The sequence below is a fragment of the Dysidea avara genome, chromosome 5 (genome assembly GCF_963678975.1).
Source record: "Dysidea avara chromosome 5, odDysAvar1.4, whole genome shotgun sequence".
In the NCBI taxonomy this organism is placed as follows: domain Eukaryota; kingdom Metazoa; phylum Porifera; class Demospongiae; order Dictyoceratida; family Dysideidae; genus Dysidea; species Dysidea avara.
The window spans coordinates 12,258,244-12,372,563 of NC_089276.1; the positions used below are offsets into that span (position 1 = coordinate 12,258,244).

General features: G+C 37.3%; 6 protein-coding genes across 13 annotated transcripts; 5 read left to right on the forward strand and 1 right to left on the reverse strand.

Annotated features, from left to right (window-relative positions):
• Positions 1–2,477: 2,477 nt before the first annotated feature.
• On the forward strand, positions 2,478–9,041 carry LOC136257047 (broad substrate specificity ATP-binding cassette transporter ABCG2-like). Of its 2 annotated transcripts, none has more exons than XM_066050163.1 (17): positions 2,478–2,601; positions 4,479–4,673; positions 4,726–4,785; positions 5,307–5,421; positions 5,529–5,681; positions 5,731–5,888; positions 5,940–6,094; positions 6,144–6,224; positions 6,509–6,675; positions 6,731–6,796; positions 6,992–7,074; positions 7,389–7,478; positions 7,531–7,655; positions 7,718–7,872; positions 7,925–8,014; positions 8,080–8,162; positions 8,763–9,041. In XM_066050163.1, exons 2-17 carry the CDS (start codon positions 4,483–4,485, stop codon positions 8,893–8,895), a joined length of 1,905 nt encoding a protein of 634 aa, XP_065906235.1. In that variant the 5' UTR covers positions 2,478–2,601; positions 4,479–4,482; the 3' UTR covers positions 8,896–9,041. The 2 variants fall into 2 exon arrangements, with proteins under 2 accessions (XP_065906235.1, XP_065906236.1); XM_066050164.1 differs by having other exon boundaries at positions 2,482–2,563.
• Positions 9,042–10,977: 1,936 nt separating this feature from the next.
• LOC136257028 (broad substrate specificity ATP-binding cassette transporter ABCG2-like) lies at positions 10,978–27,176 on the reverse strand. Of its 4 annotated transcripts, none has more exons than XM_066050124.1 (19): positions 27,123–27,150; positions 21,928–22,619; positions 21,435–21,616; positions 19,701–19,962; positions 19,378–19,437; positions 19,046–19,160; positions 18,778–18,924; positions 18,293–18,450; positions 16,757–16,908; positions 16,512–16,592; positions 16,277–16,428; positions 16,055–16,120; positions 15,507–15,589; positions 15,252–15,341; positions 15,080–15,204; positions 14,827–14,981; positions 12,769–12,858; positions 12,063–12,151; positions 10,978–11,350 (listed from the first exon to the last, which is right to left on the reverse strand). In XM_066050124.1, exons 3-19 carry the CDS (start codon positions 21,604–21,606, stop codon positions 11,191–11,193), a joined length of 2,157 nt encoding a protein of 718 aa, XP_065906196.1. In that variant the 5' UTR covers positions 21,607–21,616; positions 21,928–22,619; positions 27,123–27,150; the 3' UTR covers positions 10,978–11,190. The 4 variants fall into 4 exon arrangements, with proteins under 4 accessions (XP_065906196.1, XP_065906197.1, XP_065906198.1 ...); XM_066050125.1 differs by having other exon boundaries at positions 21,670–22,619; XM_066050126.1 differs by lacking the exons at positions 21,435–21,616; positions 21,928–22,619 and having other exon boundaries at positions 10,981–11,350; positions 27,119–27,176.
• A 6,752-nt stretch (positions 27,177–33,928) lies between these two features.
• On the forward strand, positions 33,929–48,963 carry LOC136257035 (broad substrate specificity ATP-binding cassette transporter ABCG2-like). Of its 2 annotated transcripts, XM_066050139.1 has the most exons (17): positions 33,931–34,223; positions 35,488–35,670; positions 35,726–35,785; positions 37,482–37,596; positions 38,367–38,513; positions 38,566–38,729; positions 39,533–39,687; positions 39,803–39,913; positions 41,725–41,870; positions 42,579–42,644; positions 42,762–42,844; positions 42,898–42,987; positions 43,050–43,174; positions 43,558–43,712; positions 44,899–44,988; positions 45,263–45,333; positions 48,677–48,962. In XM_066050139.1, the coding sequence occupies exons 1-17, from the start codon at positions 34,180–34,182 to the stop codon at positions 48,834–48,836; spliced, it is 1,965 nt and encodes a 654-aa protein (XP_065906211.1). In that variant the 5' UTR covers positions 33,931–34,179; the 3' UTR covers positions 48,837–48,962. The 2 variants fall into 2 exon arrangements, with proteins under 2 accessions (XP_065906212.1, XP_065906211.1); XM_066050140.1 differs by lacking the exon at positions 38,367–38,513 and having other exon boundaries at positions 33,929–34,223; positions 48,677–48,963.
• Positions 48,964–52,564: 3,601 nt separating this feature from the next.
• LOC136257043 (broad substrate specificity ATP-binding cassette transporter ABCG2-like) lies at positions 52,565–63,005 on the forward strand. The gene is made up of 16 exons (XM_066050157.1): positions 52,565–53,024; positions 53,791–53,850; positions 54,347–54,461; positions 54,876–55,028; positions 55,099–55,256; positions 55,310–55,464; positions 55,511–55,591; positions 55,643–55,800; positions 55,863–55,928; positions 56,541–56,623; positions 56,672–56,761; positions 56,816–56,940; positions 60,410–60,564; positions 60,618–60,707; positions 60,791–60,867; positions 62,706–63,005. Exons 1-16 carry the CDS (start codon positions 52,810–52,812, stop codon positions 62,860–62,862), a joined length of 1,938 nt encoding a protein of 645 aa, XP_065906229.1. The 5' UTR covers positions 52,565–52,809; the 3' UTR covers positions 62,863–63,005.
• A 7,310-nt stretch (positions 63,006–70,315) lies between these two features.
• LOC136257040 (broad substrate specificity ATP-binding cassette transporter ABCG2-like) lies at positions 70,316–88,564 on the forward strand. The gene is made up of 16 exons (XM_066050154.1): positions 70,316–70,596; positions 71,152–71,211; positions 73,485–73,584; positions 73,664–73,816; positions 73,888–74,039; positions 74,108–74,262; positions 79,978–80,058; positions 82,879–83,039; positions 83,101–83,163; positions 84,023–84,105; positions 84,177–84,269; positions 84,324–84,445; positions 85,551–85,705; positions 86,969–87,058; positions 87,105–87,181; positions 88,358–88,564. The coding sequence occupies exons 1-16, from the start codon at positions 70,358–70,360 to the stop codon at positions 88,521–88,523; spliced, it is 1,950 nt and encodes a 649-aa protein (XP_065906226.1). The 5' UTR covers positions 70,316–70,357; the 3' UTR covers positions 88,524–88,564.
• Positions 88,565–91,663: 3,099 nt separating this feature from the next.
• Positions 91,664–108,322, forward strand: LOC136257038 (broad substrate specificity ATP-binding cassette transporter ABCG2-like). 3 transcript variants are annotated; one of them, XM_066050148.1, is made up of 16 exons: positions 91,664–91,909; positions 92,880–92,939; positions 99,081–99,180; positions 99,595–99,747; positions 99,820–99,971; positions 100,030–100,184; positions 101,087–101,167; positions 101,330–101,490; positions 101,546–101,608; positions 102,175–102,257; positions 102,324–102,416; positions 102,473–102,597; positions 104,267–104,421; positions 105,716–105,805; positions 105,854–105,930; positions 108,133–108,322. In XM_066050148.1, exons 1-16 carry the CDS (start codon positions 91,665–91,667, stop codon positions 108,296–108,298), a joined length of 1,959 nt encoding a protein of 652 aa, XP_065906220.1. In that variant the 5' UTR covers position 91,664; the 3' UTR covers positions 108,299–108,322. The 3 variants fall into 3 exon arrangements, with proteins under 3 accessions (XP_065906220.1, XP_065906221.1, XP_065906223.1); XM_066050149.1 differs by having other exon boundaries at positions 101,333–101,490; XM_066050151.1 differs by lacking the exon at positions 101,087–101,167 and having other exon boundaries at positions 101,333–101,490.
• The last annotated feature ends 5,998 nt before the right edge of the window (positions 108,323–114,320 follow it).

The window sequence follows — 114,320 nt, forward strand, 5'->3', positions numbered from 1 at the left end:
TGGGTATGGCAAATAGGGTAAAAATACTCTAATAGAACAGTTACTGAATAGTTTTAAAAAAACTACTAAACAAAAAAGGTTTACCAAAGCGCTTGAACCAGGAACCTCGAGCTCCATAATGAAAATACAAAACAAAATAAATCTATGCAAAAAAAGATAAGCTGTAAAAAAAGGTGTGGCTTTCAAAAAACTTGGATACATGCTTTATTAATCAGACCACATATCTGTAGCTATATATGGTATAATACTGCTTGTCAAGCATGGGGCTTGTTGTCATGATGGCTACATTGATTTTATTTCATGGTTTCTGATTCATCAATACACAGATTTCTATAGTGATTAATAATAAAAATTCTAAGCTGAAAATAATGTCTAGCAGCCACTTGCTGAATTAGTTATAATTTTCCTAACTTTTGGTCGTCAGCAGTTTTATTTGCTTGCCTCTTTAATTTTTATTCAATAAAAAACTTTAACAAATTTATTGATAAGCCAACCTATATAACCATACCCCACCCCAAAAATATTTATGGCACAGGACTACAGGGAGCACTAGTGGTTGTGTCCTACTTAGAAACTTATTGAATCTTATTAATTATAGCTATAACATTTTTTTTTGTGTATTTTTCACCCTTGCTGTGTCCACGCTGGGTTCATTTTTGTGGGTGCATGTTACTGGCACAATTTTTTGAGGTACTATCTAGAATTTATCTCACTGATGCCTCTGATATTGGTAAAATACAAATAAATTCCAAAAGCTAGTGACTAAGGAATGAAGTACCAAGTCATGTCAATAAGAATATCTTTTTGGTGAGATAATGCAGTTGAACATCAGCTATTTGTGCTTGGAGTCTGAAGAATCACATACGTAGAACACCTTTTTGCATTACACTGAATATTCAATTTTATTGTGGTTGGAAGCTGCCCGTAGAAGAAAGGACAATTGCATTTTTCAGGGCAAAACCATTTAGCATCCCAACACATTGAGACATTGGTTCATAATAAAAGATTCAATGATTTTTGCCCTAACTTAATCACAAAAGGGTGTAACTATTCAGTGGACTGGACTACTGGACTGACATATTTTTGGTTTTCGCACATTCTATGGTTGGATTTACAAAATCTTGCTAGTAAGCACCCTTAGGGTACCTGCAGCTTATTTCTAAATGCCAAAGACAAACAGTGGAATATGCAAAATCTATCTCTTAATAATTTCGCTACTGCCACTATACATCACTTATTCCTTATCCTGGTGTGTAGTAATGATGCAGGCAGTGCAGGGAATCAAATGTGACAACAAAAGTTAACCAGCGATCAATTTGCCAGTAGGCAATACCCTTTGAGATATCTTTAGAGCTAACTTGAGGAGCAAGCTGGTCTCACGTGGCCAGACCTCTAGTTCAGTGCAGGGACTTACCAAATTCAGATTTTTCAGTATGGACGCTTATAATCTTTAATTGAAAAGCCCCGGCCTGCACTGAAACAGAAGTCTGGCAGCAGGACAAGCTTGCTCTAAGGATATCTTGAAGGATATTGTATACTGGCGAGTTGATCGCTGGTTAACTACTACTGTCACATTCCCTGGACTGCCTGCACACCAGAGAAAGGAATAAGTGATGTATAGTGGCAAAATGAACAATTTGACAAGACTGCAACAGGTAGGAACTAGCTTGAGTAACATGAACAAAACTTACTATTTCAAGCAAAATATTAACACATTCACATGCAAAGAACAAGTTTTCATAGCATACATTCAGCAAGTTAAAACACTATTCAACCCATACACCTTCTCCGGCTCCAACTTGTAATGAGGCTCCAACTTGTAATGAGGCTCCAACTTGTAATGAGGCTCCATAGTGCAGTACTGATGACAATTTTTAAATAAGTGTGAATACATTAAGTGTGTAACTTTGGTAAGTGACCTCACTGACAGCACACGTGACAACATTAAATTTTGTTCTCCCACCAAACATCACTTTCTAGTATGCACTTAGTATCCAGACACCAGGGTATTATAAGGTGATTTAGGAGTGGGTCTTTAATTGCTCCAGCCACCGTCTACTACCACAGCGATGAGAGGAACTCCATTATCATCCGAGTAATCATCATTGTTGCTGTTGATGACAGAGCCTGAAATTATGGTCAGACATCTACCATTTTTGGCTAATGTCTGAACACTTTTAGAAAGTTTTTGTACAATACAATTGAGTTTGTCCGACCAAATAGCAGGATTTGTCAGATAATTTTCAGGTCCTGCGATGATTGTAGTGATTCCGAAACACACCTCAGTTATAATCATCAAACACATTCCCTAGCACAAGCTCTCTATGACGGTACCAGTATGCAATCAGAAAGCTCCTTTATTCACCTGTACAAATTCCCCAACATATTGTAAATAGTAGATTCTTTGTCCCTCGCTTTGTCTGCTTGCTCTGGTTTACAAGACGCATGCGCTAAGTAAAATATAATCACTCAAAGGCGTTTGTAAACTCTAATTGGTTAGCGCCCCGCAGTTGTAGTGTTTTCTCGTAGCTGTGTTCACGAGGATGGGAGTAATTTAGTGCAAGTTAGCATCAAATATAGTGTAATTGAAGGTGGATCATTGTAAGTGCATTGTAATGTCTCGTATAAAGTCTCGTATAAAGTAGACCATATCGTTTATAGCTATTGTGGGAAACTGACAGCCGGGACTATCGTACACATTGGCGTAAGGTCAACCGATCTAGTCCGATCAACGCAAGGTACAGTGGTACAGAATCCACTAGTATTTCAACTACGAGGCACTAATTCACTCAAGACTAAGCGAACATCTAAGTTAAAAGATGCACGGCACACCGGCTTTGGGAGACTGAATGAGACGGCTAACAATCCTGCATTTCCTTACACTGTGCTTTCTTTTTCAACTCAGAAACTAGGTATAGCTCTCGGTATAGCTAGCTACTGCACCTTCAGGTATTCACTCAGATCAAAGTAGATTTTAGTAGCTATTTGCCAGTGTGTATCTGCAGCCTCATCACTGCAGCTTAAAGCTTGCAAGTATGCTTACTGTTACAAAGACCAAAGTCAGGTATATATTATGAAAACATAAACAGTGCCTCCATGTTTTGGTTGGTGTTGATGTGATGTTGACTACGCAGTATATTGTTTATTAACTTGTTAACCACACTGCTGGCCAATTGCAATGGTAGGTGAGCTGGCTTATTGTCACTATCATTAATACCATGCAATCAGTAAACAAACATATTAATCAGTTTCGCTAGCTATATACAGTAAAAGTCATTGGTATGACAAATGGTCAGCATGCAGATGATATGAAGTGATTCTCTTAGATATATTATCTCACCGCAAATACAACATAAACGTTTTTCTTTCAGCAAGACCATTCATGATGTTTTAAGCAATACTTCAGGGAGATGAAAGCAAAAATGACAAACTCTCAATGCCAAAATGGCCATGCACCAAAGGTCAAATATGTGATGGCATCAGCTAGATGGCATTGGGTGGCCTGCAGTTCAAATCCTGGGGTTAAAGGGATTTTTCTTTCTGTCTTTGGCCCATTTTCTGTTTCACCTTAGCTAAGCGTAGTTTTCTATTAAAAAGTCTCCAGTTTTTGTTTATTAGGTAATCCAAAGGCTACAGCACAAGTTGTCAGATCTTCAGTGCTTTATTAAAAGCTTTAATAACAATAATAATAAATAAATTGCACTTTGTATGTGGAAAGTATCACAAAATCCTGATTTTTCAGTTGCTCAATAGGCACTTTCCTAGCTATAGCATTTTAGGGATCAAAATCACCATGGGGCTTTGAAGTGTGGAGGTTTAATTTTGATTCTCCCTGCATTTTACACGTTTTCCAGTCTTCTAGCAGATCCATAGTGGGATAGTAATAAAAATAGTAAATCAACTGAGAGGACTATGAACTACATCATGGCATGTAAGATTATGATTATGTAGTAGTTTCAAGGTATCTAGGTATAGGTAACAGTGGCATAGCTGGAATGGATAGATTTCAGTACAATACTAGTTCATTTATAGTAGATTTCACTGGGATGTATAATCATCACATGTAGCACATAGCCAATTGACATAAGTTAAGCATTTGTAACCAGGGGCGGATCCAGTGTATGGAAAAGGGTGGTCAAAATGAAGTGAGGCACTACGTTGTCTGGTTAGGTAAGGTGAGATCAAAAAAAACCTCACAGCTAGTGATAATAGCTACCCACCTCACCAACTGCGCATTTATCGCTGATGAAGCACATAAAAATCCTTACATAGCTCGCTACACTCTGTTCTAATACTGTGACTGCTTTATTAGAGTGACTGCTCTATTAGAGTATCTCGATCTTGGTATACTAAAAATATTTGGAAGGGGGTCAAGAGCCCTCCACCCTGTATCCACCCCTGCTTGTAACATTTAACCAGTTGAGATTTGCCACTGTAATAAGCATGTATGTTGGCTGTTTTAATAATCTTTGCTGCAGCACAATGGCTCATGAATCAACATCATTACTGGTTAACAAAAGTTCCACTGCCCTACAATATGGCCTGTTGGTGAAGGATCCACTTGGAGAAGGCCAGTCTAATAAGTGTGTATCATTTCACAACATCAGCTATGAGGTATCTCAACAGAGCTGTTTTAAGAAGCTACCACCAAAGACAATACTGGATAATATCAGGTATATACCCTTTGTGTGTAGAAATGTTTGATATCAAATATAATATTATTAGTGGTATTATGAAAACTGGTCTGAATGCAATAATGGGACCAACTGGTAGTGGAAAGACCACGTAAGTTATCAGTACCATGATTTGCTTTATTTTTGTGCAAAAAAAATTCATGATAAAAAATGTTTGTGTGAATATTTTCATATGATTTACAGTGAGCGAAATTTATTTTAAGAAAGTAATTTTCCCTGACACATCTAAACTATCCGTAGTCTCGCAGTTCCCAACCCCAAAAAGGGTTCATTCTCCAAAAATGGTACAAGGGTTCATATTCTTGGGATTGGGCGTGAGGAGACTAGATCTTTTGCAGTACTGGTAGCTACAGATTTAACCACATTCTTTCGTGTTTAATGTGTCTTAGTTGAAAACCAATAGCTACAGTAAAACAATTCAGACAGTCAATGCTTAGAAATTTGGCTAGTATCTCTAAGATATACAGTAGCTAGTATACAAAAAAGATTTTCTGTAAAATATTTCCACGTGAAAAAATCATTTTGCAATGAAATTAAGCAAATTATGGCATACAGTTAAAGTGTAATGCTTCCATCCACAACAAAATTATATTTTAATTTTATGTCTCATAGATTACTGGATATTCTTGCTGGTCACAAGGACAGGAAGGGATTGAGTGGAGTTGTATTAATCAATGGTGAAAACCAGCCGGTTAATTTCAAATGTAAATCAGCCTATGTTGTCCAGGTGAATGTTACAAAACAATACATGGTATCTAGCTATACATAATTCCCGATATATGACACTTCTATACTAAATATTTTCTCATGTCTTTCTGTTAACCATCCATATAGGATGACATTATAATGGGGACACTTTCTGTTAGAGAGAACATTGCCTTCTCTGCTGCTCTGAGGTTACCATCTGTGTACACAAGGACTGATAGAAAGGAAAGAGTGCGGCAAGTTATCGAAGAGCTTGGATTAACTGAAGTAGCTGATAGCAAAGTAATCATAACTGTTAATTTGTTTTCTTACTTCATAAATTATTTATTAGGTTGGAACAGAGTTTATCAGGGGTATTTCAGGAGGAGAAAAGAAACGTACTAGCATTGGAATGGAATTGATCATTGCTCCAGGGATTCTATTCCTAGATGAGCCAACTACTGGACTGGATGCCTCCACGGCCATATCAGTGATAAGATTATTGAAGGAGTAAGTGTTGACTTAAATTAATATACCCTTGCTGTTAGTTAAACTACTTAGTCTCAGTAAACAAGACCGAGTGATCATCATATCCATCCACCAGCCAAGATACTCCATTTATAAACTGTTTGACTCACTAACATTGTTGTCGAAAGGAAATATGGTGTACTATGGAATAGCTGGAGATCATGCTTTACAATACTTTAGTGATAATGGTATAGTTATGTTCTAGATTTATACTTTTACAACATTGATATGTTATAGGTTATGAATGTGAACAACACAACAATCCTGCTGACTTTTTTCTAGATGTTGTGATATCTTGTGAAGCGCAAGAAATGAAGAGTAAGGTTTAAGTAACAGTTTAATGCAGTACTGCCCACCTCTGTTATTACATTACGTTTTCTTTGAAGTTGAATAATTATATATATGCATGACTAATGCGAATTTAAGAACTCACAGAATTTGTGTATGAGAGTGCTTGATATACTGCATAGCTAAGCAATCCAACCTCATCAAATTAAGGTCAAAATTTTAATTCCATATTGATTTCCCTGTAACTCTCAACTCAAGTAGTTAATAGTTTGTACGCAATCGTGTGGATTAAGTACATATCACTTACACCACAGGTGTAATGTATTCACTCAGTGAAAGTGCTGGCCAGAACAAACTCTCTGTGGCCTATACACAAAGTTCACAGTGTCACAAAGTCACTAAAGAATTGGCTGCTATATTGGAGAAAGCACCAAGGGAGGCCAAGAAAGTTTCTCAGTTTGCTAGCAGTTTTCCATGGCAAGTATGTCAACAGAAGGACACCCAGTACATGTATGTTTAAAAAATTTTTTTTGTAGCTTGGAGTTCTTGCTGTGCGTGCTGTAAGAAACCTAGTGAGGAATCCTATTGTCTCCATAGTACAAGTATGTACAAAATTGTGTATAACACAAATCCTTGTTTGTGTACATGCAAACTAAGGCTCATTTTGTTGTGTAGACAATATTGTTGCAATGCAAGAACATCATTTTTTGTTAGGTTCTGAAACATTGCTAAAGTGTGTTTATAACAACACATAACCCCTGAATTACCAGTAGCTATTTTGACATTATGCCATTTAGATGTTAGTGATGCTGATATTATCCACCATTGTGGGCATCATATACTTCCAGCTAAAAGACAACTTTGCTGGATTCCAGAATAGGTCAAGGATGTGTAGTGAGTGTGTGGGTGTGTGTCTGTGTGTGTGTGTGTGTCTGTGTGTGTGTGTGTGTCTGTGTCTGTGTCTATGTGTGTGTCTGTATGTCTGTGTGTGTGTGTGTGTCTGTGTCTGTGTGTGTCTGTGTCTATGTGTGTGTGTGTGTGTGTCTGTGTGTGTGTGTGTCTGTGTGTGTGTGTGTGTGTGTGTGTGTGTGTGTGTGTGTGTGTGTGTGTGTGTGTGTGTGTGTGTGTGTATGTGTGTGTTATGTAGTGTAGTGTAGTGTAGCATGTGTACATGTTGGTATCCATCACATACAGGGTTGGAGCATTCTATTTTATCATCACAAACGTTGTGTTTGGAAGCTTCTCTGCTATCGAGTTGTTTATACGAGAGAGGCCACTATTCATGTATGTTCTAATAAAGTGTTAACGTTAGCTATATTATATTCCTTACATACAGCCACCAAAGTGCCAGAGGATATTACAGAGTGTCAGCATTCTTTTTTACTAAAGTATTTTGTGATCTGCTTCCCATGAGGATTGTACCAGTGATATTGTATTCTGCTATATCATACTGGATGTTGGGTGAGTGAAGATTTCAAGTGAGCAATGTCTACATGTTTGGTATTGTTCATCTCTCTACTAAGGCTTGAAGAAAGAGCTTCTTCATTTTGCCATTTACTCATTGACATTGCTGTTAGCATCTAGTGCTGCATCTGCAACAGCCTTTCTTGTCAGTGCTGGTGTTAGGGTGCTTGCATTGGCGACCATGCTAGTGGCTATGACCTTTATTTTTCAAATGGTATATGCATGCACTATATAGATGTGTGGTATACTTTATTTTATTTTTACAGATATTTGGTGGATTTTTAGTAAACCTGAATACTGTGGTTGTCTGGTTAAGCTGGATACAATACATCAGTATATTCCGTTTCTCTTTAAATGTAAGCTTGAGCCTAAACTTTTTTACAGGTAGCTGCTACATGTTTACTGATTGAATTTTTAACAGGCATTATTTGAGAATGAACTAAAGGGTTCTTACTACTGCAACAGAATCCCTTATGACTTTGCTAACAGAACTATTTATGAGTGGTAAGCTCAACTTGTGTTGTTTTCAATTTTATGCTGGAACCTGTCTATATGATGGTCACTTTATGGACCATAATTTCTTGGTCTTAATAAAAACATGTCCTAAGTCAAATGTGCTCAAACTTTTGCACAAAATGCATGTTTCAGGAACTAATTATCTTGTAACATTTTAATCAGTGACTGCTCTATTAGAGTATTTCACTACAAAGTGACTGTTCTATTAGAGAGTATCAATCTCCATACCTTGAAATATCCACCTAATATGCTAGCATTATGCTGGCATAGCACTTCAGTTTATTATAATGGCATATTTGATGCAGGCCTAATATACAGGGCCTTCCTTAAAGGATGCAACACTGTGTTATTTTATTCAATGGTGCACATAAAAGAATTATTAACAAAATGGCTGTAACGTACATAGGCATCAAACTGTTTTACCACTTTACTTTTGCTGCTGGAAGAACCACATGTATAGTTGTATTAACCAGTTTAATTAATAGATGTGGCCTTTCTATAGAGGTACCTACTAATATAGGTTCCACTGCAATGCTCTGCACAGTAAAGAATTACACACAACATATAATTGTCTTATATTTTTTTCAGTGATGTGAACCGAACTGTTATTGGAGATATCTACCTGACTCACTGGGGTACCTTCGTTACAATATTTGGTACAATGAGATGGGGTTGTTCCTGTATGTTACTATTGTACTCACACTTGCATACATCACCTTGAGGTGTGTGAAGAAAGAAAGATGAACGTAATTATATTATAATCACTGTTTCATTTATTATGAACATTTCACTTACTTTATGTAGTATATTTGTGGTCATGTATCAAGCTATGCATTTGAATGTGATTCTTCTTATGAATAAAGAATGTCCTGATTGTAGTGCTGAAAATGTATGTAGGTTAAGGGTGTAGAGACCATGGTCAAAAGCATCCTGATTCACGTTTCAGTCGCGCGATCCTTTTGAGAGGTTCCTACTTGATATATGTATGTAGTTGGCAACACATGACTGTTTGGTGCTGCTGGTGTAAATCCAGGTTATTTGGCTTCTCAAGATAATATAAGCTTTTGTACCGGATCAGAAGAAAAGCAAAATTAATACTTCAGCATGTGAAGAGTGAGTCCATGTCTTCAAGTGTTAGTATGATGTGCTGGAACTTACCCCACCCCACCTCCCCCACACACACAATACGTGTAGATTCAAAATTTAGAGTATGTAAAACTAGTTGTAGTACAATACTGTGGTCCCTCCATTATCCAAACTCACTGGGCCCTAGATGTATTTGGATACAGATAAACGAAGCCTAAGTGACATTTCATCAAGCCAGATTTCTGGATCAAGACAACCCAGTGAGTCTAGGAAATCACTTCCATGCATTGAACAATTAGCACACAAAAGGGCACAAAGACATATACATGGTTTATTGTAGGACTGGGAGATAATTTAGATAAAAAGATAATCTAGATACCTAAATCACCTATCGTAAAATAGATAATACGAGATAATAGTAAATCTCTGTAATCTAGTGTATATCAACCACAGTCAGATGAAAAACCTTTGGAAAGGTATCAAATTAAATGAGTAAAATTTCTGACTTGACATCAACAAATATGTAAAACTGTGCTTACAATATTACATTATTATCGAGATAATATCGATTATCGAGATAAAATGGTTGTCACTTATGGAGATATAGGTTTTACTATTATTGCATAGCCCTACTTTATAGGGAAAGAGATAGATGATACACGGACACAGACGCATACAGACACACTATATACCAATTTCTTTCCATTCAAACCATCAGAGAATGTTTCATTTGGAAAATAACAAACTATTATGTTTCTAACGGTTTATACTACCAGTATATATTTAAGAGATTGGTCATAATTTGGAACTGGTGGCCATACTAATAAATTCAAATACTCTGTTTGTAGAACACCCCATTAAATTTGCTTGCAGATCAGACTTGCAGTAGATTATAATCTGCCAAATACATTTCAACTGTTTACACATACACGATACTTGATATTAACACACTCGATATTTAAAACTCTAATCCCATACATAGAACATTGTGTTCAGCATAATAAGAGAACCAGTTTTGACCTTTTATCCTTTCACAAGCTTGTGGATCCATCCTATAACATCACCACAGCATTAGAGGAATTACTTACATGTACAGTGAACTTCATATAGATAGCCAGTCATGATGTCAACATCCATGTTTAGCAGAAATCCACATTGGTAAGCAAGCACAACATGTACACTGCACAGAATTGTGTGTAGTGCTGTATACTGTACAATAGTGATAATATGATTGTAGTACTGTATTTTTCTGTGTCACGATAAGTGTTTTAGAAACTGTTGCTACATTGTTAATTGCAAGTTTAACCCATGTTAAACATTGCACCTTCCAAATCCCACCCAATCATTTGACTGGGTGCTTTCTTCCTCCAGAATCTATACCCTGTGTTCAGGCATAGTGGTAGAGGAGAGAAAAAGCAAGGAGTAATATCAACAAGAGTGCTATATGAAATATTTGCAAGGTGGCCACATTGCTGTTATTACAACGATTATATAAATTTTGTAAGTACTGTTATAGCAAGAAATTTATAATTATAAATGTAACACTTTGTTTTAAAAGTTGGAGAGCGACATCAAAGTTTCACAATAAAAAAAATTGTGAGTTAATACAAAGTACCTTACAACACATTAATTTTGTAACAATGGTGTACAGGCTAATATGAAATGTAGTCACTCATACATCATAATAATGAATGAATGCAATAATGAACAGGAGGACAATTGTTGCAATTTTCCCCAGCACTATTATACTAAAGATGTGTACGCTGACAGAAGGTGTGTCAGTACAAACTGCATGTATCACAGCAGTTATTCTATATTTAGTCAACGTAAACTTTGTAAAAAAATTTACACACAGGCACACATCTTTGTAAAGGAAAGTGTAAAAATTATTTACAATACAAATATATAAATTTCTTAAAAAGTTCACTTTCTATCTCTTGAATTTCAAGCAGCACAGAAGAGTGATATAAATTATGACCAATGGAATTAGTATTGATAATGATAGTGACATCTCATCAAACCAGATATCTTTATCAAGATAACCCAGTGAGGCTAGGTAGTCACTTCCATGTACTGTCCGATTGGCATCACTATAAAAGAATAAAATAATGTATCAGTACACGAATATAGTATACATGAATAATACACAGGGGTATGAATAATACACAGGGGATAAGAAACAAACCAGGGACAAAAACCCTTACGACAGCACCTGTGTGCACATGTGTGCACACACACACACACATACAGTATACACTACATGCATGCATGCACACGCGCGCACGCACACACACACACACACACACACACACACACACACACACACACACACACACACACACACACACACACACACTGCACGCATGCACACATACACATGCACACTCACACACAAACACTATTAGAGCTGTGCACCTACAAAATTTTCATCATCAGTTTATTGGTGACGATAATTGGTTAATTGGTACAATTAAATTCCACTATTTAGGCATGGTTTTATAACAGTGAATATCTCTATATTGAGCACATGTGTTTGTGTAATTGACGTTAGCTTAGTATTGAGCTAAGTGAGTTACTAACAAATGCATTATACCAAGACACCAGTCACTGAATTACATTGATTGGAGTTGTTCAGTACTGTCATAGCACTCAAACATTAGTGTGTATTTGAGTGAAACATATGGGAGCCGATTATTGGCTTTTTATTTATCACTGGTTATTGGAGTTTTAGAAATATCCTATCAATTAATCGGTTATTCAGTGAAAGTGAACACACTATACACACACTATACACACACTTACCACCCAAATCCAATCGAGTAATCAGGCAATGTTGCATTTGGAATACGATCACAAAACACAGCATCTTTTAGTTCAGTTTTAAAACATGCCTACAACAATAAATAGGGCACATACAGTACATTAATATATGTACTAAACATGGACTAAGTATTCCATCTTTCCATGAACCATCACTGAATGGAACTGTTGCTATCAGAAATGGTTCATGTTAGAGAGTATCAAATATACACCATATAAATATTATAATATGTATTTGTGACTGTACTTTGTAAATGCTCCTTGGTGGGCTGAACTAATCAAATTATACAAAGGACTCTTTTATTCATAATTTATTTTCAATTGGCACGAAGAATATTACTTGAAGTAAAGCTTACCTGCCTATATTAAAGTTAATACAGGGAGTTTACACTGGCTGCTTATATCGTAAAGTTTACAAGTGTGGGTGCGGACAGACATACAGTAAGAACATACATAGAAATATACACACATATAAAAATGTCAGTAAACCAGCCATGTGCCTGGTTTGACAATTGTGGCAAGCTAATAGCGCAGTCAAATACAGTACTCTAACAGAACAGTTGTTGTGATTAATAGCTACAAGCAGAAGTAATGCACACACAGTGTACCAAACTTAGTAAGTGATCCCTTATCCCTTCACAAGCTTCCTTGCCACAGTGACATCACTACAGTATATAGAGAGTCTTACGTGTAAGGTGAACCTCAATGGATTGACATATTGTATCCACTTGAAATATATACCAATGTCATTCATGTTAAGAAGAAATCCACATGTCACCTATAAGTAAAGAGAACATTGTGAAAGTTGTAACAATAATACTGTAATATTCTATATACGTATGACGTAAGTAACAATTTATTACTTTGCAAAGACTGTTGCCACTTCATAACGGAAGTGAATAAGGTACCATGATAACTGAAGTATTCATTTTGCAAGAACACATCATTAATTATTATTACTATTATCACAAGAAAATTTACTACTACATAGGTAAGTGAAATAATGTGATTAAATACAAGGGGGGATTATGGACCTTCCCAAAATTACTAAGGGCTCTAACTCAAATGCTAGCCTTAAATCATGTCCTGCCATCTGATAACCACATTTGGTAATTGAGTCCTCATTTCACTTTTGGGTTGCACCAGAATTGACACAGTATTGAGCCGATACACACATCAATAAGAATAAGGCTTTGGACAGATTTATGGAACTGGATTTGTCAAAATTCAACTTTGACGCACAAAGCTTTGTGACGACTTTAAAACTTCCTAGTGTCTGTGTGTATAGGTTTCTGATGCTCAAAATATGTCCTGTTTTCGACAGCTTTTTGTGCAGAAGACTAATGTCGTAGTAATAAAAGGTGGAGCAATTTGGGTGCAAGGTGAGTCCATGATGGAGAGCCCAAATCAGATGTTTGGCTTTCACTTGTCTTCTTACTCTCCCAATCTCCCAAATGAGGACCGAGACTAGGCAGCACTTCATGGCTTCCCCTGCTTACTAAACATCACTCCAACAAAGCTATGGTCATTGAATGGCACATAACCTCCACTCGTGGCTTTCACAGGGTCTCAGAGAAGCTGCTGTAGAAACCAGACTTGAAGACAGATACAGTAGAATATGGTATTAGGCCGGCAATCCATATGTGGTAAACACGTGAGTGTGCGTGGATGTCAAGCTATCTCATATCTAGTCACATATATGCAACAACAGAAAATTATTTTGATCCAAGTAACTTTAAATATTTTCTGCTATAAAAATGCAATAATAACTTTGTCTTACTTACTAAATGTGCATGGATAAGAATTGTTTATGGTATTAAAAACTATAAAAATTTTCATTAATTAAGGGATCCTATAATCCAATATATGATCCAAAACATTTCAATGTCCAACACTAGGGGTAACTGGATCTGAGAAACCAGTTCATGACAGCAGAATTGATTTATCATCTTTCCATGAATACGCTATATGATAACATTGTTCCTCGGTTATCCGAGCACCTAGACCATCCAATAGCCAAACATATGATTGCTTTAATTAGAGTATTTCATTGCTAGTGTTACTGTGTGTTGCACTAGAGCTAATTGAATGGAGCTCCGTATTAAACACTATGATAATAGTAGGAATCCCTCCCCCCTCTCACAAATTTAGGATACCTGCCTAAACATTGCTGTTAAAAACCATCATAGAAAAGATAATTGATGTCAAATATTATACCGTATGGTAGTACTGTGTATTAGGATCATGGAGGTTTGGTTTTTTGGCATAATGCAACCATTCCCATTGATACATAGGCTGGAGGCTGACCCTAGATATACGAATCAGCTAGCAGTCTAAACTAACAAGTATTATTGCTTTAAATAAAATAGGGATCCAAGCAAGAAAAGGTAATCATGGTATTACAACATACGTAGCTCAGTGGGAAAATCCTTACTTTGGCATGGAACAAAATAATAATTCATCAATATAGGGATATTCCCACAACCTATGTTGTATCATCATTCATATCTCTTATTACACTATTTGTTATTACTTGGATCCCTAAAATTAAAATATGGGCTTTAACAAATTTACTCATCTGAGCACTGTAGTAACAAAAGTAGTCAGATAACTGAGGACCGATTGTATTATGCATACAAGATACCGTATAGAGAAATTTTTTTGTGAAATTAAAATTTTCGTGGATTGCTAACAAACTTTTGTGGTTGAGACATCGATTTCCATACAACTTGAGCTACACACTTACCATGTGGAAAGCAAATGTTCCAATGGTAAGCCCAGCAACAGCAGTGAAATTATCCTGGCTAGCAGCATTGCTCAACACTATGGTGGAACCAGCCAGGCAAGTCAATACCAGTGTAGTCACATAGATCATGAACTTGGAAAGTACATTCTTAAAACCTTTGAAAAACCAAGAAGGAAAGAGCTAAGACATATGTCGTATACTACATAAATGAAAATACATAAACTTTAGGTTGTAAGTACATACAATAGCATACCAATCATCCAATATGATATTATTGCAAATGCAATAGGAGCAACGATTCGTGGTGGGATTACATCCAAACAAAAATAACAGATAAGGTACAGGGAGGTCCTGTAGTATCCCCTAGCAACATGGTGTCTATAGAATGATGACATGATTATAAGCTTATATTTGTGAGTGCTTACATGAAAATGAGTTTGTCTCGTTTAACCCACAATGCTTGTGATAGACCACTGAATAGCATTATTAGGGCAATGTAGTAGAAGGCTCCGACTCTAGATGAAGAGAGAAAGTGGTGTGATTAAATAGGATGACACAACCACATGGTTATCACACATTCTACACACACACTTTACACACACGCACGCACGCACGCACGCACGCACGCACGCACGCACGCACGCACGCACGCACGCACGCACGCACACACACACACACACTTGTTCTGAAATCCAGTATAATCATCATCCACTTGATAATAAAATATTCCCATTGCAAGGGCAATAGCACTTAACACAATTGTCTATAACACAGCACAATAAGCATATCAAACAACAACGGCACATACAAACATATCATGTACCATCATGTCATATCACACTGTCCTATTATGTGGATAATGAGTTTAACTAAGGATACAGTTCATTTAAACAAAACTGTTCTTTAGAATAATTTCTCTGTAAAACGTGTGTGTGTGTTTTATTAGAATATATTTAGGAAGAAGCTAGTGTTGTTTTCAAACTACTATATATATATGATGGCGATTTTCTCAGTGATGATAAAAGGGGATAGCTAGTTTACAGATAAGCTATACTAATCTTTAGGATTTAAAATGAACATGTAATACATGTAGTTAATTCACTAGAGGTGCCAATATCTTATGGCATAACTATAAACACAAACATACTATACAGTAAACTATACAGTAAACTATACAGTAAACTATACAGTAAACTATACAGTAAACTATACAGTAAACTCAACTTACGTGCATTAAAGTCTTCACAGGGTTTCTATACAGCTTCTTGATGTAGTAGATTATCATAACATTAAGCTAAAGCAACGATAACCGCAAAACGTACAGCAACATGAAAACATATCTTTACTTAAAATGTATGTGTGTGTGTGTGTGTGTATGTGTATGCTGTGTAGGTAGGTGTGTTCATATAGTGTGGGTACAATACAATACGTTGTCAGATAACTTCCTTACCTGCCAAAATGGATTGGTAGCAAATTGTGGAATCTTCATCTGGTTGGTTCCAGCTTTACCTACCATTGTGGCAAGCTCTCTGTCAAGCTCCTGATGATGTGCAGAATTGTTATAGGCTGTGACAAGTGTACTGTCTTGTAGGGAAGAGGTAGCTACAAGGGTGAAGAAATTATTATTAAATTTATTCTAAAACAATACATTAGCTCATATCACCACACATACCCATACTGCTTACCACTGTCTCCTGGAGAATCAACTTGGTGTATCACATTAAGAAAGAAATCAGCTGGGTTGTCATATCTTTCACATTCATATCCTATGAACACACATAACTTTGTATTACACATGGTCACATCAGAGCATGTTGGAAATCATTCATCCCTTACCACACTGAATACACATGTTAAAGAACATTTTCCGCAGCCATTTTAATGAAACATTAAAACAAGAATATTATAGTTTTAAGACACAACTACCTACCTATGTCCCTGAAGTGACCTACAGCCATCTCTCCAGCTGGACCATGGTAGACTACCCGTCCCCTTGACAACAGTGTTAGTGTGTTGAACAAGTTGTACATGGAGTATTGAGCCCGACGTAGTGACGTGACCACAACACGATCTCTACTAACACTGGAACACAATATACATATGCAATATATATGTACAGTGTAAAATATTTTTATATGCATAAACCTGGGAAGCATTGTAATGTATGCAAGTAGTGTCTTGCATATTATAATGTATACACACTATAATCCAACAACTGAATGTGTTACTGTATAATACTCTCAATAGCAGTTTGATGTATTATATTGATATACGTCAAGCGATTAGCCAATAGAATTAGTATTACACTTGTTTGTCAAGGTCCCTTGACAAAAATCTATAATAGTAATTTGATTGGCTAGAATAGTGTGGTGTGTTTCTATTAGAAGTAAATGTCCGACTTGACAACTATTGTTACCATAGTGATAAATGCCCCAAGGTATAACACAATAAGGTTGCTTAGCAACGGTTGCTAGGTAACCGTTGCTAAGGCAAAACTCATTTTGAGACCATAGCAACGGTTGCCAGGCAACGGTTGCTAAGTGTGATCGGTCTTTTGCAGTGGTTATTTTTGAATTTCTTTTGCCTAGTAACAGTTGCTATGGTTGTCAGATTAATTTGCAATAGGACAGATGGCTGTGGTATTCGGGATTAATAGTTCTCACATTGTAAACAGGAAGGAAATAGTGCTCGGCTTCGCCTCGCACTATTTTACTCCTTCCTGTTTACAATGCTCGCACTATTAATGCCGAATACCACAGCCATCCGTCCTATTACATATACTAATCCAACAAGTGAATGTGTTACAGTATAATACTCTCAATAGCACCTTGACGTATTATTTTGAAATACATCAAGCGATTAGCCAATAGAATTAGTATTACACTTGTTTGTCAAGGTCCCATGACAAATACCTGTAATACTAATTTGATTGGCTAAAATAGTGTGGTGTGTTTCTATTAGAAGTAAATGTCCGACTTGACAACTAGTGTTACCAAACTAGTGTTACCATAGTGATAGATGCCCCACGGCATAGCAACAATGCGGTTGCTTAGCAACAGTTGGTAAGTAACCGTTGCTGAGGTAAATGTCACTTAGAGACCATAGCAACGGTTGCTAGGCAACGGTTTCTAAGTGTGATTGGTCTTTTGCAGTAGTTATTTTTGAATTTCCGTTGCCTAGTAACAGTTGCTATGGTTGTCGGATTAATTTGCAATAGGACAGATGGCTGTGGTATTCGGGATTAATAGTTCTCGCATTGTAAACAGGAAGGAAATAGTGCTTGGCTTCGCCTCACACTATTTTACTTCTACAATGCTCGCACTATTAATCCCGAATACCACAGCCATCCATCCTATTACATATACTAATATTAGTACTTAAGCAGTATTTATTGCTAAGTGGCTTGACTTGAATTGTACTGTACTTAACATCTTATCACAAATACAGAACCACAATCACAACTGACTTCTTTAGTGTTCTCACTATTGCTATAGAGCTGGGCTCGTCTAGCCCATCTGTGGGCTCATCCAGGAATAGAATTCCATCAGAAATGACCAACTCCATTCCAATGTTAGTTCGTTTCCTGTCCTCTGCAGAAACACCCTTGATAAATACTTCACCAACCTGTAAGTAAATGGAAAATGTGCTTGTACGCAACCAGTATGTGACCATGATGAGAAGGTCCCAAACATAGCTAAGGTGTACTTCATGGCTTCATTAATAAGACAACCTCAATACAGTGACCATGTCGAGTAGGTCCCAAACACAGCTATAGTGTTCATATTTCATGACTTCATTAAAGTTGGAAATAACATTATTGCAGCTACGCTTTGTTTGTTGGTCCCAAACAGGGCAGTACCATTAATGAAGAATATGAACTACACTCGGAACAAGATGTATCACAGGGGACCTCCTTAGCAGGATAGTGATTGACAAAAAGTGATGGCAAACCTTTCTGTCAGCCACATGAGTCAGTTCAAGCTCTTCAATCACATTATCCACCTTCTGGCTCCTCTCCTCCTCTTTACAAGACAACCTCAGAGCAGCAGAATATGATAAGTTCTCTCTAACTGTGAGTGAGCCTGTCAGTACATCCAACTACATGAAGTAAAATTACGGTGAGAAAACAAAGTATAAATGTAATATTAAATTGTAACTAAAGAATACATAAAACAGCTGAGAATACCATTTTCCTACAGTACTTGTGCAGAATACAAACCTGGACCACGTAGGTTGATGAGTAGGAATAGTCTTGAGGTTGGAGGAAGTCGTTGATCAGAATGTTTCCAGTCAGACCCTTCCTAACTCTGTGATCAGCAAGAATATCCAGTAACCTGTTGTAGTGTATCATTACGTATGTAAAGAGAGTGAAATGAGTATCTTATCAAGCTGATAACATGAACACCCAAAATTTTACGACTTGTTTAATCCAGACACTTAAACAAGGTTTCAATTTAAGTGTAAGTACACTTTCCAAGTGTCCAGGTTATGTATGCATTTATGTGTACTGTGTTTACTTATTGTACAGTGTACATATGATAACCGACTCACAATGTCTTTCCACTACCAGTTGGTCCCATGATGACATTCAGACCAGTCCTCATAATACCACTATACATACAAATATATAATCTTATGCACATATTAGCCACATTATATAGCAACCACATTGTATACATACGTACTTAGAAAGAGAGCTTATAAAAATAAATTTAAACATATACAATGAAGCCTGTCTAATGAGACTACCGTATAAGGCTACTAGCTCTCTAAAGTGACCACTGAAAAATCCTTTATTCACTTTGGTTCAAACATGACTGGATACTGAAACTATCCTAACTGACAACAGTATACCTATGTCATAATACACTTACCTAACGTTATACATTATTGTCCTTGGAGGTTGTTTCTTACATTTCTTCAATTCAACAACTTCATAGCTGACATTATGGAAGGCTACACTGCCAGTACCACCAGCCATCATGCTTTTGTTACTAACAGAGTCACTGGGTAACAGTGTTACATTAAAGAGACCACGCTGGGTTCTGTATTGCTGCAGTCTGCCATCATCCTTGTTTAACAGGGTGGCCCTTGAACCAGCCTCACAATTGTCATCATCCGCCATGTTGTTTGGTGCTGCAGAGGTATATAACAAAGTCAGCCACTCATGTTAACTGTTCACTAACAAGGAACCTCATCATCTACAGAGAAACTATACCAAAAGGACATCTTGAAATCAATGAACATTTTGATGGTCAGGACTGACACACTTGCCAATGGTCTTGGTACACATTTAGACCCCTGAAATCAGGATGGTTTCAACCAAGGTGTATAAAGCAGTGTTTCACATTCCACCAAATGCCTATAAGAGCATCCGTAGGACTAAGATGGTCTGATTTCAGAAGGAGGAGGGGTAATATACATATGAGGACTTTGGAGAGGTTTTCTGGTTATTTAGCCGTCAACATTTCAAATTGCTCTATTCTGTTTAAGTTTTGCTCTTCACGTGTGTGTGTGTGTGTGTGCGTACGTGCGCGTGTGTGCACACGTGCATGTGAGTATATGCATACATGCATGTGTGTGCACATGGGAAGCACACGCATATGGACATATGTGTGTATGTGCATCATGTGTGTACTGTATAGCGTACACACATTAAGTGTAGTGTGTTTACTATAAAGATGTTGCACCAAATGTAGTGCACAGATGGCAGAGTGTGTGTAAGTGGCTTTCCGCTTGTATTGTAACCCAAGAGAGTTATGAATCCTGTGCCAAAGCCTTTTCATACATATATGGTAACACTTGTTGCTGAACATACAAGAGAGAATGTGCACACAGTACACAAATAGCCTCTTGTAGCTGATGTAGTTACAGTCAGATCAATGTAACAAAACAACAGGTCACCTACAAAGTACTCAAGTCAGAACTAGTGCTCCACAGGAAGATGTACTATGTCTCATGGGTGAAGGTGTGGGCACCTGAAGTTACAGAAAATAAGTTTTTATGTTGTTTTGTAGTCTTACTGTAAATAAATCCTTGAAATACCAGATTCAATGCTTTGCACTTAAGTCTTTATGATTCTAGCCACAGTACACAACACAGAGTACAATTACAATGAACCCATTTAATATCCTCAGCCTCACATAAAGTTTGCTTATTAGGTAGTTAGTATCCAATAACAAACACAACAGGTAGTTAGTATCCAATAACAAACACAACAGGATGTGTATGGTCAGGGATTCAGGGACCATTGTAAATTATAATATGATCCAATTTCATTCTCAACATTTTTACAATAGGAAAAACAGAACTATAGGGAGTCTTCCCTCACAGCATTACTTGTTCTGATATGTAATTTGGCAAAATTTTATTCGAAACACATCTGCTACACCTAGCAGCACATGACCACACTACAAATAATGTAATCATGCGTGAATATGTGATACATTAGGAGTCCCATAAGCACAGTATATCGGGGTCCTAGCACTACCAGTAACAGAATTGCAGCATCTCAGTCAACTACATAGTAATTATTTCAGAGCCACATGCAGATAAAGGTTATCATCTTAACTGATGGTGTGATACCATTTCACCAGTAGCTTCATCACCTGGTCGATTGAATGATACAAAAAATGTGGAGTCACCAGAGTGTGCTCCATTGTCACCCTTGTTGTTGCTCTTAGTGTTGGCCGGTGACACTTTACGTGTGTCAGATCCATACTGGACACTGCCCCCACCATGGTCAAGTAGATGAAGCTTCTCCTCACGATCGTCTGTCATATTTTAAATGCTAAATAAGCAAGAAACACTCTCTTAAGTAAACATTCAATTCATTTCCCTTACTTCACGCTAGTTTTCAAATTTATAGCACTGCTAAGTGTGTTTCCAAACAGAAACAAAGGAGATGAAAGTTCCATCACTGGTTAAGAATTGCAATATTCTTTGGCCCTTTGGCACTTATTGTCATTAAATTAGCCATCACAAGAAGTTACTATATAAAATGGTTTCTAACAGGCTGCAATGCCAACCATAATTTCCTATCAGCCAATGATTTCCCCCAAAGTACACATTATGAATATAGCTTACTAAGATAAGACTCACATTGTATCAGACAACATAATTTGAAGAACCCTATGCTACTACTAAGCAAGTACACACACCACACTAACAATCTATTGAAATGAAGAAGAGGCTTATACGAGTATAAGCCTATATGTGATTGCTTCACAGGAACTTATCATCAGGCTTCAGGCATTCATCCTGTAGGAAGTGTACCATCAGTTATAATAGCAATGTAACATTATCAGTATAGTATTGAACCAGAATAGCTTTACAAGGTGGAGGCTGACTGTCAAACCATTAACCAGATTACCAGCAAGCAACACGTCTATAAACAGCTGACGTATGAAATGCATGTCCATCGTGGTATCTGCTGTACCAGTTAAGTTAACTGTTAGACCATGATTGTGGTTGAGAGGTCTCTTAAACTATCACACCTTCTTATGTCAATGGTAGTGTATTTCAATTTGCGAAATGCCAACTGTCATAACTGATGAAAAAGAGATCTAGCAGTACATGCCTCTGAAATATCCACAATTAAAGTATCAAACACTCATGAAATTGGTTATTACTACTTATCCTTCACTGCACCTAGGCAGTACTATTTTGGATACAACATCTAGCCCAAAACGCCTTCAATGTGATCCAGAACATTTCTACAATTCATTAATTAATGTGATGGGAACCGCATGGTGATGTCACTTTTAAAGAACATGAGGTTGCCTGCAAGCATCCTGAAATTATGTGAGCACACACGTAAGTTATACAGACAGAGCTGCATGTAGCTACGGTAAGACAACTACAGTATCATGTATACCTATACCTAATTAGCAATAGCATTAAGATAAGTAACAGATGTAGTAACCAACATTATACCACCCAGCATGTTTGAAATGGTTAAAGTACACAGCGAAGCTATCTCATACAGGTACAATCTATCTCTATGATGCCAGTAATATTTGTTATTACACAGTAGTACCTGCTCTATCATGCAGGTTGCAAATCTCTATTATTTGTTTCAGCAGTAGTGAGTCTATACAAAGTATCATGGATTGTACTCTGATGTATAGAGTTTTGTACGCCAGTGCACACCTATAATGCTAAAACATTAGTACAGGTGCAGATATATATTCTAAGTGTGTAGCAAAGAACTATAAACACAAAGTACACAACTTTGTGTAAAAAGTAACATATTCTAATACAAAACATGGAACAAACAAATGGATGAACATGTCTGAAATTTACCTGTCCTAGCAACTTCTACTCACAAATGTGTTCTATGAGTCTCTATAGGAATGTTGTAAGGCAGTCCTTGCCAGTACTGAAGAGCATAAAAGTTAGTCAATAAAAACTTGTGCATAAAATGGGTACATAGAAAACAACAAGTTTCAACCTTGGGTTGGTTAATGCACAAAACACTAAAGTTGTTTTCCTGTGGTTTTGACAAGGAGGTAGCTCCTTTGTAGAGAGTCTTCCCTATACCAATGCTTTCAACATGCTGTAAAGAATGAACAAAGCCTACATTGACTTGCAGCAACAATATTAATGTGAGCTGCCACATGATGCACGCATCATCTGCAGATAAGTGGTTTGGATGCCAAAAACTATGAGCTAAATGTTGAGCTTTAAAAACATGTGTATAAAAGGTATGGGTAAAAACAAAAAAAAGTGACACTAGCTGGATTCAATCCTCCCATGCAAAGCAAGCTCTCTACCACTTGAACAGGTTGGGCTGTGGTTTACAGTGGAATGTAGCTCAAGGTTTTCTCTACATCATTGCCTTCAACGTGATTAGTGTAATAATGGAAGAATGGAAGCATGTAGACGCTCGTGATAACATGTACAATAGTTGTATGATGACGCACTATTCCTAAGAGTGTACACATACACAGAGACTGGCAAGTAAGTAGTGTGATGGACAGACAGACAGTTTTCTGCTTTAATCTAGATAGATTGCCAAGCAATCAAGGTACACTTTGTAGATAAAATATCTTCATAACGGCCACAAATGATTTTATTAGGTTTATAGCAGTGGCTATATACCCTTTGTACTTGTTATAATGCAACTATTATTTGTAATCCCCAGTACAGGCTAAACAGGGGAAATAAGAGGAATTGATGGACAAATTTTCCCCTCTCCCTGGTGTTTTACTCCACATTTAAAAGGAATCATATTGGAAGATATAGAGCATTGTTATAATAAAGCTAATATCCAGTGTTGGGCAAGTTACTTTTTAAAAGTAACTAGTTACATATTACATATTACTTACAACTGAACTATTTAGTTACAGTTACATATTACCCATAAAATAAAGTAACTATAATAATATTACATATTATATTACTTTGTGTCCGCAGCCTTAAGCTGTCACGTGTGAAACTACCACCTTATCACGTGACATGATTGTGTTGTTGGACAATGTGCAAATCTTGGTTTTAAGTAAGAAGCTGGTGAATAAGCTTCATTCAGTAGGCTTCGTTACTTCGTTGTGGCTAGACGTTACTCAGAGGATAACTAACGAAATTAGTAACTTCGTTACTTGTAGTAATAATATTATGTAATATTAGACTCGTTACAGTAACTATATTACTTAGGTAACGCATTACATTTGTAAGTAAAGTAACTTGCGTTATATTACCTGTTTTTACAGCGTATTTCGTTATAATACTTAGGTACCACAAAAGTAATAATATTACGTAACGCGTTACTTATGTAACGCGTTACTCCCAACACTACTAATATCTATATAATGTAGGGAGATACACAACATACTTAGGTATAGGCATTCCAGTATCTGAGATTTTTTTAATAAAACAATTCTCCGTATATTCCCCAATAGAACCCAGCACAAAATAACAACGCATGTAACTTGGGATTGGTAAGCTCCAAAACTGCCATGGGATTTTCCCACACACTGATTATCACAGAAACCTTAGTTTTACCATGTGTGTTATGTTTTGTGTCATTTTGTAATCTTTTAAAGCCTTGTAATGTATGCAGAATACTTTGAAACTTTTAAGAACGTACTGTCGGGTGGAAAGTATTTACTGGTGCTTACTTTAAAGTGTGTAGTTACTTTGCTCGGGTTAGTGATTATCAGCTACACAGCAATTTCTGATGGTTGTGTATAAACCACTTCAAAGTTGGCATAACAATGCCATAATTGAAACCATAACTCCACCTTAGGGTATTGTTGTACCATTGTGACCAGTGTTGGGAGTAACGCGCTACTTATGTAACGCGTTACGTAATATTATTACTTTTGTGGTAAATAAGTAATACACGAAATACGCTATAAAAACAGGTAATATAACTCAAGTTACTTTACTCACAAACGTAATGCGTTACCTAAGTAATATAGTTACTGTAACGAATCTAATATTACGTAATATTATTACTACAAGTGCCGAAGTTACTAATCTCGTTAGTAATCCACTGAGTAACGCCTAGCCACAACAAAGTAATGAAGCCTACTGAATGAAGCTTATTCACCAACTTCTTACTTATAACCAAGATTTGTACATTGTCCAACAACGCAATCATGTCACGTGATAAGGTGGTAGTTTCACACGTGACAGCTTAAGGCTGTGGACACAAAGTAATATAATATGTAATATTATTATAGTTACTTTATTTTATGGGTAATATGTAACTAAATAGATCAGTTGCAAGTAATATGTAATTAATTACTTTTAAAAAGTAACTTGCCCAACACTGATTGTGACACCTTCAGCTTAGTTGTTTACCTTTATAAGTTGTTAACTTAATTGAGAATTGAGATAGCCATTTGCCTATGGGTATACACCATTGTTTACAATGTGAAACATATTTGCTCACCGCAGAGCATAGCTACAAAGATCACTGAGATCCAATAAACCCTGAAGTTACTCTCATTATATGTACAAACTTGCAGCTAGAAGCAACTGCAGTTTCAAGACAGTCCAGGTTGCTAGAAGGCTTCCTAATTCAATTGTGCCATTTTTACCTTTAAAATGTACCAGATAACATTTTCAGTTTAAAGCACTGTCCATGCCAAAGTAGCTAATTCCAACCCAACAAACTATGAGTTGGTAATCAACATTATCTATTGAGCATATAAAAAGTCTATATTAGATTCGACTGGAATGCCTAACTTAGGGATGGTTCCTGCAATAGAAAGCTCAATGCTTTTTCCCTCACGTTTCCCATAAAACATCGTGAAACCCAAAGCCGTAGCAATTTTTTCTACGAGACAAGGGGGTGGCACTCCAATATATCCTGTACTCCGACCTTCATCCTCGGTCAAAGTGGTCAAACTCGAAAAATAAGTCTTGACTTTTGCTTTTACTAAAATTTTCGCTTGACCAAAATTCTGTATAGACCTATTTTAGTAAAATTACGTTCACGTTGCTATTTTAAAAGTATCGATCGTGGTATACACTTTACAAATCGCACTTGTCCTTTGACTAGCTGCAAAATTCTAGCTTGACTTTCTGACTTTGACCGAGGACGAAGATCGGAGTACAGGATATATTGGAGTGCCACACCCTTGCAAGACCACACCCGAGATCACACAGCCCTCGCCTAGACAAATCTCCAGTAGTGTGAATTTTATTCTTGAAGTTGCTAATGCACCTATCAATGTTAAGCCCCACTACCCCCCTCCCGGGCTTACTAGGGGATTTTGACCTGAAACTCTGCCCCACTAGTGGGGCATTTGACCGCTCGAAATTTTAGGCGTTTGTTTTAACTTGCAAGCTAAAGGAATTGACCTGTTTCCTAAAGTACCTTACAGCCATACTACATGGAGATTTGACCACTAGTCGTTCCCCAATGGGTGGAGAATTTGATTTTTCAAAAAGTCAAATCCCCACCATTTCCCCCACTACGCCCGGGAGGGGGTAGGTGGGGGATAACATTGATAGGTGCATAAGCTTCACGTATAGTTTAGTCAACCCTGGGGGAGGGGACCAGTGAACGAATGCACATTCACCTGAGAGATCAGCTCGGCTCAGCTAGCTGCAACTGAATATCGTTTTCTTGGATGGTTTTCGGGGTCGGTATGGCTGCGCTTTTCGACACTCACTGCTAGATAATTTGTGCCACATCGTTCACAATTCGGTATGCATACTGAGACTACACAGTCATAGATCGTTTCAACGCTGCGCAAAACACTCTTGGTCAGTACCATGGAGTTTATACCTCCGGTTTCGTTCACCATACTACACGCAAGATCACATTTTATTCACTAACTTACAAAGGTCAGAGAGGTAGCGGAATGGTCCCTGAAGACTCAACTTATACAGCTTCGCGCGGGCGCTTATTGTATCACGTGATGGAAGGTCAATGAGCTTTTTTTTCCAGGGATAAATTTATTTATTTATTTATTTATTTTCCAAAAATGTGCAGCCTCAGTTTGAGGATTAACGCACATATAATGTTTTACAATATGATTGATTATGGGATTACTGATTGGTAGGGGAAAGTAATAATAATTTCAGTTGGTACTTAAAAATTTGTAATGATTGTTGTTGGATTAGGTCAGGTGGGAGTGAATTCCACAGTCTAATTGATCTAGGGAAGAATGAATTACTGTACTGATTGGTCCTTGCATAGATATGGTGAAATCTTTGATCATGTCCTCTGGTGTTAGAAGTGACAGGGATTAAATCAACTGGAGATGTATCAATCAGATTATGAACAATTTTGTAGAAGAGGGTGATACTAGATACTTGTCTGCGGTGTTCTAAGCTGGGAATGTTAAGGTCAATGAGCATGTTAGTTACGCTGCTGAAATGCGAGAAGTCAGCCATAATGAATCTGGCAGATTGCCTCTGTACTCGTTCAAGCTTATCAATGTCTCTTCTGATGTGAGGGGACCAGACAGGATTGGCATATTCTAAGGTTGGTCTTATCATGGCATTATAACATTTCAGTTTGATTTGAGTTGGGCAGGACTTTGCCTAACACACCCTGCACAAGTCAAGTGTGTGCTCAAAATTAATATTAGGGGACAAGTCACAACTAAAAGTCCGTAATTAAGACCATTTAGCTATAATTTAAGGCCTAATTCTGGAGAAGCATCACTGACTGATGTGATGGAACATTTACCCTGGATGCATTGTTGGTGATTGTAACAAAGAAAATGACAGTGTGCAGCAAAAAGTGCTGCTATAGATCATAGTGTTATGCCTGGAAGCGGGCAGTTCGGCCAACTTGAAGTGACAATAGAGAGTGAGTGCTTACGTTTCCTAGCTCCCCATGTCCTTGGTTGTTGAAAACACTAATGCCAACTCCACCTGATGGACATCAGTAGTACACTACAAAAATTCTTTCTCCGCCAGACCACCTACTGGCAGAACTTGTTTATTACCAGATGTAGTTCGTAAGGACCACTAGGAACATGAAACTTCGTTTAGCTACTGACAAGGAACTAGTTACTCCATGCTATGCATTGTATCAATGGTCCATTGTGTTTGTTTTTAGTATAAGCATTGTGCACCATTATGTTGCTGTTCAGGTTAGCAATAACAGCAATTTGCAATCAGTTTGTGCGTATATGGTATATAGTGGTGTGCATATAATAATAATAGTGATATTAGTATATATGTACAACAGTTATTTCAGGCTTGAAAGCAGGGGATGGGGTTCAGATGACTCACCCCTTATATTGTCCACAGGGTGGTTAATGTAATCTCATGCTACCCAATTAGTGCATATCAATATCAATATCCTCCAAGTGTTGGAATGGTCAAGTCATTCAGTAAGCTTTGAAGCAGTTTGTCCTTGCATGGTCATCCATATACTTGATACTGATTGCAAAGGCCACCTGACAACATTTCATTGATTCTAAACAAGGGAGGGGTTATATAATGCAGTTTGTTTACAAGAAATCGTGATCTCATGTCAAGTGGATAACTGTTGTATTGGTAGGGAGTGACCGGACGTAGAGAGATTTTGCATCTTTCACTTACTTGCTGTAGTTAGCTATGTTGATAACACAATTAAATTGGGCTTCATACCTATAATGAGTTTTTAGGGAGGAAATATTTCACGGATTGCCACCATCCAATATTTGAGGGGGGAAACTTTCACTTCTACACAGATTGCATTAATAGCCATTTTGACCAAGCCGTGAATTTTGAGACCAAATCCATGAAATTTGTGAAAATTTCCAAAATCAGTGAGTTTTCCTCCATGAAAAAACCCTACTATGCAGCCACAAGTCATGGGAAAACTTTACCTCGAAAAGGATAAAAATGAAAGCTACACACTCTCTATCACAATAATCCTGTAAGTCCATGCATAAAACGGTGCAGTTCATGCCGGCAAGAGTTTATAATATACACTCTTACTACTGTATATTGTGAACTCTTGATGCCGGCAATAACAATGCAAGTTGCAATTACGTAGTTGAGAATGACCCAGGTATCATATACTATCACTTTGTACTGTATCATGCACATCATACACAGTACTAGCTAAGTGGTGCACACAGGCATTATTCTAGGAGGGTTACACTGGTTTCTAAAATGTAAACTTTTTGCCATCAAAAAATCACCACGGGACAAGGGTACAGTGACTACAATCAGAGCAGTCATTGTGCTAAGTAATAACACAAGTGTCAAACAGAAGCTAACCACTGATGCGTGCTTGTATGGGTAAAAGAACTGAACCTGTATAGGGCTTGAAACCAGTAAACAAAATTTCTTAGAACTGACACTGGACACAAGCATATACACTGTAACACTTTATGTATAGCAGCTACCAACTTTTTGTTTGGCCACCCATATCAGTATCCTACACCTGATAAGGTACTCCAAAAGAAATAGCATCCCAATTAGACAAATCACCATGAACTCTTTGCTGTCACTCAGCTAAATACATGACAAGTCATATGACAATTCTGTTCGGTATCTGGGTGTTTTGATTGACCCTATGATTATTGTCTTGAAACTTATAGCATGGTCTCTAGAATCAAATCTAAACTTGCTGCAGTTGTTTGTTATGGGATATTGCCACCTTCGGTGCTGTGTGTACATGTATTATACTCTGCTTTTGTGATGTCATCTTTTACTCAAAAGTTAGCTTAGTGCACAAAATTAACAGTATCGAAAGCTTTAAGCCAAGTCCAAAAACACGGCACCAGTATATTTACCTTTATCAACAGATTTTTCATCCATTTGTCTGCTACATGAAGTAACATCCTGTATAGAATAGCCCACGTGAAATACATACGGATTGATGAGGACAGAGTAAATTATATTGATATCTATAAGGTGTGATTGAACTTGATTATGTGCACATGCTCCAAAACCCTGAACAAAACAAGTAGCTAGCACATGTACAGAGATTGGACAAAAATCAGATAAGCTTGTGCATTGCTTTTATTTAGGAACAGGTGTAATAATAGCTACTTCCAACTAATAGTATCAATTTTCATCCAACACACTTATGGATTTTCCAAGTTTTGTTCTTGCCAGAGGGGGGCACAGGTGATACCCCACCCTGCCCCCAAAAATACTAAAGATCAAGACACTCTAACAACCACCACATGTACATGTATCACTTAAGAGTCCTAAATTATGCATCTACAGCACCAACCATGGGCACACAGCCTGCTAGGAATTTGGCACTTGCAGTGGTTTGTAAAACTTACTGTAGACTCACAAGTGAAATCATGATTGTTCATGTTATTGATCCCAACAACCCTTGAACAATGTAGACTACTAAGAAAGCATGATCTCTTGCTAGAATTATGATTTAGATATTTGTGCTTTAAACTACTTAGTCTACATCAAAATTTCAGCCATTAAACATGATATAAACACCTTTAAGTTCTGGGGGTTGAGTCCCCCAGGCCCCCTGCTTTACGTAGCTATCTGGTCATTGTGCACCCTCCTTACCAAGCCCTGGATCTACCCTTGGGAATACATCTTTTAATGCAGACATGAGGCTGACCAACTTTGCTGAATGTTCTATTAGAGTAGTTCGGTGACCGCTCTACTAAAGAACCTTGATCTTGGGGCACTTCCACTACTGATTTAAGTTAATGAATAAAAGAGTTATTGTAGTTTAGGAAAAGTGAAGGGTATACCGCCCCTCTAGTGCTCTACTCCCCCTGCAGCTCTTATTTCTCTTCAGCAGCCCTATCTAGCCTTGTAACTTGTACAACATTATAATATCAATAAAAAATCACTCTAAAAATGCTGCAAAAACTACTATCATGCATGTCTTTTATTATTAATTTTGTAAAGGGTTATACTAAAAGTAGGTGACCATGCAAGAAAAAATTCTTAAAGAACTGTTAGTTATGAGGTTACACAGACCATATAGGCTTAGATTGAGAGACCATTATACCTACAGCAACATATATATAATCGTTGGTGTACAAATTTGAATGTATATACAAATTTGCATGTATATAATACCTTTGGATTCCAGTATATATATATGCAGTTTGCGTTGTCAAAATATACTTCAAACACAAAACTACTTACACTATATCTAGCCACTTGTACAACTAGGTCATAGTTCGAGTAATGCAAAATGGTGCCATTTCAGGCTCCCGTCCAAAAACCTGCACAAAATTATTTCCATCAGAAGTATATACATGGGCAATATATATGTCATTGTAAACTTTGATATCTTTGTGATGGTTGCATGGAATTTCACAGGGTATAAGGCTTAAAACTTTGTAAATGATTACAGATTTAGCAAACATGAAATGGGTACGGGTACAGATTTATTGACAGTGTAACAAATCACTATAGCTACTATAAACAAGAGTATAATATAATAGTCAATATTTTTGTGGGATTTGAACCCTTTACAAAGGGCCATCACTTTCACACTGACACACTTGGTATTAAGAATTTTGATTACTAAAATTTAACCTTGATTGCTTGATTCACATATAAAAGAACCTTGATATATCATGTCAACCACAAAAAAAAATCTCATTAGCTAGCCAGTAAATTCCATATGATCTAGCTTGTATAATAAATTGCTACTTTAAAGTTTGCTGTCAGTAAAGGTGCTTGATTCATCGTCACTTCTTTACTTCTGCACTCCTTGACCACTCAATTCATTGAAAAGGCCTCTTGATTGAATCTTGACCCTAGCAGACAGTCTAGAGTCCTCCTTGCTTCATGATGATGTGAGGGGGGGCTGACCAGAGTATAGAACCTCTGGAGCGGCAGAAGTTATAGCTATTTTGTAGCTTTCAAAGTTCACCACCAGAATTACTTTATAGATATACAATTTGAAGCATTCAACTAAAACACTAGTCAAAAGTATAAAAACAGGAAATTTTGACAATGTCATCTACAGGATTAGTGCCAGTCTGCGCTGGTCACTGTAAAGCTGTAATAATAACAATAGGCATATAAACAGTACAAAATAGCTATAGCTATAGCCCTTAGATGCCTAGAAACATTTGGTACAGCAGTAATACATCTCTCAAGTAAGAGGTCAGTGGTTCGATTCCTGCTGTAGGTAAGTTTTTGACTTTAGACTACTTTTAGGAACACGTTTTTATAAAGCATTTTAACTGCTGTATTTGAGCATTCCATCATACAGTACAGTATATTAGGGAACATAAGGTTTGGGCTTTTTTGGCCAAAAATATTACCCTAAAACCATATGTATATCTTCATGGCACCTTGGCAGTAATAACCAAGCCCAAAAGTTCCTTCAGTATGACCTGAAATGCTTCCAAAAAGTTGCTACAAAATTCAAAAAAAAAGTTTCATTTAGTGGAATTTTCTGCCAACTGACTGGCTGACTGACTGACTGACTGACTGACTGACTGACTGACTGACTGACAAATGCCTTCAGACAAGCGTAACTCAATAATGGCTAAGGGCTTGAATTTTTCACTGTTTGCCATTGCTTCCTCCCAACATGTCCCTTATACTGCAGTACATGCAATGCATGCATCATGGACTTTTGTCCTCCTTTGTTTTTCATTTCTTTTTGCTGACAGCTCAGCCAAGGTGTTGATTTGTGGTAATGCAATGGATTCCCTGTAACGTTTGTTTGTTGGTTTGTTTATTTATTTCATCCAAATTGAAAAGGTGGCACCAAAAGACTAGGAGGGTGTTTCCCCAAAATATTACACACATATACATATGTACATATAAGTTACTACAGCATACAAAATTACACAGAACATGTACAAAACAACACCCCCCCCCCCCCCCCCCCCCCCCCCACACACACACACACACACACACACACACACACAAGACAAAGTAACAGAAAGATTATACAGAACCAAAAAAGCAACATAAACAGGAATCATCCGTATTTTCCATTCTCCTACTGCTGTGAAATGGGCTGAGCATATAGCTAGCTGAAAGCAAAGCATAATAGCCACTTGCAAAACATCTAGCCATACATATATATTAATTTTTTGTAGTGACTGGTGAGGGGCTTCCCATGCTGTGTAATGGGCTGAAAGTGAAGCGTAATGGCCACTCAGTTCACTTTCGAGTAAGTAATTGATAGCTGGGGAGCGTGTTCAGATGAAAACATTATTAACTCAGGCACTCTCATTCTTTTGATGTGGCATATAATAATGTTATAAAAAAGTAAACAAAACAAATATGAACAGAGGAATTTTAAGTTTGATTGATTAGGGATCATAGAAAAAGTAAGGAAACAAGGGATGCGGTACACCTGCAGATATAGCTACTATAGTGGATGACTGAATCAGGGGATTAATGTTCATGATACAGGTGTAGGTGATCTCCTTTGTCGGTTTCCAGCTTAGATTTTTTTTCTATGATCCCTAATCGAATTCCAATTTTTTACTTGTTAAGCCATATTCGTGTAAATTTTCAGCCCCTTCGGCGAGATATCATTCCTAGGACTGTGAGGGCCGCTTCAAGGCGTGCTCAGTATTCATTTCAGTATTTATTGGACAACTACCCCGCTATGGACCTACAAGGAGGCTAACAGTAAGCCGGTGAAGCAGGGAGTTAGAAACCTCAGTGTAACTTATGCTGAACAGTCAGCCCTGCTGGTATGCTCAGGGAAAAATAAGAATCAGCATAGATATTATAGGTGGTACTATAGTATCTATGGTATCAGCACGTGCTCAACTCTCACCTCGCGTGAATAGGAAAGTCAGTGCTGAAACTAGTAAAAGACTAGTCTCACTTTGTGTGGGGACGGCAAACAACTGGTGTTGTTATGTTATGAGAAAGCTCTATATGGGATTTTTGTGTGGGGGGTTGTTTTCCGCCCGCCACACAAACCGTCTGGCAATCGAGACTACTAAAAGACGTCTATAGACTATACCTCGGACTATGTCGACGTTGAAGTTCACTAACTCATGGGCTTACTACACGAGGTAAGGCATAGATGCTCTATTTATGATAACGCGTTTATGGGGTAAAGCCGAGAAGGTACGACCACTACCTCTGTATTTGGGTGGAACCTCTAAGTTGGCTGTTGCAGGAATAAAAGTACTATAGTTTTACCGTCCCAGGACGCTCAGTCAGAGGTAGAGGGTGATGCATATTTAACGAGATAGATTCGATCACGTGATCATGCATCTTGTATGTGGTGACAGAAACACTTTTCTGCTTTCATTTACAATGCAATGTCTTCATCCTAGTAGGAAAACCACAAGTTGTCCCAGCCCAAACCTTGACCCAGTTTGGTGAAGTGCAGTTCATTACTGTAGCTTACCGACATGTGAGAATTCAGTGTTGGGAGTAACGCGCTACTTATGTAACGCATTACATAATATTATAACTTTTGTGGTGACTAAGTAATATAACGAAATACGCTATAAAAACAGGTAATATGACTCAAGCTACTTTACTTACAAATGTAACACGTTACCTGAGTAATATAGTTACTGTAACGAATCTAATATAACATAATATTACTACAAGTAACGAAGTTGCTAATCTCGTCAGTAATCCACTGAGTAACGCCTAGCCACAACGAAGTAATGAAGCCTACTGAATGAAGCTTATTCACCAGCTTCTTACTTATAACCAAGATTTGCACATTGTTCAACAACGCAATCATGTCACGTGATAAGGCGGTAGTTTCACACGTGACAGCTTAAGGCTATGGACACAAAGTAATATAATATGTAATATTATTAAAGTTACTTTTTTAATGGGTAATATGTAACTGTAACTAAATAGTTCAGTTGCAAGTAATATGTAATATATAACTAGTTACTTTTACAAAGTAACTTGCCCAACACTGTGAGAATTGTAGTCCTTCACCAGACTCAATGCTTAGTGCCGTTCAACAAATTAAGGTAGTTCTTCTCTGCAGTGGTAACAGGTGATATTTTCGATGAACACACATGCATCTCTGAGTTTAGCTGCCAGAATAGTATGATGAGAAATCAATGTGTTAAATTGTAGGGTGAATGTGAAGGAAGTTCCGATCCCAGCTGTTGTGGTGCATGCCTAGACTGCTTGTTATGGGATTATGAGTATGGGATTTTTTCTGCATTCAACAGAGTTTTAGATCCTGACTCCTTGTATTGTTTACGAGCCTTGCAGATCCCAGTATCTATGTATATGACTGTTTCACAGTGTCCTTATAACTTGAAAACATGTATACCCTGTGGTTGTTCTTCTACATAGTAAAAAGTCAAGTATTGCTGAGCCCATGTTACTCAACAGTAGCAAGGTGGCTGATTTTCTACTGGCAGGAGCTGATAATGTTGATGATAAAAGTGTTGCTTTTCATAACGTTACTTATGAAGTGACTCAACAGGATTGGCGTTGCAAGGAATTGATGCCCAAAGTAATCTTGAAAAATGTCAGGTAATGCTTGTACATGATTGTATAGTTACTAGGAATGTGGTATGTGTTTATGCAGTGGTGTAATGAAGACTGGTTTGAATATTATCATGGGACCAGCTCGCTGTGGAAAGACATCGTAAGTTACATTATAAGGTCAGGCAAACTTGATTGGTTGTTTGTCATCCCCAACTGCATCACTTTTCACCTTGCTGTCATTGTAGCTACTGCTATTAATCATGTGTGATACAAAATTGTCTGGCTAGCTAATGCAACCACCTGCTGGAGACACACATGTTCAGGGGTGGAGGGTATAGGGGAAACTGCCCCCTCATGTTTAAAGTTCAGAGTAGAAGGGTAGTGCCCCCAATGCCCAGAAGCTAAAGTACAGTAACTGTTGTACCTATTTTGCTCATTCGTCAACTTGATTTAGTAGGATTTATCTGTCTAGATATCTATGTGTAATCAGGTGCATGAGTCTATCTCAGACTCCTTCATTTATTAATGTATCTACTTGTACAGTATTTTAAAGATAGTCATTATAGGAGTACACATATACCTGTCACTGAAATTGCTGTCAGATTCAATCTCAAGCATTCAATTTTCAAAATATTCCTGTGGGGGCAGGGGGACTTGCCCCCAGACCCCCCTAGTATTGTTTGTACACTAAGGTATACAGTTAATGATTTTAAACAGCCACCCCACATGACCCCCCTCCCCCTTCCATTTTGGAGTACCCTGCACTTGTTGACAAATACTCTATTTCAACAGTCATTATGATGTTGGGATGATCGACTCTCCATTGTATGTGTGTTTGTATACATGTAATGGTACATCTGGGCTTTTCCAGCAAAAAATATCAACCTAAAACCAGCCTCAATTTTCCTTCATGACAACTTGGCAGCATTGCTCAGGCACAGCCAAGCCTAAAAATGTCTTCAGTCCAACCTCGAACCCTTCCAAAAAGTTTCTATGGAATTTTAGAATTCTGTACTGACTGACTGAATTACTGACTAGCTAACTAACTAATTGATGCCTCCAGCCATAACAATGGATAAGGCTATGGGCTTGATTTCTTCACTGTTTGACGCTTGTCCCAAGATGTGCCAATCGCAGTACGTATAATACACGTATCACGGACTTACTTTTGTTATCCTTTGTGCTCCAGTTCTTTTCACTGACAATGCGAGGTGTCAATTTGTGATAGTGCGATTCGGCTTCCCTGTGGTTGTGTTGGCTAATCGCCTGTATTTTCTGTAGTGACTGGATTGATTGCAGAGATGCTTCGCATACTGTTCTTCGTTTGTAACACTGTGTAACAGGCAGAGCATAGCTGAAAACAAAGTGTAATGGTCACCTCTCTTTCCATTACATAATTGATTATTGGGGCACTTGTTCTGATGCAAAATTACATTTATAGCATCCCTGGCATCATTCTTTCTTTTAATGTAGTATGCGCTGGCTTATTTGTCTTAATAAGGAAAAATTAGGAATTAAGTTGGATTTGGGATCAAAAAAAGTAGTGAAACAAGGGATCAGCTATACCTGCTGTAGATATACTAGTGGACATATTATCTCTAATTCAGTAGGTTGAAGTTTAGGGATTTAATCTCCAATGGTATATCTGTAGGTATAGGCAACCTTCCTTGTTTCACCACATTTTAGCTAATCCCTTGTCTCATATCCCTAATCTTCCTAATTTTTACTTGTGTATGTATGTATGTATGTATGTATGTATATGTATGTATGTGTAACACACTCAACTTTTGGCTATTGTGATTTCTACTTATATTACAACACAGCCATCCTAAGTGATGTGCCCCATGTATCCTCAGGTTACTGGAGATACTATCAGGTCACAAGAGGAGGAAGGAGTGGACTGGAGAGGTGTTGATAGATGGTAGTAATCTGCCGAGGAATTATCGCTATGCCTCAACCTATGTAGTGAAGGTAATCCCCATAATACAGTAGAGGTGACTGGCTGGCTATATATTATTGAGCTACACTTGTCCTCAGTCAGTAGAAAATATTTTTTTATATAAAATGCTAAAATATTGTTAAAGTATAAGCTATAGTTTCAGGTCGATACATACTTTTCCCTACTACTGATATTGTAGTACAGTGGAACCTGTGTTACGGTCACCTGGATTAAGCGGTCACCTCTGTATAACGGCCATGGACACGAGGTCCTAAATATTTTCCCATACAAATGTATGCATTGTTGTCTGCATTAAGCGGTCACCTGTCTAACTCATATAACGGCCAACTAAGAATTTTTGCCTCTGAATCACTGTATACATAACTTTCTCCTTCGTATAGCGGTCACTTCCTTTTATGGTGGCTTGTTAAGCCAATAGTCTGGCACCACAGCACCATTTCAATTAATGCACAATTATCACACTTCCTGCCTTTCAATGAATACTATATAATCTATCAGGCTTCATTGCTTAAACGTATTCAATAGCTATAACCAACATTCATAACAAGCTCACCTTGTCCTTTCTGTACTAAAATATTACTGCATTGCGCGAGCCTCTTAATAATAATCACTCATTTATAACAGCCATAGCCACTAAAATGCTGCTGACCACCTTATACAGGTTTTCTCTATAACAGCCACCTGTATATAAAGGCCAGATATATCTGGTCCCAAGGTGACCATTATAGACAGGTTCCACTGTACTATTTCATTTTCACATGCTTAATACGCATGTTCACAGGAAGATGTGATCACTGGCACACTGACTGTTAGGGAGAACATTTTGTTTTCTGCTGCTTTGAGGTTGTCTTGTAGTCAAGAACAGAGAGAAAAGATGGTTGACAATGTCATTGATGAACTGGAACTAACAAACGTGGCGAATGAAAATGTAGATTATGAAAACTATAGTTGTAATTTATAGATGTTATTTTATTTTGTAGGTGGGAGAAAAATACATGTTTGTGAAGGGCATTTCTGATGAGGATATTAAGCGTACGAATATTGGCATGGAGTTGGTAGTTTCAGAGGGAATTTTATTTGTTGATGAGCCCACAACCGGACTAGAAATCCCAAGTGCTATAGCAGTGATGAGGACGTTGAAAAAGTGAGTGCACCAAGAATTTATGCACATGCCAATAGTATGGGCTGTATAAGAAAACAATTAGATCAATGAAACAAGGGAGATTCAAATTACTGAACGTTCATCCTGACTATCAAAATATTGAAAAGCGAAGTGTGTATTCTGCTTTGTATGTTCTTCCTATTACACAGTATTACAAACAAAGTACAGTGTACAAGAAGTTCCTCTGTGATCAGTCCAGAAATTACAAATGATCCTTATGATAGCCATAACTGAAGCCATGACACGCAACCCACGAATCAACTTACACCTATGTGGCAGTGGAGAAATAAATGGGACACAATGGAGGACAAGACATTTACAATATCAAATTATGCCTAGCTCAAGCCATCAGTCAGTCAGTTAGTCAGTTGGTTAGTAGATAATTTGTTTAGATACTAAAAATTCTGTAGTAACTTGTCACAACCATTTTGGGTCACTCTGAAGACATCTTTGAGCTTGATCATACCTAATCAATACTACCAAGTCACTGTGAAGGAATAGTGAAACTGATTCTCAAATGATATTTTTAAGCCCAAACCTCCACAATCCGTACTATACGGTACTGCTGTACTGTATGATAAGCTTGCTTATGATTGACTCCTCAGTTAGAGTGTTTAATCAGTAACCAGATGTTCTATTATCAGTGTGCTGCATGGGTACATGTTAATGATTTTATGCAACTCTGCTTATTTGATATGATATTTCTCTGACAAAATTTTACATGATTTATTACACTGGGGTTGCAGTGTTTAGTAGTAATTTACTGAAGATGTATTTCACTTTAGTTTGAGTACACAAGGTAGAGCCATCATTGCTACTGTGTACCAGCCACAGTTTGCCATGTATGACATGTTTGATTCACTAACTCTGTTATCAAGAGGAAGTGTGGTCTACCATGGACCAGCTGGAGATGCTGCCATCAGTTATTTCTGTGAAAATGGTATGTACATGTGTGTGTATGTACGTGTGTTTGTGCGGTGTGGGCATTTGAGTAGTGTATATGAATAGCACACACGTGCTTGAGTACTGTGTCTTATACAATGCTTATCTTTTAGGATATGAATTCCCTAAATATAGCAATCCAACAGGTGTTATGCTCAATGCTATGTTCCTAAGTGAAAATGACATCAAAACCAACACTGGCATCCAAGTACAATTTCCTACAGGTGAATACTTTGACATAACATACGTAATAGCTACAAGTACAAGAAAAGAAATTTATTCATAGAAATAAAAAAGTAACAGAATAAAGCTGCCTACACCTGCAAATGGACATTTTAAAGTATACTTCAGTCTAATAGTATAGCCATTACTGAATTAGGGATTAAAAGTCCACTGTGTACGTAGTTGCAGGTCTAGGCGGCCTCGTGTTTTATACTTTTTCTATGACCCCTTCACTCAAATTCCTAAATATTCCTTGTACTTGTTTGTTTACATTTTTTCTGTAACATAATTGTGACTGGTGAATCTGTGCATACTACATCAAAGGATAGATTGGTACCAGACATATTGTCAATTTACAAATTTTGTGTCTGGATGCACTCCCTGATGACTGAAAGTGAAGTACCTATATTTTGCTTTGAATGTTCCAGTGGAGGAGGGAGAGTGTCGAACTGCACTATACGCTGTGAAAAATTAGCCCATAAAGTCCTCAGCATAGCATCGTTCAAATTAGTACTGGTTCAAACAATCAGTGGTTTGTGTTGTTTGGTGTGCAGTGGGTGCACTTTGTGTATGTGTGCGTACCTGAAAAAACTGAAGCTAATGAGTGAAAAAACAAAACAAAAAAAAAAACTGTAACCTGGAAAGCAAACATCACCAGGAACAATTGATGCTGCTAGTTTGCACGCTGTACTCTGGGTTGTCATGGATATCAATCTTACTCATGATGTCTTCATTCAAGATTTCGTTAAGTTCTGCCTTGACAGTTTTGCTAGGGGAACTGGCACATCTAGATGGAGTTTCAGCCATTGCCATTCCATGCGGATCATGCCTTGAACTAGCAACGTGTTAAATCTGGGCAATCACAGAGATCAGGTTCACAAGAAGAAACGAAGGTGTGCGAGTTACTTTACGACCTCATTTTTCACGGCTTATAGCACAGTTTGACACTCTCCCTCCCTCATTATATACTCTTGGTGATAGTCAACACAAGGAAACCATTACACACTACCTGAAAATCACACCTACACGGTAGTGGAGAAGGAGTTGGGACAGAAAGTAAGACAAATGTAATTCCATAATTCATCTAATGTAGCTGCTATGGTGGGGGAAAAGGCTCGTCCCGGGCATATTCGATGGCGACCAGGAAATCAGGGCCTGTAGTTGAGTTACATGTATGCTCAACTATAGGCATCAGTTAGTTTAGTCAGGTAATAAGTAGAAAATTTTGTTAAATAGAAAATCTTTTGAAACTGGTTGAAAGTGTTTGGGGTCACTGTGAAGGCATTTTTGGGTGTGATTTGCCTAACCAATACCGCCAAGCTGAAGAAAAGTGAGGCTGGGTTGTTTACCTTCATCATCCCTGGCAGGCAAGGTAGGCAGGCAGGCAGACCAAAATTTGAGTTTATGTGAAAGTGATTTTTTCTTTTAAATTCTATATCCGCCTGCCTGTAAGTGTTTTCTTGTTTAACACTGTATTTGATGTTAGATGGACTAATACTATTCTGTAAAAGTGATTTTCGTCGCGTAAGATGTCTCTAGGATAATTTTTAAAAGTAGAAATTTAGGTGGTGCATGTGATTTTTGAGGGGATCCCTACTTAAACAGTACTGTCATACTGTTTGATACACAATATGATCTGATATGGTGTTATGAATTCTGGGGGTCTCAATAGTGAAGCAGTCATGAAGTACACCTTATCTATGTTAGGGACCTACTTAATATGGTCACTAATGAAGTGGTCTTATTAAAAGAGTTGATCCCTTAGTGAGGGTTCACTGTATATGTTAATATATTCACAATTTATTGTTGTCAGATAACACAGAGGAGCCTGAGTTAGTTACAGAGTACCAGTTGAGTGAACGGTGTAAAGAAGTTGACAAGACCCTCGCGTCATTATTTCACAAGGCTGAAGAAGGAAGGAAAAAACTTCCTGAATTTGCCACCAACTATCCCTGGCAGGTGAGGGATATATACTACTGACAGGGTAGGAAATTGTTACATGTAGGTTTAGTCCCATGGATGCACCAGTAATAAGTTTCCGTATGCTGGCCACCATGTTAGTAGCTATGTTGATAATGTTAATTGTGTGATTGAGTTAGGAATGCAATCTGAATGGATTGTCAACTAGTAGTTTTGAGGTAGACCATAGACCATATTAAAGGTTTAAGCCATCAAGAGTAGTCAGTGTAAATGGATGTATCAATTAAAGTATGCTCTGCACATAGCTGTTGAGTTTCCTGCCAAAAAATGTAGCATTATTTCTGGTGCTGGACTGAAGGGTAGATGTGACACTAGTTAATCTTTAGAGTAGAAGGGGGATGATAATTTTGAAGGAGAGAATTATTGTCCCCTTAGTAGCTGACATGCAGCAATATCAGCATTCAAGACCATCCACCTGTGTATGGTACCATATTCCTTCTCATCAAGCTAACTCCAAAAGTCACCTTTTAAAAGCTTGTCACACCTCCCAGAAAAGTGACTCTCGTATTCACCAGCCTTGTGCACAACCTGTAGTTTGGTCTAGTGGTGTAGCTACCCAATTGTGGTGTTAGTTGTGGGGTAAAATGTGTCAATTATTGAAAACTTTATTTTGACGTCATTGTGGCGGTGTTTGTTTAGCTTGTCTGACTTGACCATATTACAAATTGTTTGTTTTCTTCTGCATAGGTCGTTGTTGTTTCTCTTCGTACTATTGTTAGTATGGTAAGAAACCCACTGGCCTTTTTTATGCAGGTATGTAATTAAATAGTTACTCTATTAAGGGTACCGTATGTGATATGCTGAAGTGTCCATGTCAGACCATGGCAGCCAGTTTTGATTTACTGTAGTGTCACTCTGTTCTACATCTAGACTATTTTCTTCTCTATTGTGGCCATACTATTGGGAATTGTCTACTTTCAACTTGCACCAAACTATACCGGTTTTCAAAACAGGTTTGTACAATTTATAACCATGCTGTAAAATTACTCTCAGTGTATGTACCTAGAGTTGGCTACTTCATCTTCATCTCAATCCTGTTTGTATATAGTGGTCTAACTGTGTTGGACTTTATCAACAGACAACGACCGATATTCCTGTACGAACAGTGTACCAATTTTATTGTGGTCAGTTTTCTTCATGTGGTATCTCATCTCATAGTCATCACACATCCAGAGGTTATTACAGAGTATCTCCCTTCTTCTTTGCTACGGTTATGTTTGACATCGTCCCCAAAAGACTTCTAGCAGCGTTTGTGTACTCACTTATATCATACTGGATGATAGGTGAGGCAGTGCATGTCACCATTTTCTGTAGTGAGTACATTTCAATACTTTTTTGGTGGTTGTTTTATAAGAGTGTTTAATTCATCAGTGGTGCAATATATACTCTAATAGAGTGGTCACACTTTTGTATCTTAAAAATTTGCTTGTGAAAATTCAGTGAAAATACTTGTAGTCTACAATCCCATCTTAGTGCTTTTATTATACTGTATCTCAAAATGTCGATAAGTGCATGCCTCCCAGAAGGTTATGCATGCTGGTACACGCTAGTTGTACTACATTTCTAAAGTAGGCCTGCAAACCGTTTGCCTATTACATAGCTTTTGTGTATACATGTATTGTTTTATTGGCATTCATTTTATTGCTGTTACGTTTTGGTATGGCAGGATTGAAACGTGACTTCACCAGTTTTGCATATTACACACTGACACTGTTGCTGTTGTCAATTGCGTCATCTTCAACAGCATTCAACACTGCTGCAGGACAACATAATTACCCTCTAGCCATTAGTGTTATGTTGTTTGTGTTCTCCTTTCAGTTGGTGAGCTTGTTTGTCTTGTCTAAGCTTTTAAACTGCTATACATGTACTATATACACCTGGTGTTTAAGGCGTTTATTTCTTAGATGCAGGATGGTAATGGTTAAGTGCTGGCGGAGTGCTTATGTTATCATATTACAGTTCGGAATCTTCACTTGCAACAGTCAAGTGCAAGATAAATCAAGCCCATAATTTGTACATGTAGATTATGGAAGCTAAACTTTTCAGCGGTTTAGAAGTACCCTAGACACGTGTTCTATTGTACAGTATGGTAGTACTGTATAGTAAGGATTGTGGAGGTTTGAACTTTCCTGCCCAAAAATATCACCCTGAAATCAGCCTCACTTTTCCTTCATGCCAGCTTGAGCAGTATTAGGCACAATCAAGCCCAAAAATGCCTTCGTGGCTTCCAACTATGAAATTTTAATTCTTTTTCATTAATTGGATTTTCTACTGACTACCTGCCTGACTGATACCTTTAGCTAAGCATAACTCAACTATGGTTAAGGTTACATGCTTGATTTTTTTCACTGTTTGACATTGCTTTGGGCTGAGATGTATCTTATTGCCACCTGCAGTTTTGCTACAATGCATGTGTCATAGACTTACCTTTGTCTTCCTTTTATCGCATTTCTTTCTCCACTACCATATAGGTGGTGAATTCATAGTAACTCATCATGGATCTAGTGCTGGTTATTACGAGAATCTTTGGTAATTCCTGTAGTGACTGTAGTATGTTCGGTAAACTGCTCTTTGCTTGTAACACTGTACAGTAATGGGTGGAACTGTAGCCAACAATGAAATGGAATAATCACTTTAGTTTACAGTAATTGATAGTCGGGGGCGTACGTTTAATTGAATACTGGTGTGTCTGGCACCATCCTTTCCTTTGATCACTAGTCATTAATTATGTTACTAAGCAGACAAGTACAAGGAAATTTTAGAAATTTTACATTTGAGTATATTGGGATCATAAAAATATAAAGCAAAGAAACAAGGGAGGTCATCTACACCTGAAGCTATACTAGTAGATATTTAATCCCCTTTAGTCATGGCTGTATCAGGCTGTATCAGGCTGTATAATGACTGAAGTAGGAATTAAATGTACACTAGTATAGCTGCAGGTATAGATAACCTCCCTTGTACGTATGTGTGTTTGTGTATATATAAAGGTGTATGTATATTACAGATATTTGGTGGATTCATTGTAAATGTTCATGAAATTGCTGGGTGGCTTAAGTGGATGCAGTACATAAGTAGCTTTCGTTTTGCCCTTCATGTAAGTTTGTGTGTGCGTGTGTGTTGTGTGTGTGTGTGTGTGTGTGTGTGTGTGTGTGTGTGTGTGTGTGTGTGTGTGTGTGTGTGTGTGTGGTGTGCATGTGTGTACATACTTATAATCTGTCTGTCACTAGTCACTGGTATGTGCCAATTTATTCACTCAAACATACACACACACGCACACACACGCACCACACACACACACGCGCACACACGCACACATACAATCTTGCCTTAAGTCTATGTCATTTAGTTATTTAGTCTTTTATTTTCAGGCCTTGTTCGTGGTCGAACTAGAAGATAGAACATTCTGTGACTTATCACTTCAAAGTAACTTTTCGGAATGGTAAGATGAAGCCCAGTAATTCCTGTGTGTCTACACTATATTCACTTTGTGACTAAAAGGAATTTCAATACTAGTACAAGGATCATGCCATTACATGTTCGGTGAAACAATTCAGTGAAACCCTTTTATTTAGATTACAGTGTAATAAGGTTGCTATTCATTGTAATAATCCCCAAATATGTCCTTTGTATGGAAATTGGCCTCTGCCCAATTAATCACCTACTAAAAGTCAGGAAATTTTGTCTCAAGGGCAACTGGGGAACAGAATACTGGATTTGAAAACTTAGTTTTTTTTGCACTTTTGTACCGCATTAGAGAGAATTTTATACAAGTAAATGTGTGCCCAATATTGGTTGACAATAAGGTTGTTTTACTTGTTTCCAGCCATAAGCAGTGGGGAGAGGGGGAGATGGGTAATGCCCCCTGCTCTCCCACCCATTTATATCTTTGTATGTTAAAAGATTGAGACCACTCTAATAGAACAGTCACAATATACCACGTAGGCAAAAAAACTTTTGAGGAGCAAACTTTATGCAAAATGACAGCTTTGATTGTGAACATGATTGAAGTTACAGTATTGCTTTTGATTGTGGTGGCAGGAAAGTGTCTTGTCTTCTGGAATTTTTTTTAAAATACAAAAATTTGCTTATTACACATTTTTGCAAAAAAAAAAAAATCATCCCCCGACATTTTCTATCTATACAGCACCATTTAGCAGGAAGGTTTTGACAAGCGACCAAGTGGTGTTTCACCAAACTAAAGTCTGCCAAATTGTTCATCCAATACCAATCTGTATTAGTTACTAACAAATTTGCCAAACCTTTTCTCACCAAAATCCTGTTGTGTAAAGTTGTCAAAGTTTTCTCCTTCCAAACGTTTCTGCTATATGTACCGTATATCTCTGTAAATAAATATAAATAGTCTAAAATACTATCTCAGAACGTCCAGAGTCATAAATTTTCCTGGAGACACTTACCCCAGAATGGCATCCATGTCTATTGTATGTTTTAAACTTCACTGAGTAACTTTCATTACTATAATCCACACCCCCCCCCTCCCCCCCCCTCCACACAAACACACACACACACACACACCTCCTCCTCTCCACCACCATAAAGGTCACGTGGTCTTCATACGGTTGTATGAAGAAGCTTAAGATATCTACTCAGCTGGTCGACACTTGTGTACAGTTAGTCCTCCTCTGCTATGAAACCAATGGTGACATAATGAACACTGAATAGCTCCATGTTGAGGTTCAATTGGCAGTGATCTCTCTGCCAGACATTTGTGTCGCTTCATATCACTAGACCGGCTAAAAGATCTTCACATACAGAACATTGTATTCTATTCTCCACTGCTGGAATTGGTGCATGTTCAATTATATTGTGTTTGATGGGATTACAGTTATGTACAGAAAGACCACCCTTACTCCTAAACCATCTTCCACAAACAGCACATTGCAGTGCACCCTGTTGTTGGTGCACTGGCTTCAGTCTTTCTTCAATACATTTATGCCTTGCCTTATCCTGTTCCCTACGGAAGGTCCTGCTGCACACTGTACACTGCACTGTTGGTAAAGCTGTTCTTGCTAGAAGTTGACTGTTGCTTACCCTTTCATTATATAGGTTGTCCCATTGATCTCTATGGAGTGCTGAAGAAAATTCACTATCACGATAGATATTGAAGTATTATTCACGATACGATAATATCACGATAATTACACTTTGAATGATCTTCAGTCAAGTTCCAAGTATGTTAAGCATAATTAACACCATCATAGATTACTATTTGCTTGGTTTCTTGTAAGTGCATCAATTAGTTAATTAATTGCATGGGCAGCCGATATTTCCACAATTTTTGTTACAACCTTGCAGCCAAACTTTTCTATGATAAAGCAAGCCAAGTAGTTATAAAACAACTAAGCCAGCTTCTCAAGCAGAATTTTTAGTGGAATTCTAGACCCTTCGCAAAGTGATCGACTAATTGCATGGGCGGCCGATAAATACACCGCTTGTTATAGCCTTGCAACCAAGCATTTCGTGAATAAGCAAGCTTAAAGAGTTACAAAACAGTTAAATAAACTTGGTAACAATGTTTCTAGTAATCTTACAGCAATATCACGATAATGATTTAGTGTCGAACTATTGATATTATCACTCAGCCCTAGTATCCAATAGTCCTACTGTCTGAAGGTCTGCCTTCACAACATCTCTCCATCTCTTTCTTGGTCCACCAGGTGGTTGTTTCTTGGGTAACCACCCAAATAATGTTCTTTTTGGGGTCCTGCTGTCTCCCATTCTTGCTAAATGTCCTAACCTAACCACTCTAACCGCCTAATAAATTTCTCACTGATAGTCTCAGGGTCACCCCACATCTGATGGGAAGTGATATGCTGCTCCCACTGCTTCTTTCTGCTTATCCCAAGAATAATCCAGATACACCGATGGTGAAAACGATTCAAACAAACAAGATGTCGCTTATATGGTGTCCAACACTTTCCTCCATACAATAATACATTGATTACACATGCCTGATACACAAGTCTCTTGGTGAGAACTGACAGGGTTATGTCTTGGAAAACTGCACGGCGTAGTGCACCAAACGCTCTGGATACAGCCGCTATACGTTTCTCCACCTCTGTGTCCAACTTCCCATCAGATGTCATCTGGGAACCAAGATATATAAATTCGGACACACTCCACATTTCCCCCCAGATGTTACTATTGGCTGCTTATCTTCCTCCGTTATATCATGTCCAGCCACCATGAACTTGGTCTTGATAAAGCTAACTGACAATCCAAGACCAGCTGTAGCGGAGTGATATTCTCCTCTACGGCTCCAGCACGTGATGTGGCTAATAAAGCCACATCATCAGCAAACTGACACTCATTAATATCAAATTCCTCTACCCCACTGGTGGACCTTTGGAAAAGCTGTTGGTCTAGTCTATATAATAATCTAGTACCTACACCCTCTACATTCTTTATTTGGGAAAACCATCATTCAGTAACTACACACACACGCACACACACACACACACACACTCTTTAGCCTGCTCCAACACAAAAAAGCACATCTTTTTACAGTTTTACATCCAAGTGAAGTATAAACACTGTTAAACTGTATGGCCTGACTGAGTATTAGTAACACTTGTGGTATTTGGAAATTTAAATAGCAGAAACTTGTGGGCAGAACTGAACATGACTATACCCACAAATTGTTGTGGTAGATATTTGGAGCCGATTTATGTTTTTCTGAATGATACCTATTATTCAGTACTTGTGTTCATGTCTGCACTAAATGCATGTACTGTATGTCATAATGTTCCTGTCATGTTTTACAGCAACCCCAATCGCACAGTGGTTGGAAATAACTACCTGGACAGACTGGGTTATTTTAACTTTCAACTACACATTGATGAGATTCGTCTGTTTGCTCATTTTGCTGTTCCTGTTTTATTAGCATATATAGCTCTGAGAATTGCCAAAGCAAAGCGAAAATAATTTTGTAGTAAATTGAATTTGTAATATATTGCTATCATATTAATATGTACAGTATTGTGAGTGCACTATTTATTGTAATTTATTGCGGTTGAATTAAATTTAATCTGATTCAGTTTGTACAGTACTTTCTTTCTTCATGTATGTTTGTAGAGTTCTGTTGTCATTTAGTCACAGTAAACAGTTCTGAACTGTTAGCTAATCTGTAGTGTGTCACCTAAAACTACCTTACACGCAGCCAGTTTACAACCTCAACTATTTCCAGCCACAAAATTCTGTGAACTTTGATCTGTTGCTGTCCCCAGAGATAGCTATACTGCAAAGTTTCAAATCACCATAAGCTATAATCACACTAATCTCTATGCTTCAATATTTTCTATGATACGTTTGTGCATGAAAAAGCCTTGGTCATAGTCACAAGCTACCACAAAGACTGGTTTAAAAGATGATACCATGGTGTGGATGTGGCAAGCTTAAGGGTGGATGTGGCAAGCTTAAGGGTGGATGTGGCAAGCTTAAGGGTGGAAAATGTACATCTAAATTATAAGTCAAGGATAAATTTAATTCTGAGTAGGGCAAATTTGCTCCTTCCAATCCCATACCACAAAAAATCCTCTGGGATGCTGCAACAGCTATTTCTTTGATTTATTATCGATTTGAAGGGCTTTAGCTTTTATGATGGTATTATCTTTTCTCCTGTTAAACTGCTGTGATTGATTGTTTATTACCTCTAAACAGTCAGACAAAGCCGCTCTTCCCTGCCAGAGGAGCACACGTACATAAAGATACCACAAAGACAATAATCACAGCAAACAGTTAACTACAACACACAATTACTACAACCAAACTAAAATTACAATTTAGTAAATCAGTCATTTTCCAAAGGATGCTGCAATGTTAGCTTCTTAAAGCCATAATAATTATTTGGCTTAAAGATAAGCTAAATCATTGTTCCACCAGTAGGTCCCTTTTGAACGAAAATTTTTTTGAGTACATGAAAGTCTAAATTGACATGGGGCAGCAAAATAAGGGGTGGTTCCGGTGTCATAGTGTGATTGTCTGCCAAATTGGACTCAATAATAAATAGTTGGAGCAAACTGTTAATTTGCCAACCAGAGGTAATAACATTTTAGATTTGTGCTTTACCACCCACCCTGACTATATCCATCAGTGTATAACAGTATCAGGCTTCAGTGACCATGAGACAGTTATTGTAGAACTGGCCAATCTTCAGGTTGGCCACAAGAATGTTCAGAAGAAAATATACCTTTATAATAGAGCAAACTGGGATATAATTAGGGAAGAGGTCTCTACAGTTTCAGACATGTATTTAACTTTGAATGAAAATAGCTCTAGAACTGTGGAACAAAATTGGAACTTTATTCATGAAAGCATTCTACAAATCGTTAAAGACCATAATTATTCCAGCTAAGCAAATATCTACATTAAGTCGCTTACCATGGATGACCTCTCAACTCAAAAGGCTGATTAAAAGAAAACAACGTTTGTATAAGCGAGCTAAAAGATTTAAACGCCCTTCTGATTGGAAAGCATATAAAGACATGCAATCCCAAGTACGATCTGCTTTAAAGCAACAGCGCCTTAAATATCTTACTAGTAGTCTAAACTCAGATTGTGACAATAACAGAAGAAAAACATTTTGGAGGTTTATAAAGTCTCAAAAGCAGGATACAACTGGCATTAGCACATTACAGACACCTACTGATCAAGTAACTACACCCAAAGAAATTGCAGAAACTTTAAATAACCAGTTTAAATCGGTCTTTACAGTAGAGGACTTGGAAAGCATCCCTGAAATGCCAGCATCCTCATATCCATCTATAAACAACATTGATATATCACCAAATGGGGTTTTCAAAATACTATATCTGAGTTGGATCCCTATAAATCCCCTGGCCCTGATGCTACCTCTGGACATTTAGTAAAACAAACTGCTGCTGAAATTACTCCGATGCTGACCCATCTCTTTCAACAATCTTTGTCCGCTGGTGTGGTCCCTAGACAATGGAAACTAGCACATGTCACTCCCATTTTCAAATCTGGCAAAAGAATTGTCCCACAAAACTACCGACCAGTATCTCTGACATCAATCATTTGCAAAGCAATGGAACATATACTCACAAGTCAAATTATGAAACACTTGGAAGCTCATAATATCTTAGTCCCTTGTCAATTCGGCTTTAGATCAAGGCATTCCTGTGAATCGCAGTTGCTTACTGTTACTGATGACTTTGCAAAAGCATTGAATAATAAACTCCAAGTAGATGTTGGTATACTAGACCTGTCCAAAGCATTTGATAAAGTTCCACATAAAAGACTGCTAAGCAAAATTGAATTCTATGGCATTAGAGGCAAGATTTTACAATGGCTAGAGTCTTTCTTGAGCAATCGCTACCAACAAGTTGTTGTAGATGGTTCCTTTTCTAATTATTGTAAAGTCACATCGGGAGTACCACAAGGCTCAGTTTTGGGTCCTACCTTGTTCTTACTGTACATAAATGATATAACTGAGGGTATTAGTAGCCAAATGAAACTCTTTGCAGATGATTGCTTAATATACAAAGTTATTCACAGTTCAACAGACCATCAAACACTCCAACAAGACTTGACAATTCTGTCAAAGTGGGCAGATAAATGGCAAATGGCTTTTAACATCAGCAAATGTAAGATAATGCAAATTTCTAATCACCATAACAAAAGTTTATTTTCGTATGTATTGAATGGCACCTCACTGGCAGTTACAGAACAACATTTGTATCTTGGAGTAAAGTTACATCACATACTTTCATGGAAGCCACATGTAGATTACATCTGCAATAAGGCAAACAGAGCTGTTGGTTTTTTTGCGACGAAATCTTCAGCATTGTCCTAGCCACCTACGTGAGCTAGCATATAAACAATTTGTCTTGCCTATTTTAGAGTATTGTTCCCCAATATGGGATCCATATCACCAAACCAACATAAATCAAGTAGAGATGGTCCAACATAGAGCTGCTCGTTTTGTCACAAGTCAACCATGGAGACGAAATAATAGAGACAGCATCACTAACATCCTTGAAAACTTGTAATGGCCTACACTACAAGAACGTCACAAATCAGCTAGATTAGTTTTACTACTACATGATTTATTAATTATACCGAACTGTTATCTCTCATTTAAATCTACTGTATTACGTACCCGACACTCACACAACTTTAAACTAGTACCTTACCAACCAAGAATTGGTGTATATAAATATTCCTTCCTCACAAGAACTGTACCAGAATGGAATAGATTAGATGCTGAGATTATTGAGACTGACTGTGTTGAAGAATTTAAGCAAAAATTATCCCCTTCTATGTATATAGTTAAGTAACTTATCGTAATTGTACATACTTATATAGTTAAGTAACTAATTGAAATTGTACACATGTAATTGCACATCAGCATTATACCCCTGGAGGGTCCTGCTGATTAACAATAAACAATAATAATAAAAATATTATAGTATTTCTGTGTCACTATGATAATGGCAGTATAACATAAGCAAACAATGCTGTCAATTAGATCAGAAATAGAACCATCATTTATTTGATGTCAGAGCATAACAATATGATTATAATTAGCTTCATGCACACTGTCACAAATCGATAATATTAGAATGAAATAAACATACAATTAATAAATATTTTAGAGGCGCTTAAGTGCCAAGTCACGTGATAGAGTGGTTGGGCAGGGACTGCGATCGTTCATCAAGTGACCTCTGGTGTAGATTGCACAAGTAGGCGCGCAGTAAGCGTTTGTACACTTCATTTGGTATAGCTAGCCATATTAACTGTATTTATAATTAGGTCGTAGTTTTTTTTTCGAAGTTTAGCTGGCGTTGCGTCTCAGTGTCGTAAGCGTAAGGGTCCACGGCGGTGTACAGTGTTGAGGAATTTAACAGTATTCTTATTTCTCTCTCTTGCAGAAAATATGGCGTTCAATCTGGACGATGGTGGTGAGGATGGAGTAACGAGCTCTCTGTTGAGTAAAGAGTCTAGCGGAATGGAGTACGGCTCGTTTAGCGAGGAAGTGGCGGTCATTGGCTACCTACAGAAACGTGTCTCCTTCCACAATATTAGTTATGAAGTTTCGCAGCGAAGTTGCTGCAGGAAGTTACCGCCTAAGACTATATTGCATAATATTAGGTAATTTCTTTATGTTGAAGTGATGCCCTTGTGCAGTGAGGTGGGGTTTCTGTAAAGGAATGTGTGTGTGCGTGCGTGCGTGTGTATGTATGTGTCCGTCCATGTGTTTTTGTACATGTATGCAGCAGTCAGACAGAGAAATGCTATCTCAGATACACTAGTGCTAGTATGTGGCTGGCAAAGGCTGTGCTTCAGTTGCTTAATTAGCTGCCAAGGTTTTGCCGTTTGCTATGTGCAGTATGTATAGTGGGTAGATTAAAGCCCTCAAAAGTTGTGTGTGTAGAAATACTGAAATGTTCAGCTTGTGCTGTTTGAGCAAGAAATTCACATTGTTCTAGTGTACTATATGTAGTTATGTATTTATTGGGATGGACCGAGAAAACATACTAAAATGCCTATATATTTCAAATATCATGTGAGGTCTTTGGGTGCTCACACTGTACTCATCATTGAGGCTTGGCACAGCCAATGTACTAGTTTGAGTAGTTTCCCTGGAATATTTTCATGCATGTACTAGCTAATCCCTAGAGTCTAGTGCATGGGTCGCCAGTTACACATAATTGATGTAGCCATCTACACATGCAATAGTGATTAATGACACAACTTTTTGCTCTGTATATTATGTAGGGTATGTCTATTATGTACATGTGTGTATGGTGCAGTATGTGAATTTGGTGTGCGTGTGTGTGTTTGTGTGTGTATGGTGCTCCATGTATGTACTGTGCACGTAAAGCATCACAAGATGCAAGCTGTGATTTATTCATAGTGGTGTTATGAAGACTGGACTGAATGCCATTATGGGACCAACTGGTAGTGGAAAGACATCGTGAGTGATATTGGACAACTTAAACATTGTAGTTGGTGTATGATCATCTTTATACAGAAGCTTCTAGACTTCGGCAGTTGTTACCTATGTGGGTTCTCTGTGGGGTAATGAAGAGATCCTTTGTAGCCCACACAAAAGGCTTTATCAAGAATTTACTACTCCCACATTTAAATTACCCTATAAAGAAAGTTGGCCTCTTCACACAGTCAGGCTATATATGCCTTCTGTATTCAATGTGTAACTGGTAAAGTTGACAGTCAACACTATTATGTTCTAACTCTACCTAGCATTTCTGTATATGAGACTGTGTGACTAGTGTCAGGCAGTGTCAGCTGTTAGGCTATTGGAATTGGTAGACGCATGAATTATAATAAAAGATTCACACATAATCCAGAAAATCAATTGCTCACACTTTCTCACATAGACTCACAACTTTACAAATACAAATTTGTTAGTACATACAGTAGTTAGGCTAGTTATCATTGTTATTTAACAGGTTACTGGATATTCTTGCTGGTCACAAGGACAGGAAGGGGTTAAGTGGTCTTGTTATGATCAATGGTCAATACCAGCCAGTCAATTTTAAATGTAAATCAGCCTACGTTGTCCAGGTATGTGTATAAATGTATGGAGCGTAATATCTTGTCATTATTATTGTTAGTGTTAACAAGAAACTGTGGACGCTGTACACATAATTTATTTCATTGCTCATGTTCTGTATGCTCTATTAGAGTATTTGAGTTTAAAATGATTTATCGAAGGAACTATGAATGTTGGCACTAGTACTGTTGGATAGAGTAGGTGCTTTAAAACATCTTCAACAGGGACTAGACCATAGGTTCTTGCAAGTCCTATTAGCATAACAGTAGTATGTACCCATGTAGCCATTTACATCAAATTACTCTAATAAAATGGTCAATTTTGTTAAAGCAAGCACAGCAGAATATAGTCCTAGCCTGATTGAAGATTTCTCTTTGCTTCAAAGGAAAGAAAGTATTTCATTGTCAATTTTGTTGTCCACATAGGATGATGTTGTAATGGGAACACTTACTGTAAGAGAGAACATTGCCTTCTCTGCTGCTCTGAGGTTACCATCAACGTACACTAGAAGAGACAGAAGACAGAAAGTCGATCTTGTCATAAAGGAGCTTGGTCTGACACATGTAGCAGACAGTAAAGTTAGTGACAGCTATAGTGAAAGAAATGATTGTTCTATGCTATTTTGTTCTGTTAAAATATATTTTACAGATTGGAACGGAGTATATCAGAGGCATTTCTGGTGGAGAGAGGAAAAGAACTAATATTGGAATGGAGTTGATCATTGCTCCAGGAATTCTATTCCTAGATGAGCCAACCACTGGACTGGATGCATCCACTGCAATATCAGTAATAAGATTATTGAAGGAGTGAGTGTCGACTTAAGGAAATACCCTTGTTTTTATAGTTAACCTTTATTTAGTCTCAGTAAAGAAGACCGAGTGATCATCATATCCATCCATCAGCCAAGATACTCCATTTATAAACTGTTTGATACACTAACATTGTTGTCTAAAGGAGAACTAGTCTATCACGGAATAGCCGGAGATTTTGCTCTCCAGTATTTTAACAGTCTAGGTATCATACATATATTGCTACAATAGTACTGTTATGGAATGCTTAGGATACGAGTGTGAACGACATGATAATCCTGCAGATTTTTTCCTTGATGTTGTATTTCAAAATGAAGTTGAAAAATGTGAAGGTGATATAATTGTACGTGTATCTGATAAAATTAATTACTATTGTCATTAAGGTGATGTTGGAAAGGGTGTAACATGTAACAAACTTGCTCTGGCATACAAGGAAAGTTCAGAATTCAATGAGATTGGCAGTGAACTATCCTCAATATTGGATCAAGCAGTGAAAGGACACAAACAATATGCACAATTTTCCACTAGCTTACCTTGGCAGGTATTTACCTTGTAACATGCACAACTATTGATGTGATGTGTGCCAACTGATTTCTTTTACAGTTTCTAATCTTATCCATTCGTAACATAAGGAACATAATCAGAAATCCAATGGTCTCCATAGTACAGGTATACTACAGTAGGTTGCAAAAAAAAGTTTACATTTTGTGTAATTGTAATTATGGTGTAATTACTAAGTAGTTACAATATTTGTACTGTTATTACATTTTGACCATAATCTATAATTATGCCAAAAAGTAGTTTTCACCAGCCATATTTACAATATATTCATAGTTACCAATAGAACATAATTCGTAATTACACTACTACAGCGTAATTACAATTACGAAACGTAAACTTTTTTTGCAGCCTACTGTATATACATACATATGTATACTCCATGTATTTGTTATACTCCATTATCCGAACACCTGTATACCGGTTCAGTCATAAAAGTGTCCAAACGAGTGAATTTGTTTGGATAAAATGAAGCCCATTTATTTACTTATATATATATATATATGTATCCATTCAACTACTCTAATAGAACATTCACCTAATGACAAAATACTCTAATAGAGCAGTCACTTATATTGTTTGAATAACGAAGGGTTTGGATAATTGAGTTCTGATAATCAAGATCCTACTGTATATACTTTGATATTCCATATGTAAAAGGTAGCAAGCAATACATATGATATTAGTGTTCCACATTGGCCAATGTGTTCTATTGGTTTACAGGTAATAGTGATGATAATATTTGCAGCAGTGGTGGGTCTCATCTACTTTCAACTTGATACTGATTATGGAGGATTTCAGAACAGGTAACAATGACATTGATCTTTGCTTATCAATTATGTTTTCTTGAACAGAGTTGGTGCTTTCTTTTTTATCATAATGAATGTTGTATTTGGAAATCTTTCGGCAGTGGAACTCTTCATCAAGGAACGACCTGTATTCATGTATGTGTGTATAATGTACAATTCATATAGTGATATTTATGTGGTATTGTCTAGTCACCAAAGTGCCACTGGTTACTACAGAGTTTCATCTTACTTCTTTGCTAAAATACTATGTGATTTATTACCAATGAGATTCCTACCTGTGATATTCTTTTCAGCTATTTCATATTGGATGATAGGTGAGCTCAGGGTATACAATGTACATATACTCACTCAGCTATCCGTGGTCCTTATTGTCTGAATATAATATCCACACAAAAACAGCCAAGCTGTGAAAAAATGGTGTGGACTTTATAAGCTTGGTGAAAAAAAAGTGGCGGTCAAGAAATGGCTTCAATGATGTTAATGAAAATGACTGTAGGTATGCATTATTAATAGCATCATTGCTGCCATTTCTCAGTCACCATCTTTGATTTCACAACTTTTTCACCTAAGCTTATAAAGACCACACCATTTTTTCACAGCTTGGCTGTTTGTGTGGATCTCACTTCTTTACATACCTTACAAGGCCCCAAAAGGCTGACTTTTGGGTTTATTTTTATTCACATTCTCTTATCATACAGTTATAGTAGGGACCACAAAGGAGTAGGCGTGGCCCATGAAATAATATCACCCAAAAAACAGTCTCAATTCCCCTGACCATGATGAGGCAGTATTGGTTAGGTAAAACTAAGCCCAAACAAGCTTTCAGATTGACCTGAAACGCTTTCAACAAGTTGCCATGGAATTTTTAAAATAATTTATTTAATGGAATTTGCTACTGACTGACTGAGTAAGTAAGTAACTGACTGATTGATGCCTTCAGACAAGCGTAACTCGATAATGGCTAAGGCTACGGGCTTGATTTTTTCACTGTTCAACATTGTTTCGGCCCGACAGGTGCCTTTTGGCATACTGCAGTACGTACAATACATTCTTCATGGACTTACCAGTGTTCTTCTTTGTCTCTCATTCATCTTTGCTGACAGCAAAAAGTGTCGGTTTGGCGATAGCACTTGATGGCTTCCCTTCGTAATGGAAATCGTCCATATTTTTCATAGTGGCTATTTTGATAGCAGAGGTACTTTTCAAACAGTTTTTGATTCTTACTGCTGTGCATGTACGGGTTGAACATAGCCGACAACGAAGCGTAATGGATACTTCACTTTTCAGACGATAATTGATATAACTGGGGTGTGCAGCACCATTTCTTTCGGTATACGTGGATTACAGAGGGGATTTTCGAACAGTTCTTGATTCGAAATGCTGTGTAATGGTTTGAACATAGTTGACAACGAAGCATAATGGATACTTCACTTTTCAGATGATAATTGGGGCACACGGTGCCAATTCAGATGCAGTATGCATGGGTTCACCAGTCATAATAATTATTTACAAATAAAGTTAACAAACAAGTACACAGAAAAATTGGAATTTTCAACTAGAGTAGGGACCATAACACATCAATAAAAGTACTGAAACAAGTTGGATTAGTGCACGATATTAAATCACAGTAAAACAATAAGAAGTGTTATTTCCCTACTGTGCTCAAGATACCATAATGGAAATGTACAGTAGGGATATAGCACTTCTTATTGTTTTGCTGTGATTTAATATCGTGCACTACTCCAGCTTGTTTCAGTACTTTTATCGATGTGTTATAGTCCCTACTCTAGTTGAAAATTCCAAATTTTTCTGTGTACTTGTCTATATAGATACAATTATGATTACTGAAGACAGACTTGTAAATGTAAATTTTTGCGAAGTGTTCAAAATGAAATTGGCCTCCCTATGGCTTAAGAAAAAACAAAACTTTTGAACATCCATATCTTGCAAATGGCTTGTGCAAGTTTCTGCGTGTCCTACCCTACCTGGCAGACAGCTATAATGCAAAACTGGCATGCTTTGGAGAAGGGACCATGGAGCTTTGTATATGTGAAAATGCTGTTTTCTTACTTCCTGTCAATATGCTCATGGTGTGACGTGCTGTCTTATACAAAGTCAGTGTGTGTTCTATTAGAGTAGTTACCACAAACAAATTCCACATAGGAACAATCGTGTTTAGGTATCAATTTTAGGCAGCCCATGTACAGGCACATAATTGTGAATAATTTATATTTTACTGTAGAAATATCATTATTTATTAATGATTCTGTGCTACTTGGTTTTCAGTCATTCTACAAATATCTAGACTGTCAATTTGATGACACTGTAGCAGGAACAGGGGCGTAGGTAGGGGGGTTCCAGGTTCAGGAACCCCCTCCCCTCCCCCTGTAAAATTTAGACTTTTGAGTTTACAGCAGGACCCTAACACACCATTTAGTGTGGCAGGACAAAATGAGCGAGTGATAGTATATGGCACAGCACAACAATTGATAAAGCTTGCATTCATCTCTCAGGGAAGGATGTACAGAGGTAACATGAGCCCTGTTAAAAAGATCAATATGCTCTAATAGAGCAGTCAGGTATATACTCTAATAGAGCAGCCACGTATATTCTAATAGAACATGTATGTAAATATCCATATTAAAGAACCTCATTAGTGGAGTTTTCCAGACATTCTAACATTTAATAAATACAAAACTTAGCATGACCGTATACTGCTATAGCTTTGTTATGCAGTGTTTAAAGATATAGAAATCCAGTAATTTAACACTTGGACATGCAAAATAAATCCATGCTATGCCTATTTATAGTTATAATGTTTTGATTGTAAGTCATTCCATCTGTATTAGTGGATTCATGCATGTTTCCTATACCAGTGGGATAACTATCACTTGCAGGTGTCTAAGTGTCTCTATGTGTTACGCTGTCTGTTTCCACTAGGTAGCTTTATCTAGTATTAGCTTCATCCCAGGGGCACTTATATGCATTGTAATTAATGTACCTTTTTGTATAAAATATAGTAATTTGTTGAGTTTTGATTCATTAAAATATTGAAAGTCTCTCAGCACAGCCCCCAGCTTCTGGTAACTCTATACTGCTGTTGGAACCACCCTTCAGAAAATCCTGGCTACGTCTCTGAGGCACAGTTTTAGGCAGGTCTCATTTGTTTCCGGAAACAGTTAGTTTTAAAAACAGTAGTAGTGAAAAGATTAGTGTATTCTAATAGAATAGTTGGAATAAATCTGAAGCCGAATCAGTTAATGTGTTGCTAAAGAGATTACTTATTAAGTTACCTTTAGTGGTAAATTGCTTCTTTTTAGAAATCACCCAAAAGTATTATTCCAACACTTTCAACCATGTTAACAGTCTCTTATTGTTTTAGATAATATGCTGCTTACTCGTAGCTAGGTAGATTATAACAGGTTGTATAATTGCCATGTCTCAGCATAGAACCTTCCTTTTCAATTGCCCGAAATGCGGCTTTGACTTTGGTAAAGAAGCTGCTCTACTACTTTTGAGTTGGAAATCACTCAACAATTTTTCTAGGACTGTCCCTTGTCACTAAGCAAGTGTTTGGAGAAACCACATTGTGTATTAAAGCTTCTCATGCCTGATTCAAAATTTAAACAGTGTACATATGACCCTTTGAGCTATATGTAGTCAGTGAGGCTAATGTTACCGTTTACGTATACCATACAATAAATATAACAACTGCATGTCAACCATTACTTGGTTAATTTACGTTTTTCTACATTTAATGTCACACGTTTTTTTTTTGTGCAGGTTTCAAGAAGGACTTGCTCAATTTTGCCATATATCTGTTGACAATGTTATTAACTTCTTCAGCTGCTTCTGCAATAGCCTTTTTCATTAGTGCTGGGGTCAGCGTGTTTGCACTGGCTAATTTGTGTGTCGCCTTATCTTTTGTGTTTCAAATGGTGAGTAAGTCATTTACTTGTTTATAATGTATTTTTAGTGTTATTTTTAAAAGGTATTTGGTGGATTCTTGTTGAACCTGAATACTCTGGGTTCCTGGATTAGCTGGATACAATATCTCAGCATCTTCCGATATTCATTAAATGTAAGTGAACTTCGTCATAAAGTCTGAGAACAAGCTCTTGTATGCAATTTAGCATTAAATAAAATTAATTGTGTTTTACTTAGGCATTGTTTGAGAATGAATTAAAGGGTGTAACATTTTGTGACACATTTTTCAACCAGACAGATGATTCATTTGAGTGGTAAGTAAATAGCTGTAGGAAATTATGCTGGATGTAATGTCATTCATGTTGTATGACTAATTTCTCATTATTCCCTTTACATACTTAATATTTACTAGTGTATTGAAAATTTAAAATGAAGTAAGGACCCAAGCAATAAAAAGTAGTGAAACAAGAGATGAATGATGGTATTACATCATAGCTTAGTGGGAAAATTCCTACATTGTCATGTTATAACAATCATTTTGTTCAATGCCAAAGTAGGCAATATTTCCACTAAGCTATGCTGTAATACCATCATTCATCTATTGCTTGGAGATCCCTACTTCCATTTTTAATAGTTTTTTGTTATAACATACAGATATATAAGTGTGATTGTTATATTAAGGTGAATGCTGTATTAGAGTATCTCGAGTCAGCCTTTCACTTACCATTGGGCATGTCACTATTTCATATTTTCATTGCGCTAGCACTATGAATTCAGCTAAACCAATAATAAGAGGTATGGTCTTTGCAATCAAGTAAATAGATTATTAAGAGGCATGATCCCCACACTTGATTGCTATTAATCAACCAAAACCATTATCTCAAACCTATCGTGAAGTTACAGCTATCTATACCAAGTGTAAGCATTTTAAATAACTTAGTGGCATCTAAATATGCTTGGTGGTGATTCAGAAATTAATGCCTTCATTGCATCAAGAAGATGACCAGCCTGATTGATGATAAAAGGTAGGCTTGCACCAATTATGCTGGCATAATTTTGAGCATAATAGGCTAGCAAAAGCATCAAGCATTATGCCAGCATAATAGGGTGATTTTCAAGAATTTTAATTAAAACGCACAATGCGCACCAAAAATACTGAATGACATGGACACACTGCACATTATTACTGCATTTCATATCAAAAACCTTTCATTGTTATTATTTATTATTTTTACTATTTCTTGACTGATTATTCACACTTTATGGAAGTAAGATTGAGATACTCTAATAGAGCAGTCACTTACTCTAATACAGCAGTCAGAAAATGCATATGTACTCCAATAAAACAGTCAGCTCTCAAGCATAATATTGATTTTGAGAGCATAATTTTGAGCTAATAGGCTGAATTTTAGAGCACTGCTCAAAAGCATAATAGGCAAGCCTAATAAAAGGAAAGCAAGGTGCAGATGGCACACACTCATTGGAATCCCAAAAGGCACATACCACTAGTGAGTTTGTTATTGTGTCATATATATGGTGGCTGTGTGCGCTGCTTTGTTTGACCTCCAGCCTTGCGACTGTGATCAAACAGGCAAGCAGGCAGATGAAAATTCGAGTTTTGGTGATTTTTAAAAAATTCTATATCCGGCCTCCTGTGTTTTCTTGTTTTAATGCTGTATTTGATGTTAATATTATTCTGTAAAGGTAATTTTCGTCACGTAAGACGTCTCTAGGATGTTTTTAAAGGCAGAATATTAGGCGGTACACATCACTTCTGGTGGGATCCCTATTTAAACAGCACTACTGTACTGTTTGATAGTGTTGCCATTCTAGAAAATTAGTTCGAAATTAAATATTCATCTTATTAAATTGTATATACTATGAAGGACAAATATGTGGCATTGAATAATTTACTATTAATTTTGTTCCATCATTCGAAGTTTACACCTGTGGCATTCCTGTAAAATGTCATTTTTAAATGGCAAGTTAATGTTGTGCTGCTTCTAGATGTATTTCGTAATTCATCAATTTTTTTGTAATTACTTTGCTATGTAGAAAGCCAGGCGTGTGCCCATTGGCTGACTGTGGTCACACACCTGGTTAATAACATATCATACGACATATACAAATCAAAGTTTTTTATTGATTACAGCCAACAGAATCTCACTGTATATGGAGACGTCTACCTCAGATCACTTGACTACATGGACTACAATATTTGGTTTAATGAACTAGCACTTTTCTTATATATCATTGTCATACTGACCTTTGCATATATCACTTTGAGGTCTATTAAAAAGCACAAGTAACTCAAATGTGTATTATTATTATTATTTATGTAAACTACATATGCTTGTCCTGTATTGTAAGACGTATATAATAATATTGTTCGATGTGTTGGCTGTACAAACTAACTGTATATCATATATGCTCAACACATGGGCAGAACTCTCAAGTGAAGTTCATGTACAGGTCTCACAGGTCTTTAGTATACTCCGGACTATGTAGTGGGATTATACTATAAAGCATTACATAATCTTGCTCACCCTTTAGCTTGCTACAGTGTAATTGGTTATACCCCATTGTATTGTATATCAGTCCATGCTGAAGTTCTCTTGTTAGAGAGATGTCTTGACTCCATTGAGTGGTCTAGTACAAATGGGACCATGGACAAAAGTGTCTTTAAACATAATTTAGGGTAAGTAGATGTTGCTCATAAAAAATTACATACCACAAAAGCCAGAGATTGGTATAGTTCCTTGCTAGTTTTGAAAACTGATATGTTAGTGAAGTGTAGTGTAGCTCCATTTCCAATTTTGTTTTCCACTGATTCCATCAATTTCTTAAACACATCAAACTAAGTTTGCTGAAACTAAGAACAGATTTTACAAAAACAGTAATTAAAATACATCCCAATTTTCTGCAGCAGGGAAGACATTCTTTAGATCTTTAGAAATGGTAATGTGCTTCACATACATACATACATACCACGTTCATAATAGAGATTGTCTATATTTTCCCAAAATCTTGATAGAACACTCTCCTAAACACCACTCTTCCAACCTCCAAAGAAGCCTTAAAAGTTCATTTGGATGAAGTTTAGGTCCACTAGTAAATATGAAATTAAAAAACTGATAAAAGTACTTTTAAAAAGAACCGAAGTCTGCCATTTTGAGCCATTTTTTTGCCTTATTTTTTTCCACATGCAGGCCTACAGTGAACTCTGAGTACTTCTGGGGGATAAAAACTATATAGAGATTTTCACGTTAAGTCTTTCTTCATATCCATGACCTATTTTTAAGCACATATTGCAATGTTAACATCCACGTGCACTCTGAAGAAAAATTGCTCTTTGCATGTTCACTTTGCCTCTGACATAGTCTCTGCAATGGTACGTAATCAGTGTGTTAGCAAATATCCAATCTAGCTATTCACATTAACATGTGTTCATTTGGAAACCCTATATCATTACCTCCACAGTATAAGTTCATACCACTGTGTACTTGACTTATCGGAAGCCATACTATTGCTGACCACAACTGGATGTATCAAAGCTGTTTAGTACAAAGTTCATTTAATTATTGTAAGGAAACACGAATACACTGGTGTTTGTTAACCCTGATAATATTAACAGCTACAGTAGCTACTGTACATTATAACTGACTTGATATACCTTTGTAATATCAAGCACCACCAGCACCTCTTATTATCATGTTAGCTATCCTCAAAAGAAATACTGTACTTTGTACCCCACATGGCTTGTCCCCCACTTTATGCCATGTGGGTTACAAAGTATTTAAAATCATTTACTGTACCATACAGTGTGTAAAGCACACCATGGACATAGCATATACTATCTATAGCATGCAAAACATGCTAATATTAAGTGGGTCTGGGGGAATGCCCCCCACAAGAAAATTTTGAAATTTGAATCTGAGAGTATTTTCAATGGTACATGTGTACTTGAATAGAATAGCTACTTATTATTAAGATACTGTACGATTAGATATATACATCATCAATGATTTTGATCTGATTGATTTGACTATTTATGTATACTCACAGTAGTTGGCAGAGCTATTCTTCCTTACTGGAGCACACATATGTACAACACAAAAACAATACAATACATAACTAGTATAAATATACTATTCATGCAGCAACACACAAAAACAGAGAAACACAAAAAGAGAGGTAGTTACAAAAAGCTACATTGATTCCTTAAGATAAAAGTACTTTGTGGAGGATATAAAAGAACAATTGACTCGAACATAACAGTGGTAATTAATGAATTCCAGTGGTAATTAATGAATTCCAGTGGTAATTAATGAATTCCACCATGCAGAAGCAGATGACTGGAAGTACTTCTTGGTGCTGGATAGATGGAAAATTATCAGGTTGACAAAACTGTCTTTATACAGTGCGTGTTATAGACTGTAGCTGTGTCAGGGTCCAAACATGGTGGGAAATGAATTGAAGGCATTTCAGATAGACTCTTGATTATGTATATATAGATATATTATTAGAGTAGTTAGGTGACTGCTCTATTAGTACCTTTCTGGAACAGAAAGAAATTTTTCTTATCTGGTAATTTGTTAAACATCGAAATGTTAGCACAAGTGATCAATTACAACATTAATGAATGCTGAGGTGGCAGCTAGGGTGGAAAGTGATGCAGACGGGTGATGAGAAACAATGACTCAACTTTACATGTACCTGGCCTAAACTATGGGCCCCTGGATTTCGTGGAAAAATGTCTTCAGCCGCGAAGCTGCGGAAGCACTATCTAGCTAAAGAGAGAGAGATAAACTTCATAATAATTTGACAATTACATGAACAATACAATTACAAGGGGTCAGCTAGGAGCCTAGTCTCAGGGTTACTAAGTTACTAAAAGTGTAATAATAACTGGAGCCTTGGCAAGATAATAATAAAATAAATTGTAGTTCCTTATAAACTAAACAATTATACATGGCATATCAACAGATCAACTACATCTCATGATGCAGAAGCTCAAGAGTTGAATATCCTGTATGAACAGGAGATAGCAACATGAGCTGCCTGCTGAGGTATGCAATGTATTGTAAATACTCTTCGGTAGATGGCATACTTTGTAACAGTTGCTGGCATGGCCTAGACAGCCAACTTCAATTGTCACAAGATCAACCAAAAATCCAGCATGTTGAAGGTCAAGCAGCAATGAACCGTAGCGATCTTCTTTACGGTTCCTTGCAGCCAAAAAGTGATGCTGAGTATTAGTAACCACAGAGAGTTCTAATAGCATGATGGAATCTGTGGAAACTAGCAAGAGATCAGGTCTGCTTAGAGTAGATGAAATATGAGGTGGAATAGTACTTGGGGGGACTAACACTTGTCTGGTATCCAGGAAGATCAGCATAAAGTTTATAACATGGTGGTAAATCCTTCTTAAAGTATAGCTAATACATACTGAGTGAACAATGTTGGCTGGTTTTGTAATACGACTATTGAGACTTAAACTTACGTGTATATTAATTCTAAATAACTAGACAGGCGTAAATTACATCATGGGGCGAGCCTAAGCAGGTTGAGTTGCTCAGTTTAATTTTGTGTGTGATTCATGATTAGCTGTAGCTATTACTAGCTATGCAATGTTGTGTTTTAGTGAGCAGATTTAAGCAAAGTTGTGCAACTAAAACAGATAATAATATTGAAGTGGCTAATCCAAGTCAAGCATGGAAACTTCAGCCCATTCATCTTCTCCACTTCCAGAGGCGTGGGTGCCTCAACTACTGTTACTTATAAATGCTTGGCATTCTTCTTGCCTTGCAAGTGGAAGACACCTTATTGCAGAGTAATGAGCTAGTTACACTGTCATATCACTTTCTCCTTACTGCATTCTGCTATATATCATGTGCATAGGGCAAGGGTGGATCCAGGAGATGGCAAAGGGAGGGACACAGGTGTAGTGTGGTTGGGTGGAGCAGATTCTCTTGTTAGTTGTTATATTTTTGAAGCAGCAAATAATTACCTCTTGGTAGTGTCTCACTGTAGATTTTTGCCATTATCGTCTTTACAGATGGTTGTGTACTCTTAAAAGTTGTTTAAAAGGCTACTGTATGAATATCTTTAAAACCTGCAACATGATAATTATTTTAGAGGAACTTAGTTCGCACTAAGGTGCTGGGTGATAGTTTAACAGCTGTTTTGACCTTGGTTTCAGGTTAGTTTGCAATAAATGGTAGTAATATTATACTTATTTCTTTATGAGTATTATTGATTTTGGCTTGACAAGGTTTAGTATTTCAATCAAAGGAAGTATGGCTCCTCCACAAGAGGGGGGAGGGGAATTGCCCCAAATTCGCCATCCTGGATCTGCCATTGTAGGGGGTCCTCGTTCCTCCTCTAGTCAACCCTGTAAGGGTCATGTTCCAGCTTCAGTCAGCTTAGTACTGGAGGAGGGATGCCTCGGGGCCGTCTAAACCCCGAGATTGTGTTTGAACTCTCTTAGTTAATTAATACTAATTTTTCATGGTGTGCTTTGTTGTTGAATGTCCTTTTATTGTTTATCAACAGATTGACTTGTTACTAAAAAAAACAATAACAAAAAAAAAAAAAAAAAAAATTGAGAAAAACACGCTTGTTGGATTAGGAACAGTGCCCCCAGGATTAGGAACAGCACCCCTAGGATTAGGAACAGCACCCCTAGGATTAGGAACAGCACCCCTAGGATTAGGAACAGTTCCCCTAGGATTAGGAACAGCACTCCTAGGATTATGCACCTATCAACGTCAAGCCCCACCCCTACCCCTAGGATCCCCATCACTACTGGAATATTTTGTTGTGAAAACGTAATGAAGTGGGTCGTGAAATTTAAAATCTTCACAACTTGGGCATTGAAAAATTTATGAAAATTGGTTTGATTGTGATGAAATGATCGTGAATCATTTTATTAGTATTAGTCATAAAATTGGTACTGAAAATCCAATGAAAGAAAATCTGCATGTTTTTAATGACTACTGAAAACCCAATGAAAATTTTATTCACAAATGTTTCACAGAATTTTCAGTACCAATTTCATGACTGATTCACAACTACTGAAAAAGTGATGAAAATAATTCAGGATCTTTTCATCACAATTTATTTAATGACACCGATTTTCATTAGTTTTTCAGTACCCAGGTTAAAATTTTAAATTTTACAATTCACTTCATTAAAATGTTCCAGTGGTGCATACACCTACTGGGGATTTGACATCTACATCCTGGGGCTTTTGACAGCAGCAGTTTGGCCATACCTATTTGAAGAGTTGTTGCTCAGATTTATTTTACAACAGAATGGGTCGGTCGGTAGGAAAAAAAAACACTAACTACAAAATTATTATTTTAGATATGTACAGTACGTGCTTATCATTTCTGGTTACAAGCCATATAATAGATCAGTAAGTCACATTAAAGCTGTATGCAGACCTATCAAATCCCTTCTAGTACATAACTATTTAAAACGGATAAACATATATATATAGCTAGTAGTTCAATGAGCACTGCACTGATGCTATCATAGATTTTCTTCGCCAGGGTGAGGAACACGCTGGTTTTACGTTTATAGATATCTAGCATTATATTTGAGATGAAATTGTACCAACTGACTGTTCTATTAGACTATCTTGATCTTTTGCAGCATTTTTAAGGTGTCACGTGATATAATTTTTTTCTTTTCTTAATTAAAATCTGTGCAAAATTGGGTCGGTCGGGTCCGAGCAACAACTTTTCAAATAGGTATGGCCTTTGCTGACTTGAACCAAAACAATAAATCAAAGGCAGGGATACTGAACCGAAAGTTGGTTCAGTCAATAAGCCATGGCTATTGACCGAAAGTAGCTAAAACTTAGACAAAAAGGGTCACTAAATGAAAAAACCCACAAAACTCAGCCAGGGCTTGAGCCCTGGTAAGCATGCTAACCACTGTGCTACCTATAGCCACCTCTCTAGATCTACTTTCAAGTAGTAGTCTCAGTTGAGTTCAGTATATTATAGTATAACTTATTAGGTGAAGAGAAACCAAAGCTAGCTGAACCTAACCCTAACGCTAATTCTACTTTTCGCGTCCCTAAAGTCGAATGCTCGGGGCAACTACTAGACATGTCCCCTAAAGTTGAATGCTCTGTCTCAGGGCAACTACTAGATGCAGAAATAAAACCTTTCGGTTCAGTAGCGAACCACTTTCTAAATCAAATAGAAACCCCTCTTTCGAAAGTTTTGATAACTTTATGTTAAAGGCCAAATTTATGGTGAAGTCATTAATTCAACTTTCATACCTAAACCCAGAACTGAATCATTGAATTCTTCCAGCGACAATTCTACTATGGAAGTTGGAGATGGATCCACGTCCAACAATGATACACCTGCATAGTATGTCCAACCATTTACTAACAAATATCGGATGTACAGACCCTAAATGTCAAACAGTGTCAAGAATATGAACTCTTTTTCCTTCACTGTAAATTTATGGCACTTGGCTAATGTTTTGTAATTATGACTAGTGATGTGCGATATCAGAATTTTTATTTCGATACGATATCGATACGATAATGGGGTAAGTATCGAATTTTCTATTTGATTTTCAATAATTTTTTTAATTGTGTGGGTGGTGTAATTGCGTGGGCGGCGATATTTTTATAATATGCTTGAAATACAATTTACACACAAACTATTGCATAGAACTAATAATAAGCCTAGAAACTGGTAGACAAGCTTTTAAAGTGGGTAGATAGTACAGAACCAACCTTTATTTCTAGCGTGATTGCGTAATCACACACTAAATGCTGTAGATTTATTACCTTTTCGAAATCTGCTAAAGCAGTATCGAAAATCGATACGATAACGACAAAATTATCGCGATATCGATATTTTTTCGATATATCGCACACCACTAATTATGATTAATATCTGTGCATTACAATATTTTGTAGATTTTGCTATATTTAATAATAATAATAACTTCTTAGCCCCAGTACTGGGGAATTTGACACCAGACTTTGTGAAATCCCGGGAGAGAGGCGTGATGACATTGATAGGTGCATTGCTCCCTAAGGGGGCATCTCCAAACTGATTTTGGTACGCATAATGACGCTAACTTCAGACCCCCCCTCTCCTTAACGTCACACTATGAAAACAATGCATTGGTAATAGTAGTCTCGTCCTCGCAGACCCATTCTCCGGGGTGGCGCTTATCGATTAGAGACTATAAGCGCACCCTCCGAAAGGGGGCGCTTATAATCTCTAATCGATAAGCGCCACCCCGGAGAATGGGTCTGCGAGGACGAGACTATGGCTATAGAAGCACAAAACATTATATTCTTTACCTGAAAAAACATAGTCTACAAGCAGTATAGCTGCTTAATCACGTCAATTCCTCTATTCCTAGCTGTTTACACTATAACTGCTTTAATAAAATTTATAACGTCATGGCCTGAACCCCCCTCCCCCCCCCTAACGTCATTATGACGTTAAGCGTACCAAAATCAGTTTGGAGATGCCCCCTAACCGTTTCAACATGTTAGAAAAGTTATTATACACTTAACTACCATCAAACTGAATCTCTCTTTCTTTACGTGACAGGAATCGCCGTAGATTCTTTTCCACACGCGATTAAGCAAAACAATACAAATCCCAATAGCTATTAGGAATTCAACAGTGTACATAGCAGATATCGATGAATGCAATCACACTCTAGTCCGGCGGCGTCCGTCCTTTCGCATGATTGTAGTAGGGGCGGGCGTCGACAGACTAATCACGCTCGTCACCACTCTCGACATGTTTGGTGATGGCTTTGGTAACTGTTGAAGAAAATGAATCGGATATTTTATTACTTTATAGTAAAGACAGGACAGAGGTAGATTACGCCTCGTGTAGTGAAGCAGAGAGTACATTTTCCGACATCGATATCCATCGTCATAACTCGATAATTAGACACGTTATATTTCACAATATTAGTTATACAGTAGACCAGCGAGATCGATGTTTTCGAAAATTGCTACCCAAAAAGCTCCTCCATCATGTGAGGTAAGACTATATAGTTAATTTGCGTAGCCAGCTAACATATATACCTGGCCCTACATATCTTGAGCTAAACTCTGTGTGTGTGTGTGTGTGTGTGTGTGTGTGTGTGTGTGTGTGTGTGTGTGTGTGTGTGTGTGTGTGTGTGTGTGTGTGTGTGTGTGTGTGTAGGCAATTAAGTTGACTATGTGCTTAATACACTCCCTTCAGTAAGTGCTAATAAAAGCTTCAAGGCCAACTTAAAATTAGTTTCTCTTTCTCACACAAATTGCCATTTTCCTTGCTGCATCAAAAATTTTGTGTACTACAGTACAATGCAAGGTGTTAAAATTTAATGACCTATACCTATAGCAGTGTATTTTTGAGCTTTAGCCATTTGTAATTGTTATTTCATGTATAAAAATCAAATTTAAATCTTCCTGCCTACATCGTCTTTTAAAATATTGGTGGGTGAAACACTAATGACTAAGATTATGTGGCCTAATGTGCAACAACAAGAGAACTCCATTGCATATTTACACTATAAGGGATGATGGTCACATGTACCTATAATTTTTGTAGTGGTATTATGAGGACTGGTATGAACATCATCATGGGACCAACTGGTAGTGGAAAGACCACGTGAGTTATTACTGTACATTTATAATCCCACACATAGCAAAACTATACTCCTATCACCATTTTTATGTCTTTATACAAGTAGCCAGCTATTAGGAATCTCAAGTTTTACTTATAGGGATCAAAGAAATAAAAAGTAGTAAAACAAGGGAGGCTGCCTACACCTGAAAGTAGTTATGCCAGTGGACAATTCAATCATGGGTTAGAAATGTCCACTAATATATCTTTGGGTGTGGGTGACCACTATACCTTTTATTTCTTTGATCCCTTAATTCCTATTTTTTCATATACTTGTTTGCTTACTTTTTGTAGCATTGTGACTGGTGAACCTGAAGAAAGAATGGTGCCAAGCTTATTATTTTCATCTGAACACATGCCCTAACTATCAAATACCAAAGCAGCTATGTTCAGCCTATTGCACAGTGTTATACCAACAAAGAACACTACAAGAAGGACCTCTGCAATCAATCCAGCCACAACAGAAAACTCAGATAATTCCCATTACACGGCACTACTATGAATTGACATCTTGCACTGTCAGCAAAGATAAATGGGACACAAAGGAGGACTCAGGTAAGTCCATGAAAAATGCACTATACATACTGCGGTATGCGAAAAGGCACCTCTCGGGCTGAAGTGACATCAAACAATGAAAAAATCAAACCCGTAACCTTAGCCGCTATCAAGTTATGTGGTAGTCAGTCATGCAGTCAATAGAAAATTCCACTGAATATATGTTTTCAAAAAAGTGGTATCGGCTTATCAGAAGCATTTCAGGTCATACTAAAGGCACTTTTAAGCTTGGTTATACCTGCTGAGGTGTCATGAAGGTATTGTGAAGGTGGTTTCTAATTAAAGTGCAAACCTCCATGATCCTAGTGTTACCATACTATTTGGTAGCTAGATATTGCAGATGAGTTGGCATGCATATGGTCTGTACTCAGTTGACATGGCCATTGTAATGAGATGGTCTTATAGTTGGTTCGCATTCACCTGAGCCCTTGTTATTTTGTTAATAACTCCTGTTAAAGCTGGCTAAGCTGTGAAGCCCTTTAAATGCCACTCAGGTGTGCCAACGTGCTTGTTCTAGCACAAACCATTAAACCATTAAGAGTGAACACCCAGTCATCTCTTTGATACTAGTGGTGAGCGTGAACCAACTGCAGTAGCTGCTATCAGGTATAAGCAGGTTGTATAATAGGCAGTTATGTACACAGGCTGGTTGATAGCAAGGACTTTTTCTAAAGGTTGAGGTGTGTAATGAGATGTACTGAGATGTATTTGTGAGGTACAGATAGTTACTCACCACTGATGAATGCAATGTAGCACATGTGTTTCAGTAAACAAATCCATTTCACACCATGTAGGTAACAACCACATAATATCACCTAACCCTCATACTTGGTTGAATAAATTCCTCAAGCTCAATGGCCCACTCTATAAAAAAACAGTCATTGTACGGCTTAGCAATTAGCACCAAAACAGTGTTTAAATTTTTTCAGTGCCTACATTTTAATGGTAATCAACATAATACATATATCTCATTTCTTTGTTGGTGTTAGTAGCTACCTGTTTCTGAAATTTGATATTATTGATAACAGTCAATAACTTAACACATGGAACAGCACTTTGAAAGCCATATAAAACTATTAAGGATTATGAAGCCATTAAAGATAATTCTTCATAATTACACAATGATCTGTGATATATTAAACAGATGCTAATGACATTGTGGGGTGAGCCTGGGTACATTCATCTCCGCATCTGTGGTATTGTCTCTGTCTGGTTACGCTGTTCTCTGTTGCATCTTCATGTCTGTCTTCTTGATTTTCATGGGAGTGTTCAGCACTTTCCATTGTTAGTGTTGTCATAGTATGATCATTAGTTTATGGAGTGTCTAGAGTGTAGCTAGCAGTACACTGTACCATGTAGCATGTAATTGGCGAAGACTCATAAGCTTACCAATTTATATCATAATGCTTTGTTTGACAGCTCTCTGTAGCATAATTTATGATTGCACCAGTAAACTTTGTATTTAATTGTGTTTTGTTGTAATTGTCCATGAATGCAACAACCGTATCATCTTTGGGGTAGTCTCAGGCTTGCCCCAACAAAACTGCTACCTAGTTGTGTGGCATAGTATCTACATGGATGATGGTTGTGGATGATCTACATAACTTCAGTATCTTTGCATACAATACGGACTCCCTATTACCATGCATTGAAATTCTATGCAAGATGGATATTAAAGTTTTGATGTAATTTTGTATCCACAGGTTGTTAGATATTCTTTCTGGTCACAAAGACAAACGTGGAAGAGTAGTGATAAATGGTGAAGAGTGTACAGCTAAAGCCAGATCAGCCTGTGTCATTAAGGTATGCTGGTACATTAGATTGTACACATGTAACTTACATAAATCTAAGTGTGTATTGATTAATGCACAGTGTCATTTAGGATGGCATTGTAATGGGAACACTTACTGTTAGAGAGAACATTGCCTTCTCTGCTGCTCTGAGGTTACCATCAACATACACCAGAGAAGATAGAAGACAAAAAGTAGATTTTGTTATTAAGGAGCTAGGCTTGACTACTGTTGCTGATAAGAAGGTTAATATGCACCCATGCAGTTATACACTGTACAAATTTGTGTTTATCCTGAGACCTATTGATACTCCTAGGTTGGTACAACTGAGGACGTTTCTAAAGGAGAAAGAAAACTAACTAACATTGGAATGGAACTAGTTTTAGATGATGGTGTTGTGTTTCTTGATGAACCAACAGCTGGGTTGGATGCATCCAGTGCTTTATCATTGATCACAGTGCTGAAAAAGTATGTGTACCAATTGAGCACTCCATGGTGATCTTTACTGCCTATTTACTTATTACTCACTAACGCAGGGCAAGTAAACAAAACAGAGTGATCACTTTGTCAATGCATCAAGCTCAATATTCAATGTATGAACTATTTGACACACTGACCTTATTGTCAAATGGATATCTGGTGTATCACGGTCCTGCTGGAGATACCGCACTGCAGTACTTCAAAAATCTCGGTGTGTGTTGTGTTTGTATGCATATAGATGTGTGCATATGTTGTGCACAAGAACAGCATTTTTTTTGCAAGTGATGACAGCTTCACAAACATATTATCATAGGTTTCATGTATCACCTATCAATTTTCAACTGTCCTTGTCTTGCTTAGTGGTGTTGGGGTCATTATATGGAACTTCGAGTTCTGCGGCCTTTCTCAGAACGGTACTCCTGTGGGTTATAGACCTGCCCCAGGGGATTACCCTGCACAAGACTCTAGTGCTGTAGTGGTACACAGGCATTTCACTGGACAGCAATAGCTGTATTTCACACAGCTGCTGAAGGCTTTGCTTTGTGTGTGTGTATGTGTGTGCATATGTAGTGTACATGTGTGTAGTGTGTGTTTGTGCATGTGTGGTGTGTAGTGTATGCATGTCCATGCATGGTGTGTGTGTGTGTGTGTGTGTGTGTGTGTGCACGCATGTGTTAATGGTTGGATGGTACACTTGATCTTTGCAGCTTTGATGCCCTGCAACATAACCGAAGGTACTGTCCTAAACTTCGTTTCCTTTATTTGACTAATTGATTGCCCTATTAGAATGTCTTGGCTATTTTATGACATGGGAGGTGAAAATTTGTCAAGGGTTTAATATGTAGCTATATTGCATGCACACGTATAATGCTATCTAAAGCTGTTTGCAGTGCCAACAGCAATTAAATCAATATAAATACACATATTATATATATATATATATATATACTTTCACACCTCAGATCAAAGAGTCACCTGGGCTACATTTCGTTTGCAGCCCAGCTAGCCAGGCTACATACGAAATGTAGCCTGGGCTACAACTGCATGGGCAGTGATTATGAGCTTTTATCCACAATGACATCATGAGCACAAGATGGTTGCATTATTTGGGATACTAATGTACAGGCGCCTATGGAGAAATTGTTTTGATCAATCATATTTCACTTGTGAAGAAAGATACCGACCAGTAGCCAACAGTATGGGTATAATGTAGCTAAAACCATTGCAAACAAGTGTTATCTCGAAAATTTTCCACCATGTTATACAAATCATTTATTGTGTTGTCTTGTACCCATGCCTGTTCCTTAGAGCTCAATATCTCCTTCACTGGCTGAAATATGATCGATTCTCCATAGGAACCTGTACATTAGTACCCCAAATAATGCGGCCATCTTGTGGTTGTGATGTCATTGTGGATAAAGTCCTATGCTAGGGTCCGAAAAATCAACTTTTACAAATCGATCCTCCTACCATTGTGGGATGTTCATCATAGCATACCATTGCTAGACCCACCATGAAGCCGGAGGCACGATTGTTGTCTTCACAGAAATATCGCTTCTTGTATCTCACGAGATGCAAATTTTATTTTTGAAATTTCGTGCTCCACACAGATGACCGGATGAAACTTGCTACTTAGCCAGATCTTATCTAGAGTTGTTGTAGTTAAAAAGTACACACAGCAATAAGCAAATGATTTGTTTGATTCCCAGCAGCACAAGGCTACTTTCTTTCAAAAATCACAAAATGAGGCACAATTTTCAAATTCAAGCTTCTCTACCAGCCAAGACAAGTAAAGCCAGTATTCTGATAAGGTGGGTGCACGGTCTATCTATTCTGTTAATCTGGAAAGGATCTGAGACTTCTCACCATCTAGGTGACAAGTGTCAAAAGTTTCGTGCTTCTTTTTTCACAGGATTCACCTGAAGTCCCTTCCAACACTTCTGATGCCGCACTGATCACCTAATTTTGTTTAGAACGATTATATACAAAATGTTTGCAAGTAGTAGCAGTCCTTGTTTCTGTGATTTCATATGATGTAGTATTCCAGCAGCTTGCAAGGAGCCCCACCTAGCTTGATTCAAAAATGAAAGATTTCATGCTTTTTTCAGTTTATTTTTGAATATTTTGCAACATGATGATGCTGTAGGGTGATCTAGTAAAGATTTGAAGCCACTGTGGAGCATGAAAGGTGAAGTTGGTTTTGGACGATTTAGCTGCCTCCAGTGGTCTAGAGGTTTGAACAACATATGGAGGGTATAGACGAAATAATAATTGACCACCACTGGCACCAACTGTCCAGGGAAATCTTTTGCCATCATTCCAGTCTGTCATTGATGGGTATTGTGGCTGCAGAAGCATTGTAAATGGCTATAGAAGGCACAAAATATTTCCCAAATGAAGAAGAAAATTTTGATGCTCGTCACCCAGATGGTGATAAGCCTCAGATCCTTTGAATTCGAAAGTTAATGTTTCGTTTTGTAATTTTTAAAAGAAAGCAGCCCTAATGTAGCAAATCATTTGCTTAGTGCTGTGTGTAATTTTTAACTACAACAGCTCTAGATTAGATCTGGCCAAGTAGCAAGTTTCATCCGGCCATCCGAGTGACCAAACTAATAGCACACTTACCTTACGACTTGCAATTACACCATCTTATTAATAACTTATATTCATTGTATTGTTGTAGACAGAGAGGTGCACTAATTGATGTTTACAAACCGGTGAACAATCTTTGTAGAGTCTCACCACAACCATTTTTTGTTTTTACAAATAGCGTAACTAGAGCAATGAATGAAATTTCAAACAGCAATGTACTCGCATCCAGGCTCAACTTCTTTACCAACAGTGTGATTAAACAGTGGAACTACCTACCTGATAATGTCATTGAGTCAATTAATCTCAACAACTTTAAGAATAATTTAGACCATTTCTAGTCAACAACAGGATATGGACAGACTAAAAGGCCTCTGGCCTACTAACATTTTTTTTTGTCTGTTTTGTATACTTGTCCATAATTTAATACCAATACTATCTGTGTGGAGCACAAAATTTTAAAATAAAAGTTTTGCATCTCATGAGATACAGAAAGTGATATTTCTGTGAAGACAACAATCGTGCATTCAGTTTCATGGTGCATGGATCTAGCTATGGTATCCTACGATGAACATACCACATTGGTTTATAGGGGGTCGATTTGTAAAAGTTTATTTTTCAGTTTGCGGACCCTACCTATGACGTTGAGGCTGAAATTGATTGTGGGGAGATCGATTAATACTCACATGATTAGGATGCACGACTTGGATTCACCATGAAAACCACTCAGACAGAGAGCTTTTAGCTATACTCGCCACCTACGAGTTGAAAAAACATTGGTCTAAGGTGAGAATTGGTACTATAGCTTATTCACCGATCATTTCCGCACGTTTTCGAATATGCACATATTGCTATCAGACCTTCAATGCTGGTCACTGTAAAGTGTTGATATATATATATATATTTGTTAATGTGCAAACTTAATCATGAGTATATTCATACATATGTAGCTAGCTACTTATTTACAAATTTATATAATTATTAAATAAATCAAGAGATGGAGCTTGGATAATATGATCGTCTAGTTGGTTCCATAATTTTATTGTAAAAGGAAAGAAGGAGTTCTTATAAGCATCTACCCTTGTTGGAAACTAGAAATCTTTGATGGTGACCTCTAGTTGTGGTGTTGCTTGGTCTAAACTGTTGGTGCACATTAATATCTATATACCATGTCATTAATTATAATTATTTTATACATTAGAGAGACTCTCAAATTATTTCTTCGCTTTTCCAATGTGTGCCATTGTAAACTGTTCAACATTTCTGTAACACTAGCTGTTCTATTATAGTTATTCATCACAAACCTTGCTGCTCTTCTCTGTACCATTTCTAATTTATAGATGATAATAATATGGACACGCCTCCATCACGAAGCTACCACTCTACATGGAGTAACCACTCTACAAGCAAGCTTACCTATCCAGGCCTTTAGTGAACTCCGTACTTTTTCCATAACCGACTCAATAGTACTGATTAAAATATTAAACTTGTGGAACCAAAATTCTCCGTGATATATCTAGGTTCATCTTAACTGAATGTAACCAGCTGCTGACCCATAATCGAAAATTTTAGGTATGCATATATAATACTTCCAGTGGCTGCACTCATATTGGCTTGGGTAATTGACTACCCTGTACAGGCTATCAGCCTGATGAGTGTTACATAACAGGGAATTCGGGCTTTGCCTGATATGTATGCCCTCTGTCCTCGGGCCTGCAACCCCTTGGGCAGTTGGGCCTGCATATCAAGCAAAGCCCTCATTCCTGTGTTACAACTATCATACAGTAATAGTAGGGACCACAAAGGAGTGGGTGTGGCCCATGAAAACATCACCCCAAAACCAGCCTCACTTTTCCCTGACGATGATGAGGAAGTATTGGTTAGGTAAAACTAAGCCCAAGCAAGTCTTCAGATTGACCCGAAACACTTTCAACAAGTTGCTGTAAAATTTAAAAAAAAATTAGTAAACAGAATTTTCTATTGACTGACTGAATAACTGACTGACTGATGCCTTCAGAAAAGCGTAGCTCGATAATGGCTACGGCTACGTATGGGCTTGATTTTTTACTGTTCAATGTTGCTTTGACCAGAGAGGTGCCTTTTGGTAGGTTTGTGCCAATTATGCTGGCATAATTTTGGGAATAATAGGCTAGCAAAACCAACATAATAAGACGATTTTCCAGATTTTAAATTAAATGCGCAAAGCGCGTACCAAAAATACAACAAAACATGAGCATACTATGCCTTAATACTGTATTTCATATCATGTGCAATGTTTTTTATTGTTTCTTGGCTGATTATTTACACTTCACGGGAAAAAAAGGATCGATATACTCTAATAGGGCAGTCACTTATTCTAATACAACAGTCAGGAAAGACTGATATACTTTAATAAAACAGCCAGCTCTAGAGCATTATCTTGATTTTGAAAGCATAATTTTAAGCAAATGTTTGAGCATTCAAAAGCATAATAGGCTATTTTTAAAGCATAACTGACTCAAGCCTACCTTTTGGCATACCGCAGTACATACAATGCACTCTTCATGGACTTACCAGTGTGCTTCTTTTTGTCCCATTCATCTTGTGCTGACAGCAAAACATGTTGAATTGGTGGTAGCACATGATGGCTTCCATTCGTAACGGAAATCATCTGTATTATTCATAGTGGCTATTTGGTGCTTTTTGAACAATTCTTGATTCATACTGCTGTGTAATGGGTTAACATAGCTGACAACAAAGTGTAATGGATACTTCACTTTTCAGACTACAATTGATATAGCTGGGGCACACGGTGCCATGTCTTTTGCGGTATGCGTGGGTTCACCAGTCATGATAATTATTTACAAAAGGAGTTAACAAACAAATACACAAAAAATGGAATTTTCAACTAGAGTAGGGACCATAGCATGATAAAAGTACTGAAACAAGCTGGAGTAGTGTATGATATTAAATCACAGTAAAACAATAAGAAGTGTTATATCCCTACTGTACTCAAAATACCATAATGGAAATGCACAGTAGGGATATATCACTTCTTATTGTTTTACTGTGATTTAATAACATGCACTACTCCGGCTTGTTTCAGTACTTTTTATCGATGTTCCTGCTGTAGTTGAATTTATGTGTACTTGTTACATATAAGAAAGCTTCTAAGACAGTTACTATAAGCTAAATAAAAGGATGTTTTGACTGAAGCCCTGAAAATGGCTATGCATGACTCCACCAAGTGTGTGTGTGTGTGTGTGTGTGTGTGTGTGTGTGTGTGTGTGTGTGTGTGTGTGTGTGTGTGTGTGTGTGTGTGTGTGTGTGTGTGTGTTAATATTGAGAATTTCTCTAGGATATGAATGTAGACAGCATGAAAACCCTGCTGACTTCTTTCTCAATGTTGTGGTGCAAAATCAGATAGTGAAACAAGCAGGTAATAATATGTATGTGAATTATCTGTGCATGTATCATGTACCACGGTAGTGGTACATAATAGGGATCAGGCAGAAATTTTTCAAAACACTCTAATAGAACGCACGCCAAAAGCAGCCTTCCGGGCTTTAGATTTTATTTCTAAAACATTCTAGACCTTTCTTTTGTGTTTACAACACTAGCCAACAAGTATTAAAAGTAAGGGAAATGGTTTTAGGTGTTTTTTAAAATTTTGAAAATGGTTAGATTCTCCATCTTCTTCTTTCTTCTTTCTTTCTTGTTTCGCGCGCCTACAGCTCGTAGGAAGTAGATATCAGCCCTAAAAACGTATGGCGTATTTAAAAAACATTCGTACCCAGGTCTGTGTGGTATTAAAATCTTCCCTCTCTAATGCGATTGCGAGATATAGAGCAAGAATCACTCTTCGAGACGTCATTCGATCGAGAAGCCATACAGATGATAATATAGAATTGTTTAAAATTCCATTGCTTTAGCTCACAGGACTAAAATGCATCAAGTTGTATCACACTAAACATTAAACATAACTATTGTTCACTGAAACTCGGGTTTTAGACTTCCTTCATTACGAGACAGTGAAGGGGGTGTGGCCCGCACCTCGTCACTTAAACTATTACTGTACGCCTTTCGTGTATACTTTCTATTATATTCTTCAGCTGTTTACCAGCTAAGAGTCGACATAACAAGGCTTGTAAGCTATTGGAACACACTGGTAAATTTCGAATTGAAAAGGGGTGTGTCCCTTCCGTACGCGATTGAAAAATAAAAAGCGGGATACTCCGTATACTCAGCACTTTAATTGGAGTCGACCACGTTTTGTCAAGCGTGTGTTTTACTCGTGTTGAGATTTCGCACCGCTTCGTTGCAGTAAACGGTCACACTAGTGGATTTATCTACTCGTCAAAGGAAAGTGGTATTGTTTACTGTATTGTTAACTGTATTGTTAACTAATTGTTTATTAAACTTATTTATGTAATTGTTTATTGCCAGTTGATATTACAATGGGTTTCTTTATTAAACAATCATGTACTGTTGAACGTATATTTAAGAAGTAGTCCATGTGCATGGACATGAAAAAAATCATGAAACTAGTGGGGCAAAAAAATTATTAATTTTCAACAAGTAGAATAGGGATCAAAGATTTGATTTTGAAAAAAACTGCGTAAACAAGAAGTAATAGGGATGATAATCCACAAAATTCTATGCATCATCAGTTCAAAGCAAGTTATTTGAATAGTGTACACTCAATTTGCGATTCCTATTTCAACTTGTGGTTAAATTTTGTTAAAATGTTGAAATAGGAATCGCAAATTGAGTGTACACTATTCAAATAACTTGCTTTGAACTGATGATGCATAGAATTTTGTGGATTATCATCCCTATTACTTCTCGTTTACGCAGTTTTTTTCAAAATCAAATCTTTGATCCCTATTCTACTTGTTGAAAATTAATAATTTTTTTGCCCCACTAGTATATATACAGGGGTGGATCCAGGGGGGACGTTCCCCACCCCCCCTTCAGAATTTTTAACATAGTGTTACTCATTGAACATAGGTAGGCACTTTAGACATAATTCAAACATTTTTATGCAGTTAATGACTATGTGTAATATAATAAATCTGTCTCTAGCAAATTATTACCCATATTAACATAGCATAAGACCCTCTAGGTTTAGAAATCGAGATACTCTAATAGAACAGTCATTTACTCTAATAAAACAGTCAAGAGTAACAATTATTAAATGCTGTTTATCATTTTGAACAACTAAAAACCTGTTCTAAATTGAGTTAATGACAATATCCACACCCTGGTGACTTTATTTAGAAATTCTCTGGAGATGCAGCTGCACACCAAATTCCAGGATGATCTATATCCTTAAAGTTGTTGTGATGCTTGTGCAGGAGACCTTATGCTAATTCAACTTAATTTCAGCCAAAATTAGCACCAAAATCATTCTCAAAAAGTCAATTTTTAATAGACTTTATAGCTACTAACAGCTCAGTAGCTTCTAGCATTAAGCATTTACAAATTTTAGTCAAAATTGCCTCCAAATTCAATCTCAGGATATTAATTTTTCAAAATTTTCTTAGGGAACAGCCTAGGCCTTTACACTAATTCTGGTTTTTAACTTAGTATCTTCCAGTGTTTGAACTATCAACAAATTTCAGTCAAAATTGTCACCAGATTCAATCTCAGAATGTTAATTTTTCAAAATTTCCTTGGGGGATGCCCCCTGACTCCCCTAGAAAGCTCATGCTTCGCATTTCGCAGAGTGTGCCCACACTGTGGAGTGACTTCTACCTGTGTGCTCCCCCCCCTAGCAAAATCCTGGATCCACCCCTGATATACTTGTTTATGTACTGTATTTGTGACTGGATTTTAGAAAACTGATCCAAGTCGCACATTAAGATAAGTGGTTTTGAAGTTTTTAAGTGAGTACACATATGAAATTTACACAAAAGATGCATCAATTTATTAACTTTAAGACTACTTCCAGTGCTTGTAGCTGCGCACCAATGATTCTTGTGCTTCACAAGGCCAGAAATTGCCATTTGAGCTTGCCATACCACCCAAAAAATATGTCTGTCTGTTAAAACCAGCCTTGAGTAATGCTGAGGGTCAAAACCAATAGACTGCTAGTGTAACTATCCACTGGTGATGTTAGTTTGATTTTGCCTGATGTGCAATTGCAATTTGGATCGGTTTTGTAAACTCCAGTCACATTTGTTAATTATATAGTCACATTATAATACAAGTATTTACCACTCGTACCAATTATATTGCATGCATATTTATATGACAGAAGGAATGACCTTAACTATGTCTCTGTATAACAACCAACTTGCTTTGGCTTACAAGGACAGCTCTCAACACAGTGATACAAATGATGAAATTATGGTCCTGTTAAAAGAGGCACGTACTAAGATGGATGGTGCAAAATTTGCTGCAAGTTTTTTATGGCAAGTACGTACATGCACAATCTCGTCCGTTACATGTCTAAATGATGTCATCTAAATGGACACAGGTATTAGTACTGTCAGCCCGTTCTGTAAAGAATCTGATACGAACTCCTATTAGCACAATGCAGGTACACATGTTTAGTATGCATTACAATTGACTGAACTATGAGAACTCAAAGCATGGAAATTGTACTTCCGTCCACCCACATACACCATAAGAAGTTTAATACTATTACAATACATGCAACACTGTCACAGACTCATAGCTAAGATAAAGAAATACATTTGCCGTGTGCAGATTTGTAGTATCTCCTTCAAAAAATATGCCTCAATGTATCATCAGTATTTCAGAAAAAGAAGTATTTCTCAATCCATTAATAAAGGAGCCACTATATTATAATTACAATGAAATGCAAAATTATGATCAAAATTATTTCAAAGTCTGAGCTGTTATAATGCCTTTACCAGATAAAAAATCAGCTAAAGTATACTGCACATTTTGAACTAATTCTTTGCAAAATTGCTCATCCTGCTACAAAAGTCTTTACAAGATATTGGGATTTGTTTGATATATATGTGACTGGATTTGTGAAAAGGGGTCTTCCACACGCATCCAATTTACCAACCTTGACAATCCATAACTTCAGATTGGAAAAGGCAAGTGGGTCAGCAGTGAGTACCAACATAGCTTAATGGATGGAGTAAGTTACAGGCTTATATGGTACTTGAACACTTAATTATGGTCTTCCAAGTTCATAGAATTGGATGTGTGTGGAAGACCCCTTTTTGCAAATCCGGCATATGTGTGTGTGTGTGTGTGTGCATGTGTGCGTGTCCTCAGCCTTCACTTATGCTTTAGAATACATAAATGCCTCGTGATTCCTGGTGCATGCCTATATTAGTATATATGTCTGCATACATGCATGGTTAACCCAAGCTGTATTGCAGTTAGAGCACACATTTATAACTGTGTATATATCTTCACAGGTGATAGTAATATTTGTTTTGACAACACTGATTGGTATTGTTTTCTTTCAACTTGATAATGATTTTGCAGGATATCAGAATAGGTACACCATATCACTACACCCTACTGTACAGTCACTATTAGCGATATTATAATTATGTGAAATCTTTGTAGAACTGGTGAATTGACTCTGGTAACTGTAATGACTGTGGTGTTTGGAGGTATTAGTGCTGCAGTACCATTTTTAAAAGAGCGTTCATTATTTGTGTAAGATATTTCATCACAATTGTGTTGGTGTGTTTGTATTGCTAACTGTTACAGGCAGGAGACTGCATCTGGCTATTATAGAATTTCAGCATATTTTATTTCAAAAGTTGTTTTTGAATTGTTACCATGGAATTTAGTGATACTGATCTTTTCAGCTATAATATACTGGATGACAGGTATGCTTATATTTTGGCTGTAAATCAGTGGTGTTTTACCTTCTCAAAGGAATCACAGTACTGATGTACTAGACTATGTGTGTGTGTGTGTGCGTGTGTGTGTGTGTGTGTGTGTGTGTGTGTGTGTGTGTGTGTGTGTGTAGTTGTTTTGCATTCTCAGAGGAATCACATTACTGATGTACTAGACTATGTGTGTGTGTGTGTGTGTGTGTGTGTGTGTGTGTGTGTGTGTGTGTGTGTGTGTGTGTGTGTGTGTGTGTGTGTGTGTGTGTGTGTGTGTGTGTGTGTGTGTAAATATTACTATTTCTATTTATGCATGTAAAAATTATTGGTTTCCATTTACCAAACTTCTGCATTATCTGGAAATAAGTCTTTGTGCACGTGGTCGTAGATGTGTTGCAATTGTACAGTAACTGGAGCTCCCTATAAGTCCATGAAACCATCTCAGCTCTACACTGAGGGAATACACTTCATGTCCAAAATGGTCTATAAGTGGTATTGCCTTAGAGATGGGTTTGACACAATAAGCAACCACATTATGCCGATATTTTGATCACTCAAAGACTGGGAATTTAGCTACAAACTTGCAATAGCATATCTAAACTGTATAAGGTTTAGTAGGACATAAGGTAAAACTGCCAAGACAAAGGATAATTATGCTTTCCAAAAAAATTATGATTCAAGAAAGCAAATTAAGAACCCTACTATACTATCATTGTTGAAGTAACAACATGGATTGGTACAGTGCTTGTCCATTGAATAATGTGACTGCTTTATTAAAGTTCCGTATTTGACTGCTTCATAATGATATTTCAATCTTGTTCTTTGGTATGGTAAAGGTATTATAGAGGCATTCCTATAGATACTTCACTGGCTACAAGACAATCCTTATAAACAAACTAATAATAGTGCATATTCGATATACGTAGCTATCTATACACATGGAAGCATGGAAGAATACATAACTTAATCATGGAAAGTCTTATATAGGATAGCTTGTTTACTTAAAACTTAAAATTATTTATGAGTTACACATTCTGTAATACATACTGCAAGTGTATGTATTTAATATGTATTATGCTATGTTGTTTATTTGTTTGACCAGGTCTCAAGAAGGATATTTATAGATTTACTGTTTACTTCATGACAATATTATTAACCTCACTGTCTGCTTCTACAACAACACTTCTTATCAGTGCGGGAATAAGGAAATTTTATTTAATCAGTATCTGTATTCCTGTTGTGTTTTTTACTCAGTTGGTAAGCCAAGATGTGTTGTGTTGTGTTGTGTTGTGTTGGTGCGTGGGTGTGGGTGTGGGTGTGCATGTGGCATACATGATAACTATGTAGTTAAAAAGATATGAAATGTGTACATACGTACCATCTCTTCATCAACTTTAAAAGACTTTAACAGTTAGTGGTTACCTCACTTTGTAGCTTGCGCTGTGCTGCAGAATTTTCTACTGCCTGATAGACTGATCAACTTACAGTACTTACTAATGCCTTCAGACAAGCATATCTCAGTAATGGTTAATGCTACAGTCTTGATTGTTTCACTTTTGGACATTGGTTCAGCCCAACAGTTGCCTAGCAGATCATACAATACACGCATCATGGACTCAACTTTGTCCCCCATTTCTTTTCACTGATAGCGCAAGTTGTCAATTTGCTGTAGTGTGTCATGGCCTCCCGTAGCTGTGCTCACTAACTATCTTGTTTATAACATAACAGGAATCATTTGTTTATTTTTCTGTAGTGACTAGATTGTTTGCAGGGATTCTTCTTGTACTGTTCTTTGTTTGTAACACTGTGTATCATGCTGAACATATATACATAGTTGAAAACAAAGTATAATTTCACTTCTCAGTAATTGATAGTCAGGGGTGTGTCCAGGTGCAAATCAAAATTTTGGTATATTCTTTCTTTTTGGTGCAGTTTATGTAGGTTCTTCAGTCATAATTATGTTACAAAAAAGTAAACAAGCAAGTACAAGGAAGAATTAGTTTGTTTAGTTAGGATCACAGAAATAAAAAGTAGGAACAAGGTACACGTGCAGACGTACTGGTGGACAATTAATCCCCAATTGTGGCTATAGACTGAAGTATAGGGACTTCTATAATCCCTAGCTAATTGAACGTTAAGTTCCTATAGTTCCTGTATTATAGAAGGATGTACCCAGAAACTTTGAGATGATGAGGAAAATACTTGAGTCTTGTGATGACAACTCTATTGTAATCTCTGATTGCTGTATTAGAATATCTCAACCTTTATCTGGTAAGCATGAGCCTATAAAATTTTAAAAGGGGAACCCTTGTATGAATGTGAACAAATTCTACAATGTATATGTAGCTACATCTATGGAATAAAACCTGTAAATGTGGAGTTTGCATACGTTCTTTTATTAATAGAGTGCAAAATCTATTTGTTAATCATTTACAAAATTCAGGACAATAATGTTTCAATGAGTGTACGGCCACTGTGTACTTGTACATACCGTATATATGTGAATTTCATACTTTGCAGGTGTTTGGTGGATTTCTTATTAATCTTAACAGTCTTAGTTCCTGGCTCAGCTGGATTCAGTACTTGAGTATTTTTAGATATGCTCTAAATGTAAGTAGTTGTGTTGCTGCAATTAATAGTTGATATTATTTTATAGGCATTGTATACAAATGAGCTAGAGAATGGTGTTTATTGTGATAGGATCTTTAATCAAACAAATGATAATATGAATTGGTATGTATATATCACTATACAAAGTGTCTGTGTTATACTGGCTAATTTGAATAGTTAGTGTGTTAGAGATCCATCAGTCTCTGCTGTATATTATGTTTGTTACAAGAATTCTACTACTATTGTCAGTTGCGTCCACCTGAGCCCCCACCAAAGACAGTAATATGTTTTGTACTGTTGGTAGTGATCCAGAAACCTTATACACACATCTCATCATTGTAACCAAAATGTGTTTATTGAGCTTGTAGAGTAATTAATCCTTTGACGTTTGATGTAATTATATTTTGTATTGCCTACTCAGCGAGTGAGTCTTGTAAGTGCCTTGTGTGAGTTGTTGCTGAGTTTAAGTCATAATAGTTAATATATCCAGTCAGTCGCTGTTGCTGAGGCCACATGTTGCACAGGAACAAACATGCTTTCATGTTGTAAACATGTTTGTGCACCTTATTGGTCTGTACTAAATGTATGAGATATACCTCCTAACTCACTTGGTCTTGCTCATATCAAAGCACTTTTTTATAAACAGTTAGGTGAACATGAACCGACTATAAAACAAAGAACTATAGTGATACACCAAATAATCAGAAATCGGTTTATCAGCCAAACTTTAGCAATATCAGTATTGGTAATTACTAGCTAATGAAGTAACCAATTAATTTGATGATATTGTTTTTATAAAAATAAAACAAAAGTAAACTTTTAGAATGGAAATTTTACAAAATACGTGTATGCATGTGGAATTTTGGTAAACATAAACATTGGATTGGATATCGATATCAGCCTTTGTGTGAATATTGACTAATTGGATAATCGGCAAGATCTCTTATTGGTGAATCATATCACTACTAAAGAACCCATGTATGCATGATCATACCCAGAATATATCTGTTTCATCAACTTGTTTATACTCCAGTGTTATGCATACTTTCAGATTACTGCTGATTCCATTATGTTTCACTATACCTACAGTAGTGCACTTGTTCATTGTGCAGGAAACACGCTTTTGTTTTCCAGAAAGCTATTTCCCCATACCTTTTACCCTTGTGTGGCATACCTGGACATTTGTATAGAAGGTCACATATACCACCAATAATAAAAGTGATGGGCTCCTTATTGTATTTCATGCATGTGGTATGTAGGCCACCACATATTATACTATTATTTTATTCTATTTCGTAGTTTAAGTGAAAATCTCACTGTATATGGAAATATACAACTGGAATCAATGAGATATTCAGATCAAAGCATTCTTGCCAATGAGCTAGGATTATTGATTTATGTTATTGTAATGCTAACTTGTATCTACATTACTTTGAGATTTGTTACTGGAACTATCTGCAGGTAGCTAGCACTATATTTTTTGTATTAATTTTTTTATAATATCCTCTGAACTGTGAAGTTAGGGTATGGTGTGTGGCCTTAAAATTAAAAGGCTAGGATTGAAAATCAAAAATGGCTACCATGGTGGTTATTATGGCATAGGTGGATGTGTATGCATGGTGATATTTATTGAACTATAAGGAGAAGAATGGAACTCCATGGTAAAGCAAGCTGGATAATATTGGTTGGTATGGCTTGTTGAATGAAGGACACTTATAAGACTAATTAGATTTTTTGAGAAAATTTGTATAGCTAGACTCTCTATATGTTTGAATCTAAGAGAAATTTTGAAGGTTATAACAAAGTGTATGCTTTGAAAAGTGTGTTAATCTAGGGAATTAGCTTCTGAGATAGAACCTGTTTGAATTTGATGATTAAAGGTGTCTTTCAAAATCAGGCAGTATTTGTTATAATCTGTAATAATTTTAAAAAAATGATCAAATTAATGTACAGCTATTAGAGCAATGACTGTTCTATTAGGGGTCTTGATCTTGACACAAAAACTCAAACTTATGCACCTCAATTTCTCAAGTTATTGTGGTACTTCTAAAAACCAGGTGCCCAGATAATAATTATGTCTCCTGATAAGTAGGAAGTCAATCAACATACATAATTACATTAATACATGCAAATTATAGTTATTGCAATTAGACATATTTCACCAATTATTTGTAATTCCCCAATTGCATTGCTAAGGCAGAAAGCCAGTCATGTGCTCACTATTCCAGGAAATTAGGTGTGCACCCACAGATGTTTTTTTGGCTGACTGTGATCCCATACCTGGTTAATAACAATTTATACTACGTACATACACTAATCAAAGCCTTTTTGATTGATTATACAACCAACAGTATCTCACTGTATGTGGAGACGTCTACCTTAGATCACTCGACTGCATGGACTACAAGGTAAACCCATATACATTGAAATGATAAGACCTTGCAATGACGCATGCTGTCAAGAGTTGTACACACATAATCAGACTAGCTGGCTCTAATGGCACTACAATATTTGGTTCAATGAACTATCACTATATATTCTTATATATATATATCATTGTCATACTGACCTTTGCATATGTCAGTTTGAGGTCTATTAAAAACCGCAAGTAACTCAAATGTGTGTTATTTTTGTAAACTACATAATTATATACTTGTCCTGTATTGTGAGACGTATTATATATATTATTTATTATGTGATGGCTATACAAAGTAACTGTATATCATACGTGCTCAACAGAAAGACACATACACACAATTTTGGCCTCCTATATAGTACATCCTTCTCAAGTCCCTATTCTCAACACAGCCTTCAGTAATCATTATCTCAAGGTTACATGTGAGTGTGAATCAAACTTGCAAGGACTCTGTGTATAATAGTTTCTACTACCAGTATGTTATATAGCATAGAGTGAAAAAAGACTTTGATTAGCATGAATAACATAATTATAGTGACCAGATCTGCAAAAGGATCTTATATTCTTCCAGTCACATCATTTCATGTTTTTACCTTAAAAATTCACCAATATAATAAATATGTTAGGGGCATAATTTCAAGTATATTATTCACAAATCAAGTTATGGATCACCAGTTGGACATGCTAAGACCATACACATATAGTGGTTCCTAACTTCCTATCACCATAGGTTTTTTCTTTCTATCATATAATTAGCAAATAATTAATTTATCATTGCACTAAAAGCAGAAGATACAGTACAAGCAGTGAAATTCTTTATTAGTCTAGTTTACGCCTAGACCACTTTTATTTATTTTGTGCAGTGCCCCACCCCTACAAAAGTGAAAAAGTGGTCTGGCCACAAGACTGTTATTATTATAGCTATGTGACTGAATTTGACAAAGCAATGCAGACTTCCACACATACCCATAACTATCTACAGGTTATGTATAGGAGTATAATTCCATCAGTGCTAAATTTTGGTTTCCATTACCAGTATAATAATTATTTCAAAAATACTATGGACGGTTTGTATGAAAATTCTATAGATTAATTGCATGCTGAGATGTCTAAAATTAAAATGTGTGGAATCCCAATTTAAATTTGTTTAATTTCTCCCAAATTCTCATTGCTTGCTACCTTTATAATGTATTGACCATGCACCATAATAATTATTACTGTGAGTCTGTGACATTTTATAGCTAGTGACCAAATCAAAAGACCCTAAAATTTTGTATGTAGTCTCTTCTTACCTAAGAATTCAAACCATTGAGCAAGTCAATATCAGAAAATCTTGCATGGTCTTCGTAGAATTTCACTCCTTGATATTCAATAGAATCGATAATTGTGGCTATGCATAGTTTCGTTTCCCCTGTGGATCAAGGAAGACTCCAGGTGACAAGTTTCTAAATTTTCTGTTGCATGTATACACTTAAATTGTCTGGGGCATCTGGTGACAATTTTCACCAAAAAATAATCTTTAAGTTGACATTTAAAACATATGCTAAAAATGATTGATAGAGGCATAAGAGGCTGATTATGCTTACTTCTAGATCTGCTGGCATAGTATCAGGAGCAGCCGAGCAGACTAAAGAGTCAAGACATGGAACCATGCCGGTGCAGTTTGAAGCATACAACAGGCATACATGCATTCCCCCAGGAAACAGTTCATATCTTGTTAGACTGTGTCAAGCTACTGTTAAAAATACAAAATCCGTGACTGTTCTATTAGGGTAGTTGCTGCTACTTATTTGTTTGACCAGTTTTTTTAAAACCTGAGAAATCAAATGTAATGATGTAGCTATCGTATAATATAGTGTTCGTGCCTGCAAGTCCATAAGGGAGTTTCGGTGATCCTATAGTCTATAACTGGCGCCGCCCGCCCCTTCGTCTGGGGGTGATCTACGGTGGCCCTGGAGGTCGCGCCAAGTGACAAATCCGAAATCTCAAGCCCAATATCCGATTACTCAGTGCGGATATCCAATGTCCTTATATGCAAATTAGCTTATCAATTAAATATCGGCTTAATTAGCTAACAGCTAGTTAATTAACGCACGCGTAACGCACGTAGGTCCCATATCACTTTAAAAGCGTTTGTAACTGCCGTAATCAGTCTAATCATTAACCACTCTCAAACATGCTCGGTGGGTGATGGCTTTGGTTGAACTTGTTGAAGGCAGTGCGGAATCAGAGATTTCGTCACTTAGTCAGAAAGACAGGACGGAGCCGGTGGATTACGGCTCGTGTAGTGAAGCAGAGAGCACATTTTCTGACATCGCTAGCCAGCGTCATAACTCGATAAGACATGTCGTATTTCACAATATTAGTTATGAAGTAGACCAGCGAGATCGGTGTTTTCGAAAATTGAGACCCAAAAAAGTCCTCCACCACGTGAGGTAAGTCTACATAGTTGGCGTTGAGCTAAACTACACGCAACTAGAGCCAGCTATGTTGTGTAGTGCGTGTGCGTGCGTGTATGTGTGTCAACTGTCCAAGTCTCACCATAGAGAGCGCCGCAGGGTGCTCTCTAATATCAGTCTATGGTCTCACGCAGTGGGTGAAGGTCCAGGTGGGACTTCAGATGCCCACATTCACCGTGGACATGGTATAGCCTCCTACGGGTTACTATACTAACCCTGCCCCAGGAGGATTTTCCTGCACTGATTTCTAGCTCCTGAGTAGCACACAGGTGTCCCAGTGCTGGTAGGTGTGACCATGCTAGCACGGAAGCTGAAGGCCTTGCTTTTGTGTGTGCGCGTGTGCATGTATGTGCTTGCCGGCATGTGTGTGTACAATGCACGCACGCGCACACACACACATGCACGTTGGCATGTGCATGCACGCACATACACTCATGCATACACTCTGTGTGTGTGTGTGCGTGCGTGCGTGCGTGTGTGTGTGCGTGCGTGCGTGCGTGTGTGTGTAGGCAATTAACCACACTCCTTTGGAACAACATTTTGACTATGTGTTTGCATACATTCTCTTCAGCAAGTACTAATAAAAAGCTTAAAGGTCAAATTTAAAATTAATTCCATTTTCCTTGCTAGCTATATCAATGATTTTTTTGTAGTACAGCATTTGTGGCTGAATGCAGGGTATTAAAATTTAGTGACCTATAGCTATGGCAGACTAAAAAAACCTTGTATTCTTGGTTATGTGAGCTTTATTTGTAATTGCTATCTCAAGTATAGGAACGAAATTTAAATATTTATAAATTTGCCTGCCCACATTGTCTTAGAATATTGGTGGTTAAAAAACTAATGATTAAGTTTATGTGGCCTAATCTACAATTATAGCAATAGAACTTTACTGCATATTTAAACTGTATGGGATGATGATCACAGGTACCTATAATTTTTGTAGTGGTATTATGAGGACTGGTCTGAACGTTATCATGGGACCAACTGGTAGTGGAAAGACCACGTGAGTTATTACTGTACATTTATAGTCCCACACGCAGCAAAACTATAGTCCTATCACCATTTATATGTCTTTATACAAGTACAAGGAAAATTAGGAATTTTAATTTAGATTAGGTATCAAAGAAATAAGTAGTGAAACAAGGGAGGAGGTTGCCTACACCTGAAAATAATACTATTTCAGTCATGTGGATAGACTGAAGTAGCTAAGGATTACAGTAAATGTCCACTAGCATATCTTCAGGTGTAGTCCTCCCTTGTTTCACTACTTTTTATCCCATATTTTTCATGTACTTGTTTGTTTCTTCTTTGTAGCATTATTATGACTGGTGAACCTGTGCATGTAGCATTAGAAGAAAGAATGGCTTATTGTTTTTGTCTGAACGTACACTCTAAATATCAATTGCCAAAGTGAACTTTTCAGCTACGTTCAGCCTGTTACATAGCATTGCAAACAAAGAATGCTATGAGGAGGGCCTCTGCAATCAATCCAGCCACAACAGAAAACTTGGACAATTCCCACTGTGGAACTACCATGAATCAACACCTTGTACTGTCAGAAAAGATAAATGGGACACAACAGAGGACACAGGTAGCTATATAAGTCCATTAAGCATACATTGTACATACTGTGGTATGCTAAAAGACAGACACCTGTCGGGCTAAAGTGACATCAAACAGTGAAAGTCAAACCCATAGCCTTATTATCCATTATCGAGTTATATTTGTCTGAAGGCATAGGCAGTAGTCAGTCAGGCCAGGAGCTTATAAGTGCCGAAGGCGCGAAGGAGCGTAACACTCAGGATATAGCTGTGTTCTATCTTTTGTTAATGAAACATGTCCTTATAAAGAGAGCAGTAATTTCCTGGGCTGTGCTTGGTTATGTTAACAGGTGCTAGCAGTTAATATGCAGCCATAGAGTGTCAGTAATACTGGTAGGGTAATTAAAAGAATTATTTCAACACAGCTCTGTTTCTGGTCCTCAGTACAGCACAGAGAGCTTACAAAACATATGGCTACTTAGTTCATTGTTAAGAGTTGTTCAGTCTCTTTTAGTTTACAAATAGCACACAAGTACTTAGACTCATCATGGCTTCCTTTGAAAATTAACAGCTTAAAAGTGATGATGCAATAAACCACTGAGTAGCAGTGAATATAGGATGAATGCCCTACATGGACTGAGGTTTAAGTAATTAGTCAAATGTTGGAACCACTAGTATCACGCTCCTTCACGCCTTTGGCGCTTATAAGCTCCTGGTCAGGCATTCAGTAGAAAATTCCACTGAATAATAATTTAAAAAAAGTAGCAACCTATTGGAAGCATTTCATGCCATTTCAACCCTCCATAATCTCTATTAATTGTAACCATCTCAGCGAAAACCCGTCTAGTTTGCACAAGCATGTGTATTGAGAAAAACGAATACGTGTGTTAAAAAGAAATTTTATGCAAGTTTTAATTGAGCCATTACCAAGGACCTGGCAAGGGGAGGGGCACAAAGAGGCAAGTTGTAGGTGGTTAGGGAGAGCCAGATCCTCTTGTTAGTTGTTGCATTTTTGAAGCAGCAAATAATACACCTCTTAGTAGTAACTCATTGTTGATTTTTACCATTTTGGCCTTTCGCATTAGCAGAAATTCGGTCAAACTTGAATGCTCTATTAGAGAGTTTTATTATAGTAATTTTGTGGATTTCGGTAATTGAAAGTAAACGATCATGCTACAGTAGCTTTCTATACCACGATCCATTAGAAGACTACAAAATGCACCATAAGTGGTAATAAATTCATTGGTGGTATGAATCACGTTAAGAAAATCTTCAGCGATAGGTATTTACCACACATGACCACGAATGTCGCCGAAAGCCATATGAACACGCTTAGCATTTCTAAGGATTTAATTAAACATACATACCATAATGAACCACCACTCTAGGATCCACTGAATACTGAAGTTAGATCTACAACTATACTGGAGATGCAAGTTGAATTACGACAAAACTCCCTAATAGAGTAGTCACCGCATTTCTGCTAATGTGCAGATGGTTGTGAAGTCTTTAAAGCTGTTTAAAAGGCTCTGAACGTCTTAAACAACAGCAACCCGATAAATTATTTTAGAGGTGCTTAGTACGCACGAAAGTGCTGGATGACAATTTCATAGCTATGGTTCGCTTTAGTTTCATAATAAATGCTAGTAAAATGTCGTGAGTTTTATAAGCTGATCTTAGCCTGGCATAAAGTTAAGTATTTTAATCAAAAGTATGACTCCTCCACAAGGTGTCTGTGTGTGTGGGGGGGGGAATTTGCCCCAAATGCCCCATCCTGGATCCACCATTGATTACTCAGGAAAGGAAGTGTTAAATTGATTAAACCTATATACCATCTTATTTGCCTACTCATGGGGAGTTCGAAAACCTTTGTTTCATTTCTGTAGCTCCAATGGTTTGTGTATCGCATTGTAACAATGCGGTAGATGTAAACAAAATCATTGCCATTTCTTCAATAAAACTGCCTTCATACGCCTATGCGCAAGTGATTGCAGGGCTAGAACTATACCTTTACTGGTCTGCGAATCCATGGTGAACACTGTAAGCCAAGTCCCAACTTTGTAGACTAATCCAAATGGAAGTTATGGCTGCTAATGTGTGCGCCTGTAGTTTATTTTTAGTATGTTCACTGTGCAAATCAATTTCCTTGCTTTTCCTACTTTCTAGCGCTATAATTCCAAAACTACTCACCATAATCGACTGAAATTTGGTGAACCATTCCTTTGACTATGCAGATAATGCTGAGAAAATAAAAAGAAATTTGGAAGTTTTGCAAACTAGACAGGTTTTTGCTGAGACGATCACAGTTATAACGTACTACCGTACTGTTTGGTAGGTAGGCATTGTACTTGAGTTGACAGCATATACTTGACATGGCTATTGTAATGGGACCGGATGGTCTTATAGTTGGTTTGCATTCACCTGAGCTCTTGTTTTTTGTTTGTTAATAACTCTTTGTTACATTGGCCAGCTGGCTAAGCATTACCCTTTAAATGTCACTCAGCATGTGTAAGGCATGAAAACATGCTTGTTCTAGCACAAACCATTAGCAGTGAACACCTGGTCACCTAGTGTTTTTGGCAGGTGAACATGAACCAACTAGAGTAGTGGTGACTGTTGTACCAGCATCAGTGGAGGAAGCTGTCCGCAATTGGGGGGGGGGGGGGGAGCACTTACACAATCAACAACCAGGTATCCCAAGACAGAACGTCAATCACCTTCCAAAGTCCAGTTACCTAGCGGTAGTAGAACCTACAAACAGTTTGATTCTGCATACGTTTTGGAGCCCATCCTCATATGGGCCCCTAATAAAGTAATATAAAAATGTGTTATGCATACCTAGCTAGCTATTGTGTGTGAGCCTTATTACGCTAGCTATTGACTATGGCTACATACTGTACGTAGTGCACCCCTGTTTATTTCATCCACTACTCTTCACCCTCACTCTGTTGTAGCAATGGTGACTCATTTTTGTTGAGTGATCAGTAAGTCATGTGATTTACATTGGAATCAATCACAATACCCCGGTAGCCACATATTAAACAATGTTGGTAGCCTTCCATCAATGTATTGTACATTATTATAGTAACGACTGATCTTTTCACAAAGTAGCACTGCTGCTCTCCAATTAGAATACTCCAGTACAGTTGCTGTTCCTATCCAGTTTACTCATGAATACGTTGCTGTAGTCCCGTATACCATTACAACAACAATTATCTTCGGAAACAACATTCCCTGCCCACTGCAGCTGGTCACATCTTTTTACAGAGTGCAATTTAAACCAATGTACTTTAATTGTGCATGCAAAAGTATAGGAATCGATTGTGGGTTACAATTGGATGCATCATGTGATTCACTAAGCTGTAAGCTATGTATCTGCATACGTAACAGTCACTGAACTGTGTGACACTAACGTTAATACCCCTCCCGTTATATGTATTTGTGCTTCTATAATTTTCACACATGTATGCTGCTGTGAATGCTGTAAAGTTTCCAGCCAAATTTGGGGGGGACTGCTCCCTTACTTTTCAAATAGAGGGCATGTGCCCCCCTGCCCCCCTCCTGTTCCGCCGCCCTTGACCAGCATGCATGATTGTGCTACTCAGCTACAGTACAGTAATAGGCAATTATTTACTACACTTCAAATCAGGCTGGTTGATAGCTGGAACTTTTTCTAAAGGTTGATGTGTGTAGCTAATGACAAGGGATGATCCAGGATTTTTCAAGAAGGAGGTTGCTGAGCTGGGTGGAGGGTACCCCCCCCCTAAAGTTTACATATGCAACTCAGCACATTCTGACATAGCATTCATACATAACATGTGCGCTTAGGCAAACTTTAACAAGCATGATGTGTGTATCTAGCTAACTACCTGGAAACCTACACAGTAGTTTGTGCGGCTTATGACTACAAACACCATTGCTTCCTTGCAGTTGCAAGCATTTCACTCACAGTAAGCTGTGTCTTCCATATCTATGATTGCTCTCCTCTGATGAATGCAACGTAGCACGTGTGTTGAAACAGATCCATTTCACACCATGTAGGCTTAAGATAATATCACCTAACCATACACACTTGGTTGAATAAATTCCTCAGGCTAAATGGCCCACTCCATAAAAAGCAGTCATTGTATGGCTTCCATTGGGGAGATTTACCTGTACCAAAACAGTGTATAATTTTTTTCTTTTCAGTGCTAATCACTCAGACATTGTATGGGTAGATGGTCAATTAGTATAGAGTATTTGTGAAATCTTAAAGACAGTTCTATTTAATCCATTTCATAAATACAATTTTGCTGGTATATAAACAATAACATTGCATTAGTACAATTACAAAACAGCAAAGGTATAGCGTAGTAATGCAGCTATACACAGAGTCAGAATTTAAACTAAAGACATTTCATGCACACAAAATGTCGTAATTATGTATACCAGGAGCTCATAGCATGTGAGACAGGAAAAAAGAGAAGTATTGCTAACCAACCTAGCAAACGGGCTAAAACTGTTGATCATGGCTGGTGCTGCTCATCTCTGCTGCACAGCTACTAGTGAATTTGTTTAATAAGTGTAATAATGAGAGAAGCTCAGTAAGCAGGTGTGTTGGGTGGCCTGTGTGGTTGGTGAGGTTTCAACACTATTAGTGGTGTTCCATATTAGGTAATTTTGAATTTCAGCACTGTTACCACACAACCTCATGGAATGCCTTTGGCACTTATGAGCTTCTGTGTATATCTATATGCCTCATTTCTTTGTTGGTACTAGTTGCTTTCCCAACACAAGTACATAGAAATGTGATACTGTTGTACTATAACAACCAATACATTAATACACAGACCAACACTTTGAAAGCCATACAAAACCCAGTAATACTTGATTAATGAAATGACCTCATGGTAGACATGAAGCCATTGAAGATGATTAAATATTAAAATTATAATAAATAGATGCTAACAGCATTGTGGGGTGAGTCATCTCCATCTGTGCTGTTGTCTCTGTCTGGCTAATTGCTGTTCTAAAGTTTGCTGTTGTGTCATTATCTATACAGCTCCCTATGTCTTCATCTGGTGTATTTGTCTTCTTTGGTTTCATAGGAATATCCAATACCTTAGTCTTGTGATAGTATGGGGCATCTGTTATCTATGGTCTCATCCTTCATACCGTTTTCTCACTTATTCATTATGCACCCTTCTTTCTGTAAGTGGTCCTGAATTGTAACTGATGAGGTTTGATAGCACCAAAGCATCAGTAATCCATGGTGTATATTTATCAAGTGATGTTTGATTGTACCAAAAGTATCAGTAATCCATGAAATAATCTATTGTGTGATGTTTGATAGTGTGAGCCCAGTCACTAATTCGTAACATATTTCATCGAGTGATGTTTAATAGCACTAACCCATTTTTAGACCATCAGTGTATTGTCATTGTGTGGTGGTATGTGATCATTAGTTTGTGTTGACTCCCTAGTTTGGAGGCATTCAAGCATTCATGCAGGGATAGTGATTAATAACTTATTGGGATCTTGCATGCATTGAAATTCTATCCAAGATTGATCATAATAACAAAAATTAAAAATTCAGTTTATTAATGTAATTTTTGTATTCACAGGTTGTTAGATATTCTCGCTGGTCACAAGGATAAACGTGGAAAAGTAGTGATAAATGGTGAAGAATGTACAGCTAAAGCCAGATCAGCCTGTGTCATTAAGGTATGCTGGTACACAGATTGTACACATTAGGGCTGAAACAAATACCAATACTCGGTGAGTACTCGATAAGGATATTGGTACCCGTATAGTAAAATTAGTTCTTGAGTACTTGTTAAGATCATGTGATCCAGCTCACATGATGTATTTGTCATCAGGGAGTGATGCAATAAAGGCTGTAGAGTTTGATTGGCATAATTTTTATTGTCAGGCAGTGTGTGTATCACTGTTATTACTTGAAAAGCTGTAAACTGTTTAAGGTTGGTACTAAACATGTTAAATGGGTATCACTACAAGTAGCTAGTATTCATGAGTACTCGATCGTTAACTCTAGAGAGTACTTGAATACTATAAAAACCAGGATTGTTTCAGCCCTAGTATGCTTACAAGTGTTGATTAATGCACAATGTCATTTAGGATGGCATTGTAATGGGAACACTTACTGTTAAAGAGAACATCACCTTCTCTGCTGCTCTGAGGTTACCATCAACATATACCAGAAGAGATAGAAGACGAAAAGTTGATCTTGTTATTAAGGAGCTAGGCTTGACTGCTGTTGCTGATAAGAAGGTAAATATGTACCCATGCAGTTATATATACTGTACACATTTGTGTTTATCCTAACACAATTGACACTCCCAGGTAGGTGCAACTGAGGGTATTTCTAAAAGAGAAAGAAAACTCACTAACATTGGAATGGAACTAGTTTTAGATGATGGTGTTGTATTTCTTGATGAACCAACAGCTGGGTTGGATGTATCCAGTGCTTTATCATTGATCAGAGTGCTGAAAAGGTATATACCAGTTGTGCAGTCCATGGTGAACTTTACTTTTTATTACTCACTAACGCAGGGCAAGTAAACAAAACAGGGTGATCATTTTATCAATACATCAATCTCAATATTCTGTGTATGAACTATTTGACACACTGACCTTATTGTCAAATGGATATCTGGTGTATCATGGTCCTGCTGGAGATACTGCACTGCAGTACTTCAAAAACCTTGGTGTGTTTTTTGTGTGTGTGTGTGTGTGTGTGTGTGTGTGTGTGTGTGTGTGTGTGTGTGTGTGGGTGTGGGTGTGGGTGTGGGTGTGTGTGTGTGTGTGTTGGGAATTTGCCTAATTCACTTAGCGGTGTTGGGGTCATTGTGGAACTTCGGGTTCCACAACCTCTCTCCATTATACCTAGACAGTCCTGCCCCTTGCTTGCATAAGACACGAGTATCTAACTGGTGTATAGGCATCCCAGTGCCGGTTCACTGGGCAGCAATGGCTGTATTTTGCACGGCTTTCCTTTTTGCTTGCTTTGCTTGTATGTGTCCACTGTGTGCAAGTAGTGTATTGTTAGTAAGGTTTGCATGTTATACTCATGTTTGCAGTTTTGATGTCCTGCAACATACATAACTGAAAGTGGTTTCTCAGTATTTACCATGTCAATAATCCGAAAAGAAAGTACTTACAATATAGCTAAGGGAATAAAATAATGGGGGAGGGGTCTACGGTATACTGCGAATTTGGACTTTTTTGGCTGCTTTTAGTTCATAATCAGTTAATTTACTGCTTTAAACAGTGCTTAAGGAAAAATGTGTCCTAAACTACAACTAACTTTGTTTCCTCTAAGAGTGGTAACTTGACTGCTCTATTAGAATATCTTGGAGATGAAAAGTTTTCAACGGCTTAATGGATGCTAGTTGCATGCACACTGTTGGCGGGTATCTAGCATTGTTTGCAGTGATGAATTATTGTCAAAACAGCGATTATATAGCTACTAGACAGCTTAGCTAACTTTAAAGGAGATTTCAACCAAAACCCATCTAGATCCGATACATAATGGTGGAGATGTAATTTTCTGATTTAGCTATGCATGTGACTTCATCATAATTATATGTTGGGTGGTTAATTTTTTTAGGATATAAATGTAGACAACATGATAATCCTGCTGACTTCTTTCTCAATGTTGTGGTACAAAATGAGATAGTGAAGCAAACAGGTAATAACAAGAGTTTAAAATATGGGAGAGGGCCCTCCCATATTATAAACTCTTGGTAATAATACATATGTAAACTATCTGTGTGGCTGCACCTACGTATATAGTCTTGTTCATATATTTTGTTAGTCACATGTGTTTACCAGTCATGCCATTATTGGACAGAAGGAATGACCTTAACTATGTCTCTGTGTAACAACCAACTTGCTTTGGCTTACAAGGACAGCTCACAACACGATGATACAAATAATGAAGTTATGATACTGGTAAAAGAGGCACGTAATAGGACAGATGATCAAAAATTTGCTGTAAGGTTTTTATGGCAAGTACGTACGTTCTTGTGTGTTACATGTCTAAATGATGTCATCTACATGGACACAGGTATTAGTACTGTCAGCTCGTACTATGAAGAATCTGATACGAAATCCTATTAGCACAATACAGGTATATTTATTAACAAATGACTGATTGCATTGTCTATTGTACTCTGAGAGCATAAATCATGGAAGTTGTGCTTCTGTCCACCCATAAGAAGTTTAATACTATTACAATGCATGCAGCACTGTCACAGACTCACAGCTCAGATGAATGAAATGCATTTGCCATGTGCAATCATAGTAGTGCCTCTTTCAAATCAATGTACACCATTATTACAGATAAAGACTTGAGTTTTCACTGTATAATGAAATACTGCAGAGCTAATTTCAAAATCTGAACTATTATGATGCCTTTACCAGATAAAATAAAATCAGCTACCTTAGGTAAATGTAACGTTTAAAGCTAATTCTTTTCAGAAGTTTTTCATCTTGCTACAAAAGTCTTAAAATACTGGGCACTTTGATGAAAAAATTATACATGTGTCCTCAGCCTTCTCTCGTGCTTAAAGAATACATACCCAAACACATCCCTGTGGTGCTTATATCAGTGTGTTAATTTGCATATACCATATTATCCAATCAAAATACAAAAGCTGTACTACAATTTGACTACACATTTATAACTCTTCACAGGTGATGGTAATATTTATTTTGGCAACACTGGTTGGCACTGTTTTCTTTCAACTTAAAAATAATTTTGCAGGATATCAAAACAGGTACACCATATCACTACACCCTACTGTCAATCACAATTAGTAACGTTATATGTGAAATCTTTGTAGAACTGGTGCGTTGACTCTGATAACTGTAATGACTGTGGTGTTTGGAGGTATTAGTGCTGCAGTACCATTTTTAAAAGAACGTCCATTATTTGTGTTAGTTATTTAATCACAATTGTATTGACATGTTTGTATTATATTAACTGTTACAGGCAGGAGGCTGCATCCAGCTATTATAGAATTTCAGCATATTTTATTTCAAAAGTTGTTTTTGAATTGCTACCAATGAATTTAATAATGAGACTAATCTTTTCAGCTATAACATACTGGATGATAGGTATGTTTGTGGTTTGGCTGATAATCAGTGTAATATGTAACTATTTACTTGTTCATGAAAATTTCCTAATTATGTATGTAGCTGTTACTGGTTTGACACTATTTACAAATCTAGCAAATTTTCTGAAATAATCATTGTAGTTATAGATGTGTTGCTACTGTTCCCTATAAGTTCATGAAACCATCTCAACTTTACATTGAGGGAATACAATTCGTGTCCACCTTTGAGCCTTTGAGTGACTAAAATATGGGTATATTCTTTTGGTTTGTCATTGTATCAAACCTATCTCTAAGGGAATGCCACTAAGACAAGTTTGGACATGATTTTGTTGCCAGCATACAATGGCATATCTAAACTGTAAGGTTTGTTAGGGCACAGGGTAAAGCTGCCAAAACAGAGGATATGCTTTTCAAAAATTCAAGAAAGCAAAGTAAAAACTCTACTATTTTATCATTTTTGAAGTACATGGTTTCTTTGTAACATCATGGATTGGTAAACTGCTTGTATACTTTGAATCCCATTGAATACTGTGACTGCTTTATTAGAGTATTTGACTCTTTCATAAGAGTATTTCAATCTTGCATACAAAATCCTCAGGTAGGGTGTCTGAGTTCTTTGAAATGGTACAGGTACTACTAGAGGCATCCCCAGATACTTCACTGGCTACAAGAAAATCCTCGCCAATTTTTAAACAAACTACCGCAGATTCCCTAAAAATTCAGCAGAAATAAATTAATTCCGTTTGTGTCTGGCCGAACAATTAGGAAAAAATGTACCAACCCGGTGCTATATGTCAAATTTTTAGGGATCTATCCCTAATGCAGTCTGCATGCTTCATGGCTATGTTATTTGCAATCCGTTTTCTGCTTACTTTCTGGATTTCTTCTACAGGGACCAACAGGAGCGCATTGAGGCGGAGCTGACGATACCACAACACTCACTTGGCCATAGCGCTATATACTATGATTGCCTACATTATCCAGGAGGGATGGTCAATGTCATTACTACATCAGTTGCTTTTGAATACAATCACCCAGATGTAAAAATGAGGATTTCAACAATTAATAAAAATAGAAACCATGATCAATATTATTAAACTATCTCATGATAAATCTTGCTGCCAGATGCTGCATGAAGTGTTCCATGGCTTAACAATGCGTTATCTTAGGGTGTATCATGTTACAAGAAGATGTGGGGCCAGGAGAGATTTTATTCTGTAAAGATCGTTTTGCGGTAGCCGTGATGTCACACGATCATATCGTTGGGTGCGTTCCCTGAACAATTTTACTGCTTCATCCAGCATCGAGGTAGCATATTGTGTGAGGTCACTGGGAATCATCAGTATACTCGAGAGACCTTCATCAACTAGTACTTCAAGTGTCGAAAAATTAGCGCACTTATAATTAGAAACTTTCCTGCGCTTGCCAAAATTTAGAGCACATTTCGTTCAAAGCACAGGGAGTGCTGAATATTTAGAGATGCCAAAATTTTGGGGAACCTATAGTAATAATGTTGATACCGCTATATACACTTAATCCTGGAAAATTTTATACAGGGTATGTTAAACTAGCTTGTTTGCTTAAAACTTAAAATTATAATTACACATTCTGTAAATTTTCCTTAATCACATCATCTTTGTATGCTATATTTTGTTTATTTGTTTGACCAGGTCTCAAGAAGGATATTTATAGATTTACTGTTTACTTCATGACAATATTATTAACCTCACTGTCTGCTTCTACAACAACACTTCTTATCAGTGCTGGAATAAGGAAACTTTATTTAATCAGTATCTGTATTCCTGTTGTGTTTGTTACTCAGTTGGTAAGCTGGGATGTGTTGTGTTGGTGGGAGGGGGTGTACATGTGGCATAAATGATAACGGTGGCTATAAAATATATGAACTGTGTACACACTGCACCATCTTTTCATCAACTTTGAAAGACTTTGTCAGCTAATTGTGTGAGATTCTTAGCTCACTTGTAGCTTGCACTGTGCTGAGGAATTTTCTACTGCTTGACTGACTGATCAACTTACTTACTAATAATGCCTTCAGACAACCACAATTCTAGTGCCACAGCCTTGATTTTTCCTCTGTTGGATGTTGCTTCAGCCCAACAAGCTAAGTGCCTGTTGGCTCACTGCAGATTGTACAATGTACCTTTGTATTGCACTTTGCTGACAACACAAGTTGTCCATTTGCAGTAGTGTGCCACGGTCTCCCTGTGGCTGTGCTGACTAACGATCATGTTTATATAACAGGAATTTCCCGTATTTTCCGTAGTGACTGGATTACTTGCAGAGATGTTTCGTGTACTGCTCTTCGTGAGTAACAGCTGAGCATACATAGTTGAAACACAGTATAATGGTCGCTTCACTTCTGTAGTTATTAATGGTTGGGGTGTGTCCAGATGCAAAATCAATTTTATGATATGTATGATGCTGTTCTTTCTTTTGATGCAATATATGCAAGTTCATAATGTTAATCAAACAAGGATTAGGATTTTATGCGTGCATATAAAAAGTAGGGAAACAAGGGAGGTTGCCTACACCTGCAGATATACTACTGCAACATTAATCCCTAATTCAGTCGTGAGTATTGATTGAAGTAGGGATTAAATGCTCACTAGTATGTATATTTGCAGGTGTAGGTAACCTCCCTTGTTTCCCTGCTTTTTTTCTATGATCTTTAAAATTCCTAATGTTTCCTTCTACTTGTCATATAAGGATGTAGCTAGAAACCTTGAGAAAGTGGGTAAGTACGCAACTCTTTTGGTGACAACTCTACTGTAATGTCTGATTGCTCTATTAAGATGTCTCAACCTTTATCTGGCTTGTATTGTGTCTTTGTTATAAGCATGCACATATAAAATTTTGCAAGTTGTGGAAACCCTTGTCAGTATGAATCATGTACTGTATTAATAAACTCTACAATGTATATGTAGCTATTCACATCCATGGAGGCATGCATAGACATAATAATCTATAAATAAGGAGTTTGCATACATTCTTTTTGTAAAATAAAAAAAAGTGTCCTGCATTTCATTAATCATTACAGCCAATTCTTCTGTTTGCGAGTATGGCCATTGTGTACTTGTATGTAAATTCATATCCTGCAGGTATTTGGTGGATTTCTTATTAATCTTAACAGTCTTAGTTCCTGGCTTAGCTGGATTCAGTACTTGAGTATTTTTAGATATGCTCTAAATGTAAGTAGGTATGTTACTGCAATTAATAGTTAATATTATTTTTTATAGGCACTGTATACAAATGAACTAGAGAATGGTGTTTATTGTGATAGGATCTTTAATCAAACAAATGATAATATGAATTGGTATGTACCACTGTACAAAGTGTCTAAGTTGTGTTGTGACCTATGGCTAAGGCCAGGCAAACTTGATTACTTGTCTCTCATCCACAAAAATTCAGATTTCCATGTGGGCGGAAGGTCATTTTTCATTATTCATTGTTAAAGAAAATACTCCAAATCAAGCTGTCTGTTACAATAATCAATGTTAGCTAAAGCCTTTTAAGAACTAGTACTAAACGTTTTACTGCCATTTTTTTGAGGTGCAAGTGACATTTGCTGTGCGGTTAAATGATAGTTAGCTTTCTTAGCATTAAAATACGTGTGCATGTGACTGATGACAGCAATAATGAAATTAGAGGTGGTGGGGTAAAAAGGGATGCGGGCAGGGATGAGAAACTATTAATCAAGTTTGCCTGCCCTAATTTGAAAATTACTGTGCTAGAGACCTGTCAGTCTCTGCTTGTCTGCTAGTGTGTCATACAGCTGTAACAAGAATTTTACAGGTTTTTGCAATTGAATTCGTCCCGTTTGCAATTGAGTTCGTCGCTTTTGCAATTGAATTCGTCCCGTTTGCAATTGAATTCGTCCCGTTTGCAATTGAATTCGTCGGTTTTGCAATTGAATTCGTCCCGTTTGCAATTGAATTCGTCGCTTTTGCAATTGAATTCGTCGCTTTTGCAGTTAAATTTGTCCATAACAAGAATGGCAGCTGGAACAAACATGAAAACATGATGTAGCAGCTGCTACAAGAACTTGTTCAAGTACAACAGTAGTAAACAACTCTTTATAAGGCAATAATTCTTCCTCTACAGCCTCTCCAACAACATTCCAAACTCTACTACGCCATTCGCGATGGGTGTGGTCACTCGCGAGCAAGCTAATTAACTTGTCAGACAGCTATCAACTTCGTGTACTACCAGCTTCAATTATCTTCTAGTGTCTCAAGTGTAACTCTCCAAGGCATAAATAGTTCATCTCTTAATGAACGGTTGGTTTCTTGGAGCCGTTTTGTTTATGACGAATTGTAATGCAAACGCGACGAATTCTATTGCAAAACCGACTAATTCAACTGCAAAAGCGACGAATTCAATTGCAAAACCGACGAATTCAATTGCAAACGGGACGAATTCAATTGCAATACCGACGAATTCAATTGCAATACCGACGAATTCAATTGCAAACGGGACGAATTCAATTGCAAAGGCGACGAATTCAATTGCAAAAACCTGTACTACTACTATATATATATATGCATACGTAGTTGGCTTGTGTTCACCAGAGCCCCAGCCAAAGACAGTAACATCAGAGAGGTGAACATGTGTTCACTAACTTCACTTTTAATTGTTTGTACTGAAACAAACGACATGTTTTCATATTGGAAACATTTTATTGGTCCATACTAATGCATAAGATAATTTTAAAGCATCCTAACTTGCTCATATCAGAGCACTTTTTAATAAACAGTTCTGGTGCTTAAAGGGCTTCACAGTGCTTCTAAATGTTTGGGCAGCTGGCTCATGTAACAATTAAGAGTAAGAGTTATTGACAAGAAACAAGTGCTCGGGTTGACAAGAACCGACCATAAAACTAAGAACTAGTGATGCACCAACTAATTGGTATATAATCATAAATTGATTTATCACCCAAATTTTTTTGGTATTGGTAATTATTAGGTAATGAGGTGACCGATTAATTTTACTGGCCCTGATGATATTGTTTTCATAAAAATAAGATTAAAATGGCAAAATACATGTGGAATTTTGGTAGTTAAAATATAAACAGTTATTGGTATTGGCTTTTGTGTGTGAATTTCAATATCAGCTAATCAGAGAATTGGCAAAATCTCTTATTGGTGCACCACTACTAAAGAACCCATGTATGCATGATCATACCCAGAATATATCTGTTTCATCATACTCCAATATTGCCACATTTCTTACTGTATGCATACTTTCAGGTTACTGTTCATTCCATTATACTTCACCTATACCCACAGTAATGTACTTGTTCATTGTGAGGATACGCACTTTTGTTTGCTACACAAATCCAGAATTCTATTTCCCATACCTTTTGCCCTAGTATGGCATACCTGGGCTGGACATTTGTATAGAAGGTCACGTATACCACCATAATAAGAGTGATGCTCTCCTTATTGTATTTCCTTTGAAATAATACATGTGGTATGCACATATATTATATATACTCTTATTTTATTCAATTTTGTAGTTTAAATGAAAATCTCACTGTATACGGAGACATCCAACTGGAATCAATGAGATATTCAGATCAAAGCATTCTTGCCAATGAGCTAGGATTATTGATTTATGTTATTGTAATGCTAACTTGTATCTACATTACTTTGCGATTTGTTACTGTAACTATCTGCAGGTAGCTAGAACTATTTTTGTAACAAAAACTTCTCCAAGCTGTGAAGTTATATAGGGCATGGCCTTAAAATTAAAGGCCAGGGGTTAAATTTCAAAAATGGCTGCTATGATGGATCTGCTAGGAAGTTTAGGATATAATTAAATTTTAACTATGTGGAGAATAATGCTCCATCACCATGGTAACTATGTGGAGAATAATGGAACTCCATCATCATGGTAACTATGTGGAGAATAATGGAACTCCATCACCATGGTAGGAGAATAATGGAACTCCATCACCATGGTAACTATGTGGAGAATAATGGAACTCCATCATCATTGTAAACAAGAATGAAGGACACTAGTTGGGTATTACAAAGAAACGTTTTGCGCATGCCTAGACTGCATGTTGCGGGGGGATCAAGTCGCCACTGGGTCTGGGATTTTTTTCATGTTTCTAACTCCCTGTATTCATAGGCTTTAAGCCTTCTCACAGGTCCCTACTGGGATAGCATTTACAGAATTTTTACCAGAGGGCATTTTTGAAGGTTATAACAAAGTGTATATGTTTTGTAAGCATATGTTAACCTAGGGTATTCTTGCTGAGATAGGACCTTTTTCAAATTTGATGATTAGGGGACTCATTGTTTTTCAGCATCATTATAATTATTTTGCAATAAAAATTATCATTATCAATTTAAAGTTCAATTGCAGTAGTGACTGCTCTATTAGAGTGTTTTGATCTTGACACAAAGTCAAGTCTCCATTTCTTCATAATGTAAAGTGTATCTAATCCAACACAGCCAAGCTGTAAAAAAACAGTGCGGCCCTCAAAAAGGCTATGGTGAAAAAAGATGTGAAATCCAAGGTGGCGGCCAAGAAATGGCTGTGATGGTAGGTTAATGGTAAAAAGTTTAATAACGACAATTCAGGTGAATTTTTGTGCCGCTTGGTCTTGGCAAAAAATTCACCTAAATTGCCGTTATTAAAATTTTAACTTGTCACTTCTTCTAACTGATCTTTCTACAGGGTGATTTGTTTGTAGCTGAACTCTCTACAAGGAAACTTCTTCTAACTGATCTCTCTACAGGGAGATTTGTTTGTAGTTGAACTCTCTACAGGTGATTTGTTTGCAGCTGAACTCTCTACATGGTGGTTTCTTTGTAGCTGAACTCTCTACAAGATAACTTCTTCTAGCTGATCTCTCTACAGGGAGATTTGTTTGTAGCTGAACTCTCTATAGGTGATTTGTTTGCAGCTGAACTCTCTACAACATGGTTTCTTTGTAGCTGAACTCTCCACAAGGTAACTTCTTCTAGCTGATCTTTCTACAGGGTGATTTGTTTGTAGCTGAACTCTCTATAGGTGCTTTGTTTGCAGCTGAACTCTCTACAACATGGTTTCTTTGTAGCTGAACTCTCCACAAGGTAACTTCTTCTAGCTGATCTTTCTACAGGGTGATTTGTTTGTAGCTGAACTCTCTACAAGGAAACTTCTTCTAGCTGATCTCTCTACAGGGAGATTTGTTTGTAGCTGAACTCTCTACAGGTGATTTGTTTGTAGCTGAACTCTCTACATGGTGGTTTCTTTGTAGCTGAACTCTCTAGAAGGTAATTTCTTTTAGCTGATGTCTCTACAAGGTCACTAGTTTGTAGCTGAACTTTCTACATGATGGTTTCTTTGTAACTGAACTCTCTACAAGGTGACTCCTTCTAGCTGATCTTTCTACAGGGTGATTTGTTTGTAGCTGAACTCTCTACAAGGAAACTTCTTCTAGCTGATCTCTCTACAGGGAAATTTACTTGTAGCTGAACTCTCTACAGGTGTTTTGTTTGCAGCTGAACTCTCTACATGATGGTTTCTTTGTAGTTGAACTCTCTACAAGGTAATTTCTTCTAGCTGATCTTTCTACAGGGTGATTTGTTTGTAGCTGAACTCTCTACAAGGAAACCTCGTCTAGCTGATCTCTCTACAGGGAGATTTGCTTGTAGCTGAACTCTCTACATGTGATTTGTTTGCAGCTGAACTCTCTACATGATAGTTTCTCTGTAGCTGAACTCTCTATAAAGTAACTTCTTTTAGCTGATGTCTCTACAAGGTCACTAGTTTGTAGCTGAACTTTCTACATGATGGTTTCTTTTGTAACTGAACTCTCTGCAAGGTGACTTCTTCTAGCTGATCTCTCTACAGGGTGATTTGGTTGTAGCTGAACTCTCTACAAGAAACTTCTTCTGGCTGATCTCTCTACAGGGAGATTTGTTTGTAGCTGAACTCTCTACAGGTGATTTGTTTGCAGCTAAACTCTCTACATGATGGTTTCTTTGTAGCTGAACTCTCTACAAGGTAACTTCTTCTATTGATCTCTCTACAGGGCGATTTGTTTGTAGTTGAACTCTCTACATGGTAGTTTCTTTGTAGCTGAACTCTACAAGGCTTCTAGCTGAACTATCCCTTTCCATAGTTGCATGAATGTAACTTTTTCTAGCTGATCTCTCTACTGGGTGAATTGTTTGTAGCTGATCTCTCTACAGGGTGACTTGTTTCTAGCTGATCTCTATACAGGTTGCTTGTTCTAGCTGATCTCTTGAATTCTCTTCAGGGTGACTGCTCTATTAGGATGACTGCTCTATTAGAGTATCTCGATCTCGCACTTGCTGCACCAAGTTGGATTTCGTGTTATAACTCCGTGGCTTTAAGTCTGATTCTTCTACACCATTGAAGAGCCTTTCTAAGATGATTACTCCATCTATACAGCGATTTTCAAAGCATTCCCCCCTAGCGGTTTATCTGGTAGGCGTGGCAAGTAGTCGTTTTTTATTAGCTAATCTCGATTGCGTAATTGTTACACACTGTTGGTTTTTTCGTTGTATCTTCCTGGTTTTTAGCTTGATTTCTTTCAAACTACAATAGGTTTGAGGTTCAATAGTTAACCTAATTCCCCACCGATTTTCAGCTTCTTTCCATACGCGGTTTACCCTGTAGGCGTGACAACATATTGGTGTTATTTTTCGTGAATAATCGATCATAACTCTTTTCCTGTTTATCGTATCCTAGCCAAAGTTGGTACAGAGATGCGCCTTTATACCCCCCTTCTGTGTGCCAACTTTCAAGGCAATCGGATATGGCGTTCGCGTTTTATAGCAGTTTTTGTAAGTGTGCAAAAAGAGGAAGAAAAATAATAAGAAAAAAAACCCCGAAGAAACTAAGCCAATTTTTGAAGTCGCATATCACGGGAACGCGTGAAGCGATTTCGCTCTAATTTGGAATGTGGAGTGCTGAAGATGGAGGGAGTGTCCACAGCAAACATCGTCTTGTTTCATCAAGGCAGCACAGAGCTACGGAGGTGCGAAAATTGCGTTTTCTTTCTTCCTGTCAATATACTACGGGTATTGCGCGCCGGCTTCTTGGGCCGCACGACACACTACCGTGTGTCTTGACAACTATTGTGTTCTATTTACCCATTGACTTTCTGTTCTTCAATACAGTCGAAATGATTCCTCAAGGATGAGGAAGGAGTAGGAACGGGGAAAGAGCAAAAAAGCTTGGTTGTTTTGGCATGGTCATTAATTTTTTGTATTGGCAAGTCCCAAAGCCACCTGCATGCTTTAAGGATTGCTTTTAATACATGTCTATATTAATTTTCCTACATACGTGTAGTGTTATTCTTTTTACTTTACTATTAATAATTTGTTTGTTAACTGTTATATTTTTACAACTGTCGTAGAATTTTCTATAACTTTCATTGCATGCCATATAGAACTGTTAAGCTATAGTGTTTACTTGTAAGTCAAACATTTAATTCAGCTTTCTATTCTATTCGCACTTCTCCATCTAAAAGGTTTATCATGAACAGCTTGATTTCAAGACAGTAGGCAGAAAATAGCCATATGAAGCAAAGACAGTGCATTCTGCTGTCTTATTTCAAATACGATTGGTGTTGTTTTGTTTTTACCTGCTTTACCAGTTAGGCACTGGAGGCAAAGCCTATACCAGGTGCTTACCACGAGCCAAAGAGCCTAAGCTATGTATGAGCATACTCAGCAGAAGGACTTCATGAATGCAGAAAGGATAAGTATTACCAAGAATAAATAATAGAGAATAGATTATTTACTCTTGGTATTACTGATCAAATTTCAGGTATTGACAAAACTTTATGCTCAAATCTTCATGCTTGGTCTTCTTGTGGGATAACATTCACAAATTAAACTCACTGTAATTGGAATAGAAGCCCAAGGTTGCTCCCTCAAACTCCTACAGTCCAGAGTGGCTTGGAGGCATCTATATACACTTTGTCAAAGAAACATTTGAGTACCAGCCTACCAGGCTTGATGCCACTCCAATAGTGACAAGCATATAGCAAACTAGATTCATCAACTTTGTCACCCCATACAATGCCCAACACATCCACTATAATGGATCCAACCCAGTTTGTAAAACAAGAAAGGATATATATATGTGCATGGCTCCAACATATAGTCAATTAGTCATATTTCAATGCTGCAATATTAGCTATTAATGCAACTATATTTGACAAATGCATGCATGGTTGATATCTTATTATCTCTAATTGTTTCTCATGTGACATTCAATTGTATCTAAGCAGTGCCTTATGATAATAAATGGCAGCCTGAAATTGCTTCTAATGTTTCTTAGATTTCAGTGGCAATTTTGAGGTTGTCAATGGGGCCTGGGTGTATATTTTGCTTTCTCAAAATATCTAGATGCTACTACTGATATTAACACATCACCCTTAAAGGGTTAAATCAATTTGGGGTCTATCACTTCCAACAATGACTGGGACCATTACTACTGATAGTCTTACATGAGGCTTGTCGTGTCAATCTCTTCGTTTGATGGAGCTAGTGTATTTTGAAACATTCTCTGTTGGTGAGGTATCCTCACTCTGTTTAAGAGCATGTATTCACTACTCTACTGCCTCATCGGCTACCTCTAAGTTGTCAAACTTAATTGATTTCAACATTATATATATATATCGTTCCTCTCTCTGTTCATCTTCAAGTTCAAGACACACGGTAGTGTGTCGTGCGGCCCAAGAAGCCGGCGCGCCACACCGTGAGTATATTGACAGGAAGAACGAAAACGTCATTTTCACACCTCTGTATCTCGGTGATCACTTATCTGATTGGAACCAAATTTGCTACACAGTTGCCCGCCAGCCAAGGGAGTCTACATTCCAAATTTGAAGGAAATCGCTCCAGCCATTTCCGAGATACGAGCTGCCAAAGTTTCGTTTTTTTTTCTTCGTTTTTTTTTTTCTTCTTCTTCGTCTTTTCGCACACTTGCAAAAATTGCTATAACAAGCAAACGCGTACTCCGATCGCCTTGAAATTTGGCACACAGAAAGGGAGTCCAAAGGCGAATCCTAGTATCAAATTTGGTACAAATCCGATGAATGGTTCAGGAGTTATGACCGATCCATCTTTGATATGGCAGTAGGTGTAACTGCATCCACACTAAGGTGGAAACGCAACAGTGATAAAATGTAGTTTCGATAAATCCAAAGTTTGTATTCTCCACGTATGCGCAGGGTGTCAGTAGCTGATAGTAATTCTGTTATCCGGCCTACCATACGTTTATTAGCAGATCTCTTTGTGGCACTTAATGATACACCAATAAGCTTTCCTAAAAACTTTGTGCCGCCTTTAGTAATTGACCTTGTAACACCTTTAGATAAAACTATTCCTTTCTGCAAACACTTAGAGCCGTCGAATAGGTACGATATACACTTCACAGGTTTGAAAGATAGATCCAAGTCACATGCTCTACGGTCAACTGTTTGAAGAACACTAACATGTATATCAAAGTTATCAGAAACCAACGTAACATCATCAGCATAACCCATCACTGAATGCTCACTGGAGTTAACTACTTTCAATGAAGGCCTCCATTTAGCTTTACTGGTGACCGGATCTGTCTCAAGAGGAACGAATTTCCTAGCTCTTTTAGAACAGGGTAGCCACTGCGTCCTATTGAGATCAACTGTTTCATATACCACTTGTCCATTATCTTCACTATACACAATTTTAC

Bases quoted from the DNA above. Each gene is read 5' to 3' on its own strand.
- LOC136257047 (XM_066050163.1), top strand. From the start codon at position 4,483: ATGGCTCATGAATCAACATCATTACTGGTTAACAAAAGTTCCACTGCC. The intron at 6,676-6,730 runs GTATGTCAACAG...TTTTTTTTGTAG, and splicing joins CTAGCAGTTTTCCATGGCAA to CTTGGAGTTCTTGCTGTGCG. The intron at 7,479-7,530 runs GTATGTTCTAAT...CCTTACATACAG, and splicing joins CGAGAGAGGCCACTATTCAT to CCACCAAAGTGCCAGAGGAT.
- LOC136257038 (XM_066050148.1), top strand. From the start codon at position 91,665: ATGGCTTTGGTTGAACTTGTTGAAGGCAGTGCGGAATCAGAGATTTCG. The intron at 101,609-102,174 runs GTATATTTATTA...AACTCTTCACAG, and splicing joins ATCCTATTAGCACAATACAG to GTGATGGTAATATTTATTTT. The intron at 105,806-105,853 runs GTAAGTAGGTAT...TATTTTTTATAG, and splicing joins TTTTTAGATATGCTCTAAAT to GCACTGTATACAAATGAACT.
- LOC136257040 (XM_066050154.1), top strand. From the start codon at position 70,358: ATGGCTTTGGTAACTGTTGAAGAAAATGAATCGGATATTTTATTACTT. The intron at 73,817-73,887 runs GTTAATATGCAC...TGATACTCCTAG, and splicing joins CTACTGTTGCTGATAAGAAG to GTTGGTACAACTGAGGACGT. The intron at 84,446-85,550 runs GTATGCTTATAT...TTGTTTGACCAG, and splicing joins TATAATATACTGGATGACAG to GTCTCAAGAAGGATATTTAT.
- LOC136257043 (XM_066050157.1), top strand. From the start codon at position 52,810: ATGGCGTTCAATCTGGACGATGGTGGTGAGGATGGAGTAACGAGCTCT. The intron at 53,851-54,346 runs GTGAGTGATATT...GTTATTTAACAG, and splicing joins ACTGGTAGTGGAAAGACATC to GTTACTGGATATTCTTGCTG. The intron at 56,941-60,409 runs GTGAGCTCAGGG...TTTTTTGTGCAG, and splicing joins TATTTCATATTGGATGATAG to GTTTCAAGAAGGACTTGCTC.
- LOC136257028 (XM_066050124.1), bottom strand. From the start codon at position 21,606: ATGACAGACGATCGTGAGGAGAAGCTTCATCTACTTGACCATGGTGGG. The intron at 19,161-19,377 runs GTGAGTCGGTTA...ACACTACAACAG, and splicing joins ACTGGTAGTGGAAAGACATT to GTTACTGGATATTCTTGCTG. The intron at 15,205-15,251 runs GTAAGCACTCAC...ATCATTCTATAG, and splicing joins CGAGACAAACTCATTTTCAT to ACACCATGTTGCTAGGGGAT.
- LOC136257035 (XM_066050139.1), top strand. From the start codon at position 34,180: ATGTCGACGTTGAAGTTCACTAACTCATGGGCTTACTACACGAG. The intron at 41,871-42,578 runs GTGAGGGATATA...TCTTCTGCATAG, and splicing joins CCACCAACTATCCCTGGCAG to GTCGTTGTTGTTTCTCTTCG. The intron at 43,713-44,898 runs GTGAGCTTGTTT...TGTATATTACAG, and splicing joins TTGTGTTCTCCTTTCAGTTG to ATATTTGGTGGATTCATTGT.